This window comes from Nelumbo lutea, chromosome 6 (genome assembly GCF_056320005.1).
Source record: "Nelumbo lutea isolate HS-2025 chromosome 6, American lotus-T2T, whole genome shotgun sequence".
Lineage (NCBI taxonomy): Eukaryota > Viridiplantae > Streptophyta > Magnoliopsida > Proteales > Nelumbonaceae > Nelumbo > Nelumbo lutea.
In genome coordinates this window covers 3,650,500-3,772,543 of record NC_142689.1, presented here as the reverse complement: position 1 = coordinate 3,772,543, position 122,044 = coordinate 3,650,500, and the positions used below count along the sequence as shown (strand labels likewise).

Sequence of the window (122,044 nt, the reverse complement as noted above, 5' to 3'; positions counted from 1 at the left end):
GAGAGTTCAGAAAAACTGATGGTGGGTTTTGTACAATTTCCTAAAAAATAAAATTTAGTATCCATCTCCCACGTGGACGTGGCAAAGAAGACTTCCCCTGCTGTTTCTCTGTTTCTGTACGTTAACATGAATAAAATTTGGTTTCGTATTTAGGATTAGGGTTGCAACCCATCCCTTCCCTTAATTTTATACATACCGGATTTGGATTTTTGGTCCGCAGGTTGGACTAGGTTTAAAAGTTCAAGTTTTTTTATTTTTTGGGTTGGGCCCTTTGATAGCTCCAAAGCAGTCTAAAGTCACTCCACTTTTTGTACATACATATGTTTTTTTATAAATTATACACACACATATATATATATTTATATAAAATTTTAGGGAAATTTTCAGATTAGTACCATGTATTTTGGGTCTAATGCCACTTGGTCTCCAAATTTTAAAACAAGAAAATTTAGTATCCGAATTTTCAAAATGTGTCAATGTAGTACTTGCCATTAATCAGTCCATTAAACAGCCATTAACTGTCATTTGAAAAGACATAAATACACTTTGAGTGTCATCTAATTCTCTTTATCAACCATCCAAACATTGACAAAAATGAATAGTCTCAAATCCTTGCCTCTTCTCTTCAAGAAAGTTGGGGTCACTAGAATGCCCATTGAGACATAACCCCAATTTTCTTGAATAAAAGACGTAAGTATTTGAGACTGTTCATTTTTATTAACATGTGGATGGTTGATAAAGAAAATTAGATGACACTCAAAGGGCATTTGTGTCTTTTCAAATGTCACTTAACAACTGGTTAATAGATTGGTTAACGATGGATTGACACATTTTGAAAGTTCGGGTACTGAATTATCACGTTTTAAAGTTAGAGGACCAAAGTGACACTAAGCCCAAAGTACATGGTACTAATTGAGAATTTTCCCTAAATTTTAATGTGAACTAATTAATCAACCCAAGCCCACCCTAGGCCCGAGCCTAACTCAAATACATCAAATTTCAAATTGGCCTGGGCCTAGGTTGAACAATTCAAGCTTGAGCCTTAGGCATGAGTTGAACCTAAACCCATCTAATTTATACCCTTATTTTATTAGAGATGGTCAAAAGGAGTTTAAAGATATCAATCATCTTTTTGCAGTTCTACCCTAAATAAATAAAGTTTTCTTCATGTTTCCATTAACACCCTATACACATAAGCAGATGTAAAATGTGGTGTGTGGTCATATCAAATTAAATCACCTGAGTGTCAAGTGTATCCATATCAAACTAAATATCCAAATGTGGTGTGCCCAAATCATTTTTATATCGAGAGTCAAATTATTTTTGACATTTAGAAAGTCAAACAGAAATCATTAATTTTAACAATTACTATTTATTATCATACTTAATAATTATTCTAAGATAAAATTATCATATCATCTTGTAAACTAATCGTTCAATTTATTGGGCCATCCGTTCTATATACCTTATCAAACACCAAAATCCTTTTATATTAGAACTTTGATGCCTTTTATATTAGAATTTACACCAAGAGAGTACAGTAGAATGAGGGTAGGATTATAAATTTGAATTTGTTTTGCTAATTATGGTTAGTCAGCAAGATTGCTTGTGCTCTCTGATTATAACATTAGAGCATAGAATATTACTTTTCATTTCAATCTCAAGTAAGTTCTCACATTTTTTTACTTAACCTATGTTCAAGGTTCAAAATATAGATATGCCCGATATGTTTGTAGGGGCATATTGGACGAATCGATATTGTTTTTTTAACTTTTTTTTATTTTTTTTCTGAAACTGGTTTAGAGGGCCGGTTTAGGACTCCTCCACCCCGTGAACCGGTCAAACCCCCAATACACCCACTTAGGGGTGTATCGGAGGGGTCCCGAAATAATACATATCGGCCGATATGTGTTGATACTTTGAACATTGCCTATGTTTGTTAGAACTATTGCCATAATACGTAAAAACTTTGATAAGAAATTCCCAATAAAATAGTAAGTTGGGTAAAAGTTACTATTTTATTAGAAAACACAAATGCTAATAAAGATTCTCTTCAGTTTGTGAGCACCAAAGATTGTTACATATTAGTAAATTTCATTTCATGAGCATTGGAGACCACTATCATCATTGTAATAGTTGGAGTTTTTAGCATTTAGAAAAATGAAAAATAAGAAAAATAGAAAAAAATAACTATGCTTGGACAACCTAGGAGGGAGGGAGAGAGAGAGAGAGAGAGAATCTTATTTGTAGGGGTGTCAATGGTATTCAAAAATCCAATTTCAAATTCGGGATTCAATAGTCGAATCAATTTCAAATAATTTGAATATCTAATCAATCGAATTCAGATATGACGTAATTCAATTAGACAAATATCTGAATTTGACCTATTATTTAATTCTTATATATAATATATAAAATATTTAAATGTTAATTTATATATAATAATTAAATTATATAAATAATTATATATTTATGTATTTTATATAAATAAAATATTCATTTCATATCTTTATTAATTACCTAAAATAATTAATTGATTGAATTCAAATCAAATCGAATATCCAAATATTTAATCAAATTTGAATTCGAAGATTAATTTTCAATATCCGTCAGATATTGAATTGAATTTGGATATCCAATTTTCTAATCGGATTCAAATTCGGATATTGCCTTATTCGATTTGAATTCGATCCGTTTACACCCCTACTTATTTGTAAGATTAATCATGAATTTTATTAGAACTAATTAAAACCTAAGAGGGTTTTTATTTGAATAATGGATAGATTATATATATTAGAAACAACTAAGACCATAGAGGGTTTTTTTTTTATTTTGATCTCTTATACTTTTATGATTTAATTTAAAATTAACTAACCATGTGTGAAAAATGAGAATAGAGGAAGTTATATGTGAGCTTTTTGGTGAGAATACCCTTCACCTAACCTCTTTCCCCTTTTATTATATAATATATAGATGGCTAACGGAAATCCACCAGGTCATATAAACTTATTTATTAAGTGTTGAATTTAATAACATTTTGAATTTATGTGAAGAATAATTGATAGTTTATATATTTTTATATATTTTAATTAAACTATTAAAATGTCTATTGTTTATTCATGTTATTTTTCTTGTTTATTGCTTACATATAATAAAAAATAATAGGAAATTAAATGAGTTTTGGGCTGAAGTCGCTTATCCAACCCGCTCCACCCTCAAATGAAGGGAGGGTAGGGTTAATGAGGGTTTTGTATTTTCGTGTGTGGGGAGGGTCTGAATTTTGAAAATCTAACCCACTATGAGTTTTGGGGTGGGTACAAGTTAGAAAGTATAAGGAAGCAGTAGGGTCTAGAATTTACAAAAACCTCCCCAAACCTAAGGCCGTAAAGTGAGTGGTGCCGCCCACAAGCCGACCCAACATGATATGTGCTCTATCGGGTTTTGAGGTTGTAGGCCAACACAACACGATAGGATAAATAATTATATACATCAAAATTCTCTCTCTCTCTCTCTCTCTCTCTCTCTCTCTCTCTCTATCTCTCTATCTATCTATATATATATATATATATATATATATATATATATATATATATTCAATTTTACTATATTTTTTATTTTATATAAAAAATTGTATAAATCAAATTTTCATATATATACCCATGCCACGAGACGATGTGTTGGGGTTCCGAGTAGACCTATTCATGGGTTGAGTGGCCCGACGGGCCGGTCCGGCCCGGCCCGACCCCCGGACGGACTTGAACATGCTTATAGGCCTGCGGGCTTAAATTCGGGCCAAAAAGCCCAGCCCGCAATAAATTCGATCGGGCTCGGGTTTTGTCAAAATAGCCCTGCCCGAGCCCGACCCGGCCCGACCTAATATTAAACTTAAAATTAGTTATGTGATTATGTCCATTTGAATAATTTTTTTATTTAAGAATGTAAAATTGTGTTTTAAAATATAAAAGAAAGGGAAAAATACCATCTTGTAGGCCCATTGTTCATTTAAATAGAAAAAAAAAATACTATCTGAATTTTTAATTCTCATTTGAATTGGAAAATTTGTTTTTTTTTTTTTTCAATTAGGTCAGGCTTCGAGCTCGGGCTCGGGTTTCGGGCTTTTTACCAGGGTCGGGCTTGGGCACAAGTTATAGGCCCGTTGGTCAGGCCGGACTTGGGCTCGGGCCTAATATATTTTCATTAATGACAAATGAAAGCCCGGCCCAAACCCAGCCCGGCCCGGCCCGGCCCATGAAAAGGTCTAATTACGAGCCAGCTCGGCATGGCCCGCTACTGCGGGCGGCCATTACACCTCTACCCGAACCCGCCCCGTTGCCATCCCCTACTAAATGAGATTGATGGAGAGAGATCACCGTTAATATGTCATCTGGCTGATCTCATTCTCTCTTCCGCTGCTTCCAAAATCCCAAACGCAACACAACTGACAACACCCACCCATAGAGGGAGAGGGATGATGTATATATATTGCTTTCGCTACTCCAGAGCTTCTCTACAGCACAGTGGACCGATGTGGACAATCCAAAGTTCAAACCACCCATTTGAAGGAGACTTCCAGATTCTCTACGCGGACAATTCCATCTTGAGTCTTGACCCATACACCTTTTTCAGGTGTGAAAGCCTGCCTTAATCCGATTGTTTTTCAAACTTCTAAAGATATTGCTAATATATATAATCAAATAAAGACCGATCAAGCTGGTTCCAAGGCAGAATCTTGGAAGCTGGAAAGGGACCATGGTGAGGTTTACCACGTGGACTCTTTATCCTAACTGCATTAGATGCCACGTGTAATAAATAAATCCCCCACTCCTTGAACGATTAAGTCCACAAAAGTTAATTTTAAAATTTCAGGCATTGCAAAGCAAGTGTGAACGTTGAACGTTGAGCTAGTCATGTCTACACTCTTCTATTTTTGGCTTCAATGTCTAGTTGTCTACAGTCTGGTAGAGTAAAGATCAATTATTTACTCTTCAAACCCAAGTACCCTGCCATTGTTTGCAGCGACTAAGGATGTTGTAATCTATTTTTTGTCCCCCCTTATCACCATTACAGAAAGAAGGGTTCCTTTTAGAGAGAAAAGGTCAAGTCATGAAGTGTGAACAGATATCAGCGCAGTCATTTACCAGCTTTCTTTTGTTTACTTTATATGGTACCCGAATCCGAGGGTTTAGCCCCAAGTTTGCATAACACCACCATATATTTCCATAAATGATAACGAAGATATTCCACGGCTGTAATGCATGCCTCGTGGGTAGAGATGTAGAAACAGCTTGTGGGTAGCAGATCAAAAATACATCTTACAAGTTTCGAACTGCATAAATCTGTCATTTATTTCTTTATTCTTAGACTCCTGTCTGTTTGAGAATTGAGACTGAAACTGTTGTTTGTTTTTTCGGGGACAAAATTAATCCTAATTCTTGGTCTGAAATTGGTTAGTTTAGGTCATTCAGTTTCTTGATTTTAGCAGCAGCTAAGGATCCAAAATTTCTAAGCTGTTTCTGAATTTTGACGCTTGTTTTCAGTTGATGATACCCAAAATTTGTCTGCCTTTTTTCTGCTGCAGTCACGAGTCACGACAAATGGTTGTTCTTTTAATTGAAAATACTTTGAAAACTTCTATTGACGTTGCTTTGGATGGTCGGAGTTGTCAATGGGCGGGGACAAAATGTACCATTATACTACCTTGGCAAATTTTCCTCTCTCTCATCGGTCCACACACAACACATTGTTGGTCCTAGGTACCGCGTAAGCCGCCTTTTACACGAATCACGAGGGAGAAATGGACAGTTTGTAAAATTAAAAAACAAAATAATATCACCATTCAAGAGTCAATACTCACGTCACGAGCCACGACGAGGGGGTTCTTTCATCAAATATATAAAAATATTGAGGGCCTTTAAAAAATTACAAAATTGCTTTGAAAGTTCGAATATTTATTCTGGACTCTGGAGAAGCGGTGGAAAAGAGAGAAACGACACGTGTCCCAACATGGTCAAAAGGATGCCACATTGCAGATAAGAATCGTTGACCTGAAAGGTCTGGCATGAGATATATATAGATATCTTCCTCTTCCTTCGAAATTTGAACAGATGAGACACGTGCCATCCACAAAAATTTGTGAAGATAAATATTTCGAGTTTTGATTTCTGAATGACGTGTCCATCTTCGACCGGGTGTCTGGGTGCAAACAATAATGATTTATGTGGCTATTAATTTACGGCTGCCAACGTGTCAATTAAATCTGGGATGAGAGCCAGACAGATCTAGTCTCGAACTGATAAGTGATAAAGAAATAAAGAAAGCATACGATCCGACCCGAATCCATCCTATTGTTAATTGAGTTTATCGGATCTGAAACAATTAAATCCATTAATGAATCCAATTACAACTAACAGGCACCGCTAGCTCTATTGATGTATCCTATAAAATCAAGATTTCTAACATGGCAAGTTAATAAAAGACTATCAACATTATATAAGATCATCAAAGTATTTATTAGAAGATTTGATCTATTGCAAGTTGAAGGGATTAGAAGGTATAGCCGTATAGCGGTAAATGAAAAGGACGAAGTATTAACCATTAAGAAATAATTTATGCATCAATTATTAAATAATGGATATGGCATTTGTTTCAACGTAGAATGGCGATGGTCAACGTTTATCCGGTAAATGGTTGAATTTGGTTGAAGAGGAAATGAAGTGATTGGACTCAAAAGAGGCTATACTATGTATCCTTCAAAGAGGGATCAGGCTACCGTAGTTCTTCAATGATGGATCTTAGAATAACACTACAAATTCGGTGGAGAGAGAGAGATTCCGAAATCTTCTAGTGCCATGTCAACCAAGGTGGCCAACTATTAACCAATAGTTCGATGGTGATTGTGGTCGAGGCTATAAAGTTTAATCGGAGAAGGAATGAGGACTAAGGTTTTGGTTAGAAAAGACTCTCAATGAGGAACGGAAATAGGTGATGGGAAATTGGGAATAATGGGGTAATGAATTAATCATCCCTTCTCCATCCTAAGGACCACTATTAAGGGTTTATTTGTGCATTGACCAAGAATTCCAGAATATTTTAAGTCAGTTAACTCGCACAATCAGGTTGATTTATTAAGAACATGCATCAAATTTTATGGTGGTGACTAGTTATTAGTTCGTGGAGACAGTAATAGCCTCCGCGGGAAAGATATGATATTGGAAGAGTTTTGATCAATTAAAGCACCATGAATTTTGAAAAATAAGACCTGATTGGCTAATACATTTATGATTTCAATTGATTGATCAGACCTTTTTCAGTTATCATATCTTTTCCATATCATAGTCGAACCCCTCATTATCCTACCATGTGTCACATTTAGACCTGTTCATGGGCCGGGCCGGGCTTTTACTCCGTATTAACAGATTTTTGTAAGGCCCGAGTCCGAAATTTAGCCCTTACTATTACTATTACTACTGCTGAAGTGGCTGAATAGAGAGAGAGAGAGAAATTATAAAGAAAAGAATATATATGTATATATATTAAATTATAAATATTATATTATTTATATATTTTATATAATACATAAAATGCATATTATATATTTTATAAAATATATAATGCTAAATCGAACAGGGCACTTTTGACAAATCCCAAGCCCAGCCCGAAACACAGTCGGACTTACTATTTTAGGCCAGCGGGCCTAATTACATGACCAAGCCTGACCAGAATGCGGGTTGGATCGGGCCAGGTCGAGCCAACAGGCTACCCGGCCCATGAACATGTCTAGTCACATTCAGTGTGTGTATACATATGTATGCCTGTACGTCGTTTTTGTTGTTTGTGGGCCTTACCTTTTACACCACATTTCACCCATGGCTCTCTATGTTTGTGGGAATAGTCCATAATTCGCTAGTGCACCATAACTTATCCGCGATTGTTCTATACTACTAAAATTGTGATAGTGTGATATATAAGCTCATCCCCCATGGGATCAATTTAGTTTTGGTTCAAGATGAGTTAAACTAGGTTTGTGTTGAGGCGTATGTCTATGCTCTTATAACATTAAACAAAAAGGAATGGGGAAATAAGATTCATGTAGCTGATCCCATATTTGAATGATAATGATGATGATAATAGTGATATATGATCTTATTAGAGATAAAATCATAAGTAGGGATGACAATCTTGACCCCAACCCATTTGAACCACCCACCCATTCTAGTGATGGGTCAATATGGGCTGAATGACCCGTTGGAGTCGGGGGGAAGGGAGTTGGTTGGGTCAAGAGTTAATAGGCACTCGTCTCCGCTCAAGGACCACCGAACACCGAATGTAGAAGCGACGACGAAAATCATGGTTCTTTGCTCTAAAACTATGGTTCTGCATTCATTAAAAAATCGGTTCGCAATGTAGCCAAGATTTCCAAACGGATGTTATTTTTCTAAAAGAATTTTTCATTCTTCTATAATTTTTATATTTATTCTTGTACTTTTGTTATTTATTTGCATTTTCCTGCATTTATATAATTTATGGTGTTTTTTGTAGATTTTGTTTTATGCATTTTTTATTTTTTGTTATAATTTCCAGTGTTTTTTATAATCTATGTTTTTTTCAATTTCTATTTTCTACAATCTATATATTTTCTTGTAGTTTTTTTGTTATTTATTTGAAAATTCTGTGTTTTTCATAATTTATGTTGTTTTTCTACAAATTCTGTTCTCTGAAAATCAGTACACTTTTTGCAATTTTTATATTTAAATTTATTTTCTTTATTTGAATTGTATATTTTCATTTAATTTTTATTATTTTTATATTTTGCAATTTTTGATGTGTGTCATGAAATAAATAAATATATATATATATATATAATCATTTTTTGTGTGTTTATTGCATTTTTTGAATTTTTTGCAATTTTTCTATATTTAAAAAAATTGATGTTTTGCATGAAATATAATTTTTTACCATTTTTGTGTTTTTTGTGAATTTATTATTTTTTGAAAATTTTGAGTCTTTTATAAATCTATGTTCTTTTTTAATTAGAATAAAAAAAGAGTTTAATTGGAATTAGAGGGTCAAATGGGTGGGTTAGGGTGGGTCAAGGCTAGAGTGGGTTGTGACCCTCTTTAACCCACTAACGTGGGTGGCAAATGGGTTAGTGGGTCAATATGGGTGAGTTGGTACTCAACCCACACCCAACCCAACCCAATCCACCCATTTGCCACCCCTATTAATTCATAAGAAACATGTATAAGCATTTAAGTAATACCAAATGTACATGTGCTTTGAACATGAGAGTTGTAAATGATGTTGATAACAATAGTAGGAATAACATGTTTTCAAAATTTTCTACGTTTTATTATGTTTCTATATATGAAAGCAATTATTATTCATCACACTTGTTTTGTGTTTAATATGATGAAAATACAATAAATTATTTTAAGACTTTGATCGAACACAAAACATGAATGGTTGTCGGGTCATAGGTTAAACAATTTGACCGTTGGGTTAAATATCTTGACTGTGAGTCGTATAGAAAATATATGTAAACGATTTTGTGTATGGGTAGTGGTTAGATGGTTAAGAAGCTATTTTTTGTATAAATGACTAGAGTTCAAGTCTTGCAATTTTCATTTTATTTAGCTCTTGTTCATTTTTCGTTAAATGGGGGTGAATAAGTTGGTGAGTCCTATGGAAAAGGAAGAAACCCACATTTGTGTTTCGGTATTAGTGAGTCCTCTAAAAAAGAATGATTCCCACAACTCTGCTATTTGAATAAGTAGCTATCCCATTTGCGTGGAAAATTGCTAATGCAACAATACTTTTAGGGGCATTCTTTTTCTGGATTTTGAGAGGGGGGAAAGTTAGTCAATGGAATTTTGATTCCCATTGACCAAGAATTCTATGTTCTTTTTTCAGATTTATGTAGGGATGAGGGAAAGTTTATTTTCCCGGGTATCACTTACTTGGGTAAGTGATCTTAAATGGGTAAATAACTTTCCCACTTTGGGGGAAAGTTGTCAACACTTGAATGAGACAAAAATGCCCCTTGTAATAATAGATTTTTATGACTAAAAAGGTCATTGCCTTATTTACATGAGAAATAAAAGAACATGGATAAATGCTACCTAGGTAAGTCTTTCCTGGGTAAGTGCATTTACCCCGATAAATAACTTAATGAAAAGTGAACGGGCCTTGTGGGTAGCATAACTTTTGGGAAAAAAAAAACTAGTAAATTTACTTACCTAGGCAAGTGTTTTTCAAGAAAATTTGTCCGAGCAAGTGCATATATCCAAGTAAATGACTTACCATTTAACAAACAAGGCTTTAGAGTATACGTGTGTTTAATCAATATTTACATTGAAAGAGACAAATAATCATAAAAGGCATGTTAGTTAATGGTTAAAATCTAATAAATGTAAGAGGTCTTAAATTCAAGGGAGAATGACAGTTCAACCCAGGGTCAGAATTTCTATGCCCAAAGTATAGTTAGAGTAGGTGCCAACTCCGAATTGATGCCAATTCACGGGTGGGCATTGATGTATAGAGTGGGGGTTTTTGATATTTTACATGTTTATAGCTATGCAGTGGAATTCAGAAATCTGCATTGGGCCTGTCCATAGTTTTTCATAAATTCAAACCACTTTGAACAATTCACAACTGCATTAGCGACCTCGGCACCACCCTGGTAAACCGAACTGTGAACAGCTAGGTAGGACTTCGGGTCGGTGTAAAAGGCAACCTGCTTCCATTGAACTGCCCTGGCCCCTGGCAAGACATCAAGTCGACATGAGAGGTCCTGCTTCTATCGACCTTACCTAAGTTCAACTAGCGATCTACCGAGCAACCTCCTCCTTAAGTAGGTTATCATCTCCAACTTCCTCGGGATCACGATGCCACGTCGGAAGAGCCGATTATCACCCCCGCCCACTTTGGGCGCAACTGGATAAGCACTACCTGCTTACATGGAGTCCACCTCCAAGCGTGAAACCACCTCCGAACTAGACGAGTCAGAGATCCCGAACATGTTTCATGAGGCTCATGGCAGCCCGCCTATATAAGGCCTCACTTCTAACCTCAGAAGCTATATGCGATTTAGCTCTCAAGCACTCTAACTCTCTTGCATTCTTGCAATCACATCTCTAGTTTGCTAACTCAAGCATCGGAATAACCACCCTAAGTAAAGCAACCCGAACACTTTGATCTCTCTCTCTTGCAATTCGATCAAGCGATCTACTCAGCCCCACGTCCGATCTATCCGCCAACAAGGAGCATCACACCCTGCATCATCATATATAGATCCTAATGAGAAAAAACTTTATTGATGGGGAAAACCTTGAATATAGGATTTATTAAGAAATAACATATATTAATATCTCAAATATAAGACTTTAATGAGAAAAAAATTAAAAAGTAAAAATTAATAATTTAAATTATATTTTATACCCTCACAATTAGAGAAAAATCAAATTAGAAACTAGATTTTTTAATCAAGAAAAGTTTTATGTTTTTTTATCCATGAGATTATACAAGAGGAATAGTGGTCCTATTTTCCGTTACAAACCAAGTATAAATTTTAGGTATCTCTTTTAAGTTTTTTTTAAGGGCTACACAACGAGGTATCTCATCCCCCAACCTAAGTGCAGCGGGATTCCCAAGTCTCTGCTACTACCAGCCGAAGATTTACTAACCAACACGTTGGCTTGAATATAGAATTTATTAAGAAATAACATATATTAATATCTCAAATATAAGACTTTAATGAGAAAAAAATAAAAAGTAAAAAATAATAATTTAAATTATATTTTATACTCTCACAATTAGAGAAAAATCAAATTAGAAACTAGAATTTTTAATCAAGAAAAGTTTTATGTTTTTTTATCCATGAGATTATACAAGAGGAATAGTGGTCCTGTTTTCCGTTACAAACCAAGTATAAATTTTACGGTATCTTTTTTAAGCGCTACACAAGGAGGTATCTCATCCCCCAACCTAGGTGCAGCGGGATTCCCAAGTCTCTGCTACGACCAGCCGAAGATTTACCAACCAACACGTTGGCACCTTGCTCTCGGACTATCGGGTTATCGGTTAAATATGGATTTTTATTATATGTAAAGCCCATTCCGATCCAATAATACGTGCTCTCGGGCTATCGGGTTGATCCGAACGATTAACAAGACCTATGTGTCAGATCACGAGAGAGAGAGAGAGGGACATTTGACGAGATGAGATTCTACACCCGTACCTTCCTATCCAATCTCGTACACCTCATGTCACACGCGGTGGTTCCAAACGTCCAAATCAGCAGCAGCTTCAAAACGTTGAACTGTTTTCTTGATTTTTTATAAAAAAACGCTCTCTTTTTCGGCTTTTGGGCCGATATCAAGCGAGTTGGGGTATAAGCAACCGCGTATGTTTTGGCTTTCGTCATCCTGAGTCACCTTCGTCCCACCTACCAAAAGCCTTTCCTCCCCAGAAACATCTTCAACCGCGTTCACACCCCCACACGCTTCCTCCTTCCTCAAACCCCATCAACACACACACACCTATATATTAACCCCTTCACCATCTAGCGTTCACATTCACTGATTCACACAACTATAGTCATTCTCATTTCAGAATTTCCAAATTCCAGATTCAACTCTCTCTCTCTCTCTCTCTCTCTCTCTCTCTCTCTCTGCTCTTACCAGAAAATTTCTCACGGCCTCTGTCTTCCCCAGGTCTTCTACCCCCACAGCACTATATGAATGAAATGAAAGTAACTTCTTCTCTGCCCCTCCCAACCCAAGAAGACTACTCCTTTTTCTACAGCTTATTTCAGGACGCCCTCAGCGAAATGAATACCAACACCACCACCACCACCACCGGCAACAACAGCAGGAAAAGGAGAAGGGACAACACAAATGATGAAGCTGACGAGGGCGAAACAACAACAGGGAACAATAAGAACTTTAAGGAGATTCTAACTTCGTATCTTTTATTGGAAGAGCAAGAAAAATTGGACCAACAAGAGTCGGCCAGGGCTTATCAGCAAGAGAGACAGCTCCTCGAGTCCAATCACAAACAGAGGAGCCAAGCTATGCTCAATTATTATAACAATCTTCAGGATTATTATTCTGATTTAGAGGAATCGGATGAGCAGCTGCGCACCAAGAGGTCTCGTCTCTCGGCTTCTGCAGTTGCTACTGCTATCGCTTCTGTTGCGTCTGCTAAGGCCAATTCTGATGCCCCAATTCAATCTGGCGGTGCGGGCGCTACGGCTGGCCACCACCGCAGGCTATGGGTAAAGGACCGATCACGGGCTTGGTGGGATAGATGTAATCACCCTGATTTTCCTGAAGAAGAATTCCGTAAGGCATTTCGGATGGGACGCGCTACCTTCGACATGATATGCGAGGAGCTCAATTCGGTGGTTGCCAAAGAGGATACGATGCTTCGTGCTGCAATTCCTGTTCACCAACGAGTTGCTGTCTGTATCTGGAGATTGGCCACGGGTGAGCCCCTTCGCCTTGTGTCTAAGCGGTTTGGTTTGGGTATATCCACTTGCCATAAACTCGTTCTCGAGGTTTGTTCGGCCATAAAAACGGTTCTCATGCCCAAATTTCTCCAATGGCCTGACGAGGAAGCACTGAAGAATATCAAAGATGATTTCGAATCGGTGTCTGGAATACCCAATGTGGTTGGCTCCATGTACACCACCCATATCCCAATTATTGCTCCTAAGATCAGTGTGGCCGCTTATTTCAATAAACGGCATACAGAGCGTAACCAGAAGACTTCTTACTCGATTACAGTTCAGGGAGTTGTTGACCCAAAAGGAGTGTTTACAGATGTCTGCATTGGTTGGCCTGGTTCAATGCCCGATGACCAAGTTTTGGAGAAGTCTGCACTCTATCAGCGGGCTAATGCAGGATTTTTGAAGGGTGTCTGGATTGTGGGGAGCTCTGGATACCCTCTAATGGATTGGGTCTTGGTGCCTTATACCCATCAGCACCTTACTTGGACCCAGCATGCTTTCAACGAGAAAATTGGGGAGGTTCAGCGTGTTTCCAAGGAAGCATTCTCCAGATTGAAGGGGAGGTGGAGTTGCCTGCAGAAGCGGACAGAGGTGAAACTCCAAGACTTGCCGGTGGTTCTTGGGGCATGCTGTGTATTGCACAACATCTGTGAGATGAGGAATGAAGTAGTGGACCCTGAGCTGAAGTTTGAGCTTATTGATGATGAGATGGTCCCTGAGAGCAACCTCAGATCGGTGAGTTCAATGCAGGCTAGAGATAACATTGCTCACAATCTCCTACACCATGGCCTTGCAGGCACCGCATTTTTCCAGTAGTTATAGGGTTCCCCTATTTGTTTTATTTTGGTCCTTTGAGATTGCAATTCTTTTGACTACGGCTTCTTAGAGTCGTGTCTTTGAATAATACCATTGTAATCCATTACCAATTTGTCGAAGAGGCTCTGTAAAGAATTCATTTGCCCCTCCTACAAATAGATGAATGGCCCTTTAATTTGAAATTGTTTCCATCCTTGACAAACAAATAATGATATAATTTGGGTCATCAATTCAATTACCCATAAGAAGCCAATGAGATTGGTAATCTGATATTCTTTTCTATAGTGTGCCATTATTTTTCACATAGATCATTAATCTTCATTGCATGTTCTATTTTTTGGTAATGATTTAATGTTTGTTCATTGGTAACAGATGCTTACATAACAAAGTAATTGGCACTCTTAACTATTAAACATAACAGCAATTGATGCTTGATGCTCTAATAAATTGCTTTATATATGTATCGCTATTTGATTTCTTGATTGGTCCGTATGATGAGAACGCATCTAAGCTTATAGAGTTGAACACTTCTTGCATATCAGCTGATCTAATTCTCAGAAGCTTCTTCTCATCTTCTGTTGTCATGGACTAATGAGAACAAATATTTAAGATTGCAAATTATTCCAGGTTTAGTTTGTCTTGACTGAGTGCAATTCATAGGTCTTTTATATCCACAACATCCTGTTGCTTCAGTGGTTTCCAGCACTTTCTCTCTTGATGGCTGGTCATCAGTTCAAACCAGTAGGATGAGTAAACTACCCTAGTCTATGCAGTGAACCAAGTGAAGTTTCTCCATTTCTTGTTGTGTGATAAGTATTTGTTTAGCCAGTGTCCTTCTGTAACAAGAGAACTGCGTGAAATATGGGCCCAAACGGGTGTGCTTGACCTTGAAATCAAACATAGAATGTAGCCTGTGGGACTCAAAATGACATGCAAGGAGTCAGGTTGATGTGTTCACTTGTTTGGAGTGAACACATTGTGCTCTGTTTTGAATTTTTTTAATACTGATAACAGAGAGGAGCATGTGAAGCAGGAAGGTAGTCATTTGTGATACGCTTGTGCCCTATTTAGCATTTTTGTAAATTAAATTTGAGCAGTTTAAATAAAAGCTTACGATTATTTCTAGAAGAGGTGATCTATTACAAGTTGAAGTGACCAAAAGAGCTAGGAGCAGGCCAAAAAGGACATGGTTTGATGTAGTGAGAAATGATTTAAGGGCCCGAAATTTAACAGTGTATATGGTACTGAACAGGATTGGAATGGCAGAACAGGATTCATATAGCAGACCCCATATATATAGTTTGGACAAAGCTTAGATGATGATGATGATCACTGTTCTGATATTGCCAAATAATCATAATCATATGTTGATCCAGGTTGGGTTTAACTACTGCACCTGTAAAGGTGAAGTAATAGATCTGAATTTTATGCCTCCTTTAATGTGTCAACTGCCCTACAGTTGATAATAAGTAGCCTTTAGTTGATGTACCTCATAGAAAAGAAATAATGTCATGGAGGATCAATATCATTAAAGAGTATTTACTTGATGAATAAGTTAGTTAGGAAGTGGGATAATAATAACCATAGTAAATATCTCTACTTGAAATTTTTCTAAGGTGCATTGATCATGGGATTGGAAAATTACTAATGTGATTTTTCAAGGATATCAACTGTGCTGCTTTTTTTTTCAAGGATATCAACTGAGCCTAAAGGTAAATGATGTATTTGTATTGATAAAAGGGTGAAATTCCCGATAGATACAAAAGAAGCCCCTCTGAGAAAGAATAGGAAACTGATCGGTATGAACTATACAAGGCTTAGATAATCAGTATGAGCTATACAAAGCATATACAAGAAAGCTCTAAAAAAATGGGGTGGAAACCCAAACTAATTGCCTCCACCGTTCACAGACATGGGAGAAAGAAAGGCCTCGGAACTCCTTCATGATGGACAACCATTTGACCAGAAAATCCTTTCCACCTTAGAGGCACCATCTCTGAAAATCCGACTATTCCTCTCCCCTCACAGTGTCCAACAAATGACTAGCGGAGAGGCTAACCAAAGCATCCTTCCGCCCCTACTAAAATCATTATCAGGCCAAGTAGAGAACAAGGTGCAGATATCACTGGACCAAACAGCAAGAGAGAAGGGGAAAGACCGATTTCCACACAGCCTCAGCACAAACAACAACGATTAACCATGGTCAATCCTCTGGCCATCAGATTATCAATGGTTTGTGTTTTATTCAGAATAGCAGCCCATGCAAAGAAACACACCTTAGATGGGAGGACACCCGCCTCCCAAATCCACTTCCATGGCACTACGGGAACAAGTGAGAACGGTTTTACTGTTCAGGCCCCTTCGTTATGCTCTTGCCAGTTGCCACCACCTTCTGCCAATCCCACCCGGTTGGGAAGGACAGCTATAATTTGCTGAAACAGAGCTCAACTGCTCTAAGTTCCCAGTCCTTTTCATTTCTTCTGTGTCTTTGTGTCCAAACTAACTGACCTGTCTGACCTCCCAAAACCTCATAATAGCTCCGTACGGTAACATCTTTATCAGTCACTCACTGGCCAGCTCGATAAATGCCATAAATCTTTATAGAGTCGGATCCTTTCGCCGGTTACTAACTTTTAATGAACACCACTAAGAGAAAAGACACCAGATTTTTCACAATACCCTTCCAGCAACTTGTCCATAGGATTGTGAGATAGGGTTTGTGAATTGTGATCCAGCCCATCCTCCTCCCCGTGCTTTGGATTAGCTCCCTCTCCTCTCCGAGACGAACCGCCAGATCCACATACCACCTTTGGATTTCGGGATACAAGCTTCGTCCCAAGCTACTAGTGCATTATCTTTTCTTTTTCCTGTTTCTATTAGTTACTATCGTATATCTTGTAGGGAATATGTTGGTATTTGGATTCTAATTCAAGGAATTATAAAGAGAACAGAGGTGGATGGGGAGTTCTGTGTTAAATATTCTTCATTTGTTTGGTCTTCCAGACCAAAATATTCTTAGTTGATACCTTCTCAAGAGGTAGGTATGGGGGAGTGAAAGTGCAGAGTAATATTATTGAAACATTTTGGGGAGTTGGATTTTAGAGTGAAGAGCATGTGGTTAATGAGTAGGTGGTTCCAAACTTCTAATAAGTAATTTTGACAAAAGAAGCTATCCCAACTATATGGGGTCAGTTACATGACACAGTAAATTATCTCTACTTTATTATTCTGAACTATCTTATTTAGCATGAATATGTGAAGTCCAATGGCTCCGTGGTCTAGGGCCTGTGTCCACCACAGAGTGTTCGTCAATTGGGGATAACTGATCATGTGTATGATACTGATCATATAAGCTGCAGAGTGCAGCAGTTCACTAGACTCGTGTCAAGCGCTTTCCCATGAATTCCCCCATTTATTTTTCAGCTGAATGAGTTCTGTTTCTTTACTATCATTAGATTCGCTTCCAAATATTAATATATTATTATTCAACCAGTAATTTGATTCAATCCAGAGGTTTTGGATTGACACTTTCAGGAATTTTGTATTTGAATTCTAAGCATTCTCACTTTTTAAGATGAAAATGATTCAAAACAAGACAATGAAAAGAGCAGGGAAGTGCCATACCCTAGAAATCCCATATGAGAAGGCTAAGAATACAGAAGAGAACTAAATTCAAGGGATTTATCAATTTGCAAACAAAAAAAAAAAAAAAAACTAAAGTTTATCTGGTATAGCTGACATTGGCTATGAGTCTATGACGATCCGACTCTTGTCATTGTCGAGTATGGCACGTCACAGAAGTGGCCCATCATGTGTACATTTCTGGTAAATTAGTTATGTCACTTTTGTGTTGCAATAACACTCAGACAACAAGGGAATGTGCTGTTCAATCAAGTAGGTGGTGGTTAACAATTAATTGCCGGTATCTGTACCTATACCTAATTGAACTCTAAGGTTGTTCATCACAATTCTCTCTCTCTCTCTCTTATATATATATATATTTAGGGTGGTCCATCATTAGGAAACGGCTGAATTTAAGGATGATTAGGTTTTTGGCATGTGCGGCACTTATAAATTAAATCGCTTTATAAAAAGGTCATAGGAATAACACATTTCCTCAGAAAAAAAAAAACAAGAAATAACACATTTGACATAATTTTGTACCTTTCAACTGTTTAATTAATTAGGGAATTTGTTGGCAGTTGATGACCTCTACTCACAGTATCAAGATCGTTAATTTATCGTCTTCAGGTTGTTGGCGTTTGTAGAGGTGTAAATTGGACTGGATTTGGTCCAACCCGATCCAGTCTGAGTCCACTTACAAATGGAAAGGACCAAATCCAGTCCAAATCCAATCCATTCCATTAAAATGTAAATGGACTGGATTGGGATCAATCCAAACCGAATGAAATATCAAAAAATATATAAAAATTTATAAAAATATATTAAAATAAAGAAAATCTGAAAATTATAAAAATATACCCTTTTGGTATTGAAAAAGCACTTTTGTAGAAGTGCTTTTATAAAAATACTTCCATAGAAGTTCTTTTGTAAAAGTACTTTTGTAGAAGTGCATTTGCAAAAGTACTTTCGTAAGTACTTTTATAAAAGTGCATAAAAATGTTTTTATAAAGTACTTTTGTAGAAGTGCTTTTATAAAATTGCTTTTGTAAAAGCTCTTCCATAAAAGTACTTTCATAAAAGTACTTCCATAAAAGTGCTTTTATAAAAAGTACCTCTGTAAAAGTGCTTTTATAAAAAGTACCTCTATAAAAGTATTTTTATAAAAAGTACTTTTATAAAAGTGCTTTCGTAAAAGTACTTTTATAAAAGTGCTTTCGTAAAAGTACTTTTGTGAAAGTGTTTTCCTAAAAGTACTTTTCATAAAATTTCTTACTTTCATAAAAGTGATTTCATGCCGGCTTCGATTATAATCGGTTTCAAATTGGACAAGGGTTTGGCCTCATGATCAGGATTATTGGAAATTTGGTTTAGGTCCAATTCAGATCAATAAGAATATGGACCAATTTATTTTGGATTGACTCAATCCAATAATTATAAGGGACTATCCAAATTTGATTTGATAAGATTTGGATCAAATTGGATTCAATCCAAAACCAATCAATCAGTTGACACCTCTAGGTGTTTGATTCCAATGGCTATGTTTGGAAGTGTTTCGTTCCAAAGGGTGTCACATAAAGCCACGCCAGTGACCATACCATGCAATGTTTTGGTAAGGCTTTTAAAACCAAACCAAACATGGAACCGTTATGGGCTCCAGTTCCCAAGTCAAACGGTTTGGCCATTTGGTCCGAACCATTGTCTGGGCCGACGATTCGACCGCCCAGGTCAATGGTTCGCTGACCAATCAACAGTTTTTGGCCAAAAGACAGTTTTGGGGTGAAACAGAACTGGTTAGTGATCGGTTCCCAGTTTTTCCAGTTCGGTCTAGTTTTGATAGAGTGAAAAAAAAATGTAAAAGAAAAATTTTCCCAAAGTGGGCCATTTTTTGAGAATCATGCTATGCATTTTTTTTCTATTTTCTCAAAAAATAATTAACCAAACAATGTGTTTTTTAGGCCCCATCCCTTATTTATTTGGTTAATGGGAAAAATAGTTTCCATTGACCAATAATTCTATGTTCTTTTTACGAATTCATGCAAGACCCATGAAAAGTTATTTTCTCTTAATATCACTTATCACTTACTTGTATACATAATACCCCTTCTCCCAAGTGGTGAAGTGGATAAATAACTTTTTTCACCATGGTAGAAAATTGTCGATGAGGCAATATCGTCCTTTTTTAAGGATAAAATAGTTATTATCTCATTCACCTAAAAAAATACAAGTAAATACACTTACCCCGGGTATTCCAAGAAACATTTACCCAGATAAATGGTTAAAATAAAAATGAATGGAGCCTTAATATTATTGAGAACTAATGAATGACCCCGTACTAATTATGGGGAATAAGTAATGTTAAATTTACATTATGAAATCAATAATGTTAAATTATATTTATTAATATTTTTAATAATTATTAAATTTTCAAAAGATATCTTTTCAATAATTATTAGAATATGTATCATTTTCTTTTGTTATGATAAGTAGAGGGTTAATGATGATTAACTGAGATTAATAGAATGTAGACAGAAGTGGTTGTGGATAACCACTTTTGCATTTTCTGCATTTTTTTAGGAATGGATTAAAAATTGCGATAGTAGGTTGTGTGCTTTAACAGCAACTTCTCAGAAAATGTCAAGTGTCTAGCTTTCCAGAAAATTGAGAAGGTCGTGTGTCTGAATGGTGGGGAGTTGTAGCCTAATAGTGGGTTGTGGGTTGTGGGCTTTAGTAAGAATTTCTCAGAAATTGCCACGTGTCTACTTTTCTAAAAAATGAAAAAACCACTTGCCTTAAAAATTGTGGTAGTAGGTTGTGGGCTTTAACAACAACTTCTCAGAAAATGTCAAGTGTCTAGCTTTCAAGAAAAATGAGAAGGCCATGTGTCTGAATAGTGGAGAGTTGTAGCCTAATAGTGGGTTGTGGGTTGTGGGCTTTAACATCAACTTCTCAAAAAATGTCATGTGCTTAAATTAAAAAAAAAAAAAAAAACCATGAAACTGAATAATGAGGACGGTACTGAAAGCTATATATATTAGATATCCGATGTGCCTACGAAGTGGCACCGTTTTTGAGAATATCTGAAGAGTGAAATAAGTATTATGTTACGAAAGAAAATAAAGAAGCTTGTTGAAATAAGTCACTGCGGTTAAGGAAAACACCGAGCATGCAATAGATGCCAATAAGAATTGAAAATTTTTCCTACAAGGAAGATGAATTGAGGAAGCCCATGGAGCCTATATGTCACCAAAATCTTACACCCTGTAGAAGCATATTGCTTTTGCTTCTCTTTTACTGGCATGTGCAAGAAAACATACGCATCCTTGAAATGATCTCGAGCTGAAACTTTGGACCCAGAGAGATTAAGGCTGAGACTTGCTACATTGAAAAGTGAGGAGGAAGCAGACAGGCGTATCTTCGTTTGACTTTTGTTTTGTCATTTTACTGAAAAATAAACAAATGTACGTGACTATCCTCCATCTAGTATGTGAAAGAAACGGACTCCGCATGTACGGCCAAGGACAAAGGGACTCGTTCGCAAATGAAAGGAAATGCACAAAAAAACATATTTAGCACTTTAGCATCCATAAGGGAATCGGGAACGAGCAGAGAAGGTAGACCGTAGACTGCAAATTTGCAATTGGTGGTAATTTTGGTTGCTGTCCGAGCTATGTGGGTAGAAGGGCCAAGAGTTTATTACCCCAAAGTCAGCATTGCGTTTGAGTAGAGAGTAAAACCCCTTCAAACCAAAACCAAAACCAATAATTAAGGATCCCTTTGGTTCATAATTGAAATCGGAATCAGAATCGAAATCCACCATAATCAAAGGCAGAATGGTCCATTCCCATAAATCTATTTGGTTTAGACAGGAATGAGATGAGAATTAAAATCAACGGGAATGGGATTTCATTCCCAAGGGAGGGGCAGGGAATGGCCATTCCCTCAAATGGAGGAATGCCATTCCAGCAGGAATAGGAATGGGGTTCCGATTCCGCTCAATCAAACAATTGGGAATCAGAATAGCCCTTTCCAGACCCCTATTCCTGCAAACCAAACAGACCCTAAGCTTGGTTAAATTAACCAAAAGCCCAAAACAGAAAGGAAAAATGGCAGAAAACATGTATCGGGCAAGCTAACATATCTACTAACAGTTCAGTAACTCACACCAAAGAACCTCACCCTCCTTGGAAGGAAGTCCACCTTTGACCTTGAGTATAGCATATTGCTAGTTAACGGCAACAAGGCACTAAAGAACCCCTTTAAACGAGGAGCATTTTCATGTACCCATTAGTTTAGCATGTAAAATAAATGAATTTGTTCAGCAGGCAGTCACCAATATTCAATGCTACGACTACAGAGTGACAACTATGTTACACAATAGTCGTCATGGATTTTCTCCCGAAGGCCTCTTACATCGGTCAAATATCTACGTAAATACCCAAAGTATATCTCTCTAGAAATCATTGATTCTATATTCTCCGGTAGTCTTTCAAAGAGAGGAATATCCTTGGCCAAATCAAGCATTAAAGCTGAGCTTTCTGACTATTGATTACCGCGGAACTCCAAGTCGTCGATCTTCACGATCAGTCAGTGAACGGAAAGGAAATCGTGCAAACTGGATCCTCAAGTCAGGGGAATCTGGTTTCTTGTCATCAAACTTATAACCTGCGGGAGGTCCCAAATTTCAGTCCAAGTCAATGTTTGGGCACCAATAAAACCACACTAGATTAAGCACAATATAAATATGGAACTATTTTCATAAGAAATAAGCTAAAAGCTAGATCAGAGATTATTAAAAATGCTTGACAAACCTTGAAGAGCTTCAAGAGCAGTTAGAGCACATTTTGAATCATCAAACTCAACAAAGCACAAGACCATTGCCTTATCCCCACTCTGCAGTTTAAGAGATTCACAATGAACTGAATAAAGAAATAAAAGAGAGAGAGAGAGAGAGAGAGAGAAAGAGAGAGAGAGATGCAACAAAACAGCAAAAGAATTAATTCATATTAATAATGTTACATTTTGCAAATAAATACCAATTCAAGAATACAAGTTTTGAAGCCCTATCACTAAAGCCAGGTTTTCAAGAGAAATGGCAAAGTTATATATAATAAATATAAGTTATGCTAATAACAGAAACTTTGTTGCTTACACAATAAAAAACAGAAACTTTGTTGTAGAAAAATTGTTATATATATATATATAAGATCTCTTATAACTGCATTGAGCGAAATGGATGATCAACCCTAGTTAATGTTAACTGCAGAGTCCTGTAAAAATAACTGTCCTTAATTGTATCATTAATAAAAAAATTACCTAAATTCTAGCAGTTGTCTCTGTGAGAAAAGATTGTGCTTTGGTAATTTAAACTTTCATATTTGCAGGCCAAGCATTTGAACATATTTCTTATTGTCACAAGTCACAATAAAGATTTCAAACAACCTAGGTGGCACTCATGCCTACACATTCTGGCTTGCTGAGTCAAACACCAACGTATGTCAGGTTCTGATTTCTGTGTACAAATCCATGCAACACTGCTCTACAGTGAAAGGCAATCAGAAAACAACCCCCTGGCTCTACAGATAGCCACCATACAGAATAAAGCCACTCAAAGCTAGAAACAGATGTGTTTTGACCCCTTCAATCAGGTTAAAAAGTGACGAACCTCATCATCATCATTCATGCCTTATCCCAACTATATGGGATCGGCTACATGATTCCTGTTTTGCCAACCCATTCTATTTAAAGCCATATCCACTGTAAGTGACAAACCTAAGAAACCCAACATTTTCACCACTCATCCTACATCAGTCACCACCTCTCCAGGGGAAAAGATTACCCGAGTAGTGAAAGGCAATCAGAAAACAATTCCCCAGCTCTATAAGTAGCCACCATACAAAATAAAGCCCCTCATGGCTAGAAATAGATGTGTTTTGACCACTTCAATCAGGGAAGAAAGTGACAAACCTAAGAAACCCAATATTTTCACCACTCATCCTACATCAATCACCGACTCTTCAGGGGGAAAAGATTGCTCTTAAGTTTACACCAACTGCCCTGGCACTTTTGGCTTGTGGTATTTGCACAAGCCTATAAAACTCCTTTCCTATTTTTCTTTCAGAGATGATTTTCTTCAATTATCAAAGGGAAAAAAGAAAATATAAACCGCCTACTTTGCATAAGTTAGGATGTTGAAGAGACTTATTTGATACAGTGAAGGTTGACAAAAATTTTATGCACTTTCTTGATCATTAAACCCCACCATTCTCTCCAAAGCTGAAGACCTTTTTTTATAACAAGAGAAAAAAGGAAACTTTATGAAATAAAAAGGAACAATGACAAGCACTTCTCAGCTGAGAAGTGAGAACTAACTCAAACCAATCAAAACAAAGCAATTATACACATTTTCTTTTGATCAATAACCAACCATTTTCTTAATAAAATAAAGCAATTGCTTTTTTTGTGATAATAAGTATATACATCACAAAAGGTAATCAAATGACATCGTTACAATTATACCCCCCCCCCATCTCAAAAGATAATCAAATGTCTGACCCAAAAGAAGCCCTTGACATATCTTTAAATTCGACATGAACATATAACAGTCCATCTCCAATCTTCTAGTATCCTACTCTTATCCTCAAAGTTGAAGATTATGTATGTAGCCTCACAGTTGCTGAAAATCTCATACCATGTACAGATCTTGGCTTTCTAAATTGCAAGCTTTGTATTTTAGTTCTACAACTGCAATGAACCACAAAGAAACTTTTTATTCAATTTGACCGTGTCATAAATCTCCTCAAATAAAGAGACAAATAAGTAATATCACTATTCAAAATGATTTCTGGCTTTATTTCCAAATAACCCATCACTTTCGCATTCTTTTCTTTTACAATTTCTTCAATAATGAGTATTTCCTCATAATCGTCCTGCTAGAATATCGTGCAAAGACCAAGGTTCAAAGTATCGGAAACGCTATGCGTATTGGAAAGGCAAATTTAAGAAACGTATCAGGATATGCCTTGGATACACATGGATACGGACGAAAAATTAAGATACGCATGGAAACACATGGAAATGCTATGAATACTCTAATAAATCATAAATAAACATCAATATCACTAAATATAAGACGTAATTGAGCTATTTATGCATAAAAATAACACATTTTAGTGAGTTTTATGAAAAAACGTATTATAATCAATAAACGGGAAGTTGGGAATAGAAACATACTGTTAGCGTAGGGGTATTTCTGTCTTTATACCTTGATTGATGTTGCTGATCTGTAATCTTGTGTTGAAACATGTGCACTTAACTTAAGTAAGGCCACATAGGTCTTTTCAATTATGTTTTAATAATAATATAAATACTTACAGGCCAACTGGGAGAAGTCATGTTGACTCTTTCAGTTCGAACCAGAATTCTCTCTTCTCTCTTTCTCTCTTTCTCTCTTTCTCTATCACTCATTCTTCTTCTACATAATTGAACTCAGTCAGGCCGAACTCTAAGGTAGACCTGAATTCTAACATGGTATCAGAGCTAGGTTAAATCTGCCTAGATTTCTGCTTGCCTAGGGTTCATTCTCTGCGCACCCTATCTAGGGTTTTCCTCTTTTTTTCTGTGTTCGATTGGAGATAAGGGAAAGGGCTGAAAAGGAGTGATCGCCCTCTTCACTTGGGGGTCTCTATGCCTCCAATCAGGTCGTATGTGGTCGGTTGCTGTGATTTCTGAGATCGCCCTCTCCTAGTAGAGGAAGAATAGAGGGCCGAACTGTGTGTGGCTGTTGTGTGTGAAGCGGCTATTGTGTGTGGACTGCTCTCCTGCTCGCATGGGTGTTACTTCAGCGATAAGGTAAGAGATTTCAGTTCTTGATATCAGTTATGGATTAAATAAGAGGTGTGTTTCAGATCATTTGCTAGTGTTTCGACCAGTAAGTGCTAGGGTTTATGCTGGTTTCTTTGTGCATGTTGAAGGAAGAGATACGATCATATAGTGGTGAGATTTCAGGTAGTTGTGTGAGCAGGGTGTGTGGTGTAAAGAGTACACATTCCAGCAACAATTAGTGCTGCAATTAGTGTGACAGGTGTGACCTAGTGGTGTGTAGTGTGCAGATCTCAATGATAATAGAATTCAGCAAGTGTGCAGAATTGGTGATAACATAATGGGAGACAGTAATGATTATAAACCTAGTGTGATGGTGCCTACAACCTACCTGAATGTTCAGATGACCTTCATTAAGTTAAATGGAGAGAATTATGTGCCTTGGGCTAAATCCGTTGAAGTCTTTCTAAAGGCAAAGAAGAAGGTAAAACATATCAGAGAGGAGAAACCCTCCTCTGACTCTCATGAGTATGAAGATTGGGAGCAAGAGGACGCTCAGATCATCACATGGTTGTGGAACAGTATGAAACCCAGGATTAGTGTGAACTTCATGTTCCTTGATACTGCCAAAGACGTGTGGAACCATGCGAAAAAATTGTATTCGGGGCAGGACAATACAACCAGAGTTTATCAGCTTTATCAAGAGTACTTTAATCTGCAACAGGGCAATCATAGTCTTGAGAAGTACTATGCCAACATGAGGAACATACGTAATGAGTTGAATGTCTATCATCCTCTCACTTCTGATGTCAAGATTCATCAACAACAGAGAGAGCAGCTTGATGTGACTAGATTTTTTGTGGGACTAAAGTCTGAATATGAACCAGTATGGGCTCAAATATTAGGGGGATCAGCTCTTCTGTCCCTAGAAGAGGTATTTGCTCAACTTCGGAGGATTTCTATCGGATCTACTAAGAACTCTAATATCTCAGATAGATCTGCCTTTGTTGCATCGAGAGGCCGTGGTGGTAGAAGTGGAGCTCGGGGAGCTCAGTCTGGCCGTGGTGTTGGTAGTGGTTCTGCATATGGCCGAAGTGGCATTGGTGGGTCTACTTATAATCGTGGTGGTGGTCGTACTGGGAGCAGAGATTCAGGGAGAGCTCGTGGTAGAGGACGTAGCTCAAGCCCGAGGAAGTGCACTCATTGTGGTATGGATGGACATACCATCAACTATTGTTATGGTTTACATGGTCCTCCCTCAACCTGGGCCAATCATGCCGCGATCGGTGACTCGAGTTCCAGCTTTAAACAGGAGAATCATTCATCTGACCAGTTGCCTCCTACATCCACAGATAGTCCCATGAAGGAAATGGTGAGTGTTCCCCGTGATGAATATGAGAGGTTTATCCAATCACAGCAGAACACGGCGACTTTTGCTCACTCAGGTATGGCTTGTCTGGCATCTACACCCAATCCCTGGATCATTGACTCTAGAGCCTCCGATCACATGACTGGAACTCCAGGTGTGTTTTCCTCCTTATCTCATTGCTCAACATCACAATCTGTCACCCTTACTAATGGTTCCACATCCTCAATTTGTGGTGTTGGTAATGTTGACCTAGATCCTGTATCCCTCTCATCAGTTCTGTATGTTCCTAAATTGCCTTTTAACCTTATGTCTGTTAGTAAGCTGACCAAACCACTTAACTGCTCCATTACCTTTTATCCTTCTGTGTGTCTTTCAGGATCTCAAGACGAGGATGAAGATTGGTGGAGGGCATGAAGCAGGTGGACTGTATTATCTTGATGGTGGTGGTGGTAGAACTTCAACAGCTCTCCAGTCATCTCTTTCTCCTCTCCAGTGGCACTGCTGATTTGGTCATCCGTCGCTCAAAGTCTTGAAGTCCTTGGTTTCGTCCTTGAGCCAGCTTTCTGTTTTGGATTGTGAGTCGTGTCAGTTTGGGAAACACCATCGTGTTCCCTTTAGTTCTAGGGTTGATAACTGTGTGTCGAGTCCTTTTTCTTTAGTTCATTCAGATGTTTGGGGTCCTTATAAAGTAATGTCATATAATGGATACAGATATTTTGTCATTTTTGTGGATGATTTTTCAATGATGACGTGGCTCTATTTAATGAAAGAAAGAAGTGAATTGTTTACCATTTTCCAAAAATTTTATGCTGAAATTCGTAACCAATTTGGTACCCACATCAAAGTTTTTTCGTTCTGATAATGGCCGCGAATATTTATCCTCATCATTTCAGGAATACTTGAACCAACACGGCATTATACATCAAACCTCATGTACCTACACCCTACAACAAAACGGGGTGGTGAGAGAAAGAATCGCCATCTCCTTGAAACAGCAAGATCCCTAATGCATCACATGCATGTTCCCAAACCTTTTTGAAGTGATGCAATGCTTATCTCTTGTTTTCTGATTAATTGGATGCCCACGTTCATCCTTGATGGTCAGTCTCTGTTTCAGGTCTTGTTTCCCTCTTTGTCTCCATTCCCTCTTACGCCGAGAGTTTTTGGGTGTGTTTGTTTTGTCCATAATCTGGGTCATGGGAACGACAAGTTTGATGCCCGTTCTCTCAAGTACATCTTCCTTGGCTATTCTCGGACCCAGAAAGGGTATAGGTGTTACCATCCTGGTTCTCGACGATCCTTTGTGTGTGTTGATGTTAGTTTCTTTGAGTCGACTCCGTTCTTTTTGGGGTCTGGTGATGCTTCTTCCTCCTCATCACCTCCTCCCATTCCACTTCCCGTTGTCGATCCTCAGTTTGTTCCAGTTGTGACCAAATCCTTGCCTCCGGTGCCACCACCTGTTGAGCGCCCACCTATCCGTCATGTGTATACACATCGCCCACGTGCACCGGCTACTACTCCTCCGGCTACATCTCCGTCGACGGATTCGGCACCAGAACCCCACTTGGCATCTGAGATTGATCTACCCATTGCTTTGCGGAAAGGTAAACGTACTTGCACCCTTCATCCCATTTCTAATTATGTTTCTCTTACTCACCTTTCCGCTTCCCATCGCCAGTTTGTTACCTTGTTATCATCAGTTATTGTTCCTAAAGATGTCTAGGAAGCCCTTGCCTCTCCAGCCCTTCATCATAATCATACTTGGGACCTCGCTGCTCTTCCTCCTGGGAAGCAAGCTGTTGGTTGTAAGTGGGTTTATACGGTTAAGTATCTGCCTGATGGTAGTGTTGAATGCCTGAAAGCGCGATTAATTGCAAAAGGGTACTCCCAAACCTATGGCATTGACTACACAGAGACCTCACCGGTTGCTAAGATAGGGTCAGTTCGTGTTGTGATCTCTCTTGCAGCCATGTATGAGTGGCCACTATATCAGCTTGCTATCAAGAATGCCTTTTTGCATGGTGACTTACTCGAGGAGGTCTACATGGAGCAACCTCCAGGGTTTGTTGCTCAGGGGGAGGATGGTAAGGTGTGCAGACTAAGGGAGGCTATATATGGACTTAAACAGTCTCCTCGAGCATGGTTTGGTAGGTTCAGTGAGATGGTAATGAAGTTTGGCATGAAACAGTGCAAGGTTGACCATTTTGTATTTAGTCATGACTCTCCGGGAGGAAAAATACTATTGGTGGTGTATGTATATGATATTGTTATTATTGAGAATAAAAACATTGGTATTGATAGGCTGAAGACTTATCTGCAGGATCACTTTCAGACAAAGGATTTGGGTAAACTGAAATACTTATTGGGGATAGAGGTAGTGAGATCCAAGTATGGGATTAACCTGTGCCAGAGGAAGTATGTGTTTGATTTGCTGGAAGAAACAGGCTTGTTGGGTGCCAAACTAGCTGAAACACCCATGGACACAAATACCAAGCTAAGCAGTGATATGGGTGAAGTGTTTGAAGACCCTGGCAGATACCAACGACTTGTGGGCAAACTGAACTACCTAACCATTACCAGACCAGACATCTCATTTGCAGTTAATGTGGTAAGCCAGTTCATGCAAAACCTTTGACTCCTCATTGGAATGCGGTTCTGAGAATTGTGAAGTATCTGAAAGGGGCCCCGGGTCGCGGTCTGATATACAAGAGTGGGGGAAAAACTTGAAATAGAAGGGTATTCTGATGTTGATTGGGCCGGTTCTATGTCTGATAGGCGGTCTACTACATGTTATTGCACGTTTCTAGGAGGTAACCTGGTGACATGGAAAAGTAAGATGCAGACAGTTGTGGCAAGAAGCAGTGCAGAGGCAGAATATAGGGCTATGGCGCATACCGCTTGTGAATTAGTGTGGCTAAGGAACCTTCTACAGGAAGTAGGGTACAACATTAACACTCTAATGAAGCTCTATTGTGATAATCAGGTTGCAGTTCATATCTCCTCTAATCCAGTGTTTCATGAAAGAACCAAGCACATTGAGGTTAACTGTCACTTTGTGAGGGAGAAGGTGTTGAATGGAGTGTTAGCGTAGGGGTATTTCTGTCTTTATACCTTGATTGATGTTGTTGATTTGTAATGTTGTGTTGAAACATGTGCTCTTAACTTAAGTAAGGACACAGGTCTTTTCAGTTATGTTTTAATAATAATATAAATACTTACAGGCCGACTGGGAGAAGTCATGTTGACTCTTTCAGTTCGAACCAGAATTCTCTCTTCTCTCTTTCTCTCTTTCTCTCTTTCTCTATCACTCTTTCTTCTTCTACATAACTGAACTCAGTCAGGCCGAACTCTAAGGCAGACCTGAATTCTAACACATACTATCTAATTATGGACATACAAGTAATTATTTTGCATGTTTTATTCTAATTTTCTAAAAGCTAAATAATTATTTATTTTTATTCAAATAACTATTTTGCATGTTTTATTCTAACAATTAAATTAAAATTATGAAAAGTAAATATGTACCAAAAAATTGAATAGATTTATGGACATAATAGATGAAATAATTATTTTGCATATTTTATTCTAAAAATTAAAAAATAAATAAATATCAATGTTTTATAACACAGAGGCATTCCACTACCTAGAGGCGTGAAGCATAGTTCAGAATGCAAGAGGTGTAAGCTTCCTTAAGAGGAGGAAGGAGGAAGGAGGAAGGGGGGATTTCATTTTTTTTCTTTATCTTTAATAAAAAACTTTTATATTAAGAAAAATAAATATGCACAGTAGTTGTTATAAAAAAAAAGGTCTGGGGGAGGGGGCAAACCACTTTCTTTCCCCTTATCTTTTCTAACATTGGCTGAAAATGGTAAAAGAAATTTGAAAAAACATATTTAGTTTCATTCCTTTTTTCACAACCTTGAAAAACTTGTTGAATCTTGCAAATTTATGGATGTTTTGGCAAATTTTTACAAGATTTGAGTCTTTAAAAAGGTTAAAAAGCTTTTTAAAGGGTTTTGGAAAGAAAGAGGGCTTCTAAAATGGGTTTAGAAACCCTCTTTCGAAGGGAGTTTTATTTGCGTTTCCGCCATAGTAAATCGTATTGTATCAGCCGATACGCTACCGCACTAATACTCAACGATACGGGTACGATACGGGCACGATACGGCCTCGATATGACGAATAGATACGGCACATTCAATTTGGTACGATGTACCGTGCCGAAAACTTGCTGGAACAATATGAATCAGCCGATACATGACGAAATTTTGAACCTTGGCAAAGACTATACTAATTTTACTAGGCTCACATTTGCACCACTTCCCCTGTCCATCCATCACTTTCCCAAGATAATTTGACAAAGGTCCATAGAGTTGTAATGCATAAAACATCATCATGAAATTAAACACGTATAGTCCTGGGCTCTCTGTCAATAACTTGAAGTTCACCATTATTTTGACTAATCATCAAAAATATATTCTTTTCACTAGAAGACTATTGCTGAATGTTTGTCCCAGATACCCAGAGCCTTGAGAAAGGTGGACCGAGAATATAGACGCTTCTTTACTAAGGTTTCTTCCTCTAGATTTACTAGCTTCAGCTAAGAAGTTGACATGTTTTAATGCAATGTTTTAAAACGCAGAGGTGTGACGTGAGGCGTTCCACTACCTAGAGGCATGAGGCATAGTTCATAACGCAAGAGGCGTAAGCCTACTTAAGAGGAGGGGGGATAAGGAGGAAGGAGGGAGAAGGGGAAGGAGGACCTCATTTTTCCTTATTTTTAATAAAAATCTTTTATATTTGGAAGAATGAAGATGCATATCACTAGAAAAGGGGGGGGGCTCACTTGGAGTCCTATTCATCCCTTTAAAACACTGTAACCTCCCACGCCTTTAAAACTCTATTTTAATGAAGCCTTATTCATCCCTTGTTATAGCTAAACAATCAGCCAATGCATTACCCAACCTCCTCACCCATTGTATTCTCACATTCATATTCCTTTTAACCATTTGAATTTCTTGATTTTTTATTGGAAACGGTCATTTGAATTTCTTGATTTCATTTCTATATCACCACATTTCAGTCTTCGGATCTTTCATCCACCCTACTACTAATTTAGTATCACCTTCAATCATTTCCACATACATCTCACTTGCAATCTAGGCTCCTTGCAAAGCAGCAAGAATTTCAGCTCCAGCTGAACCCCCTGCCCACACTGATCCCAAAACAAAACACAAATTTGTTTCTCTCTTAGAACCCCTCCTACTCCAAATAGACTTGGGTTATCTTGGTGCTCCCATCAAAGTTCAGCTTCCAATATCCTTCAGGAGGAGGGATCCATACCAAGTCTTCCTTTGGCTTTGTAGAGTAGCTTCTTGTCACCACCAACCAATTCCTCCATATATTATTGAAGGAGAATTGGTGAAATATATCCCATGTTCTAATCCAATGTATTGCTCTAATCAACACAAAATCTTTGATCTTTTGATTGCTTCTCTCCTCTTGAAAAATTTTGGCACTGCTTTCTTCCCATAAAGTCCAAATCACAGCTGCCCAGATACATCTCCACATGATCCTACCTCTCTTTTTAGGCCAAGCAAAAGTGGATGAGTTGAAGAGCATACTAACCTTCATAGGCAGATCCCACTTGCATCCAAACAAAGAGAAACACCAATCCCAAATGTCCAAAAAAAGAGCAACAAATTAGTAAGTGGTAAAAGCTTTCACCATGAGATTTGCATAAAAAGCATCAATTCTCTTTCCATAAAACATCTCCCAACAAAAGGCACTTTTTTTTTTGAGGGGGGGGTTAGGCCTACTCCAAATCTCCTTTGAAGGAAAATCCTATGGATTGGGAGACTGACAAAGGGACTTAAAAAAGGAGTCACAAGAAAACAAACCTTTAGGATAGGGAGCCCAAACCTGTCTATCATGTTTATCAGATTCCAAGTAAACTGTATCGAGGAGATGCAACAAGCCTTCCATTTAACCTAGCTCTTCATCCCTTAACCCTCTACAAAACCCAAAGTTGTAGTTTTCAAGGTTAACACATAAGTCTACACCATCCTTCTAACACATTTTTCTTGATGCTTTATCAGTTTATAGTACCATAAAAGGTGAATCTTCAACCTAGTAGCTATGCAGAAAAGGCTCCTTCCTCTAGGTTTAGCGGCTTCGGGTAAGAAGCTAGTGGAGCTAACAAATAACTTCTACAATATGCTCCTGTCTTCCTTAGTTTCTCTTGATGCTTCTTGTTCAGTCATTATTTTGCAATAACATCCCATTGAGGTCTGAGGGAAGGTCTCTTGCTAATTGTAGCCATGAGAAATAAATATTATTCTACTGAATGGAGATGAAAACATTAATTGGGCTTTTAGCAGCTCCATTCACAGAGAAGACTCCTACCAAGGAAGGGTGAGAGATTTATTTCCAGTAACATTTCTGCTTTAGTAATTAAAAGGGGAATGACCAACACTATATGATTGCATAATAGGCTTAGGAGAGTTACATGGAGATGGTAAAACACACAACAAAAGGGGGAAAGATAAATGAACCCCCTACCCGTGGATAAATTCAACTGGTAATACATGGATGAAAGCATTAAGCATGATATGCAAAAAGTTGCAACAAACCAGATATTCTTCAGTATTCTTAAGAAAAATATGGTTGTTGACTTTCACATTAAGTCATAGATTCTCCACATAAAAGCAGATTTTGAAATTTTTAAGAAATAACAGCACAACCTTTATATAAAGTAGCCAAGAAATAACTTTGCAATGTTACATATGAAAGAAAATCCACTTGGTTCACTTGCAGTATAATATATTCTATATAATTGTGATATTTTCTTTATTGTTTCTACTTATACAATCTAGTGACAAAGATAACCATCAAGTTAAATCATTTGAAACACTTAGAATACTAGTAAAGTAGGACTATTCGGTCAAATGGCATTTGCTATCACTAAAAATAGCTGTCCAAAAAAGACTGCATATTAGGTCACCTGACTTCATGCTAAATCCATTTAGATAGCCACTCTTAACTAGTCAATTTGTAAACCAATATCTTAATTCAATAGTTTGGTGATAAACAAAGAACAGGGTCAATAGATATGAGAATTATTGTAGTTTTCTCTGTCCAGTATAACTGCTTGTTTGTTTTAGGAGATTTTCATGCATATATAGCAGAAGAACAATCGAAAAGCAAAAAAAAATACATATATAGAACAAGCTGGAAATTTAATAGCATAATCTATCCCTACATTACAAAACAATTGAGTCAGCAAGGAAGTTATGGGAGGAAAAAATGAGTCGGGTAGTCAATACCACTTAACAGTTTTGACAAGATAAAAATTCAATAAACAAGCAAATAAATAGACATACACGTCTTGGCTCCTTGTGAACAACTCTAATTTCCTTAAAGCCAATGAAAGGACGAAAAAGATCTTCAAACAGAAGGTCAAGGAGTAAAATGTAATGAACAAAGCAGAACAAGTAGAAAGCAACAAAAAATGACAAAATAGAAGCCATAAAACTAAAAAAAGAATGAATAGGATACGAGCTACTTCTCTTCTAGTACAATCATTTGGAAGTCCATCAACAAAGAGAATATTTGATTCCTCTCCTTGCAGACCCTCAGATTTTCTCAAAGAATTGGGCCTTTCATTAAGTATGTCAGGAATACCAGGACTGATGCCTAGTGCAATATCCCGTCTTTGGCTAATCAATGCTGGATCTTCTAGAGGTGGCACTATGCTTGCTCCAGTTGAAAGCCCACCAAATCCTGGTGTGACACGACTGTTGGTGCCAGTCAGATGATCTAAACCATAAGACCCGGGTCGTGGTAAGATCTGGCATTAGCAAAAGTATATGTTTCCCATTAAAAGTGTACCAAAAAAAACATTAAGAATAAAGACACAAAAAGTCACAGCAATGTGTAATTTTTACATCATTCTGCAGGTACTCTGATGACGATCCTCGAAAATCATTGGAGTTCCACAAGCGATGAGATGCCAACGAAGAGGTGTCAGAAGACAAGTACCCAGGAAAGCAGGCTCTTGGAACACCCTCTGTCACAAATGGATAACCAACAAGAGGAAGTAAGCCCTATCATTAACTGATATGCATTTAAAAGAAAAAAGGATAATTAAACAAGAAAAAAATCTTTAGTAACATGAATGAAATCGGAATCATGTCAAACAATGACCATTGTGAGAAATAGTTGAGGGCAAGAAAGATGTGATGCCAACATCTAGAAGTAAAAGTTTTATGGATAATCGAATAATCAAGGCCCATTTGTAGCCATTATTGCCGAACTGTCAACCAAAGCATACCCTCGCAGACAGTAAGTCTTTAAGTTAAACACATTCAAGATACAGGGAGGGTCTTTCTTTATTATGTATGGCCCATTACTCTCTAACCAGAAGCTTTGCTAGGTCATCTTTTCGTAGAAGATGATGACTACTGAGCTCAACCCTTCTAATATTAACAAAATGTCTTCATCACATACGCAAAAAAAAAGAGGTCAAATTGCCATTTATAGGGCCATGAGCAATTGAAAATCGAGAATTTACATTTTCACGTAAGTCATTAGTAGTTACCAATGATTGTGCAGAAATAGCCAATACACTGCCAATTGTAGGATAGTCTAATTAGATGGAAATATGTAGAATACCTCTTCCTTCTTGAGTTTCAGTTATTTATAAGGCCGTATTTGAGTGAGTGAACTTTCGCGATAGAAAAGAAAACTAAATATAAACTTCAAAAAACTGATTAAAAACAGCAACCAACTAGGAGAAAATTCAGTGCTTCTCAAATGATTGTGTATTCGGTTTAGATGTTGCATAGCTCTTCTGCTTGATTAAAACGTTGGCACCCTTATTGAACCCGACATGGAGTATGAATCAGGTCAAATAAATAAGTAGAACGCACAAAAATATTCAACAGTAAACATTTCGACTTACTGTGTCGCGATTTTAGAGTAATTATGTTTGAACGAAGATGAAAAAAAAAAAAGATACAATATAGAACATACACAGATGCTTAAAATAAAAACTGAGCTCTGAGGAGGAAAAAAAGGAAACCTCTATCTGCAGCAGAGCCATATCTCCAGTAAGGATCGCCCATGTTTATCCCTTTCTTCTCAATAATGATTCTACTCTGTTCCCTTTTTCTTCCTCCTTCGGCAAACTGGTAGTGGAGACTTGGGAATTTGTTTGGATCAAAACCCGCTGTCACTGGTTACGGGAAGCGAGATAGGATCTTCTGCCAACAAAACACGTTTCGACCCTTTACGAAGAAGATCTCACACCGCACATCTTATACATGGCGAGTCTCACTTAATCACTTTTATAGTGGGTCCCAATTTTATGATGAGATGTGCGGTGGTAGATATTGTTGGTAGACAGTGACGGGCCCTAGTTTAGCCCACGAAGAATTAAGGAAAAGAGAGTTCAGAGCATATCAACAAAAAACGTTCTAACACCCTAACAATACCATCTGGCACTGTACATTTCGTGCATAGCAAGGTGGACTTAAGTGAGATATGTGGTGTAATATCAAGTTGGTTGAGTGTTGGAACCGTTTGTTGGCAGGAGATCCTAGTTCAGAAAAAAGAAGGGGAAATTTACTACACGTACTCTTTGGAATAGTGGCAATTCCCCTAAACTACCTCCTAAATTTTTAGATTCTGAAAAGGACCCCCTCATTAGAATTCCGTCAGTCTGTGTAACTGTTTAAATTTTTACAAATCTCCAAATTACCCTTTTTTTAATATTTTTTGCATTTTTCAATTTCCATTTATTACTAGCGACTCAGTTGATATTAATTGCACATTGTATGAGCGTTGTTCATAACAAGACCCAACCTGGTCTAATTCAACCTAAGTCAACCGGTTTTTCTTCACCAATGGTCAGTTTCGGGTTGCAAAAAATGGTAAACCGATGGTTTAGTTTGGTTTCAGTTTTCACAACCAAAACCAAACTGAATAGAACTGAGTTATATAACTACTTATTACTTATTAGTTATTACTTAACTAATTTGTCTCTATCCTACTTACAACCTAACTTAATTTTTAGTGTTATCTTTAGGAATACCATTAATGGCAAGCATCGTAAGGCAAGGAATCCCTAGTCCTACTCCCTACACCTTTACTCCTTTAGAAATATTAACTTGATAGATTCTTGCATTTCTTTTGAAAGGTTTAAAGGAAATATCTCTACTTTCTATTGTCTTTTACACCAAATAGGCAATGACAAATAGGTGTCCTTTTTTTCTAAGCTTGAAAGTCTTCTTCCAATTTCTAAATTTCATTATTCTTTCTTTAACTTTCTTTGACTCTTCTTTTCTTTGTATTGGCATTGATTTGAACTTCAATTACCAATTTTCTCCATATTGGGTTTTTAAGGCCAAGAGATACTTTGAATATCACAAAACTGACCCAAATCGATCAGGTCGGTTTTACTTAGTATAGGGTCGGTTTTGTTTCATCTTTAAGCAACACAACCAAGTCGAATCGATTGGAAAAACACCAGTAAACCAACCCAACCCACCCATGGACAGCCCTACATTGTATTGTTGCAATTCCATATTGATATATATATATATATATATATATATATATATATATATATATATATATATTCCATTTTATGGAATGAGTATTTTGGTAAATTAACTTTTTACCATAACTTATTCAATGGAGAGAGGGTCTTTGTCGCAAATTAAAATTAAAGGGTTAATTGCTACTACTCCTAAATTATAATGTAGTAATCTACACTTTATCCAAAAAGAAAAAGTAAATTATGAAAACCTCCCTCATATTTTTTTAATAGTTTTATAAACCTTTTTTCTACTTTCTATAATTAATTTCAAGGAAAATTGCAGATTATTATCTTCTATTTTGGGCCTAGTCTCACTTTAGTCCCCAAACTTTAAAACATGTCAATCCAGTACCTAAACTTTCAAGACATGCCAACTTAGTACCTACCGTTAACCTGCTATTTAAGTAGCATGTGAAAAGACAAATGCTCTTCGGGTGTCATCTAATTTGGGTCACAAAGCACTATTTTAGTGATGGGTTTTCATATTAATATATTTGGTTAAGTACTCTACAACCGAATGCAGAATTCTTAATGAATTCTGCCCGTAGGCCACTAGTAGCCCCCCTATAAGGCACATCCTGCCCGTAAATTTGGCATCAATTCACGATCAGGATTCACCCCCCTATACGGTGGGGTTACAAAATTCTGACATGGACTGATCAGTCATTCTCCCCATTGTATTTGGTTATGGCTTTATGTATTGCTTAATGCAACTATAAGATACGAATCATAAGACTCCTACTCAGTGATGATCACTTATAACTTAGCCCAAACCCAGCTAGACTTACAAAATTTTCAGGCTCAAACAACTATTTTCTTATAGGCTAGGTTTAGCTTGGATCTAAACCAACCCCACACATAATGTGGATAGTAAAATTGTAAACAAATTGGATTCAAATCTGCATTCACATTTGATTATTATGTCACATTTTTTTTATCATATTTGGATTTAATCTGCAACAAATATTTTTAAATTATACACGTAAAATGACCATAAAATGAAAAACAAATATTTTTAAATTATACATGTAAAATGCAGCTTGTTGTGCTTGGGCAGTTCATAGCCTACTCTAATCAAAAGTTCAAAATATCGATACAGGCCAATATGCCAGTAGGGGTGTATCAGCCTATATCGAGGCTCGCTTTTCCATTTTTAAGGTTTTTTTTCCTATCTGGTTCATTCAAAGAAATCGGTTTAAGGCCCGCTTACCCCGTGAACATGGTCTGACCCAAAACATCCATTATAAGGGCGTATCAAAAAGCCCCCGATATGACACTATCGGCTGATACATATCAAAACTTTGGACATTGTTCCACTCCACAATTGATGCTCAACCTCATGTTCGGTATTTCATTGGAAATTATAAAAGTACATTGTTATGGTTTGATCCTTGGCACGACAAAGGTATTCTAGGCGAAATCCCTGAAGTCGCCTAGTGTGGAATCATTCATACCTCAAGGATGGCTACAGAAAGTTGTATGATCCAGGATCACAGATGAAGCCCAATTGAGTCTCGGTTTCCCTTGCTTAAATCCTTTTGGGTTGAACTCTTTCCATCTCAATTTTAAAAAACCAGGAGGACATAGTTGCTTGGCTGCCGACTCCTCATGACTCCTTCATGGTGAAGTCAACATGGAATTGCCTTAGGCAGCGACAACAACCATGACTCCTTCATTGCTTGGTTAGCTAACTGTTGGGTTCTGTCTACTGAGAATCAGTTGAGTTCCCATGGAGTACGTGTTTGTGATCTCTCTTGTGTTTTTTGTCATCAAGACCAAGAATCCCACGATCATTTGTTGGTTTGTGTCCTTTTTCTTGTAGCGTTTGGAGGATTATTCTCCATAGGTGTGGTCTTTCATGGCTGGAAGTTCTATCTTGTGATTTCTTTTGGCATATTGCGGTAATTCAGGCGTTAAGGCCACTTTTTTTATTATATTTCCTTTGTTCGTGTAGTTTTGAGTCTAAAATAGAGTGGCCTTTTTTTTTGTAAAATTTGTGTATGGGTTTAAATGAAATAGTTTTGGTCCCTTCAGTCTTTCGTTTGGGAGCTTGATCTCGCTCGATGTAATATCCTTTTCTCATATAAACAAATACAGTTTTCCTTCTAACAAATATAATACATGCATGCTTGAAAAATGACGTGTCAAAACAAATAGTATTCTTTTTTTTTTAAATAAATGGCCCCGTTTGGTATCATTCAACAGAATGTTTCTCGTGTTCCATACATTCATCCAAAAGAGAAATGCGTTTGGAAGACATTTAAGATGAGAAATGGTTTGTTCCAAGACGGAAATGCTATTTCCAAAATTCATTCTTAAGAAATAAAGATTTTGGAGGGTGTGTGGTTCCTTTTACGTTTATCCAGTAAACGTGCCACATAGGTGCCCCATCAACAAAAACCTCATTATGTGCATTCATACATATCTTTTCTGTGCGTCTCTCCTATTTCGGGAAACTCCCCCAACGGGTAGATATTTTATTGATACCTTTTCTGATGTGCTGCCTAATGGCACCTATGTGTCATAGACACTTTCATTAATTGCTTTTTTAAGTTTTACAGCCACACAAATACAAAACGTTTACTCCATAAACATAAACAAAACCAAAAATATGCTTTGTCATTTCTTAAAAACACAACTTTGAGAACACATGCTTCTCATAGCGTATTTCTAATTTACGAGCACCTGGGAAGAATATTCACGTGAGAGGAGGGGTAGTGTGATAATTTTAATAGAAAAGAAAAAGACATTGGAAAATCGGGCATCAAGAGAGTTCAAATTTGTGCCCCACTGCCTCGCACCCCAAAAATGCCTCACCCAATGGGATGGACGTTAATTCATTTCGTTAGCTCCCAAAAGACCCAAAAATCTCATTTCCGCTTCTCTCTCGACTCAGTTCTTTGTCATTTCATTTTAGTGAGAACCAAACTTGGACTCTACACTTGCTCTCCAGCATCGGACAACCAAACTTACACGCCACGTTTCACCTCTTACACACATTACCAGACTCACTCCCACCACACTTTAGGTGGCGTTTGATAACACTTTTCAGAGGTCTGGTGTCTAAAAAACTTACTTTTCAAACACCAGACTTGTTTGGTGTTACGTCTGAAAACCGATCTAAAATTTGTTTCCAAATATGAAATTTTAAGTTTGTAACATGGCACTCAACGCGCTTAAATGCATTTCAGACCCAACACAAGTTGAAAATGCCCTTTTAAAAAATTTGAAATGGCACGAATTACCTCTGTTTAACCCCAAAACCTAATTCAATTGCATTTTCTCTCTTGAACGAACGAGAAGGAAGATTGTCGCCTGCATCTGATTTCTCTCACAAACTTGCGCGTCTGAAGATTGCTCCAGATTTCATGGCCGCAAACCTTTGCATCAAACAAACTGCATCTGACATTGCTTCTTGTCGTATTCTTAAACTTTTTGGGGTAGCACTACATGACCTGTAAAGCAGTTTGGATGCAGTGGAGGAAAGGGGAAACGAACACTGTGAATCGAGAAATCAAGCTTGTCATAGAGCTTCCTCCCGATGCAAAAGGCTTGAACTTTGTTGGCTTCCGCGAGCGGTGAGTCCAGGGGCGCACCGCCGTGGTGACCCATAAGGGCTTCGCTTTGTTAATCAATCACAATCATCGTCCCAGGGGTGCTCCATCGAAACCACTAATGAGCATGGTCTATGCTTTCTGACGTTTGATGCATCAAAGATGTGGAAAGTTTCAGGCGAGGGCGAGACGACGAGTTAGGGAACGATATAATTTTCATAATAAATTATATTTTGAATTGAATAACTTATTTTAATCAATTATTTAAATGAGTTCATAATCCAAAATGTTTCATAATCAATTATGTGGAACCTTCGTTGCCCAATTTCCAAACAAAAAAAGTTTCATAATCCAAAATAGAGGATGAGTTTGACAAGTAGAGCTTGGATCGTAGCTGTGAGCATTGGAGCAATTGAGGTTTTGAAGGATCAGGGTTTTTGTAGATGGAACTACGCTCTTAGATGTCTGCATCACCACACCAAGAACAATATGGGATCATTCTCTCAGGCCAAGAAGATCTCTTCTTCCATGGCCTCGGTGAGTAAGTAGTTGATGACAAATTAGCAGAAGACGAAGCATTCTGAAGAATCCCTTAGAAAAGTCATGTATTTGAGTTGTTGGTGTCCCAATTGAACTCACGTTTATGTACATATTTCTTTGTAAACTAAACTAAACTCTATTGGAGAATACGTGTGTTACAATTTCCTTCATTTTTTATCTCCTCCCACGGTCCATTCACTTTTTAAGACATGGTTCCGCATTTGTGACCAGAATTTAAGTTTTTTTAATAAATTATATTTTGAATTGAATAATTTATTTTAATCGATTATTTGAATTGAATAAATTGTTTTTAGTTTTTATAAGTTTTTTGTATTAATTATAAATTATTTTAATTTTTATTATTGTTGATTAATTTAATATTTTTATTATATATTAGTTATGTATTTAGTATTTAATCATCTGTTATTATTATTATTTATTAATTAATTACTGATTTTATTAATTATTTTCATCTTTATTTGGTTTTAATTATTTTAATATTATGTATTAGTTATTAATTGTTAATCATTAATGATTGACATTATTAACTATTAATTAGTAATTATTAGTGTTATTTATTTAATATTTTTGTTAGTTTTTAATTGTTTTGTTTAATTTTAATTTTTTAATTATTAATTTCATTAATTTTTACTAATAATTTGTATCCTTATTAGTGTTAATTATTTCATTTTTTATTAGTTATTAATTTTTGTTTGTGTTTTTTATTAAGTATTAATATTTTTTTCCTTAAATATTAGTTATTTTTATTAATCATTAATTATTAGTTATTAATTTTATTAATTATTGAATTTTTATTTATTATTCATTAATTAAATATTATTTTGAATTTGATAAATTATTTTATATGAAATAGTACAAATTCAGCTCAAAATTATCAAATTGCCTTTTTATAGGGGTAAAATAGTAAAATCAAAGAATTTCAGATGTTAAAGGTTTGGTCAAATACAAACAAGCTTGAGCATGAGCCCCTAAAAAATATAAAAGCATCTATGCCTCTTTTCGCATTTTAGGCATTTTTAATATCTTTTTAACATTTTAGACTTTAGATTTCAAATTTATTAAATGCCACCTTAGTCATTGTTTTACAACGCAAAAACCTTGTGCATGCAACTTACCGTCTGCACAACTTAGAAACTTCATCAACCTCTTAGGAGCTCTTTCGGTGCTACTTTGATATAAACCCGTAATTTGTTTTCGAGTTTCTTTGAACCCATTTTGCACGTTTTTGCTGTGAGTTACTAGTTATCATTTTGTCATATTTTATCATTTTCTTCAATAAGTTTTTGTATTTGCTTTTATATAGATCTAAAAGAAACCTTTGTGGAAAATTGTTGTGATTTTATCATTCAAGGTACATCCTATATATACAGGTAGGAGATTCAGTTTAAGTAGGAATCAATTTTCCAAATACATCCAGGAATACTAATTACATGCATGCAAGAAGGTTCCCAACAAAGGTTGCATAGAGATTCGGTATGAAGGTTACGTGGAGATTTGGTTTCCCAATACTCCCCCTCAAATTGGTGCATGTAGATTCCGAATGCCCAATTTGCCAAGGAAATATGTGAATTTCTCTTTTCCTAGAGCCTTCATCAGAATATCAGCTAACTGCTCTGTGGTTTGAACATGGCAAGTAACAATGTTCCCACGTCGTAGCTCATCGCGAACAAAATGACAGTCGACCTCAATATGCTTTGCCCGCTCGTGGAATACTGGATTCAAGGCTATGTGCAAAACTGTCTGATTGTCACAATGCAATCGCGTAGGTTCATCATGCGCCACCCCAAAGGACAAAAGAAGTTTCTCCATCCACTTCAGCTCACAGCTTGTCGTAGCCATCGAACGATATTTGGCTTCGGCAGAGGAGCACGACACAATATGTGCAAAGCTGTCTGATTGTCACAATGCAATCGCGTAGGTTCATCATGCGCCACCCCAAAGGACAAAAGAAGTTTCTCCATCCACTTCAGCTCACAGCTTGTCGTAGCCATCAAACGATATTTGGCTTCGGCAGAGGAGCACGACACAATATGTTGTTTTTTCATTTTTCAAGAAACCAGTGACTGTCCCAGCATAACAGAATAGCCAGTCAACGGGCTGCTTGCCCAATCAGAATCACAATAGGCATATAGACACGGATCGCTATCAGAACGGAACAATAGACCTTGTCCTGGATATCCTTTCATATAATGCACCACACGTAGAGCTGCATCCCAATGTTTTTGTCGTGGACTTTGCATGAACTAAGATAGGATATGAACACAATAACACAACTCAGGTCGTGTAATGGTCAAGTAGATCAACCGTCCCACTAATCGTCAATACCGATTCGGATTTTCCATAAGAGCGCCCTTTGCCAACGCAAGACATGGATGTTGGTTTGGCTCCCAAGAGTCCACATTCTGAGATGATGTTTAGGGCATACTTCCGTTGTGACAAAAATATTCCCTTAGGGCCATGATCTACTTCAATCCCTAGGAAATATTTAAGCGGGGCCAAGTCTTTCATATGGAAGCATCGATGGAGATACTTTTTGAATTTTACAATAGCAGCAATGTCATTTCCCCCAATAATTAGGTCATCAACATATATCAGCACGTGCAGACAAACATCGTGTTTGCAATAGGTGAACAAAGAGTAGTCGGGATCTGATTGGACAAACCCAAACTGTATCAGTGTCATTGTTAACTTCGAGAACCAACATCTGGGAGCTCGACGCAGTCCATAGAGAGATTTCTTCAGTTTGCACACTTTTGTTCAATCCTTAGACGTAAATCCCAGCGGCAACTGCATGTATACTTATTCAAATCCCCATGTAAGAAAGCATTATGTACATCCATCTTATGCAACTCCCAGTTCCTAGTGGTTGCCACGGCTAAGAAAGTTCGGACTATCGTCAGTTTGGCCACAACAGCAAAAGTCTCATTGTAATCTAATTTTTCAACATGTCTATTCCCGATGATAACTAGGCGTGCCTTATACCATTCAATCGTCCCATCTGAATTATATTTGATCTTATAGACCTATTTACTCCCTATGGCCTTTTTCCCAGGAGGTAGAGATTCCAATGTCCATGTACCATTATCCTAAAGCCTGGATTTCCTTCCTCATAGCTTCTCTCCATTTCTCACTTTTTACTGCCTCAGAAAAACTAGTAGGCTCGGCTCCTGCAGCTAAGAAAGCTTGATGTCTAGTAGATAAATTAGTACATGTCACATAATTTGCTATGGGATAGGGATTTGTACCTGAGGACTTTGATTCAGAGTTGGCTTGAGTGTGAATGGGGTATTTCATACATCGAGCAGTGTAGGTTACATAGGGCTTTAACAAAATAGACGGTGTGCGATGTCAATGTCCCCTGCCAAGTTGCTCTTTTGGTGCTGTTTGCGGTGCTGGATCCACATTAATTATGTCCTCACCGCCATTAGCTTCTATTTCTTGCACGTCCCCTCTATTGCCTTGCTCCTCCTCTCTTCTATTATTATTTTGAAAGATCTCCCTATCATTTGCACATATATCCTCTTCGTCAATCCCCTTGTCTTTATTTCCTTTGTGGCTGTGAACAACATCATCATCAACTATAGCCGCAATTGCCGGGCTAGGGTTGTCTGCAAGAGGTACTTATAAATCATTGGCATATGGAAATACATTTTCATGGAAAACTACATCGTAGGAGATGAAATATTCACCGCTCTCAACATCATATACGCGCCAACCTTTCTTCCCGTAGGGATAGCCTACAAAAACACATTTCCTACTCCTCGCTCCAAACTTATCCTTATCTTGAGGGCTCCAACAAGCATAGCAGAGACAACCAAACAATACCTCATACAAAGTCTTCCTGTCAAGTACGGAAGAATGTGTCATATTTATCAAGTATTCGACGGTCAAGATACTCTCCCCAAAAACGAATAGGCAAACCTGCTTGAAACCTTAGTGCTCTCGTAACATTCAAAATATGCCTATGTTTTCTCTCCACTCGACCATTTTGTTTGGGCGTTCCAATACAGGAAGTTTGATGCAAAATGCCATGAGTCTCAAAGTATGACTTCAGGCTTTTAAGCTCTGTTCCATTATCACTTTGAACAGTTTTGACTTGCATGCCAAATTGGCGTTCTACAATGGCACAAAAATTCTCAACAATATGTGTTACTTCACTTTTTTCAAGTAACAGGTAAACCCACACAGCACGAGAATAATCATCAACAATTGTTAGAAAGTAAACGGCACCATAAGAAGCAGGTACTTTATAAGCACCCCCATGTATCACAATGAATTAGAGAAAAACAATCACCAGCTTAATGTTTACTTTCAGGAAAAACTTCCCTAGTTTGTTTTGCTCTGTAACAAACATCACATGGCTTATCACTTTCAGGTCTACTATTTGATTTATCTACCTTAGGAAGAGAATATAATATATGTTTAGACGGATGCCCTAATTTGCGATGCCACAACTCCCATTCACTCATTCCACTTGTTCTATTGGCTCGGACTGGTGCTGCTCCTCTAAACTGATAGACCCCATCACACTGCTCACCCACTCCAATCAGAGTCCTCGAGGTTTGGTCTTGTATCACGCACATCTTGTAAGTAAAGGTGACAATACAATTTATCTCTTGCAATAATTTAGCTACAGAATAAGGGTGCAGTTCATTCTTGGTACGAAAAGCACATGATGCAGATAAATATTTCCACCCAAATGCAAAGTCCCTTCCTTTACTGCGGCAGTTTGCTTCCCATTAGGAAGTTCCACCGGACACGGTGTAATATTCCGAACTTCAATCAATAAATCAATTTCTCCAGTCATATGGTACGACGCCCCGTAATCAATTATCCAATCAATAGAATTTTTCTTACCGGAAAGTTTTTCACTAGATTTATGTGAATTTAGAATGTTGAGAAGGGTTGTCCATTGATCTCCACTCAGCCCCAAAAACCCATTGTGGTCATGATCATTTGTGGTTCCAACTTTTTGTCCTCCAGTCTCACTTCCCGCTGCTTGGGAAGCGTTGGCTCTTGCCTTGTTTCCTCTTCCTCACCCGATGCCCGAACCACTTTGCCCGTGGCCTGCTCCTTTCCCGGTTGAGTGTGGTCTATCTCCCCACCATTCTGGATATCCGTTCATCTGGAAACAATCATTTGCCTCATGTCCGGATTTTCCACAGTGTGTACATCTCACGCTTTTATCTTTTGTACGTGCAGCAACTACTTTTGCACCAACATGTACCGCAAAACCCACAACATCACTTTGTTCTTCTTTGCTCTTGGCTATGCTTTGATGCCTTTCCTCTTGAATGACCATTACATAGACACGGTTCAAATTCAACAACGGCTCTATGCTCAAAATATTCGAACGCATGGTGCCATAAGTTGCGTCATCAAGGCCCATCAATAACTGGTGTACCCTCTCTTCTTCTCGCTTCTTTTCTAGTATGATAGCAATTTTGCAATTGCAACCGCTACAGCGACACACGGGTACTGGATCATATTCTGCCAGCTCGTCCCACATGACCTTCAACTTCCCGTAGTAAGCCATCACTGTCTGTCCTTGTTGTTTACAAGCAGCCAAATCAGCTTTCAATTGATGGACTCAAGGTCCATTCCCGATAGAAAATCTTTGTCGCAAATCCTCCCACAAGTCTTTTACACTCTCCGTATATGATATAGTAGTTCGCAAGGTTGGTTCGATTGTATTGAAAATCCATGCAACCAGCATTGAATTCACCATCCACCAATCTTCGATATCGATCGAATCATCTATCGATTTACCCAACGTTCCGTCAACGAACCCGAGATTTCTCTTCGCTCTGAGGGCGTTTCTCATGGATCTCGCCCATTCCTCATAGTTCTCTCCTTTTAACTAAACAGGTGAGAGAATCATTCCGGGGTTGTCAGACGAATGCAAGTAGTACGGCGAGGGAACAACCGTGTCTTTCCCTACGCTTTTTCTACTGTCTTCACCTCCACCTGACATGATGGAGAAACCGGCGAGATGCCTTCAGATTCGCTGGTACGCACTGTTGTGCACTGTTCCGACCATTCGGTAAAGAAGAGAGGACCGAAACTGTAGAAAAATCTCGTATCTTTCCTTAAATACGAATCAGGGTTTCAAATCGACCTTCGACCTCCGGGCCTTATTTCTTTATAGGCAGGCTTCTGCTATCTCTGTAGAGAACCCTGAGGGATCCGCGTCGATGCCTCCCCGTGCGGTGAAGAAGGGATCGGCCACGCCTCCCCATCAAAGAGAACCCCGAGGGCGACTAAAGCAACGCCGAAGCCCCAAACTCAAGCGGAAGTAACAGAGGAGACAATGAAGATCGATGAGGTTTCGGTTTCTGTAGCTGAAACTGAAGAGGTGAAGGTGGAGCCGGTAGTTGAAAAAAAAACCAGAGATGACCGAAGAAGAATGAAACCGAAGAGCTTCGCCGATCACAGCCTTGGGAGGCTTCTCAATCTCCGTCTCTCTGGAGTCTGGGACAGAAGAACAATGGAACTATTCCAACTGGTAACTGCTCAAACTGGAATTCTGAAGTCTGAATTCGCAGTGAGGGATGAGGACGACGAAGAGTCTTCTTCTTCTTTCTGTTTTCGATGGAGGTGACGAGTCTGGATTCTGGTTTCTGGGAGCGCCGTAGTGACGACTGCAGAAGACGAAGTGTCGAACTAGAGATTGGAGTGCAAAGTCTGTATTCTGCCGGTGCCGAGCTGCGTCGCAACCACCATTGATTTCCAGGTCTTAGAACATAGACCTCTTGCTCCTGTTTCTCGCTCTGATACCATGAAAGAAACCTTTGTGGAAACTGTCGTGATTTTATCATTCAAGGTACATCCGATATATACAGGTAGAAGATTCAGTTTTAGTAGGAATCGATTTTCCAAATACATCCAGAAATACTAATTACATGCATGCAAGAAGGTTCCCAATGAAGGTTGCGTAGAGATTCAGTATGAAGGTTACGTGGAGATTTGGTTTACCAATAAGATCTATCGTGGGTTTTACAGTCCCGGGCGTTCTGCATTGAACTTCAAATAGGTTCCTATTTGATCTCCTTTCAAGCATCTTTCCTTCTATTATTTTCTTTTTTTTTCTGTTGTATAGTTTTCATACATATTTCTCGCTGCCGTGGTTCTCTCATTTCTTTCCTCAAAACCCTGTAAAGTGGTTTGATTGTTTTTCTGTAATGTTTTCTCCGATTGTTTCCCTCTTTGAATTTGGAAGATGGTTATTCATGGAGTCTTTTATCATGGTTTTAGTAAAATAACTCTCCATCCAATTACTTAAGGGCTCATCCTCTTTTGCGTTTTCGTTTGGTAGTATACTAATATTATATTTCACATATTTTGTTCACAGTTTTCTAAACATGATGCTTTAAATTCTATAAATGGAATGTCAAAGAGATTTCTGCAAGGTGGATGGAAACATGAATTCATGAATGGAGCTATCAATTTCTTCATGAAATTGTTGTTTAACACGATGAACGGAGAATTGATCCATAATAGTATTTTGAAGTTTAACATCTATCTTTAACCACTCGGACCAGGAAGGTTGGAGAAAATACAAAAAAAAGAAAAAAAATAAATATAGTACATAGAGGTATTGCAAGACGGTATGGTCGTCGGAATCGATTGTCTGGTGGCCGATAGGCTGCGTGGAGTCCAAATTTGTTTCTAAACTACTAGGACAATACGAAAGAGAGAGACGCCGGATTTCTTGCCCAGCTTGAATGGAGGAGGTGCAGGAATCAGGTGACATAGCGCAGCTCGAGAATCTTACAGAATATGAGCGGGAATAGAGATAAATTTTCATTTTGGGTGAATTGGGGCCGTTAGCTCCGCACGCACTGAGAAAGGAATGCATGTGAGAGAACACTTGGCTGGCTTTAATTGTGTGGAGCGTTTTTGGGGCGCGAGGTGTGGGGCGCAGATTTGAATTCATGAAAAAAAGACTTGATCTCTTCTCCTTCCATTCAACGGTTTTGACTGTTTTTATTATTTTTATTATTTTAAATTTTTGTCATAATGGGCCAACCATTTGGTTTGAACGGTTAGACCGTTCAACTTGGAAACCAGACCCCTTATCGGTTCATTCTTCAGGTCAGTTTTAAAAACCTTCGGTTTAAGTATGATTGCTAATAAACAAAGTTCATTAATACCAAACTTGCTTGTTCTTGTTCCATACAACATAAATTCAGCCAAAGCTCTGAAAGAGTGTTTCTCAGGCCATCTGTTCTAGCCATATATCTAGAGGTGTAAAACAGGTCGTATTGGCCATGCTTCCCTCCCTTAAGATATTTTGGGGGCTCGGCCCAGCATGGCACATGACTGAGTCTACAAGGGCCTATGCTAGGTTGGTCCATGAGCCAAGCCTTGGGCCAGGCCGAGTCATGGATCGGGCTAAAGTTATTTATTTAAAAAATTGAAAATAAAACTTAAATTTTCAAGTATACAATTGCTTATATATACAATAGTTAAATAAAAATGAAAAAAATGTTTATTTTATTAATATATTATACATTAAATTATTATATAATTATAATTTATGTAATATATTGTATATATAAATATATAAAATATATATGTAGATCATGCTAGGCCGTACCACAGGCAACATGTCATGACAATGTGGGTTGTGCCAACCTGGCCCACTGACCTGAAATCCAAAAACCAGCATGGCCCATTGGCCCACACAAATCATGTCGAGCCATAGTATGGCCAATGGACCATCAGGCTGGGCCGACTCAAAATCGTGCCAGTGGGAGATGTTTATGTGTCTATTTGGAATTGTTGCTATTGCTCCAGAAAACAACACCACATCAGCACTATGTAGGAAAAAACGATGCTCTAAGAAATAACCTTCTGTTTGAAATTGTTTTTCCATAAAAAACGGTACTTCAAGCCATGCATTGAAAATCGGGATAGCATGGCTTGGAGCAACATCAAATTTGACATTTCCTAAAGTTGCAGCTCATTGCTGCCAACAGGGCAGTGATGTAACAATGGATAATAAGTAAAATTGTAAAAAACATTTTCTAGAGGATTAATATCAAACATAAAAAGATGTTGTTGCTCTTAAAAACATCCTACCTAACAGCAACGATTCCAAGCCAAACATAAGAAAATGGGGTTGTAATTGCAGCATAGATGCCAAACGGTGGGATGGAGCTTGGTCGGTGTAAGGAGCATATCGCAATTCCCAACTAGGTTGTAATACCAAAACAGAGTTAAACACATCAGTCTGAAAAGGTACGGAATACTGACATGTTTGTATTCGATTGGCATGTCTACCTGGTTCCATGTATGTTGGTTTTCGGAGTCATCATACGAAAGTAGGATTTTTTATTATTAGAAGGTTTTTTTTTAGCCATCCCTTTCCCTTAACCCCCAACCTCTGCTGGTAGCGGGATTTTAGAAGAATGTATTATTACTTATCTATATTATCTATAAAAAGCGAATTCCCTTTTTTTTTTCGGAATTTTCACCAATATTTTTCTACCTCTCTTATCTAAGCATATAGTGGGTACAAAGAGGGTATATATGTCATTTACTCTCATTTCAGAAACTACCTACATATAACCATTCAAAAACTGCTCATTTATAATTGTTTAGAAATTGGCACATGCAAATATACATCCATGTTTACTAGTTTATTTAAAGCATTAGAAAGTATAAAATATATTTTTTGATTGGATCTTGTGGGTGCCTCACAATGACGTCATAGGCATGTTCCATCGTGTATTAAGAATATCTCTGGTACTTATACATTATTATTCACGGAATAAGTAATCAATACATGATGGGATGTGCATGTAAGGTAGGGGTGAGCAAAAAAACCCAAAAAATTGAATTGACCAAAACCAAACCGAAAAATCGGTTAGATAAACCGGTCGGTTTGATGTTTTCAAAAAACTAAAAGTTTCGATTAACCATTTAAAAAATTTGGCGGTTAATTGAACCGACCGATATATTTTTTTTACATAATATTATATATATTAATATTACATTTTATTTTTTTAATCAAATAAAAATGTTCGACAATTTGAGAGTTTTCAGATTGCTGAATTGAGAGATGAGACAGGTTCACCAATCTGACATCCGTTGGCTGCCAGTTTGAGTCGTTTGACAGGCTGACACCCACTGGTTGTTGCGCATGCCTTTCATTTTCTTCCCCTCTTTATCGAACTCTCACTCTCTCATACTCCCTCTCTCTCTCTCTCCCTCTCACTTTCTCTCTCTCGGCTCTCGGACTCTCTCTGGTTTTGGCTTTTGGCGCTCCGTCCTCCGACCAATTCATCGACGACCTTCGACATCGGTGATCTATGACACTAGAGGCTTGGCCTGCGGGTCAGAGGCTAATGCAATTTGGCTCTCGGACTCTCTCTGGTTATTTTTTCTTTTTAATTTTAAGGGCATAAAAAACCGAAAAACTGGACCGCGGTTAACTGGAAGTTTAGTTGAATGTAAAAACCAAACCTATTAGTTCGGTTTATAAAATTACCACATGGTTCGGTTAACCGAATCATGAGCACCCTTAATGTAAGGTTGGTGTGAGGAGCATACCTCAATTCTTTTTTTTTTTTTTTCTGATAAGAGAAATTATAAGATATTAAATATAATAAAATGAAGGATAAAATACAAAAATCTCCCTTGATGTTTTTGACAATCATAAAGACCTCCTCTATAGTTTTAGTTTAACAAATACCTCCCCTGAACTTTTGAGAAACTCAACAAAAACCTCCCTTTCATCACTGTTCGAGATGGAAAATATTAGATTGATGCATCAGTTTTTTTCCAAATATCCATTCTACCCTTTTATAAATTATTTTATATACAAAATTACTAAAATAATCCCATTTTAACTCAACAAAAAACATATTTTAGTAATTTTGTATGTAAAATTAATGAAATGATCGTTAAAAAATGTTTTTGTTGAGTTAAAATCGGGTTATTTCAACAATTTTATATATAAAATAAATTATAAAAGGGTAGAATGGGTATTTTAAAAGAATGGTGCATCAATCTAACGTTTTTCGTTTGGGACGGAAGATATGTTTTTGTTGAATTTCTAAAAAGTTCAGGGGAGGTATTTGTTAAAATGAAACTATAGAGATGTCATTTACGATTGTCAAAAATTTCAGCGGAAGTTTTTGTATTTTACCCTAAAATGAATAACCAGAGCAAAATAAAAACTAGAGTTTATGTTGGTTTCCAGCTAGATTTATAACTTGAGTTCAGGTAAATGCCCCTTGTTAACGGTTATTCTTCTATTTCTACAATAAAAAAGTATTTAGATATTAATTATACTTGGAAATTGTCGTGTACAGATCTCATACAGATACATCCCCGTAAACTTCTCCCTCGCACGCCATGAACTCAGATCAAATCACAATTTGAACCGTTCGATTTATACAAAGACGACCTCACATCTTTTTCCTGTCATGGAAATGATTACAAAGTCGCAGATGAATCCATTTGATTCCAGGCTATGGCCCAGGGCTTATCATGATTACTGACCATTAGATGAGAATATTACGAGAAGTGTACATCATTATCATTTGATGATAAATAGATCATCAAAAAGGAAGACTATGTAGTGTACGGTTCAGATGATAAAGGAAAAAACCCAATCCATACAGATATCCCGTGTTTATGAGAGCCACAGGGGAGCAGACAAGAGGACCCACCAGATGGTGTATGTGCATGCTTGCATGGAGAGAGAGAGAGAGAGGATCAGTGAATGAGAATAGACTTGAAATAATTGGGGTTTTATTTTTAGAGTGGTGGAGGAAGAGGGGTTCTGAAATTCCACTCATTTCCTCTTGGTTATGATCTGGTGGCGTTTGGTCGTAGCAATAAAAAATAGTGCGAGGCAGACTGTACAGTCTGGTATTGAAGGGCTAAGAAGATAGTCTCTAGAGAGGGAAAGCTACAGAGAGATGGAGGATCGCAACGAGAACGGTGAAACCAATGAGGAGTCGTTAGGTTCGAGTCTGACCATGGAGAAGGTTGCTGCGGCCAAGAAGTTCATCGAGAACCACTATAGGGCGCAGATGAAGAACATCCAAGAGCGAAAGGAGAGGTAATCTCAAAACAAAGACTACAGATCCATTATGCTTATCTCTATCAGTGGTTTTCCTTTTTCAAGATCTCACTTTGGATCTCGAATCTGTTGGTAATTTGAATCGAGCTGGATTCCTCATAGATGATCCCATATTTTTACTTTTTAATGGGTTGATTTGATACCTTATTTTGCTTTTGTTGGCAACTCGCATTTAATTGCATGCATTTGATTGAATCGCGCATGAAACCGGGGAGATGCACAAGCTAGACCCGGTAATTGAACCGGATTAGTTTGTTATATGCGGTAGCTACTAGGTGTTTTATTTATTTATTTATTATGACTATGTGCAGGGTGGAGAGGTGGATATTGCATATTGCTTAGTATGGCGGGTTTTCTGTGTTTTCGAAGTAGCTTACTTTTCTTGCTAGCTTTTAATTTCTCTATGTAAATTGAATGGTCTACTCGTTGGAAGACTCTAATAAGGAACGATAATGAAGCTGGTTCTGCTTGAATTGTTCTCAATTATATGGTCCTTTTACATACTTAAATTTTGGGGAGATGAGAAGGTTTTAGTATGTATTATGGTCGCCATTGAAATTGAAGTAATTGTTTGAAAGGTAAGGTATGCAAGTGTTTATTATTTGAAAAAAGAATATGCACCAAAGAACAGAAGTAGACTATTATCCCATGTACAAGTGTAACTTGTCATCCTATGTGCAGCATTTACAATGAATCCCCTTGATAGATGACATTCTCCTAATGACTTCAAAGTGGGATAAGGATGGTTTATTAATCTCAGCTAGTATTAAAAACCATAAATATATTATAGATTCTATATTGCCAATGAGAGACAACACTTTACATCACTTCCTTAAAGTAACTCAGTTGTTTCTCTCCTTCTATATGCTCCAACAAGCAGAAAAGGGCAGTAAGTTCTCTTGAATGTTTTCCTGCTTGCTGAACCTCCAAGTAACCATGCCTAAATTAAGCAAGCAAATCCAGAGAAAGAATCCATTATCTTTCGAGCAATTTAATGAGATTGCAGTGCAACAATAAATGAGATACCTATTATATTGGAAAACTGCTAAGGGAACATTCATTTGTTAAGTCTTGACCCCGCAAGATGAGATGGTCAATTATAAATTTGTTGAGGTATCTGGTAAGCTGTCCACACGAAAAAACAGACCTTGGTATGGGATATGAAGGAATCAAGTCCAATGCCACAAGGAGGATAAAAAAAGCATTTTTTTTAGCAAAAATACTGGGTCAAGGTTTGCATATATTATGAACAGTTACCCAAAATAAAACGTACTCTGATCCGACCACTGAGCACAAAATTATGTCCTCCAGAATTGTGACATGGTGATGGGTTGAATGGTTCAACCGGCTGCACCAACAATGGATTGAAAACACTGATTTGTACAGAAGGATCCAAGCACCACCCAAAATCAGTTATCCCTCTATCCCCCATGTGTATCCTTTATTACATTGAAATCCATTGGTTACCCTAGTACATATTAGTTACGTTTACCCCTTATTTAGCTAATGCATTGGCCATTATAATTGCCTACATAGAATCCACAGAATCTGAATTCTCATCTCCCTTACCAGCTTCCAGATGTCCCTTAATTAAATTATTCTACTTCGACAAACCTGGATTACTGTTTGTTAACCACCCAATTTTTTGATAATTGAAAATTTAATACATTACTTGAAGAAAGATCTGTTACAAATAAGCCCAGAGAGAGGGTCGAGGTGCAGCCTCACTCTTTAAGCACAAATCAGGACTACATGAGATACAAGTTACCACTAGGAGAGAGATTATACACAATCATAAAGCTGCTCAGAACAGAGAAACCCTATTAACCCCTAGTTTTGCAAGAGAATCAGCCATCTCATTAGATGATCTTCTTACCCATTGGATCCTCACTATCATATTCCTTGTTACCCAAGCTACCTTCTTAAGAAGATCTCTTAAACCCCAGACAGTCGAATCTGGATCCAGCAACCATCCCACAACAACCCGGGAATCGCCTTCAATTATCAGCCTTTCAATACCAAGTTGGCTGGCTAGCTGAATCCCCTGTACAGCAGCTAATATCTCTGCTCTGTTAGAATCTCCTAAGTCAACTGGACCTGAATATACTGCTAAGGTATTGCTTTCCTTGTCTCTCAAGATTCCTCCTATACCAGAGGGCCCAGGGTTACCTTGGATGCTTCCGTCAAAGTTTAGTTTAACAAACCCTTCAGGAGGAGGGACCCAAACTGCAAGAAACCTCTGTTTTGGAGATGAAGTGCTAGCCACTGTTGACCAGTTATTTTTTTTTTATCAATAACTGGAATTCATTAGATTAAAAGAATTTAGTTACAACGCTCCAAAGAGAGATAAACAGGCCGCCATAGACCAGTTCCTCCAGAAGTCATCAAAGGAGAAAGACTGGGATAAAGAAGTTTTTCTTAACCAGTGTATTGCCCTTAAGAAAATGCAATCCTTCAACTCAGAAAGGCTTCTCTCGTTATTGTGGAAGATTCTAGTATTCCTTTCCTCCCAAATAGTCCAAATGTTAGAGAAATTAAGTGATCTATCCAGCCTTAGACTAAAAAAGTAGAGCCAGCATCGTTGCTTTTAGAGTCTCACTTTGACCAATTGGTCCAGAATATAATGCCATGAGCAACCCATGAGCATCCCTTATAACTTTGCAAATAGTCGCTCTTCTTGAATTTCCTATGCTGCTACCGTCAAAATTCAATTTGAGTTGGTTTTGTATAGTTGGCTGCCATACATGGACTATGTCTGTTCTTGCTGATGTTGAGTTAGCTGTATGATACCATCCCCTCACAATGTCTTACAATACAAACAGAGCAAAGAGTGGTAAAATTTTAACCCATTGAGCCACTTATATCACGACGTTTTCCACTAGTCTTCTTCGATTGAGACTTCTTGCGAAAAACTTGTGCATTTCTTTCATCCCCCAAAAGGGGCAGCCCAGTGCACAAGGCTCCCGCCAATGCAAGGCTTGGGGAGGGATAGATCTACGCAACCTGACCCCTGCACACACAAAGAGGCTATTTCCAAGATTTGAACCTTGGTCACCCAGGTCGCAATGGCACAACCCAACTGTTGTGCCAAGGCCCACCCTCACCATAAAAAATTTCCTCTCCTTTTTCGAGGGTAAAAGCAAAGAACTATCAATCTCCCTACAACGTCTAGAGGGAGCAACCTACAAGGCTACAACTGAATAGAGGGAACAGAAGATTAGCAAGTGCAAAGTAGTTTCCCCATTTGCTATGCACAAAAGGCACATATGAGGGGAAGGCACCGACTTAACCTTTTTTGTAGCATTTCCAAGATGCTGATCTTTTGATGATTCATTTCCTAGTGAAAAGCCGTAAATTTTGGTGGATTTGGTCCTTTAGAGATAACACTAGCAGGAAAAAGAGAGGAAGATCTCTAGAGAATGTCAAAGAAAGAAGTAGCAGAGAAAATAACACTGGAATTAGGTGGCACACTCTTTGGTTAGGAATAGAAAAATTGAAGGAAACACTCTTCAATGATTGAATTAGGTCCAACGCAAATGGAACTTCATACTTCCTTAGTCCCCTTGAGCCCAAATCTTGGGACGACCCAGAAGGTAACACCATGGCACACTAAGAGGCTTTTGGTTATTAGCAGTGGAACAGATAGGAGGATATTTGTCTAAAGAAGCTTCCTCTATTCAAAGATCCTCCAAAAATTTTACTTCCTTTCTAGAAAAAGCATAAACTCTTCCATAAGGGAGAAAAAACGATAATAAAGAGGATATAGATTTCCAAGGGGCCTCAAGAGTGGCCTATTGGGGGGGGGGGCTCAAGAGTGGTCCTAGAAGCAAGATCAACATCCCAACCATTGTCAAAAGTCCATGATTTCTCTTAATCACCACATACCACAATTTATCAGTATCCAAAGGAAATTGCCATAACCACTTACTTGATAAGTAGTTTTTAAGGGTCAATTTCCCTAATCCCAATCCCCTTCTTTACACTTAATGTTCCCCAACCTAGGCTCCCATAAAAAGTTCCTCATAATGTTCTCCAACCTCTTTGCAATCTTGCCTGGAATCCTAAACATTGATAGGAAGCACACAGGGATGTTTGCTTAGGTGGATTTTATTAAAGTTATCCCCCAAAGGATATATAATTCCTTTTCCAAGTGGCTGGTTTCTTAGTGAGCATATCCAGTATGGAGTTCAAAAAGGCGTTTGACCTCATTTTACAACCCAAAGGAAGTCCTAGATAGTTTAAAGGCCAATTTGAGCTAGAGCATCTTAAGATGATAGCGTAGGTGTTCGCTCCCATCCAAGTTTATCCCTACCAAACAGCTCTTCTCAAGGTTTACTCTCACCTTCAAAATGATTTCAATGCAAAGGCCTTCTTTGTGTGGGTCCAAAAAGGATGCAAGGATGGGCAACCAATCTTAAGGCTGTAGTCGGATCAGACCCAATAAAATCCAAATCTGATCTGATTATTGAAAACCTGTATTTTTTTTATTTTTTATTTTTTGCTTCAATTGAAAACCTCAGATTTGAAAACCTGTATTCGAATCCGATCCGATTTGAAGACCTCAGATTTGAATTCAAATTTGGATTTAATTTGACTTGATTTAATATTTTAAAATACAAAAAATTAAAAAGTTAATTACTTTTCAACTTTATATAATAAATCAATGTAAATATACATACTAAATTTATTATATATAAATTCATATATAATATAATATATAAAAATATATTTTTATAATTTAAAATATGATTATATAAAATTTATATATTAAAATCAATAAATATTATAATATAATCAGACTCGGATTTTGACCGGATCGGGTGGAGTCAAATTCGAATATGATTTGATTATTAATCGGATGTAGATTGCAAAATCCAAATCTGATTCGATTACATAATCACATCACATGGATCCGAGATAATCAGATCAAATGTTGGATCGGGTTGCAGATTTTTGGGTATCATTGACAGGCCTAGTCAGTCTTGTGGGGAATCGGTTGGTTTGGGAGGGGAAACTTAGGTAATTTAATGGAAATCATTATCATCAAATTAACACTAGGACTTTTCCTTGTTCATGCATCACTTACATTTATTGGATCACCATTTTCCATTTGACATGAAAATGTCCTCAAAGCAAGTAACAAGAAGTTGTAGGTTCTTCATTGCTTGTGGTTTGGTATCCTCATGAGCCACAAAATAATAATTGTATCTTTCACAAATTGTATATGAGAAATCACCATCCCTTCTCTTCCCACACTAAGATCTCTAATAGTGCTGCGTTGATCTACCCTGGATATCATGGAGCTTAGGATATTTACCACTAGAGTAAACAAGAAGGGATAAAGGGGATCTCCTTTCCTATGACCTCTTTTTATTGGGAAAAAGTCCTTTGCCACACCATTCACAATGATTTAGAAATGACTAGTAGAGAGACATCTTTTTATCCACTTCCTCTATTGACTCCCAAACCCACAATTTTCCATGACTGGATCCAAGAAAGAACAATCCACCAAGTCATAGCGCTTTTCCAAATCTAGCTTGTAACAACCCTTTCCACATCCTCTTCATTGTGTTGGAGGCATTTATTTACAATGATATTTGATTAGCTATTTGTTTCCCTTGGGCAAATGCACCTTGATTTTGGGAGATTAAGGATGGCAATACTCTCTTGATCCTAAGGATGATGTAGAATGCGGGAAGGGGTCTAACGCTGAGAATCTGGAGAAAGAGGTAAGTACCCTTATTGCTGTTAGGCCTTTGGTTGAGAAGACGCCAAAACGGTGGGGAAGAATCTTTTGGTAGAATACCATAGTTGTCGGAATAATGAAGCGGGGGCTTGAAGAAGGAAGAGGAAGGCTATGGAAGAGGAGGGAAGGGATTATTAGTTTTGGAGGTGAGATATGGGGTGTATTGATTCATAAGTAATGAAGATTATTTATTGGAATGTGAGGGGCTTAGGGAGTGGAAAAAATAGGAGAATTATCAGAAATGTTTTAAGAAAAGAGAAACTGGGGATGTTGTAATGTTGCATTAAAAAGCACTCTTAGAGTTGGATAGAAGGTGAATAAGGAGTTTTTGGAGCAATAGAGGGTTGAGCTGGTCATATGCCTCTTCTAGTCTTCTTGGGGTGCTTTTGGTGGTATCCTTACAATTCGGAATAATGAGGAGGTGGATTTTTTGGAAGAAGTGATTGTGAATTTTTTAGTGTCAATAAAGGCAAAAAAGTGAGTGGAGGTAGAGTGAGTTTTAACAAATGCGTATGACCCTAACTCACAGAGAAATGGACCTTCTCTGGGAGGACCTTGGTGTCTGGGTGGAGACTTTAATGTCATTAGATTCACAAGTGAAACAAATAACACAAACCAGATTATAACCACGGGTATGGTAAAATTTAATTCCTTTGTGGAAGCCTTAGAGCTAAAAGAACCCCCCCCCCCAAGCTTCCTTTACATGGTCCAACCTTTAGGAAAATCTAGTATGTTCCAAATTGGATAGATTCCTTTTTTCCTTTGATTGTGAAGAGTTGTGGGAAAACCTAGCCCTAAGAGCACACTCCCTAGGGTAACCTATGACCATTGTCCTCTATATTTAGATAACCTTCTTGGGGGCTCCACACCTTTTAGATTTGAAAACATGTGGCTAGAAGTTCCGATGTTTATAGAAAAAATGAAAGAGTGGTGGGTGGAAGGTGGAATCAATGTAGATAATAAAGGGGTAAGATTCACTAAAGAATTGAATAGATTAAAAAGAAGAATCAAGGAATGGAATAAAGACGAATTTGGGAGAATCAAAGAAATAAAAGAGAGAATTGCTAAAAGGATTGAGGAATTAGACCAAAAGGAGGCCCGAAGAGAATGTAATGTGGAGGAAAGATCATAGACATGGAATCTAAACGTGGAATTAGAGGAAATCTCTTAGAGGCAAAAATCAAGATGTGAGTGGTTACTGGAGGGAGATGGCAACACAAATTTATTTCAGTCAGTGGCAAATGGGGGATAAAGAAAAAACATGATCTCTAGTATTGAAATTGAAGGTCAAGTGATAACTTCAAAGGAGGAGATTGTCAATGCCTTTGTGGATCATTTTAAATCAATCTTTTCCTCCTTAGGGGAAAGGGGTTAGGAAGTGAGGGAATTGGATTGGACCAGGGTTTCAAAAACTCAAGCAGCCCTCTTAGAAAGGAGCTTTAGTAAGGATGAGGTTCAAGATGTAGTGTTCTCAATGGAAAGATCTAAAGCTCCAAGACCTGACGGTTTCTCACTTGCTTTCTATCAGAACTGCTAGGAAATCATAAAAGATGATTTGATGGATGTGTTTGTTGAATTTTATCAAAAAGGGGAAATTTCACTTGTAGCCAGTGCTACCTTCCTAGACCTAGTGCCTAAGAAAGAGGCCAAAACTCTAAAGGACTTTAGGCCTATAAGCCTAGTGGGTAGCCTTTACAAAATCATTACTAAAGTTATGGTAAGGAGATTTAAGACTATTTTGGCTTTGGTAATTTCCCAAAATCAAGGATCCTTTGTAGAAGGGAGACAAATAATTGACCAAATTCTTGTGGCAAATGAGTGTGTGGTAGAAAAGAAAACGTAGGGAGGGATAGGACCAGTTTGCAAGTTGGATCTGGAAAAGGCCTATGATATGGTGGATTGGTCTTTCCTCTTGTGTTTGTTGGAAAAAATCGGTCTTGGTGAGAAATGGAGAAAGTGGATCAAGGGCTGTATTAGCTTGGCACATTTCTCGGTATTTATTAATGGAGTGGGTAGGGACTTTTTCCCGTCTAAGAGAGGATTAAGGCAAGGAGACCCCATTTCCCCCTTTTCGTTCACCATTGTTGCTGAGGTTTTGAGTAGGTTAATCATTAAAGATGATCCTGAAAACCAATTTAGATGTTGGAGGATTGGTAGAAATGAGGTGGTGGTGACTCACTTGTAGTTTGCGGATGACATAATCATCTTTTGTGAGGACTGTACTGAGGTCAGCCCAAGGAACTTAAAAGTTAAAAGCTTTGGTTGATTGTTTCCAAAGAATCTCTAAGTTAAAAGTGAACTGGGGTAAGAGTTGCGTGGCTGGAATTGACATGAGAGATGAAAACATCCATTTGCTGGTAGGTCTACTAGGTTGTGAGGTGAAAAATTGGCCTCTAGAGTATCTCGGTTTGCCTTTAGGAGGAAACCTGGGAGCAGGTAGCTTCTGGAAACCAATAGTAGAAAGATTTGCTAAAAAGTTAGCTTTGTGGAAGAAGGGAGAATTACCCTGATCAAGTCTACCCTAGCCAACTTGCCCACTTACTTCTTGTCCACCATTAGAATCCCGATAAAAATAGCAAGACAATAGAAAAATTAATGAGGGATTTCTTGTTGGAGCCAAGAGATGAAAAGAAAGATCATTTGGTTAAATGGGAATAGGTGTGTAAATCTAGGGAACAAGGAGGGCTAGGCATTGGGAACTTGGTCAAAAGAAACACAACTCTTTTAGGAAAGTGGCTTTGGAGATTTCCTTTAGAAGGAGATAAACTGAGGCATAGGATCATTGGAAGCATTCATGGTGTGGCAAACAATGGCTGGGATGCAAAACTAGCGCTTCATGCAACTTCCAGTTCCCTGTGAAAAGCAATCTCTGAGGTATTACCAACTTTTCTTAATTTTGTCCATTTTGATGTGGAATGTGGGGACCATTGGAAACATTTTGATGGAGATTTCCTTTAGAAGGAGATAAACTATGGCACAAGGTCATTGGAAGCATTCATGGTGTGGCAAACAAGGGCTGGGATGCAACACTAGCGCTTCATGCAACTTCCAGTTCCTCGTGAAAAGCAATCTCTGAGGTATTACCAACTTTTTTAAATTGTATCCATTTTGATGTGGGTAGTGGGGACCATGTCTTATTTTGGGAAGATCTCTAGCTAGGGGAATTACCCCTTAATTTGTAATTCCTTGGACTCTACTCTTTGCCAAATCTTAAGGATATGAATCTGTTTCTAGATTCGGGGTGCCCTTAGACTTTGGTTTAAATGGGGACTTTGGTTTTAGAAGGGGCTTTAGAGATAATGAGTGTGATTCACTTATCCTTTTACTTCCAAGTTTCGAAAGTCTTTCCGGATTAGAACTCTCTGGATGGTAGGGTTTGGTTTCCTTCCCTTGATGGCTTGTTCTCTTATGCATCCTTGTTTAGCCTTCTTATTCACATCAGATTCTTTGGGGGTAAACTTCCCAGTGAGAGAAATTTGGTGCAAACCAATCCCTCCCAAAGTACAAACTCTTTGCTGGGAAGTGTTTCTTGGAGAAATTAACACCTGTGATGTACTACAGAAAAGAAGGCCAAATAAATGCCTCTCTCCTCATGTATGTATCATTCGTAAGGCTTGTGGTGAGACCCCTCCTCATTTATTAATCTCCTGCTCCTTTGTGTCTTGCATTTGGACTACTTTTGTTCTCTCTTTGGTTGCAGATAGTCTCCCCAACAGGATGTGGTTAGTTTGTTGAACCCCAGCTTCTTGAGGCAACAGAAAAAAAGGGGAAGATGCAGTAAGGGCAGCTTTGGTGTGGACTATCTGGGAAGAAAGGAATCAAAGGATATTCAATGAAAAGATAAGGTCCAAGGAGGAAGTGATTGAAACTATAAAAGTCAGGTCAGCACATTGTGTAAAAACTTTGGAACTTTTTAGAGACATTTCTATAAATGACATAATAAGGAATTGGACTGAAGTGGTACAAACAGAGACGCGCAAAGAAGTAGTCAGAATGGTTTGGAAACCACCAGCGATACATAAGCTGAAGTTCAAATTTGATGGCAGCTCTTTTGGCAATCCAGGGAGGGCAGGCATAGGAGTTTTTAGAAACTATCAAGCAGTAGTAGTGGCTTTGTTCTCAGGACCAATAGGCTTCGGAGATTCTGTTCAGGATGAAATTATGGCTCTTTTGCAAGGCTTGAAACTAGCTGTACAACTTGGAATTAGAGAGCTGGAAGTTAAAGGAGACTCACTTTTGGTCATTTTTTGGGCAAAGAAAAGCTACTCAATACCCTGGAAGTACAGACTTACTTTCAGGGAAATTGATTGTCATGCTAGAAAGGTTAAATGCACATTTTTGCTGGGTAAAGAGGTCAGCAAATGGATTGGCAGATGTTCTAGCTAAACAGGGGGGCTGATAGACCAACATTATTTTGGGCACAGTTGTAATTGCTGTAGTAAAAAGGCAATGGGATTTCTTGCTTCTTTGTATCTTGGGCTGCTTAGTAGCTAAAACACCTGTAATCCTGTTTCAGTTTAAAAAATGAATTTCACTTGCTGATAAAAATAAAAAACGGAAAAGGAAAAGGAGGTGACAATGGGTACTTTGGTTGAACAGGGGGGGAGAGGTTGCAATGAAAGGGGGAGAAGGGGAACAAGGGGTTTCGGAAGGTGTGCGTAAATGGAATTTAGTACTTTAGTTGAGAAGGAGGTGACAATGGGTAAATTTTTGGGTTTGTTTTTTTGGAGAGGGGAAGATTTTGCAAGAAGGGCTTTTGAACAGTTCGGAAAAGCCAGGAGGGAAGAGAAGAACAAGAGATAGGAAAATCTTTCAAAGAACATAGTTGGGATGAAGAAGGGGGAGAGGAGGAGGTGCTGGGAGAAGATATGTAATAGTTTGAATTTGACTTAGGTCAGGGGTAAGGTAGGGGGTTAAGAATAAGGATAGTGAGTTGGTGTGTTAGAGGTCTGAAGAAAAACAAGGGGAGATTAGTGTTCAAGGGCTTATTCAGGCGTTACAGACCAGGCAGTTCTTTTACAGGAAACAAAAGGGGGTGGGGGCAGTGGGGAGTGGTTGGAAACTTGGAATTGGTTTCCAAGGGTCTTTGAGAGGGTGTTGTCCAAAATTCGAGATGCTGGTGGCTTTAGTTGGGCTTTATGTTTCAGATTGAGCTCTGGTGCTCCCTGAGTTTGAACAAATTAGCAGATCAGATAAGGGGGAGTTTTTTTTGGGATGTGCTTGAATTTCAGATTTGTAATGCTCATTCCTGCTTTTGTTGGTCTCTAGTTGCTTTGTATTGTGGGGTTCCATGCCATCTTGTCACCCTACTTTGTAACCTTTTTTCTTTTTAATTGTTTTTATTTTTTTTGATGAGTAAAAGATCATTAAGATTTCATTGAAATCAATAAGGATAGGCACTGTTACAAGCATCCCAAAGGGAGGTGTGAGGTGCAGCCTCACTATTAAATCTAAAACAGCACAGTAATTACAATTGCGCCCAATACAACTGATCCCTAATTATTCCTTGCTTAGCTAATGAATCAGCCTTTAAACACCAAATCTGCCGTGTTAACCACTGGAACTTCTTCATTTCATCTCTATAACACCAATTCACTGAGTCCGGATCTTTTAGCCAGCCTACCACTACCTTGGGGTCCCCTTCAATCACCAGGTTCTCCAAGTTCATCTCTTTTGCAGTCTGAACACTTTGTAAAACTGCAAACAGTTCAGCCTTTAAAGAGTCTCCTTCCCCACCGGTCCTAAATAAAGTGCTATTATGATCCCTTATTTCTTATGACTCCTCCAATTCCCGAAGGATCTGAGTTGCCTTGACTGCTCCCATAAAGTTTAATAATTTTTTTTATTACTCTTCAAAAAATCCTAAGTGATAGTACCCTAGCAATTGTTTTATACAGGCTTACCACTAGGCTTATAGGTCTACAATCTTTAGGATGAAAAGCTTCTGACCTTTTTTTATCCTAAGTGATGCACTTCAGATGTCTAATAATGTTCAGCAGTTCCCATCAGTCAAATTTTGTTTTTTATGCCTTTTGTTTCTTTACCTTATTCGACATGTATCTTTGTACCAAATTATTTATAGAAGTTTTGTTTCTTCTTTTATATTTTATATTTATTTTTTACTTGATTCTTATTTTATACATTGATACATTTTTTCTTGTTTTGCTTAGCTTTCAATTAGTAGAATGCACAGGTACTGATTGGATTTGTGAGTTCTCTTGGCATTATCCTTGACACAATTTGGTTGTATTTCAGGCGGTGGGTGTTAGAAAGGAAATTAGCTTCTTCAGATGTCCCTCAAGAGGAACAAATTAATCTGATCAAGGATTTGGAACGGAAAGAGACAGAGTTTATACGACTTAAGAGGCACAAGATTTGCGTTGACGACTTTGAACTTCTAACCATTATTGGAAGAGGAGCTTTTGGAGAGGTTAGTTCATTGGAGTCAAGCATGGCTTGATTTAAATTTAAGCCACTTAGCTGTTGCATCTTTGGTTGCTGGGAATTTTTTGTTTAAAATATTAATAAAGGGTTTTGAGAACTTGAAAGGTAATGCCTAGTTGCTAATGTCTTTTTTGTGTAGAATCCCATCTTCAGCACTCTATTCACTTACTGACAACCGACAACTGAAGCTTATCTATCAAAGAAATAAAGGAAGAACAAAATAATGAAACTTGTTTTGTTCTTGAACAATAATGGGAACTTGAAAGGTAATACCTAGCTTAGTTGCTAATGTCTTTCTGTGTAGAATCCCATCTTTAGTACTTTTAAGTTTCTTACTGACAGCCAACAACTGAAGCTTATCTACCAAAGAAATAAAACAAGAACGAAATAAAGAAACTTGTTTTGCTTTTGAACAAAAAAGGAAACTTCTATCCATCAACCTGATATTTCATATTTCAATAGAGTTTGGTGTTTTTACTGCTTCTGCCTGCTATATAAATCTTTTAACCTTCTTTTTTCTACTTGGTTTGAATCCTGAAACAGGATCCTTCAGTTAACCATCTGAACCTGGGGTCCTGTATTGACTCTCTCTTGGAATATGTCATATCTGAGGGAACTTGATCTGGGAGTTGTGTCTCAAAGCTGGCAGCTCCACAACCTGGAAAATTTGAAGCTAAATGAAAAGCTTTAGACTTATGTCTATTTTACTCCTATAATGTCTGATATCTCAAGCACATTTCTGTGGTCTTGATTCTTCCCAGAAGTTCATTTCACTCATATGCTATGGGTGGTCAGCCAAAGTTTCTTTTGACAAGGGACCAATGTTGGAAATATTAGCCTCAAATTGTAGCATTATGCTGGAAATTTGAAGCCTTTTTTTGTTGCAATGCATTAGCACTGCATAGTTTCTGTTTTTAGTCCTTGTTTTTTTTTTGGGGAAATATTTTTACGTTTGCATGTGCTTTTAAGTGTGGATATGGGCCATCAAGGTCCTTCAATTTCTTGTCTTCAACCACTCACTATGCATTCATACGAGTATGATTAGTGATTGAGAAGTTGTAACTCAAGAAACATGGCACTTGGCAGTACTGGCATACCTTGAGAGAAATCAAGCATGTTGCAAGGGAAAGGATTATTCTCATTTGAATGGGTACCTAGATCAGCAAATCGTATAGCTGATGAACTTGCAAAACAAGGGGCAAACAGGGAGTAAATGTAATTTTTTTTGAAAAGTAAAATAAACCTTCCATTAAAAGCAGGGAGTAAATGTATTGAGGGATCACAAATGTTAGATATATGCAAAAGGTATTAATAGAAATAGAGGGAGGGCGGATGAACATGGGTCTTAATGATGAAGCAGTTACATGTACATAAGCATTGTAAATATTACATTCTCACCATTAATAAAGAAAAGTTACCAATAAAAAAAAAGATGCACTGGAATTCATTAAAGGAAATGAAACGAACATGAATGCTACTCCTTTTCTTTTGCATCCTGATATTTTAGTAAAAATTTCTCATTACCTATACAAAACCGGATATGTAGTCTTATGGTCATGCACACGGTTCAAAATCTTGATGGCTCAGTTTGGGAAGGGTACAAATACAAATATGTACAGTGCAAAGTCTTGTATTTGCACTGTACATATTTGTATTCGTGCTGTTCCCAAACTGAGCTGATATTATTGGTGTGTATCACCTTACATGTATCAGATTTTGGACTTGGTGCCATGAAATCTCATGCACTCTTGAGGTGTATTCCATGGTATCATATGATATCACAGTGTTGTCTGATAAAAGTTGATATTTTGATAATTATTGATAATGATGACATATAATGCAACATTGAACATGCACAAACACAATAAAAAGAACTAAACATGCATAATTGTCTGTCCTTTGTCATTGTTGTCACTGTCAGCTTGGTCCACCACCTCCATCACTTCCTCATCCTCTTTTTCAATTAGGCCCTAATAAAACGCCCCTTGACTATCAAAGGGTCCCTCAAAATATTAGAGCTTTCTCTTCACAAATGATTCTCAAGATGGTCAACACTAGTGATATGCACCAATGGGGATTGAAGGGTTGGTTCTTTCCCACATGTGTGCCATTTGTAAGAAGAGCAATGAGTTGTTAAGCCACCTTTTCATTTCTTCTCCATCTTCAAAATGAGTCTCCTAAAGATATTTTTACACTCTGGCCAGTTCTCAATGGAGATTGGAAAGCAAAGGTCCTATATAGCTGTGTTCCTTTTGCAGTGTGCTGAGAGGTGTGGAAGGAAAGGAATAGAAGAATCTTTGAAGAAAAATTGAAACACAAGGAGAAACTCTGTGTCGTTATTGTATCAAAGCTTTTAGATTGGATTTTAGTTCTTCCAGAATATTTTTTTTTGGGGGGGGGGTCAAAAGAGAAGAAATTGGGTCTACTTTAGAGTTTGAATAGGCTGAAGCATGTACTTGTGATTTTTTTTTTTTTTAATTTTTGTTCTCTTGTTGTAATGGGCGATGCCTATCACTCAGCCCTTTGTAAGGGAAACATGAAAATTTCCAGTACAAAAAATTGAATCAAATTTGGTCATAAATTTTACTTTTTTAAATTTTTTTTGGTAATATGAGTAGCCAATTGGATATCCACAAGAGAAGAATTTAGAGGGGTTCCTATTGTTTTCATTATTAGGGGATGGCATGGCATGAGGTGGCATCTTTTTCTTGGCTGAGAAAACGAATTCGAAGGCATTGGATCTCCCACTTCAAAATCCTGTAATACTCAACATGAATAAATGCACTCCAGGATGGGTTAGCTAAGCAAGGAGTTGAGAGGGAGTCAATGTTTTGGGCACAAGTGTAATTTTTTCCTCTTTGTTCTTGGGAGTTTAAGCTCCAGTTGGAAGATAAGAAAGTTTATCTTCCTCAATGTAATTACTTTTGTGAAAGTAATGAAATTCTGTTATTGATCAAAATAAATAAATAAATAAATGCACTCTAGGAATCCCAGGGCTATCAGATTGAGATGCCTTTTGTATCATGTAGAGAGATGATTGTAGCATACTTCTGGTCCCATCACAGAACCAAGTGCACTAAGAGCTAAGGTTTTATCCTTGTTACAAGTATTTGCCTACTCCCTTAACTTAGAAAGATTAGAGACTGAAGGAGACTGATCAGTTGAAACAGAATGGTTGAGACTATTGTTTGGTGGCCCTTGGGCTCTACGAAACCAAGGGAGGAAAGATCATTGCCTTTCTGAATGATGCTTTTTAGTAAGAATCAGAATTTTATTAAATTTGCATAGAAAGAATGATATACAGACAACAATGTTACGCCAGTAATCAGCTAGCGTTCTCTGGCAGATGGTCTAGCTAGGAGCAGGGTTGACAGAGAATCCTTGTATTGGGGGATGGACTTGGCAGGGTAGTCATTATGCCATTTGATTTCCCTGTTTAGGATTTCAGGGCTATTTGTACTTTTGCTTTGTTTTCTTTATCTTATTTCTGTTCTGGATCTTCTTCTAAACATTCGATAGGAAGTTCTCTTTTTCTGCATTGCTGATAAAAAAATGGTTCTCTTTTTATGTCTGAGGTTCTTTTATTAATAAAGTGCCTTGGTTAACCAATTTGTTGGTAGATGGATTAGCATGAAGAAGGAAGGGTGCAAATCTGTACCAGGAAGCTTTAAGCTTGGAATAGTTGTACTTTTTCCTGCTTCTGTTCTGTTTTTCCTTGTGGGTGATTAGTAAATGTCTTGTGTCTTCCTTCACCCCCTTTGAGTAGAATTCAGGGGGGATGTTCTTTGTATTTATTTTAGTTCATTGCAGAAATAAAGGCTTGTTGATTATACTAACGATAAAAATAAATTCTTTGATTGCAATGTCTTGGGTGTGGTATTTGGCACCTTATCTACTGTTTGCCACCCACATAACTTGATACGTGTCCCATGTTTCAAGCATCAGAGAGAACTCACATGGGATCTATCTAGTTGGTAATCTGAACCCCCCCTCTCAAAAAAAAAAAAAAGGCACTGAAGAGTGGGTAGAGAGAGTGTGTTAATCACCCACTTACCCTTTTACAGTTTGCTGATCATACTATCTTGTTCTGTGAAGGGGAGATAGGAGGTGGACACAGAATTTGAAACTGGTGGTTCAATTATTTGAGAGATTTGTCAAACTTAAAGGTGAATCTTGATAAAAGTTGCATTGCAGAGATCAACGTGTATAAGAGGGAGATATCTGATATTGCTGAAATCTTAAGTTGTGGGGTGGCTCAATGGCCTTGGATTTATTTGGGGCTTCTTTTGGGTGATAATCCAAGATGTGCTAATTTCTGGAACCCAGTATTAGGTCTACTTTGGCTAATTTGCTTGTATACTACCTATCAGTTTTTAAACTTCTAGGTGTGAGTGGAAAATTGGAAAAACTAATGAGGGACTTTTTGTGGGAGCCTGGTGAGGAGAAGAAGTGGTTATGGAGACTGCCAGCTAAAAAGGACAAATTGTGGGCAAAGGTGATTATTAGCATTCATGGGTTTGCAGCTAATGGATGGGATGCTGGATTGTGGAACAAGGCAACAAGAGCTTCACCATGGAAATCAATCTATGATATTCTTCCAGTTTTGCTTCCTTTTGTCAAATACAACTTATGCTCAGGTAATCTTGTCAAAATTTGGGAACATGTGTGGTTGGGTGACCTCCTGTTGAAAGAACAATTTCCCTCCCTTTTTAGACTTTCTATTTTTAAGGATGAGCCCGTGTCTACCTTTTTGTTACCTTCTAGCTCAATTTCAGTCTTTCAACCTGGGGTTTAGGAGTCCCAGGAAGGCTGAATTTAGTGTTTCAGTTTTACTTCACTATTTGGATGGTGTATTCTTGAACCCTTTAGAGTCGGATTGTAGGATTTGGTGTATTGATTCTTCTGGTTCCTTTTCTTGTGCTTCCTTCTTTTTGGCTTTGACCCAACCTTCTAATAATTCAGTTGTGGCCTTTCCGGTGAAGGAGGTCTAGAACAAGCCTATTCCTCCTAGGGTAAGTGGTTTCTGTTGGGAAGTTTTCTTGGGTAGAATTAATACTTGTGATCTTCTTCACAGGAAGAGATAAAATTGGTGCCTCTCCCCAAAGTGGTGCATTCTTTGCAAGGCTAATGGTGAGACTCGCCACCACTTATTAATTTTCTGCCCTTTTGCTCTTTATATTTAAGAATGTGTTTTTTTTTGGGTGCAGGTGGAACCCCCCCCGGAAAATGTTCAAGGCTTGTTTGCTTCTTCCTTTGTTAACTGGAGAAAGAGGAAGGAGAGAGAGAACCCTTTGGAGGTGTACTAGAGCGGCAATATGCTGGACAATATAGGAAGATAGGAATCAATTTTTTTTTTTTGCCCTTTACTCGGGACCAATAGGCGTGGGAGACTCCTTGGGGGCAGAAATCCTGGCTATGATGGAAGGGATCCAAAAAGCCAAGGAGCTGAATATAAGAAAGTTGATCATTGAACGGGGATTCAAAGCTGGCTGCAGAAAGATGAGACTGGCTAGTGGAAATTTATTAATGAGAGGAAGTTTAAGTTTTTTACTCAGGACATAGAGATCAAGTTACAGTAGGTTAAAAGGAATGCAAATGCCTTCGCCGATGTTTTGGCAAAGCAAGGGGTGGGAAGGGATCAACTCTTCTGGGCTGTTCTGTAATTGCTATACCTTTTTGTCATCTTGGAGAGAGTTAAGAGAGTTTATCTCTCTCTCCAGGATGTTCTCTTGTATCTTCTTCATTAATTAATGAAATTTCTGGTTATTGATAAAAACAAGATTACTGCCATTGGATTTTGTGCATTTAATTGCATGATGAATTTTTTTTTTCTTCAATTCAGAATAAGCTTAAGGATACTCTTTTTATTGCCTGACCAGTCTGACAAGTTGGCGCAGAAGGACAAACTTAAAGGAAAATTTCCCAGGAGATAGCAAAACAACTAATAGATCTCTCTATTTCCCTCTCAATGGGGTCGTAACTGCATTTTCTTTTGTTCTCTATTCAACTTCTCTTGGTCTTGTTATTCTATTCAGTTGGCTCTTCAATCCTGGCTTTCCTTCTCTCTGCAAATGAAGGGTGCTTTTATCTGGTCTATGATTCCATATGCAATCTGTTTGGAGCATTTAGAAGGAGGGGTGCTGTTTAAGGAAAAGAGAAATCTTTGCCTCATGGAGTCATTCGATGCCTGGATAAAGGAGGAGGGATGTGTCAGGTTGGCAGCTGGCATTAAAACTTCTGCCAAACTGTTTTGGTCATGGAGCAGAGTGTTGGGCAGTCAAGAAACAACTTTTCCAAACAATAAATGTGGCAGAAATGCATATGCTGAGAATGAGATAGATGAGTGAAAAAACTAGAAATGATAGAGTCAGAAATGAAGTCATTCAAAGAAACCTTGGAGTAGCACCAATAGGTGATAAAATGAGAGAAAGTAAACTAAGATGGTCTGGTCACATGCAGTTTCATCATGAATCGATGCTTAGTGCATCAAGAGTTCAGTTCCTTTAGAAGAAAAGATTTTATTTTTAGGCTATATATCACATTGGATGTAAAGGTGGTGTACTCTAAGTGTGCATTTTGTTTGATGTTACCTTTTCTACATCCTTGTGCTTATATCAAATAATACTTTTTGTAGAAGTTAATATAGTTAATAATAACCTGACGGTGCTGATTTTTGGTACTTTTGGGACTTGAGGACTCAGTCAATGCTGGTCATGATTGTTGGCGAAACAAGATTTGCGTAGCTGACACCATATAATTGGGATAAGGCATGGATGATGATGATACCTTCAGCCTAAGCATCCTCCTTTTTTTCTGAGTCAGGATTAGCATTAGATCGATCCCACTTAAGAAGTTCCATATGATTAGATTAATTTAACCTTATGTTTTTCAGAGGTTGCTGAATAAATAAATTGCATAAATCCGAAAGGAAGTTCCACTCTATCTTAATATTTGCATTTTAATTAAATGCAATATGGGTTTTACTATAGGCAAGTCTTTTTTCTTACGTTTTATACCATATCCTTGGTTACCTAGACCATAATATCAGTGTTCTCTATGAATATGTGATATTATTTTTGTATTTATAGGCATATGTATGCGTGTTTTTACCAAAAAAGGCATACCTATGTGTTTCAGTGCGTCTCCTCAATACAATTCTTAAGTCTTAACATTGACTCAATGAAACTCTCTTGGTACCAAGATTTTGAACCTTGGTCTTGCATGATATTCAAATTTCAGTGCAAGTAACTTCCATTCTTAAAATGTGAAATACTTCCAATAGAGGTATGTTGCATCAGAGGATTGTGTATAGAGTTAATAATATCATGCTCTTTTCACTACAAGCCTAAAGTACACATCATGGCCTTTTTTTAATGTGTCCTGCTGTTTTGATTTTCTCCTGCAATGACAATTGTTTGTTTTTTATATGTGATGCATAATTATTGTCTCTAAATGATAGTGTTTTTGTTTTTGTTTTTTTTTTAATCTTGCTCCTTCTTGTGCTTTAGAATTTTTGCAATCTATTGTTAAATTGGAACTGGCTGCTTATGGTCTTATTATACTGCAGGTTAGACTATGTCGGGAGAAATCCTCTGGCAATATTTATGCTATGAAAAAATTGAAGAAATCAGAAATGCTTAGTAGGGGCCAGGTGAGATGAGATTCGTGTCAGCGTTTGTATCTCTGTTCTCCTTCACTTTATTCCTTGAAATGAAGGTTATATCTCTTGTACTGATTGCCAAAAAAGAGAAAAAAAGCTTACCAGTTAAAAAAACAAGAGAGAGAAATGAAGAAACTAACTTTGTCTTCATTCCTTTTTCCCCCTTTTTAATTTGTAATTTATGGCAAAGGTCCTTTCAAAAAGATTAAAGAAGACCTTTCATCGCGTGGTTGAATCTACTCAAATGGCTTTTGTTGATGGTTGACTGGAGATATTGGATGGGTTGCTTGTGGATAGTTAGTGTATTTTGGTCATTTTACATGTTGTCTGTTGGGTTTGGCCTAGTGGTTTGATTTGTCTGGTCATAGTTAGTTTGTGTTTAAAATTTCAGTAATTGTTTAATTAATTGGGGTTATTGAGTTTTCTTATGATAGTCGCAATTCTGTAATTTCTGCTTTTCCTAATTTTAGTAGGACTGGCCACCCTTGTATTGTTTATATGCGTGTTTCATGGTCTCATAAACGTGGGAGAAATAGGACCTTAAATCAATGGTAGGGATTTTAATGTGATTTTCGAGTGAATTGAATAATCCTCATCAACAGATTTTAACTAGAATGAGAAAGTTTAACAATTTCATAGAAACATGTGAGTTAAAGGAGATTCCCCTTTTACAAGTTCGATTCGCTTGGTCTAACTTTCAAGCAAACCCCCTTTAGTCAAAACTGAAGAGGTTCCTATTTAATCTATAGTGGAAGGAACATTGGGAAGGTTTGGTTTGTAGAGCTCTACCTAGAGTGGCCTTTGACCATTATCCTATTAGATTAGGGCCTAAAGGGCTTTTAGGTGGTCCTACCCCTTTTAGGTTTGAAAAGGGGTTGACTCGGCTGGAATTTGCACATAAGCTGAAGGAGTGGTGGAGGGAAGATTTAAGAGGAATCACTTGGAAAGTTGTGAGATTTCACAAAAAAATTGCAAAGATTGAAAGCTATGGTTAAGGATTAGAACAAGGACCATTTTGGGAAGATTTTGCAACTAATTACCAGTTTCTCCATATGTCTTCAAAGGAGAAGAGTGAAAATAGATCCAAAGCCTTAGCCCAGTTAATAGCCCTTATCAGCAGACAGTCCCAAATAGTAGCCTCATCCCTTTCTTTATCATTGAAAGCCCTGCTATTTCTTTCCTCCCAAACCATCCATACTAAACAGCCCTAACACAGCTTAGGCCACCTGAATCCATCCCCCCCCCCCCCCCCAATTGCAAACGCATCCTCCACCTGTATCCAGAAATACCAAATTTCATGGTAACGGCTTTCTCCATTTTATATAACCATTTTCTAATAAAATTGAAGTTACTTATAAAAAAAAATGCAAGCACATGTGTGAAAAGAGTTAAAAAAAATGGGCATATAGGTATTGGAATGAATTTTAGAGCTTATTTTCTGCTTGTGTGACTTTTGGTGAATGATTTCCAAGGACCTAGAGAGATTATAGGACCCATTTGAGTGATTACATGTTTTTTCTTTCTTCTTTCACTCTTAAACCATTATACCATTATAGTTATCAGCAACTTTCAAATTCGTCAGAAAAAGGAGTGCTTGTCAAAGTTTACATCAAAATCCATTTTTTTCTTGTTTTGGCAGTTTTTCCCTTGTGCCAAACCATTTCTGATTACTTCATACTTGGTTGGCCCCATATACCTTTATAACCTTTTATCATACCAAATATCATCCCAAAATTCCATTTGGAACCCTAGTTTTCATGAATTTTTAGTCTTCTCCACATTATAGAATTTTTGTCCTTTTGTGCAAGATGTACTCCAAACCATAGCAAACTTGGTTTCCCCTTATCTACCCAGGACCATGGTTTAAAGCATCAATACGCCCGATATGCACAAACAGGCGTATCGGGTGTTTCAATACTTTATAACTTTTTTTTTTGTTTTTTTAAAATGTTTAAGGGAGTCGGTTTTAGATTTGCCTACCCCCTGAAAAGGCCCAAATTCCAAAACACCCCTTATTTGGGGTTTCGGAAAGCCACCAATACAAAACAGTACAGCCTTTTTGGACCTTGCCCAGGACAAATCTACATCAAAATTTTGTTGAAAAAAATCCAACCATAGACCTATTATCCCTAATTTGATACTTTCCACAATTCTGGGGTTTAGACCATGCGATCCTTCTTCAATTTGTATCGTAGTAGGAGCTCCTACATCATTTTGGTATTGGTGCACGTTGTCGTACTTCAGTTTGCATCAAAACAGATGGTCCTACTTTTATTGGTATTAGGGGAGGCAGTCCTACATCATGGGTACCTACGACCTTCCTGCCTTTCCTGGGTAGACGTCATGTAAACTGTATGGAATGTTGATGGGTTAACCAGAGCAAGTTGGAACCATTAACTATTGACTGTGAATTCATAAACAATTCTTGGATTTGGATCTAAAATTGTATTTCCTTAATGACATAAGAAAATTCAATTGATACACAAGTAATCAGTATCGATTTTGAATTCTTTTCTTTTCAATTTCAATTATAACAACATATAGGTCTATATGTAAACCCCAGAATAGAAATTGGTATGGTATTATTACACAGATATATATGATGTCTATAGGGAATTCTCGTGCTTCAATTTTTTTCATTGAATATAAATAAAATAGAAATTATGATATAGCACGACCTCCGTTGTCCCGAATAAAACTGCGATAAAAGAAGAGATATGCGGATAGCTAGATAGCTATATCCGCGCATGTGCTTAAAAATACAACCTCTCTTATACACTTTAATTGTATTCCACAAATTCTACTAACAAGTGGGGAAAAATATCTCTCTTAGCTACGAATCTTTTGTGAACAATGGAATCCGCGAAAAGTGAAGTTCTAAAAAAAGGTCAATTCTATACTTCCTGATTATTCTGTCTTTATTTCATTCATAGTTTCATTCATAGAGAACAGATCAAATCCTGTCTTTATTTCATTCATAGTTTCATTCATAGAGAACAGATCAAATCTCTGCCACTTGGTTTGTTTTGGTTATTATGTTTTTAAATTTCTCTTTTTATGTTGCCTATACAAATTTTGTTTTAGTCTGTCCATTTGGTGATTGAAGCAATGCCATAGGATGTCATTAGGGTAAAACTATTCAGACAATATTTGGTTTGAAGCCTGCAATTTTTATGTTCTCTATTATTTGTTCTGGTCCTTAAGGTTACTTATTTGTTGCTAAGTCCTTCCTTGCACAGAACTTGGTTAACGTGCTTTCCCATTATAGGTGGAACATGTTAGAGCTGAAAGGAACTTGCTTGCAGAAGTTGCCAGCCACTGCATTGTGAAGCTCTACTATTCATTTCAAGATGCTGATTACCTGTATCTAATAATGGAATATCTGCCTGGTGGTGACATGATGACTCTGCTGATGAGAGAAGACACTTTAACTGAAAGTGTGGCTAGATTTTACATTGCCCAAAGTGTCCTGGCTATAGAGTCCATTCATAAACATAACTATATTCATAGGTTTGGATTTATCTATTGTTGACACTTTCAATAAATTGTTAGAGGCAGGGTTCTTCTTAAAATGGGGTTTGTGAATTGTTTATTGGATGCATCTGTATTATCCACATTCATGAGTTCAACCATTTTTTTTTCAGAGATATCAAACCTGACAACCTTCTACTGGACAAAAATGGTCACATGAAGCTCTCTGATTTTGGTCTTTGCAAGCCTCTTGACTGCAGAGCACTGTCTACTCTAGATGAAAATGAACCTATGGCTGATGAGAATATGAGAGAATCGATGGAGATAGATGGATGCTTCCCAGATGCAGTTAATGGCAGCAAATGGAAAAGCCCCCGCGAGCAACTACAGCATTGGCAGATGAACAGGCGGAAACTGGTACTCAAGTGATTTGCTTTTCTTCTTTTGTTTTTTTCCTGCAAAAGAAGTTATAAAAATATCATTTCAGTTTATGCTCTTCCAATATCATATTTTTGCTAGTCTTAACAGTGATGATACACAATATATAAAATTTTGGTGTTGTTTTGATTGGTAATACCCAAAAATTTTGTTAAAACAAGTATTATTTATTTATTGAAGGAAAATAACTTAGTTAACTAAAACAGAATATGCTAGGAGAAGGGTCCTCTCTCAGACTGGTCTAGGCCACTAAGTAAATCCTCTGGTCCTTAGACAAATGGTAACATTATTGTCAAACTTGCACATCTGAAGAGTAGTTCAATCTTCCTCCTGGATGTCCACATACTAATTAATAATGGTGAGGAACATTAAGAGAAAACAGTATGATGTATACATGTTTTTTTTCCTTCTTATTTTTAATGGATTCTAGACTCTCCTCATGACTTATATTTAACTTGAACTCCAAGTTTCATTTAAACTAGAAGTACAACCATTTACATGACATGAAAATTAAACTTATATAAAAAGAAAAAGAAAAATGAAAACAAACTTGTCTGAAATAGTTTACACATTGATCTGTGTTCTGGATGCTATGCTTTTGTAATTTAGAATGAACTATCAAGTATCGGTCATTATCTAATCCCTATTTGCCAAAACATAAGATGATCCTGTCTACTTATTTTAATTGGATAAAGACTTTCTATTTAAGGAGATACATGCCCTAATACAAGGGCTGAAGCACACAAGAAACACTTGGGGCCTAAAACAATGTTGGTGGTGCTAACTTACTATATAATAATATGTAATTCCCTATTGAAACATTTTTGCTAGGAATAACCTATTGCTAACATCTTTGTTGGCAAGAGTTGGTTTCATGCTGGAGAAAGTGGAGAAGGTAGTGCTGGAGAACAGACTACTTTTTGACTTCTTTCCATGGGAGGCTTCGTGGAGAAAGTGGAGGGAGGTTTCGTGGAGAAAGTAAAATGTCAGCTCTGAGGATAGAGGCCAAAGAGTTTCTCTTTGAAGAGATACGGATCAAAGGAAGAATGGGTTTGAAAGTAAGAGAACGGAAGAGAGCCACGATCCTTGTGGAAGGCTCAGAAATGACTGAGTGGGTGAAAGAGTTTGTCTCTGATGCAGTTGCTAAAGGGAAGCAGAAATATCGGAAAGAAAATTTCTCAGGATCGGGTAGGAGGTATGTGCTGGAGAACAAGAAGAGTGCAAAAGGTGCATTTATTTCTTTAACTGAATATTTCTCTAAAGGAAGGAAACAAATGATTTGTCTTCCTCAAGGGAAGAATGATCAAGGGTGGAGAAGGATTGCTGGGACACTAACAAATTTTCTAAATAGAAGGAGAATGGAGAATAAAGAGAATATGAAAGTTGATGAAATGGGACAACGACCAGAAACCAGAAGCCAGTTTTTGTGTAAAAAGGAGGATACAAACAAAAAGTTTGTTGCCATGGCAAATAGTAGGAGGGACCCTTCATTGGTAGCAGAGGGGATAAAAGGAAAATGGGATAGAATGCTAGTGGTTGAAGCTGGAGGGGTGGTGACAGACTTGTGGAAAGTTGCAGAAATGTTGAAGAGCAAGATGGAGCTAAGAAGCACCTTTATTGTGACCCTGTTCTATCCTGCTAAGGCAGTATTGGACTCTCTTGAAAACCAGGTAAATGTTAGAGCCCTAAGTATCCAAGATGATCTGGGAACCTTCTCGGTTTTTAAATTGTCGTTTTCATCAAATTCAAAAGTGTTCTCAGTGGAAGATAATGTAATTGTTCGAGTGCTTGGATTGCCATTCCATCTCCGGAATCAAAAAACATCAAACTCAATTGCTTTGTTGTGTGGAGCTCGTCTTGATGGTGTTTTTTGTGGAGACCTGTGAAGTGCAGCCATTCTACTAGGTGGTGTAAAACCAGAAGATATACCGAGGAAGGTGAATGTAGCTGTGGAGGGTTTGTTCTTCCCAGTGTGGTTACTATCCTCCATTGAAGCTACCCCTGCAAGGCAGGAGGAAGACGAAGTGGTGGAGGAGCTGCAGTTGCGTGGTAGTCTGAAAGTGGCTGTAAAAAAGAAACAAGGAGTTTTCACAAGAATGGAAGCACAGCCTTTAGGCAGGCCAAAAGACTCGGATCAGGAAACCATTAGAAGTGTTAGACGTGTTACACAAGGCATTGGTGGGAAAACCAAAGTTTCTTTTGCTCAGGCAGTTGCTTGTGGACCTAAGCAATTTACTCCAGCGGAGAGAAATGGTCCGAGTGCAATACGGGAGGAGGGAGGTGATTCATCGGGTCGAGTAGAGGTATTGGTAGCCTCAGGAATATGCACGGGGGTCCAACCAGCAGGCCCATCTCTAAATTGTAATTCTGGGCCCAGTAGGCCTGAAAAGTTAAGTGGGCTATGCTTAAAAGACCCAAGAGTGAGGGGGGTGCGTGACAACTTAAAGGAGCACGTGACAAGGTTGTCTCCTCAGGTAGTCAGTAAAATCCGTATACCATTGTCTTCCGCAAGCCCTTTCTCTCATTCGAACAGTTCAGCGAAGGTCTCCAACTCGTTATAGTGGAGACCCTCGAAGAAGATGCCGCATAAGGAACAGGAACGCCATAACTAGACCTGTTCATGGGCCGGGCCGGGCTGGGCTTGGGCCAGGATTTTAGTGTTCATTCACAGAAAAATAATAGGCCCGAGCCCGAGCCCGACCCGACCAACGGACCTAGAACTTGGGCCCGACCCCGGCCCTGATAAAAAGCCCGAAGCCCAAGCCCGACCTAATAAAAGAAAATAAAAAATTTCCCTATTCAAATAGACATTATTTATTTTAATTCAGGTGTTTTTCCCCTATTTAAATGAACAATGGGCCTACAAGTGAATCAACAACCTTCTCAAATCAAAAAATTTATTCAAATGGATATCACATAGGGTTTTTACTTAGGTTTAACTATAGGTTGGGCTGGGCTATTTTGGCAAAGCCTGAGCCCGACTCGAATTTTATGCGGGCCGGGCTTTTTGGCCCGAGGTTAAGCCCACGGGCCAAAAAGCCTGTTCAAGCCTGTCCGGGAGTTGGGTCGGGCCGGGCCGGGCTGGCTCGTCGGGCCACCCGGCCCATAAACAGGTCTAGCCGTAACCCCAGGAGTGTGAAGAGCAGTGAGGTTTTCAACTTTGATTCAGAAAGATTAACAAACAATGAAGAACTTTATGATTCCGATTCAGATTTGGGAGAAGCCATTGGCTTGGGAAGTATCAACCTCCAAAAACCAAGAGATATACTGGAAGAGGGTAGCCTAAACACTAAATTGTTATTCCTAGAGGAGGAGACAGATTCACAAGATTCTGGTATATCAAAACGCAAAGAAGAGTGAGCCTTAGTAGCGGAGAACAAATCTTTCCCAAACTGGGTATGCTATACAAAAGACAGGTGGAGTTGGGAACACTTAAAGAGATAAGGTAGAGTGCATCCCGCCAATAAATGTGTCCATTCCATATGTGCAGCTTAGTCAGGACATCAGACTAGAGAGACAGGAATCCAACTTGGAGCCTTACCTAAGGATTCACGCAGAGGGAAAGAGAAGTGAAGTTTCTATGACTGTAGAGGGTGAGGAAGTATTGGTTGTACCTAGTCTGCTTCCACGGTTGAGTCCAAAAAAGGGGAAGGGCCTAGTCCTGACTCCAAGAATTGATACCCAACAGCCAGTCCACATGCAACCATCTATGCTAATTCCAGGTAAACTTGTCCATTTGGTTTTAGATACTAACTTGGGTTCTCTGCCTGTAACAAATGTCCTGGAATCCCAACCAGACCAACCAACTGGTAGCAGGGAAGTGGCGATTGATAATGATGGAGTCCGATTAGAGAAGGGAGTTGGGTTGTTAGAAAGGAAACAAGAGGAGTTAGAATGGATTTGGGAGCAGATTTGTGCCCTGCTGGAGGAATATAAACAGAAGGAGAAAATGATAGAGGTGGCTCCAAAAAACCCTGAATCAGAGGCAAGAACCAATAGATTGGGGCGGGAGTTAGGAAATAAAGGGCAGAATAGGAAGTCAGTGGGAAATAAGGGTAGGAAAAAGAAGAAAAGGTCTGAAGTAGAGAGACTAATAATGGACATTGAAGGGGATATCGAATTCAGTGGCACAGGGGAAAGAAAGAAGGGTTCTAAATGAAGGAACACTATATTGGAGGGCTAAATTCTTGAAAGGGAATGAAGATAATAAGCTGGAATGTAAGGGGTTTGGGTAGTGCCAGAAAAAGGAGATTGATTAAGGAGCTACTTAGGAGAGAAAGACCTGATGTTGTGATGTTGCAGGAGACAAAATTAGTTGAACTGGATAGAAGGTGGGTCTGGGAGATCTGGAAATTAAGAGGGGTAAGATGGTGCTCAGCTCCGTCATGGGGAGCCTTGGGGGGGAATAGTAACTTTGTGGAGGGAGGACTTCGTAGAACCAGTAGAAGAGCTAATAGGAAACTTCACTGTATCCCTAAAATTCAGAATGGTGGAAGATGGGTTTATTTGGGTGCTAACAAATGTGTATGGTCCAAATAATCACAGAGAGAGGAATGAGTTATGGTAGGAGCTTCATGGAATTCAAGGTTTGTGGGAAGGTCCTTGGTGTTTGGGGGGGTGATTTTAATGCAATAAGATTCACAAATGAGTCAAATAATCCTAGGCAAGCCATTACAACTAGTATGAGGAAGTTCAATCACTTTATAATTCCAAGGAAACCTAACCTGCTCAAAGCTTGATAGATTCCTATTTAATGAGGGTTGGGAGAGCCATTGGAGAGGTTTGGTGGCTAAGGCCCTACCTAGGATAACCTCTGATCACTACCCTATAGAAGTAGGACGAGAACCTCTTGGTAATGGACCTAAACCATTCAGGTTTGAAAATATGTGGTTGACACACCTGGATTTCTTGCCTAAGGTTAAGGAATGGTGGAGTGAAGAGATGAGAGAAGTGAAATGGGATGGGGTTAGATTTCACAAAAAATTAAAAAGGTTGAGAGGCAAAATAAAAGAATGGAATGAGGATCAATTTGGAAGAGTGGAGTTAGATGCAAGAAATCCAGGGATGATGCAAAAGAATCCCAAGGGATGATGGATGACCAAGACAGAGGAATGAGGAGGAAACTGAAAAAGGAGTTAGAGGAGACTTTGAGGGAGGAGATCTCTTGGAGACAAAAATCCATACATAAGTGGATCAAGGAAGGGGATGGGAATACCAAATTCTTTCATGCTTTGGATAATGGGAGAAGGAGGAAAAAATTGATACTAAAGCTTGAGGTTGATGGTGTGGAGATAACCTCTCAAGAGGAGATTGCTAGTAGGATTGTGGATCACTTCAAATCCATCTTTCAAAGACCCTTAGAGAATTGGTTAATAGTAGGGGAGGAGAATTGGCCAACTTTGAACCAAACAAATAAGGGATGGCTGGAAAGAATGATTCAGGACTGTTGGGACACATAGTCAAAGAAGACTTAATTGGAGTATTTAGAGAATTTGAGGATAAACATTTTGTGTGTCCTGGAATCAATGCCACCTTTATAGCCTTAATTCTCAAAAAGAATGATGCCAGACACCCCAAAGATTTTCGGCTAGTTAGCCTGGTGACAAGCATCTATAAGATTCTGGCAAAAGTGCTCTCTAGGAGGATCAAAGCAGTTCTCCCCTCTCTCATTAGCCAAGCAGATGGAGCATTTATACAGGATAGACAAATTACAGATCAGATCCTTATTGCAAACAAGAGTGTGGAAGAGATAAGGAAATTGGGCAGGAAAGGATTTGTTTGCAAACTGGACTTGGAGAAAGCCTATGACTTAGTGGATTGGAGTTTCCTACTGGAGATGTCAAGAAGACGTGGATTTGGGGATAAATGGTGTAATTGGATTAGAGGATGCTAAAACTCGTCGTTATTCAGTGTTGGTGAATGGGGTGGTTAAGGACTTTTTTCCAGCCAATAGAGGCTTAAGACAAGGGGATCCGCTCTCCCCTTTCCTCTTTACACTTGTTGTTGATGTCTTTAGTAGGATGATCTCCAAAGCAGATGAGGAGGGCCAAATAAAGGGATGGAGAATAGGGAGCAGAGGCATTCTAGTAACTCACCTTCAGTTTGCTGATGATATTGTTATTTTTTTTGAAGGGAATGAGTTGAGCAAAGTGGAGAACCTTAAGATTTTAATAAGTACTTTTGAGAGGGTCTCCAACTTGAAGGTAAATTTTGATAAAAGTTGTGTGGCTGGAGTAAACTTGTTGAATAGGGAGATTGAATCCATTGCAGAATGCTTAGGTTGCAATATTTCTTCTTGGCCTTTGACATACTTAGGGCTACCCTTAGGAGCCAACCCTAAAGAAAGTAGTTTTTGGGCCCCTATTGTGGAGAAATTTGATAAGTGCTTGGCGGTTTGGAAAAAGAATTACATTTCAATAGGGGGTAGGCTGACTTTAATTAAGGCTACACTTGCCAACCTTCCAACCTACTTCCTTTCAGTGTGTAGGGTTCCTCCAAGGGAGGCTAAGAAACTGGAGAAGAGAATGAGGGACTTTCTATGGGAATCAAGAGAGGTGAAAAAGGATCACTTGATCAAATGGGAGGTAGTTAACAAACCAAAGGAAGAAGGGGGTTTAGGGATAGGGAACTTAGTGCTGAAGAATGTAGCCCTTCTAGGGAAGTGGCTATGGAGATGGCCCCGAGAGAGAGAGAGAGATTATGGCATGAGGTGGTGGCAAGCATTCATGATTGTGTAGGAAATGGTTGGGATTCCGGGATATCTCACCGAGCTACCCTTACTACACCTTGGAAGGCTATACATGGTATTCTCCCTCGCTTCCTTAGATTCATCAGGTATGATGCTTGTTCTGGTAAAGCTATTATGTTCTGGGAGGATATTTGGGTGGGTACTCAACCCCTCAAAGATTGTTTCCCCTCGCTCTATTCCCTTTCTCTTCACAAACATGAGCCAATTGCAACTTTTCTCCCGAGCCCGTTAAACCCCTTATCTTTAAACTAGGACTTTGGGTTTCATAGAGGATTAAGGGATGGTGAGTCGAGTTGTGTTATTGAGCTAATTCATTTACTAGAATCTGTTTGCTTGGACCCCACTTATTTTGACCAAAGGGTTTGGACTCCTCTTCCAAAAGGTACTTTTAGTTTCTCTTCTTTTCTAAAATCCGTTAGTTCTAACCTCATTTCCCAAGGATTCCCTGTCAAAGAAGTCTGGGCGCGACCTATTCCCCCAAAAATTGCTGTATTCTGCTGGGAAGTCTTCTATGGGAAAATCAATACTTTGGAAAACTTACAGAAAAAGAGACCCTCGCTTTGTCTTTCCCCAAATTGGTGTTCCTTGCGTAAGGCCGAGAATGAGGATTGTTTCCATTTGCTGATCTCATGTTTCTTTGCTACAGCTATATAGAGGTGGAGCCTTTGTTTATTTGGAGGTAGGTGGACTATGCCTTCTGATTTAAGCTTGTTATTCAACCCATCTGTCTTTGTTTGGCACACTAGAAGAGGTAAGGTCATGTGGAAATGTGTCAGGGCAGCCACTCTATGTACTCTTTGGGAGGAAAGGAATGCAAGAATTTTCTTAGAGAAGGAAAGAGGGTTAGATGAAATGAAGGATTGTATCCTAACAAGAGCAATCCATGGCTGAAAACTGTGGATATCATTGATGATTTGTGGAGGAATTGGCTAGTAATAGCTAACACTTCAACAAAGAAGGATAGAATTCTGTCAGAATGGGTTCCGCCTTTGGAAGGTGTCATCAAGCTGAACTTTGATGGAAGCAGCCAAGGCAACCCCCAGCCTTCAGGTATAGGGGGTAACCTGAGAAATAAGGACAGCAATATAATTTTCCTATTCTCAGGACCGGTGGGAGTGGGGGATTCCACAAGGGCAGAAATCCTTGCTGCAGTACAAGGAAATCAGATCTCCAACCAGCTTGGGGTGGAGCATCTCCTAGTTGAAGGGGACTCTTAGGTGGTAACAAGGTGGCTCCTAAACTTGGATACCACCATTTGGGGCTACAAAGATCTCCTAAAAAAAGTAAAGTGGTTAACCAGCAATATGAGAGTTGAGGTAAAATGGGTTAGTAGGTCTGCTAATTCTTTGGCTGATGCTTTAGCCAAACAGGGGGTTTCTAGGGAAGATCTTTTTTGTGCTTCTTTGTAAGTTGTTATTAATTTGGAAATCTGTACTTAACTAGCCCGGAGAAGTTGCAACTCGTGCCTTTCCTTGGGGACTTTGTACTATTGTCTATTGCTGATTAATAAAATTATTTCAGTTATCAAAAAAAAAAAAAATCTTTGTTGGCAAGCTTATCTTAGCTACAAGCCTAAAATCAGATTTGAACATGTTGTTTCTTGTTTGCCCGGAAGTCTGTCCCATATCTCAATGTTCTTCTTATAGCTGTCTCGTAAAAATTTCCTATACCAGTCAAACAACACACCAGATTCACTTTACTCCAACCATCTTGCTCTAATTCTATGGGCAATCTTCTATTTCTTTCCCATCATTGATGATTGGTCAAAGATAAAGTGGTTAGTTTTGGGGTATATCTTGATCATCAATCTTATACTTCTTAGTTGCAAATTGATTATCAGGATTCAGTAGATGCACCTGATCATTCGTACTAATTAAGAGTTTGTTGATCTTTTTCCTAACACAAATGGAGATTTTTACTTCTTTGCTCCCCTGGATTGTGATATCATCAAAGGACCATTGTGACTTGAGAAAGAACAAGCATTTGTTATGGTATAACTCCAAATATACCAGTTCAACTCCGACAATATCTCCTTGCTTCTTTGTACAATAAATATAATACATGCATATCCATCTATCTATCTATCAACTTATTTTCAGTATTATGCAGCAGTTACTGAGCATCCTTTTACTTGATGATAGAGGAGTTATTAAGCTTTCAAATGCACTTTTTATAATACTAAGAGGCTTTTGCTTTTGTATTTTCAGGCATTTTCAACAGTTGGCACACCAGACTATATTGCTCCCGAAGTACTGTTGAAGAAAGGCTATGGAATGGAGTGTGATTGGTTCGTTTATTGAAAATACCAGTGTTGGTTCAAGTTATTATTATTATCTTCAGTATCTATCACTTTTTTATGAGTAACTGTAAAAAGTTGTGATTTGAACAAAAGAACATTATATATACAATGTATCATGCCTCCCAAATATAGGCTAGTGATTACTACCCATCCTTCCCCAAAAAATTTTGTATTACAGTGCAGCCCAGAATAACTACTTTATGTTTACCCTTTGTTTGGCAAGTCCATTGGCCAAACCATTTTCTAATCTCCTTACCCAAAAGAAGTTTGACACTATTTCCTTGCTAAATGTCTGGTTTCCTTCATTATGAAACTATATCTCCACAAGCCTTGACTATTGCCAGCCATTCTACCACCACTTTAGAACCTCCCTCTATCACCACACCTCTTAGGTTTAATTCTCTAGCCTCCAATGCTTGCAATACTGCCAACATTTCTGCCCTTATTGAGCTCCTACAACCAGCTGGACCTGAGAACATCACTATATGACAGTATGACACCATGTGCATTTCTTAATCCCCCTACGCTTGATGTAGCAAAAAAACAAAATCCCCTACGCTTGAAGCATCTGGGTTACCAATACAGCACCCGTCAAAGTTAAGCTTTATGATCTAAGAGGAATCCACTGCATTTGTCTCGAACTTTGTACATACAAAATCCCAGGCACATCGTGTCATCCTCTACATATATCATCCATGAGGAAGTGGCAACCAATTTCATGGTTTTAACCCAATATATCACTTTGACCATAATGCTCTCTATGATGTTTTCTTTACTTCTATCTTTCCCTCCAAAACTTTTTGATGATTTTTTTAAAGAATCTTTCCCTTTAAAAGATCATTGCATTTCTTTCCTCCAAGGAGGGTATAAATAGAAATCAATTATTTTGGGAGTAGGAATGGCAACGGGGCGGGGCACCCCCTCCCCGTCCCCGCCCTGAAGTCACAACACCTTGTCTCGCACCCGCCTCGTCCCCGGTGGCGGGGCGGGGCATCCATTCCCCATTGGGGACGGGGAATCCCCGAATTTTCCCCGCTCCAAGGCAGTTACTTAAAAATTATCTATTTTATGGACAATTTATACATAGGATATAGGAATTTGGGGGTATTTTAGAATTGAGTTATAATACTTTAGGTGTAATCAAAAATAAAATTATGAGATCCTAGGATTTTAAAAAATTTAGAGAAAACTTAGAGATATTTTAAATATCAATATTAAACCTAGAGATATTTTACTAATTTACCTTTGGGTTCGGGGCGAGTTCGGGGAATTATATACAAAACTTGTCCCTGCTCCATACCTGGTTCGGGGAAAAATTATTTTCCCTGTCCCCGCCCCGTCTTTGTTTAGGGTCGGGGAAAACCCACCCCATTCAGGGTGGGGCGGGGCCCCGGTTTTACGGGGGAAATTGCCATCCCTATTTGGGAGTAATGATATGGAATGTATAAACTGGGGTAATGTTTACCACAAAGCTCCTGTGTATGTAAAGCAAAGTAGCAATTCTATTAGCTTTGGGCTGAATGGCAGCTGTATATATTTACACTTTATTTTAATTACTAAAATTTAAAGTAACCAATTAAAAAAATGCTACCCTTGTGTACCACCACATTATTTTCCCTCTTATTCTAGGCAACTGAAGAAAGCTGAACTGAATAAACTTACTACATCCTTTAGAGAGATCCATCTGCACCCAAAAAGAGAAGAGAACCATTGCCAAATACAAATACCAAAAGGGCAGGAAATTGATGAATGCATATTTAGATTAGGAAAGCTTGGTTTTTGGGGTCTACTCTGTGCATCTCATTTAAATGGGCCCAAAGATGAGTACTCAGAAGGTGTATAATGCATTTTCCAGGGGATGGGACAAACAGGGATAATTTGTATTGATAAGCTACAATTGAAAGATACCCTGTGTATAGTTTATCTGCTTTCCGAGGTGTAGTAACTGGGGCTAATTTAAGGTCAGCTGAGGCTTATTTCTTAGCATTGTCTATGTTGTTTTTCTGCGTACTGTCTTATGATTCAAAAACTCTATTTGATGTCTTACTGATCAAAACAATAAATAAACCTCTTTTTGATCTTGTTTCAGCCCCAAAAAATCAGTAGTCGGTGATCACTTGTTAGATATCTGTAGGTGGATTTTTATCCAAGGACTAGGATACAGATCCCTAGTCTCTTTGGATGTTGTGTTATCATTCTTCTGTACAAGCTAAAAATTTAGTCAGCTAGTATTTAATTTCCAAAAATAAAGGAATTGGCTAGTACTTTAGGTATAAATAACTGGACCTATGATTTGTTTTTGTTTTAATTTGGTTGCCTGATCATGTAGTTTCTGCGGTATCTATGTAGAAATAACTTGTTCTTGAAAAACATGGGAAAGTTTACAGCAATTTCCATTTTTATGTACTCTTATGCAGTGGACTGACTGCAGGTGGTCACTAGGTGCAATAATGTATGAGATGCTTGTTGGTTATCCTCCATTTTATGCTGATGACCCAATAACCACTTGCAGGAAGGTAAAAACATGGAACGGATTCTTTTGATATTGTATTTAACCATTGTATTTTGAAGATGATCTATGCATGTTTTTAAAAGGCTTACAGGTTTTGCCTCAAGGTTTAAACCTCATAACTTTGGTTCGAGGCTTAAGTCTTTGTCAGAAAGAAGCATAAGCCTCAAAAACCTGTTACAATTGAGTTATTTGATTTGATACCGAAAAAAAAAAGATTGTTTTATGTTTTTTTCAAAGTTTAAAACATATGGGAAGGGCACTTAGGTAATTGTGGGGCAAAAAAAAAGATTAGAAAGAAAAACCAATGGAACAAACAGATTTCCTAGTTTCTCTTCGGGTTTTAGAAGAGTTCAGTGCAACAAGGGCCAAAAAAGAACCTTCATCAAATCAAGTGGACTTTTTTTCTAATTATTCTACACTTTCTGGTGACTAGAAATTTAGCATCCTAATTTTGTTTGTTTTGTTTATTTTTTCTGTTTCCTCCACAAGAAAATACTATCTACCCAATTTTTACCTCTCAATTCTCTTCCTGATGGATTTCTTTTTTCTATTGTTTTTTTTTTTTTGCATAGGTTAAACCAACTAAATTGCTCCCTTTCTTTCTAAAAATGCAAGCAAGATTCTCCTTTGACTACTGTGTGTGTAATGGAAAATTTACAATACAAATTCAGCAGCTTAATTTGGACAAGCAAGAGCATTAGCAGATGTGTTGTTAGATTTTCCTCCCTCTAGTTATCTTTTTTCTTATTGTTATGATCTTAGACATTGTTAGAATTAGTCATAAGGTCATTTAATGGAAAACGTTGTTATCTTTTATTGTTGTTGTTCTATCATCATCATCTTAGACATAGGTCATCATAGAATCTTCGGTGGAGAAACAACAATCTTTAGACCCCAAAGCAACTTTACTGGTCTACAGACAATTAGTGAAAAAAAAAATGGCCATGAGAGTTGATTGCTTTAACATGATGGAAGTAGCCATATGACTGTTTCCCCAACTCTTTGTTTTTCTTCTCTTGTAATGGTTTATTGGACCTTGGTCCTTGTAGCATATGAATAAATATGTCAATTTCTGGCCGTGTTTTATCTGAAGGAATTCTACATAAATTGGGCACGGAGACAAAGAAGATAATAACAATAAGATTTTGAGTCTAACAAGCATGAGAATACGATTTTGAGTCTGATGGCAACTACTTTGTGCGATAACATCAAGGGTTAGATCCGTATCTAGTCCAACCTTTCAAGACCCTGGATAGGTGGGGTTAAGTTTGCCTAATGGGAATCTGAAATTTCAAATGTGCATAGTCTCCTTCACATTCTTTATGGGGTGTTTCTGAATCCCTCTCAACTCTGACTCTAGTTTTTGGACTCCCTTCTCTTCTGGCCTCTTCTCTTGTGCCTCTTTCTTTGAGGTCCTATTGCATCTGTCTGTGTCTATGCATCTATTCCCTGTGAAAGAGATTTGGTGTAGACTAATTTTCTCCTAGAGTTGGTGCTTTCTTCTGGGATGTCTTCTATTGGAAGGTTAACATTTCTGACCTACTACAGAAAAAGAGACCTAAGTGTTGCCCTTCTTACTTGTAGTGTATACTTTGCAAAGCTAATGGTGGGACATGCTATCACTTGCTAATCTCCTGTCCTTTTGTTTCTTATATTTGGGATTGGTTTCTTTCCCTATTTGGTTGTGGGTGGATGACTCCTTCTAACATGTTAGATCTTTTTGCACCCTTAGTTTTCAGTCGGCCAAAGAAGTGGGCAAGGATCATGTGCAAATGTACTAAAGCTGCAATAATGTGGATAGTATGGGAGGAAAGAAATTCTCAAATTTTCAAAGAGAAACAAAGAACTCTAGAAGCAATAGTAGAATGCATCACTATTAGAGTGGCCCATTGGGCGCCCTTGGAGAGTTTGTCAAGTATTTTAATATAGTGCATCATGAGGAAGTGGAGAGAGGTGGCTGGAACTTCTACAAAAAAAAAAAAAAGGGAAAGAAAAGAAAAAAGACTGGCATATTTAGGGATGTGAAAGGGCTTATAACCTTATAGTGGCATTATTTTCAGCACCTATTGGAGTGAGTGATTCTTTAAGGGTGGAGGTCATGGTTGTTATGGAAGGGGTCCCCAAAGGGAAAGAATGACTAATTGTGGAGGGAAATTCAAAGTTGGTGATGGAGTAGGAGGCAGCATTTTGGCAGTATAGAAACAAGCTAAAAAAGCTCTTATGGCTGACTAGAGAAATGAAAGTGAGATTCCAATGCGTTAAAAGGACAGCTAACAGTATGGTTTAGCCAAGAAAGGGCTGGGAGGGAGCATATTTTGTGGGCACAATTGTAAAATAAAGTTCGATTAAGGTGATAAAAGCTTTTTTATCTTTCCTATGGATGTATGTAATTTGTACACTTTGGTTCGCTCTAATAAAATGTTTAATTATTGATAAAAAAGGTCTCGTGAGCCTCTTTTATTCTTGGAAAAGGTGAGCTCTGAGCATCCAATTATCACAATGTCACACCCTTTTTGTTGATGAATTTGAGATGGCAAGAACACACCTAGGGATTTCTACCAGGGCCTGTATCTAAATTCTAAAGACAGACAATTCTGGTTAGAATATTAAGGGCTGGACGGTGGGCTCTTTGAGCCACTTTTTCCTTTTACCATGCCTTTGTTGTTACACATCAGCACTTCTGTGTGAAGATATGAGCTTATCATTTGCTAATCTCCTGATCCTTTTTTTTTTTGTTGGATTTTGGGAGCACATCTCTTCTCCCTTCTCCAAAGAGAATGGGAAAGTTCATGTAAAATGTGTGGGAAGGCATTTATGGTTGGTGTTGGAAGAGCAGAATGCAAGAATTTTTTTTTTAGAAAAGGTAAAGTACGATTGTATTAATAATAGGTCCTGTGTACATTGAATAGCTGTACAAAAGAAGGCCATCCTCAAAAAAGTATGATCAGAAATACTATCTTTAAAAGCAGTATGTATAGACATCTAACTTTTCAAAACCTCTTTTGCCAAGTTAATGACCTTCGCTTCAGTAGAAGATTTTTTTTTTCAAAAATCCTATTGTTCCTTTCTGACCACACAGCCCACAGAACTGCCAAAGGGATGGAATTCCAGCATAATTTTCCTTTTTAAGACATTCCCTGAATATGCCATTCCTCAGACAGAGCTCTAACTGAGGCTGGCATAAACCAACTTAGATTCAGAGATTTGAAGAAGTGAGACCAAACTGCAGAACAAAACTTGCAGTGGAGGAAGAGGTGCTCGGATGATTCTACTTGCTCATTGCAAAACAGCACCTCCAATCTGGCAAAAAGAAACCTTTTTTCAGCAGCATTTCTTTGGACAAACACTTGTCCAGAACTGTCACCCATACAAAAAACTTGACTTTTAGAGAAGCCAAACTTTCCCAAATTTCATGACTAGGGAAAGGGGCTTCAGATCTCCCCACTACAAAATTGTAGAAAGATTTGGCTGAGTATTCTCCTGATTTTGACCATTTCCAAACTCGAGTCTTGCATCTGGACATTTAGTTGTTGGTCTTGTAACAGATTAAGAAACTCTGCCACCTGTTGGATTTCCCAGTCATTAAAACTTCTCCTAAAGGGAGGAACCCAAACTAGTCTGCCTTTCTGAAACAAGAAAGAATCAGCCACTAAAGCCTCCTTATCTACAGCAACATTATGCAAGGCCAGGAACAACTCTTTTGGAGTGCAGTCACCAGCCCACTGGTCTGACCAGAACCTGGTTTTTCTTCCATTTCCCACTTTAAATTTGGTGCACCTACTGAACTGCCTATAAGCTTTACAAATTACTTTCCACACCCCACAACTCTAAGTACTGAGGGGAATAACAGCATCCCACCCATTGTTCCTTGAGCCATATTTCTCCTCAATCACCTTCCTCCACAGTTTGTTTGGTTCAGTTGAGAACCTCCACAACCAGCTTCCCAATAGGAAAGGTTGAAAAGCTTTAGGTTTCTTATTCCCAACCCCCACCCCCCATTTCCTTTGCTAACTCTGAAGGAATGGGAAAGAGGCTCATAAAGTAAGTTGGGAGACTAGCTAGCACACTTTTGATGAGTGTAATCTTGCGTTCCATGAAGCCAATTTACCCACTTTGCATCCCAATAGATTAGCCAAAATATGAATGTTAGGCACTTCTCCCACCGCTAATAGTTCACTTTTTGCTAAATTCACCTTCAGTCCTGAGATTATCTTGAACCAAAATAGTAAACACTAAACACTTCAGATTAAGAATTTGGTCTTCTGAAGCACTACAGAAAAGGAGTGTGTCTTCTGCATATTGTAGGATGGAGATTTTTGTACCGTTAGGACTTACTTCAAAACCCTCTAAGAGATTCAGATCTGAGGCCCTGTCCACCATCTTGCTGAGACCTTCCATCACCAATAGGAAGAGCAACAGTGATAGAGGATTGCCTTGTCTCAACCCTCTTGAGCTGTTGAAATTTCCTTTTGATGTCCCATTTAGCAAGACTGAGAACCTTGGAGTGGAAATGCAGACTTTTATCCAGTTTCTCCATTTTGAACCAAAATGCATTCTTTCTAACATACATTAGTCTAAAAAAGCCCAATTTACATGATCATAGGCTTTTTCTAAGTCTAATTTGCACACCAGTCCTGAATTTCCGCTTCTTTTCCTAGAGTCAACTCATTGGCTATAAGAATTCCGCCATGAATTTGCTTGTTATAGACAAAAGCCCCTTGGTAGATAGAAATCAAAGAGCCCATTACTCCTCTTAGCCTAGTTGCTAGGATTTTGGCTAAGATTTTATACACTAATATTCAAACTTATTGGCCTGAAATCTTTCAACTCTTTAGCTCCAGATTTCTTGGGTATTAGAGACAAGAACGTCACATTTAGACTTCTCTCTAGAGCAGACTCATGAAACTCTTCTAGCATCTTCAGCAGATATGGTTTAATTAGCTCCCAGAACCTCTTAAAGAAAAGGATAGAAAACCCATCTGGCCTGGGGGCCTTTTCCCCTTCCAAGCTGCCAATGGCCTCCTTAACCTTCTCTTCAGAGAAGGGTTTTTCTAACTCCAAGGCCTTCTGATCTGAGAGTGAATCAAACTGTAGACCATTCAGCTTTGGTCACTTCCTACACAGGTCACTGAAGAGATTTTTAAAGTAACTTTGGCTTCTGCAAATCCTGCATTGATATCTATTCATGTAGTTCAATAGTTAGAAATGATGGATGAATTCAATGGGTTTAGCATGAATAATATATTAAGGAGATGGGTGGTTTAGGAGGATGAATTACTGAATAGTATGGAGGCAGAACAGGCAAAAGGAGATTGCAGTAAGTTAGGGTAAGGATTGATTACCAAAAAAAGTTAAGGAGTAAGAGGGAGGGGAGACAGAGAGTGAACCAGTTAAAAACTAACTTGTGGGTTAGGCTGGGGCTTTCTTTGGTTGGGGACACCGTTTCTGGGTTTGTGGTTTTCGGTGTTGTTTTTTTGATCAGTAACAACTTAACTCTCCCAAGTGAGAGTACAGAATGTGATTCAGTGTTGATAGGTACTGATATTGGGAACTTGGGATTTATTTCATTGGTTGAATAGTCTTTTTGAGGCTATGGTGTTTCTTTAGGCTCAATTTTTTTATCTTTCCATTGGGCTACACATATTAAGAGCATCTTTGGAGGTTTTGTTTTGGCTGTGCCCCACTTTTGTGTCATTTGCCCCCCGCCCACCCCACCCAATTTTCATCTTTTTCCCTTCTCTATTATGAATCATTTGCCTCTCTTTTCGATAATTGATTGAACTCATTAAACATTGTTTATTCTGATTATACCAAATTGTAAAATTTATTGATTTTGTACACAAATATGCTCTCTTTTTATTGCATTTTCTACCTCTGTTACAATTTTAATAGTATGTCTGTTCATTGTGTGGTTATAGGCTATCATAGCCTATCTTTGTTTTAAGTTGATGAAGAACAATGCTTGCTTGACATAGCGTTGATTGATGATTGCCAGATTGTGCACTGGAGAAATCACTTAAAATTTCCAGATGAGGCAAGGTTGTCACCAGAGGCAAAGGATCTTATTTGTAGGTTACTATGTGATGTTGAACATAGGCTAGGTACAGGAGGGCCTGACCAGATAAAAGTATGGTGTTCAATATATTGTGTTTATTTATTGCTTTTGGTTATTTGCTGGATCATATATTTAACTATTTATTGCATTCTGTGTACTTCAGGCTCATCATTGGTTCAAAGATGTCGTATGGGACAAACTCTATGAAATGGATGCAGCATTTAAACCAGAGATCAATGGGGAACTTGACACACAAAATTTCATGAAGTTTGATGAAGTACGATGCAACAAAATTCCTCAGTTACCCTTTGTTTATGTTGGGTTTTGTAATTTTCCATTTAAACACAGTTACATTACCACATGCTTTCATTATTCTTGTACTATATTTGGATTATGCTAATCTTTTCCTTCATTCTCTTTCATTTTGTGATCTATAAGATGCTTCTCTCACGTTCAATGTGATGTCCATGTAAATTTCTTTACTAATGAGAGAGCTAATGTGGATGTTATTATAGGTGGATCCTCCACCACCGGCAAGAACTAGTTCTGGACCCTCTCGTAAGGTATGTAACCACTAACCAGTATAAAAAGGATCGTTCTTTTCTTATCCATGTTTCTACATTTGGGGTACTGCCATTTTGATTTTGATCATACATTTTTTTCTGATATTTATAATATCAACCTTCTGATGAATCTATCCATTCTAATCATTAAACCTTAAATGAAGAAAAAAGGGTTGTCAATCAGCTTAAGGAGTTTCAACAGTGTTTTAGTGGAACATTACTAATATGCAAGTATACTGGGCAGATCATAACAAACTGAAAAATATCATGATATTGATGCAACTTAAATGATATTTTGCTATCATTTTTTGCTTGAATGGCACATATATGCATACCCATTCTTCTGGACATGATTGGAATGAATTAATACTAGAATAAAAATGATATTAACAAGTCTGGCAGGGAAAATGCCCATAGATGTTGATAAAATTTGTGCCATGATTTACTAAATCTTGATTTTAGTAGTGTCAACCCTTTCTGCTCATCATTTGGCATTGACTATGAATTGGGTTGAAGAAAAGGGTGGAATTCCTTACTCTTCTTGTGGTCTTTAGGCTATTAAAGGAGAGAAAGAGAAGTTTTTTTTAAGAATAAATTGAGAGTGCTCCAAAGAATTTGTAGGATATTTGATCTCTTATCTTAGACTGGATATTGGTCCTAAAACAGCAAGGACATGGGCCAAATTAATGTCAATTAACCTGTGGGATGAGATTATGGGATAGTAATTATTTATGCTTTGCTTTCTTTTTTGGGGAGAGATGGGGCTCAGTTTGTTGATATGTACTTGGTGTATGCCATATTTTAGTTTCAGATGCTATTATAGTAAGTTGATCCTTCTTTTTGCAATGTTTATGTAATTCCTTACATTATATGTAAATGAAAATATTTTTTACGTATAAAAAGCTACAGTAAAAATTATAGGCATATAACTTGGATGCTTAACTCCCATTGGATTAAATTGTAATCATCCTCAAATAAGGGAGCATTCACAAGCATATATATTGAAATTGACTGAAAAAAAGTATTAATCATAGATAGCTTGCTCAATTGTACTCTTGGGATGTTTTTTTCTTGGCACCATAGTGGGGTTAGCAGGCTTCAAACCTTTTTTGATAAGTAAAGAAGAAGTTTTGTTAAAGCATATCAAAAACAAGTGATACAATCAGCTTCCCACATAGAGGCGTGAGGTGCAACCTCAAAATACCCAAAAAGTTGCAGATTAGCCCAGAAAAGGTTATCCCTATGCACCCCTTGCTTAATTGACGGTCAGCTAGCCCATTTTCCGTTCTCCTTTCCCATTGAATTTTTAGTGTCATGTTAGCAGGCTTCAAAACCTGAAAGCTTTGCTTCCTTTCCAATATATATTACTCTAAAAATATGTACATTTTCTCATTTAGGTATGTATTTATTGATTATAAATCTTCTTGTGGTCTTGACTAGAAGTTCTACTTATCATGTCTTATGCATGTTTTATCTAGAAAATTTGGTGGTTGTTGATTGTGAATGGTGATTTAGGTAACCAGTCAGTTTGTGGCAAACACAGCATTGTATATCATTATATCTAGAGACAGATTTTCTCTGTCAAGTGTTATTTAGGTGATTTTGGTTGTAGAACATGGCGTGCATTCTAAGGCCATGTTTGGGAGTGTTTAAGTTAAAAATAAGTGCTTACTGAATAAGTACTTAAAAACAAATGCTTATTCGAATAAGCACTTATTTGCATTTGGCACCCAACATTTTCAAAATAAGCACTTATTTTATATTGGGTGTTGGGTAGTCTTTTTCTCTAATAAGCACTTAAATAAGCATTTTTTATTTTTGCCCTTCATTTTCTTTCAAATTTTCAAAATATACCCTTTGAAAGCACTTTTAATAAATTTTTTTTTATAAAAACACTTTTTATGAAAGTACTTTTATGAAAGCACTTTTACGTAAAAGTATTTTTATAGAAGTGCTTTTGTAAAAATGCTTTCATAAAAGTACTTTTTTAAAAGTGCTTTCATACAAGTACTTTGATAAAAAGTACTTTTATAAAAGTGCTTTCATAAAAGTACCTTTATAAAATTCAACTAGGGATAATTTTGGAAGAAAAAAATGATCATGTTCTTATTATATAAGCACTTAAAAAAAAGCTGGAGATTAGGGGTTAAAAAATAAGCTCTTATTTTAAAATAAGCACTTATTTTGGACTTATTTCCCAAATACCAATAAGTGCTTAATGGCCCAAATAAGCACTTATTTTTAAGCACTACCAAACATGGCCTAACTAGAACAGATATAACAACCCGTATAGAGTTGTCACCATTCTTTTTTGCAAAAAATTGATTAATATTATTGTGTAAAGTTATGCCATTTGGTTCTTATGTATTCACCGAATTATACTTGTTTTTAATCTTATTTTTCTTGGAATACTGTTACTCTTTTTATGAGTAAAGAAACTTTACTGAGGTAAAATGTACAGATAAAAAGGAGAATGTCCAAGTGTATTTCCCTGTGCTCCAAACATTCTTGCATTCTCAAACTTCTCCCTTCGTTATTGTAGGTTGTCTAATGTGTATTCTGTAATTTTATCAACAGATGCTATTAACTCCTAAAGATTTGAGTTTTGTTGGCTATACATACAAGAACTTCGACGCTCTCAAAGGCCTACATCAATCTCTAGGTATGCAAATTTAATTCCAGCTTCAAGTTATATATGTAATTATGTACATTAGGGGTGCAACTTGGGCGGGCCCAACCCGAGCCCGAACCAGCCCAGCATGAAATTTTACACTGGCTGGGCTTGGATGTTTGGTCCACGGGCCCAAGAAATTGGGCTTTTCTATTTTTCGGGCCGGGCCTGGGCCTAGCTCATAGGTAGCCCAAACCCAACCTGAGCCTGGCCCAACTATACACACACACACACACACACACACACACACATATATATATATACATACATATGTTGCATACATATATACATAAATTTATGTATAATTTTAGAGTTGGTTCATTGACCAACCCAAGCCCATCCCGGACCCGAGCCCAACCCAAGTTCATCAAATTACAGTGCAGGCTGGGCTCGGATTGGGAAAATCAGGCTTGACCTTGGGCTTGGTCTGGCCTCGGGCCTTAAGCCCAAATTTTAGGGCCAGGCCCGGGTTGACCATAAACCCAGTCCAACCCGCTTGACTTGCACCCATAATGTACATATAATGTGTACAGCTTGTGATGCTTATTTGCTAAAATGTATGCTATATTGTGAAGTCTACCATCATCATCATCATTACCTACTTTAGTCCACTAAAATGATATCATTAGCATATTCTGGCTATAATCACATGTCACCACTGAGGATATGTTGATTGGTATTTCTAACTCTGGATTCAACCCAGCTAACACCTAGTACTCTGTGCAAGATTCTTGTACTGCTAATGGTATATTCCCAAAATGCATGCAGAAGAAAAATATTGCGAGATTGATTTCTCTACATGTAGATTGTTGGTGTCCTTCTGAAGTAGAAAATCCTAGCAGCGTTTTGGACCTGGAATAAGGGTGCAACTTGGTTGGGCCTAACCTGACCCAGCCCTACCTAACTAGAGTTTTTTGCATGTGTTGGGCCTGAATTTTTGGGCTACGGGCTGGGCCTGGCCTAAACTTGGGTTAGGCTTGGGTAGCCCATGCCTGACCCAACCCAAGTTGGGGCCTGTGTGAAATTCTGATATAATTTGATCTTTTGCTTATCTTAGCCATTGATTGTGTGGGATTGGGGTTGAGTGAGTGTGGACATTTTGTTGTGAGTCTATAAGAGAGGTCAGTCTTGTATCTCTTATTCCCATAGTGGAATGTTTTCCCTCTCTTCCCATGGGTGTAGGCTATGAAGGTAAATCATGTTAAATCTTGGTGCTTTCTCTCTCTCTTCTCTCTATTTTCTTAGTTTACTGTTCTCTTTCCTGCTGGTTGACATATACAGTATTCAGTAGGAGGGCTTCAGTGGTGTTGATCTTTAGGTATACGACTCTTACCTCTTTTCAAAGAAAAATCTTTAGGTATATGACTTTGCAACAGAAGGCACTAATTTCTGGAAGAATTGGACAATGCTAAATTGATTTTAAAGGAATACATTATAGAGGGATAAAAGCCCAATAATGAAGTCCTGAAGAAAGAAGCACAAGAGGAAACTCCACTTGGAACAACCGACTAAATCCTACAACCATACCTAGTCAGGTCAAGAAAAAAACATCATACTAGTTGTTTATAGAAGCCAAAATCTCATCAAACTCGTGGTCCCCCATTCCTCTTCTCAGACCTTAGTCCCAAGACAACCCAAGCAAAGAAGCAGAAACACTATCAGACACAGAATAGTTGTTAATGGAAGACAATCAGTTATTTAGAACCCCTCTTTGCTAGACTTAATTGTCTTTATACTTCTTTTGAGCTTTGAATTTGTCACACAGATCAAAAGGGACATAATTAAGAATCAAAGAAAGAATACAACAGAATCAATCAAGAATAAAAACAAGAAGAAAAAAAAAAAAAAACCAGTCTACACAATAGCCTCCTCCCCTTTCTAACACCAACCACCACCTAAAGACGGTAATGCAGAACAGCCATTCTACAAAAGTCTTTTTTTTGTTCAGCAACACAGAAATGATTTCATTAATAATAGAAAGCAAAACTACAACAAGAGGTTGTGGAAAAAAGAAAAATACAGCTTCAGAAAAGCTGACCCAACCAGGAATTACAATTGAGCCCAATACAAACAAGTTCTTTGCACCCATTGCTTGGCTAAACCATCTGCCAGAATGTTGGCAGTTCTCCTAACCCATTTAACTATGATTGTCATGTCTTTTGATAACCATTTAAATCGCCTGAAATCATTCCTTAGATACCATGTCACCCCCTCCCCCTTCTTCAGCTAGTTCACAACAGTTTTTGAATCACCCTCAATGATCAGTCTATCAATATCCAAATCTTTAGCCTTTTCAACCCCATATACTGCAGCCAGTAGCTCTGGTCAAACGACATTACCTTGTTCAGCAGGTCCCAAGTACAAGGCTGTGATATTTCCTTCCTCATCCCTAATGAGAACCCCCCCCCCCCCCACCCCCCACCCCCCATGCTTGAGCCTGAGGGGCCCAGATTGCCCACACAACTCCCATCAAAATTCACTTCCAACCTCAGATTCGGGTATCCACTCAACAGTTTTTTGTCTTCTGGATGTTGATGCAGCAATTACATTTCAGGCCCTGAAAAAATCCTCAACCTCAAAGTCTGAAAAAAGTTTGACTTTTTGCCCAATGTGCCACTCTTAGCGTTATGACTTTTACCAAGGCTTCCTTCTTTCTTTTTCTTCAAAGATTCTTGAGTTGTTTTCCTCTCAAACTGTCCAAAGCACCACTGCTCTAGTACATCTCCCCAAATTCCTGCCCCTCCTTTTGGTATAGCTAAAAATAGTAGGGCTAAACAATCCTTCCAAACTATCAGGAGAAGATCATCTGCAACTAAAGAGAGAAGAAAACCAATTCAAATAAAGCTGACAAAAGGACAACTGGACAAGAGATTAAGAGATGAAAGACGGTCTCACCATTTAACTTACAAAGGAAGCACCAGCTGGGGGACAAACACCAGTTTGGTCTTTTTCTTTGAAGCAAATCAAAGGTATTAATACAGCCATGAAACAAGTCCCAACAGAAAGCACTAATTTTTGGGGGGATGGAAAACCACCAAACTCCAAACTTCCTTGACTGGGAAAGGAGAAGGGGAGGTAGAGGTGGCCACTAAGGAATTAAAGAAAGACTTACCTGAGAACAAACCATCAGGATTAAGGCCCCAAACCCTAGAATTTAAACCACCTTCTCTAGGACCATTGAATTCAACAAACCTAACAACTTAGACACTCTAGGAATTCCAGATTTTCTAAGGTTCCCATTGAAGCCTAAATTCCAATTCAGCCTTGAAGGATGGGGATGCTAGCCAAAGAAAACAGATACAGGTCTACTCTTAAGGCTAGAAAGAGCGAAACGTGAAGGAGAGCTCTCACCTAGAGGGATATCCCCAATCCACACGTCCTCCCGAAACCTAATTTTCTGACCCGAAGCCAAGTCATACCTAGGAATGGCAACAAGGCGGGATCATATTCCCCGTCCCCGACCTCGATTTTGGAATAAAAGCCTCGGCTCCGATTCCTGTTGAGGATAAAAATTGTCCTCCATCCCCGATGGGGACAAATTCTTGCAAGGACCCAAATTTGTGAAATTGTGAAATTTTTTAGTTAATAGTGTTTTTGAAAATAAATTTACTTAAAAGAAATAAAAATTTTAAAATATAAATAATATTTTTAATATATTTTGATATATATTTAATATGAATAATTTTTAATATATATAGTCGGGGATGGGGCGGTATGGGGACCTAATTCCCCATCCCCGACCCCAACCCCAACCCCGGTTGGGGATCCCTATTAATCCTTGTTCCCTCCCTGCCAAAACAATCCCCATGGGATCAGGGAAATCGAGTACTTGACATGATTAGGAAAGTAGGAAGAATCTCGTGGATGGCCTTCCAAGTAGCGGCTAGAGTAGCTCTACGAAGACAACCAACATCCCATCCATTGCTTGACATTCCATGAATACTTGCAACAGCTTTGTGACATAACCTTTCATTCTCTTTGGGGAACCTCCAAATCCATTCAAACTTGGCATTACCATTCCCAAACCCCCTTTTTCCTTTAATTTCACCACCTTCCCCCATCTTACCAGATGATCTTTCTTCCCCTTGGGCATCCTAAACACTGACTGGAAAGTTGACAAGGGTGGACTTGATAAGAGTTGATATCCCCCTTCCCCAGCAAAATATAGTTCCTTTTCCACTTAGCTAATCTCTTAACTAAGGTCTCAAAAATTCTTTCTTTTTGTGCCTTTCTTGACAAATGTTAAGGTACCTTCACTAAAATCCATGTACCCTTTAGAAAGACTAGAATACTCTTCATTTTAGATCAAGTTAAGGATTCATCTTAGTGATTTAGCAGCGTGATGCCTAAAGGCTACATCTTAGTGAATGGGATAGTGGTCAATTTCTTCCCAGCCATTAGGGGTATAAGATAGGGAGACCCCTTACCTCCTTTTTGTTTTTACTGGTTACTAATGTTTTGGGGAAGCTAATCCACAAGGCAGACTCTAGGGGTCTCATTAGAGGTTGGAGGGTTGGAAGGGAGGACATCCCACTTACTCACTTATAGTTTGTCGATGATATGATCCTGTTTTGTGAAAGAGGTAATGTGAGCTTCATCAAGAACCTGAAACTGGTGATTCATCTATTTGAGCAAATGTCAAATTTGAAGGTGAACTTTGGGAAGAGTTGTGTAGTGGGGGTGAATCTAGAGGAGAGAGAGATAAGGGAGAGTGCAGAAGTACTGGGGTGTGAAGTATCAAGGTGGCCTTTGAACTATCTAGGGTTGCCCCTAGGTGATAATCCTAAGAGAGAGAGCTTTTGGAACCCGGTGGTGGAAAGATTTGAAAAAAGGCTTCTCTTGGAAAAAGAATTATCTCTCTCTGGGTGGTTGGATTACACTGATCAAGGCCACGTTAGCAAACTTACCCATTTATTTTCTTTCAGTGTTTAAGATTCCAGGGAAGGTTTGTAGAAGGTTGGAGAGGTTGATGAGAGATTTCCTTTGGAAATCGGGAGAGGAGTAGAGGGACCATAGGGTTAGCTGGAAGGTGGTGACCAGAAGTAAAAATTATGGGGGTTTGGGGCTTGGGAACATTGGGATGAGGAATTTGGCCCTTCTGGGGAAATGGTTGTGGAAGTTCCCTCTGGAGCAGGAGAAGCTATGGGCTAGAATAGTGGCAAGCATACATGGGCTGGAGCAAAATGGATGGGATGCTGGAATCAAAGCTAGGACCACAAGCACTTCACCTTGGAAATCCATTCATGATTTGCTTCCAGTCTTCTACCCTCATGTTAGGTATGATTTGAATTTAGGTAATTCCATAAAATTCTGGGAACAAATTTGGGTGGGGAATGTTCCTCTTAAGGAACAATTTCCTTCTTTGTATGCCCTTTCTGAATTTAAAAATGAGATAGTTTCTCCTTTTGTCACCCCTTCCTCTTCCAATTCGGGGTTTGGGTGGAACCTAGGTCTGAGGAGGGCTGTGAGGGACTCAGACCTTGATAGTATTTCGAGCCTCTTTGAACTTCTTGATAATGTTTTCTTGGACCCTTCTAAGATGGACTCTAGAATTTGGACCCCTACCCCCATGGGCTCTTTTTCTTGTGCTTCCTTCTTCAAAGTCCTTTGTCAGTCCACCAGTCTTGCAACCTCCCCTTTCCCGGTTAGTGAGGTTTGTATGGACTGTTTCCTCCTAGGGTTGGTAGTTTTTGTTGGGAAGCCTATTTGGAAGGATTCAACACTGGGGATTTGCTCCAAAAGAAGAGACCCAATACTTGTTTGTCACCTCATTGATGTGTTATTTGCAAAGCGGATGGGGAGACTGGTTTTCACTTACCGGTGTCTTGCCAATTTGCAAAGTCAATTTGGGAGTGGGCTTTTTCTCTCTGAGTGTAAGTGGAACCCTCCATCAGACTTGAAGAGCCTATTTTCTCCTTCCTTTTTCAGGTGGCACATGAAAAGGGGAATGACTATGTGGAGAGGTCTGAGGGCTGCATTATGCTGGACATTATGGGAAGAAAGAAATACTGGGATCTTCTCTGAAAATGAGAGAGGGATGGAAGAATTGAGGGCTGTGATCCACATAAGTGCAGTACAGTGGCTGAAATCACTAGAGCTATTTACAGGCTACACGGTGGAAGACATGTTGAGATTTGAGAAAGTGGGGTGAAATTGCAAACTGCACTCGTATCAAACCAATAATAAGGATGTCTTGGACTCCCCCACCTCCTGGCTTCTTAAAGTTAAATTTTGATGGGAGTCGTAGGGGGAATCCGGGACAATCAGGGATTGGAGGTATTTTTAGGGATGAGAGCGGGGTCATTTCTGCCCTATTCTCAGGCCCAATTGGTGTGGGGGATTCCCTTAGAGCTGAGATCTTGGCAGTTATGGAAGGAGTTCAGAAAGCCAAGGAGATGAATGTCAGGAAACTCATAATTGAAGTAGGACTCGGAGGTGGTGATAGGGTGGCTGATTAAAGACAACTGTGGTTTATGGAACTACAGAAATGAGAAGAGGAAATTCAGGTGGCTGGTGCGGGAGATGGAAATCAGGATGAGTTGGGTTAAGAGATCAGCTAATTCTTTAGCTGATGGATTAGCTAAACAAGGGATAGAAAGGGAAGCAATGTTTTGGGCTAAGCTGTAACTTAATTGTTTCTTTTGTTTCTTTTTCTCTTTTTCTTTCTTTGGAGGGTTTAAGTTGTAGCCGGAAGATAAAGAGTTTTTGTCTTCCTTGCTGTAAATAGTTTGATATTTCAATGAATTTAATGAATCTGTTATTGATCAAAAAAAAAAATACTTGGTCAGTTACTTGCCATACAGAAGTTTTAAGACCTTCTGTCTGGAACCTTGTTCTGTTATCCATGGATTTCATGACTTAAACATGGAGGCACATAAAGTACATTGAGATAAATTGGAAGGTTTGGATACACAATTTTGTCTATGTCCAATAGATACATATGCTTGTTAACCAATATAAATAAATAAGTATACCAAAATATGTACCTGATATCAAAGATAGGGTAGGACAAAAACTATTGAAACATATGAATTTTCTGCAGATGATAAGAAACACTATTTGTCTGAGTATTTAAACAAACCTTAAGTTTTCTAAATTGGTATAGCACAGTCTTGGTTTAATTGTATTCATGATTTTTTGTATTCAAGTATGGTCTTCTCTGATAATTTTGTTTTAACTCTTGCAGATATGAGGAGATTTAGACCACCAAAACCGGGATCTAATGATTCTAGCATCAGTAATGAACAAACTTAATATAAATGCTCAACAATGCTTCCTTTGAATCATATTTTTCTCGATTTGAAATTTTGATAGTTGATATTAAAATCTTTCAGGTGATTCCGTAGTTGACTACTCTTCAAAGCTGACATCAGACGAAACAGAAAAAGAGATGCTTACTCCATCAAGTGATGCCATGTCACCATAAAGCAGTACTGAGAATTTACCTTGTAAAGTTTTTGTTGTAACAGATGAAGCCCGCTCGATGGATGGATGGTGGTGATGCCTGCTTATTTCAGTCAGGTTTTGCCTAAATGTGCGCACACACCGACTACCACTCATTTTGCAGAACTGCCATCCAAGTGTACAGTAGTATTTAAGGAACCTTATTAAAATCTGTGGATTGGTTGAGTAATTATGGTAGTCTCAGCAGTAATGGTGGTTACATAACAAATGATTTTGCATTTGAATGGCGAGATGTGATATTTATCTCCTGGCTGCCCAGGTTGGCAGACAAAAACATGCCTTCTCTTGTGGCAGTTTCTGGTTTGTATTTTGTTTTTTCCTTTAAACTTATCTGACAGCTTAGGAAGTTGAAGCAATAGATTGGTGTTTAATGATACAAATAATTGATACTTACTGTGTGTTAATTAAAAGCCAGAGCTTGGGTGGGAAAGTGTTATTTCTCAAAATCGAGACGATCTATAGTTCGTCTTTTCACCTTTTTGTGATATTTAGCCGTTTTCAGGATTGTAATTGACTGCAACGTTGGCTCTTCGCTTTTGTTTTTTTTTTTTTTTTTTTCCTATTTTCATTATACATTTTTTGTTAGTTTTACACATTCACCTTTGATAGATAGTCGATGAAAATTTTTTATAGCGTCCCAAATAATGTCAAACGCCTTTTGTATTCTGTTCTGTGACAGTTAAAAGTGAACAGATACCTTTCTTAAGATGTATCATGTACATCTAATATGGTTGAACCTCGGTTCGCACTACACAAGTTTTATTTCTCTCCCTACTTTTTGTAGCTGATGCATATGCTACGCAGTACGCACTATGTACATTCAATTTAAAGCTTATCTGTCTAGTATTTGAACTTCAACTCCTAAAGTTGTGTATAAAAATTATCTCGACTTCTGAAAGGGCTCATCGGCCACTTGTATGTAGGTAAAGGCCCTTCCCACTAGGCCACATTACAGTAGTACACATTAAGAACTTAAGGTGTATAGATGTAAGATTGTAAATGTCAACTTTCAAATTGTGACGTCTTAAGCCACCTTTTATGAATTCTCTCATTACTCATTAGTATCATATTGACCAGAACATTCAATAGAAAATAATTAATCAATCATTAAAATTGGCATTTTAAAATGTCATATTTACCCTTGACCAACTTCATAGTTGTACACTTGTACATATACGAAAGATACCCTGAATTTCTCTATTACCAACTTTGGGTGAGCAACATGAATTATGGGTTTATACAAATATGTAAGAGAGGACAAAGTGATCCCACAAATTAAAATGGTAATTTGAGGAATAACATATGGGCAAAGTGTTGGAATCTAAAAGTTTTTGGGGATCCAAATGTCACTAACCCCCAAACTCCCAAAGTACAAGGTGGTAATCTCCATTTTATAGTTCTTTTTTTCTTCTACCACTGTTCCATCCAGGCTATACAAAATATGCTCTTGAACCCAGGTTGATAGCTAGTGTGACTGAGCCCAGGTTGCCCACATTCAAAATATGGTCTTGAACTACTAGACTAACCTACCATGACATACTAATAATTGAAGTAAAATAACTTTTACTTAATTGTCTCCACAATCCAAATAAATAATAATTTTTAATTATGATAAACTAAAAATTAAAAAGAAATCTTCAAAATAATACTTTAAAAACATTAATGAAATGAATAATCTATTAGATCCACATTTATATCAAAAATAATTTTTAATCTAAATAAATTATAGAAATTAAAATGCTAATAAGAATAATAATTATTTTAGTAATTAAAACTTATAGTTTTAATCAAGGTTCAAAGCAATGTTCAAACTATCGATACGCCCGATACATTGATAGGGGCGTATCGGGCGAATTGATACACTTTGGAGATGGTTTTTTTTTTTATTTTTTTTGGAACCGGTTCAAGGGGGCTGGTTTAGGTCTTCTCTACCCCTGAACCGATCAGACCTCTGATACGCCCATCCCATAATGATAAGTATCGGTCAATACGTGTCGATACTTTGAACCTACCCTTCTTTTTTAAGTTCTTTTTTTTTTTTTTGTTCAACGGAGCCGGTTTAAGTCCCTGCTACCCCTAGCTCTACCCCTACGTTAGCGTCCATTAATATTCTGTCAAAATTCGTACGCATATGACATCACGTGACGTTTAAAGTTTATTTAAACCCAATATTACCTTCATCCCCTTCCTCTCAATGCACCATGAGGGAGGTCTATAGATGATGTTGACATTACGGCACAATTCCGCAGCTCCGGGTTTTTTTTTCTTCTCTCAATGCACCATATCTCTCTCTCTCTCTTGTCTCTCTCTCAGAAGATCTCTGTTCCTGCTTACAAGAGAGAAAATGAGGGAGGTCTATGGATGATGTTGACATTACGGCACAATTAGGAAAGGCTTCTGCAGCTCCGGGTTCAACGGAGTATTTAACCCACCAGAGTCAACCGAATCCGGTTCACAAACAAAGGCAAGCATGACCATTACAACCGTCAACCACGAACTCAGAGTTGTGGAGCATTGAGAAAATGAGAAAGTCTAAATGTCTAATAAGTCTTATTGAGCTTGGCATCAACGGAAATAGCCTTTAAACAAGGAATTCTCCTCAGTTCCAAAAAGTTGATTTTTGGAACTTTCATGTTTGTTGCAGAATTGAAGAATGTAAAAATGTGCCAGAGAAGGAGATAAGGTTTACTGCAGAACATGATAAATATCAATTTCAGCAACTATTCCACATGGCACAATCAAATGGGTTCCAGTTCCAGGAGATGACGCCATAGTGATACGGTTTTAAAAAAGAAAGGTTGAGACATGGCGCCGAGGAGTAACTGGTTTTCTTCCTCCATCTCTCCGTTGCGGGCAAAAATAAAAACGTTAAGGCTGCGTTAGGATAGATCTGCCGGTGGAGACATGGAGCTCAAAGAGGATTGCCAGTGATGCTACAACCGCAACAGTAATTGGATTGAAGGAGATTCAAAAGACAATTTAAGGGCAAAAGGAACATTTCGTCCATTCTATAATGATTTAATGGTGATGGCAGTTGTTTAAGACAATTAAACAATAAAAGTACAATTTGTCTTTTAATTAAACAGTAGGGATAGTTTAAAAATTGCCCTTTCTTATATACGAATTAATATTTTTCAAACCGTATACATAACTGAGATGCAATCATGCAACACCCAATGCCAATACTTCGCTCCATGTCAAAAATACAGAGAAACTTTATTCATCTCAATTGACTTGCTTCATCTCTCACTCTGAAAGGCAAGAGTGGTCATTCTAGATTCATCTACCACATTCCCTTGTGAACATCCAGGTCATCTATTAACAAAGCGCCCTTTTAACCCTCACCCGGTCACCCCCACATGACACCGCACACACAAAACACGCACAAGAAGCACGAATAAATGAGGAAGAACCGAAGAAAATGAGCATAAATCAGAATAATTATGACAAATAAATAACAATCAAGAAGGATACCTCATTAAAAAAAGAAAAGGCTCCCAAAAGACCCTTCAACAAAGCTAAACCAACAAATATCCAAAACCCTGATATTACAAATGGAGACTCAGAAATCAAACACCCTTGTCACCTGCAAACCAAATATATAAAAAAAAAAAATGAATGGACCGTATGAGCAAATATCATGGACCACCCATTAATTTAAAGTCTGATCTCACCACCTTGACAACACATCCAAGATCCAACCACAGAGCCCTTATATCATAAAATTCAACGATATATAATATTTGCATGACTCTGTGCAACACTTGACAACAACCATCTCTATAGGAACACACCCATAAGAAAAGAAAGACGCTTTTTTCTCTATTTATCAGCATCTGGTTTTTCCGCCTCTTTTTTCTCTTCTTTTTCCTCCGACTTCTTTGCATCCCTTTCTTCCTCTGCTGAAATGGGCACCTCTTGCTGGGTTTTCTCCTCATCTTTGCTTTCCTCTACACTCAACCTCTCTAGAAGATTTGCAGTAGAAGTGGCCTCTTGGCTTTCCCCAGCAGTGTTCCGTTGAGATTCAGCGACCTCTTCAACCATTTCCTTGAATTTTTTGCAGTCTGAAAAAAATGTAGAGAAATAACCAAACATAATGACAATTACACAAACACATATAAAATTCATGTAATTTATCTTTTCCTTTGTGTGAGGACTGAAGAATATTCATGGTGACCACTAACTGCACTGACCATTGTTGCTTTAATAACCTAAATGAATCGAAGTTGGTGTTAAACCAAACAAGAAATAGCTCATACTAACTGAACAATTACCTCTGACGAGCTTTATGAAATAACCACGCCCTAAAATTGTTTTAATAGATGTTATATATCAAACCAGCATGGTATGAGCAGGTTATTGGTTTGAGGATCCCCCCCCCCGGAATAGGATGATGTTCTGAACATCACAAGCATAAAATAAATCATAGAGAAAGTTGAATGGAACTGAATTGTAAATGCTAAAAAATTCGTAATATCATTCTTGTTTTTTAGAAATTTATCAAACCTAGAAATATATAGTAAAAGCTAAAATATAGCAAAATGTCTTGCCATATTTTCAATCCATCCCCATAAAAGTGATATGAAGTTTTATCACTTGGGTTACAAGTTCAAGAGCTAAAATATATAATAAAAGCTAAAATATAGCAAAATGTCTTGCCATATTTTCAATCCGTCCCCATAAAAGTGATATGAAGTTTTATCACTTAGGTTACAAGTTCAAGAGGACAATCAACTTTATCTTCAAAGTTGATCAACATGCAAATAATGGCTCCTTAACATACAAAATACATAGTTACATGCAATGGAAAGCAAATTGAAAAAGGTCTTTAAATAACCCAAAGAAGTCTTCTTCTGTATGGACTTTGAAAGAAAATACCCTTTAAAAATTAAAATAGAAAAAAAAAAAGATGAAGTAAATACCCAAGTTGGTCAAAATAATTTTGGATCACATGAATCAGATAAAAGACCAACTGAAAACCAAACCAACTTAAAGACAAAGTGTATTATCAAAGCGTTTGGAGGAAAACAATGATATCAAATCTACTAAAATTCTCCTGGTTCTTTTTTATGTGATCATATTCATGTATACACCTTCTTTACATGAAATTATATTTTTCTTTGTTCATAGTTTATAAAGATAACTCATGAGACCCGTACCCCATGCATCGAAAGGTCCTCTCTCCTTGTCTCATACCTCCAAATTTGTCATTATTTTGTCTTGTCGGGCGAGGTGTAAAGAGCCCCTAAAAACACATCTCACAAAAAGGGGGGACATTACCCAATAATGATCCTGACTATCTGCAGTCCTGGGAGGGTTATATTGGATACAGACCAAAATCTTTGTTTCTTTCTTTCATAAAATGGAATGGCGCCCTAGATTGCTGGGGTCCTGATCCTGCATTTTTTTACTATAAGTCTTGCCATTAACTCCTTTGTATCCTCTACAACTCCTTGGACAGTTGGATATAAGAAAGCACAACCGATGCATATGCTACAACAATTCACGGTAGAAGTGTGTCAAGTTTGACGACTGCTGACTGTTTCTAAGAACATAGAGCATCATTAGCCTTAAATGGTAACACTTTCCTATCAAAGGATGTATCTTGTTTATGGATAAAGAAAAAAATGTATTATTGTAGAGATATCAAACAGACTTGTTGACACATCTTATCATAACTAGCGGATATAAAATCTACAAAAGAGAGGTAATATTTACATTGCAATCTTACCAGCTATACTTTCTTTTATTTTTTATATTTTATAATTTATATGCTTGACTGAGGTGGAGGACCATATAGATAACTAAGATAAACTATGACAATGCATTATATGAATCTTTATTTGCAATGATCTGATCTGTGCATCAGAAAAAGGCATGCAACTGCATTGCATGTTTCTGATGCTTAGGCATATACATACAAAAATGTGCCTATGTATAATAACCATAAAAGAATCTATGCCCAAGCAACTAGAATCCAATAAAACATCAACAATTTCATCGACAGATGACCAAGAAATAATGATAGCAACATGTCAAGAAAAAAAAAGGGAAATGGAGCAAAACGGGTAGCAGCAAGACAATAATTGACATCAATCTCCGATACTCACTCTCTATCGATGCAAACCGAATGCAAAAGAGTTCATCCTTCACCTCCCCTTCAGAGAAATCTTTTGCATGCCAGAGGCAAGATTTATCATTCCCCGCGTGTTCCTGAATTGATATGGAAGGAAGGACTGCATAACACCAAGCAGTAAAAAACAATTAGGAACCAGTAGAGACCTCTCCCTGATGCAAAATTAATATGATCAATTAAAGATGAGTATTTAAAAACATACAAGAGCATGAACAAACCTAAATGGTTGGCGCAGATCTTAAGCGTCTTGCTCTGACGCATAACTAATCTAACCTTCCCGGTCCCCCGGTGGTTGAGAAGTTTCACAGTCCCAGTACCTCTCTCCTTCCACTGGTTTCCTTCTTTGTCATATCGATACAGCTTCGATTTTCTATTCTCGATCAAAGAAAAAATCCGATCAGTTCAAAGCCGAAATTAGAAGTTCGCAGCAGAAAAAAAAAAAATTGAAAATATCGCAGAATTATAAATAGTTGATAATTTGAACAAGAAGCCCTAAGAAAGAAATACTAAAGATGCGGGTAATCAAGTAGATACAGATCGAGAAGAACATCTTCTTCTTCCTCTCCACTAGTAACGGCAACCTCCTCGAGCTTGACTATAGGGGCGACCTGGGCTCCGGTGTCTTCTTCCTCGCCCGCCGCCGTTTCTGTGGCTTCTTCCTCCTCCTCCCTGCGCTCCGGATCAGTACTCGCCATTACGATAACAACAATCACTCGCAACTCAGAGAGATCACAACAAAGCTCAAGCTTTAGCTTCCGGCGTGCAAGGAAACGCAGAGAAACGTATCTCCAGACTTCCAGTGAAAATGGGAAGAGATCATATAAAGTTTCTTGTTAGTAGGGTTTTTTATTAGTTAAATGCTTTCGTGAGGTCACTCCCACATGAGGGGACCTTCTTTAACGTCGGATTAGAATCTACATGATATACCAATCCGCATATTAAAAATTCCCTTTTGCGATCGTTAACAATACTTGGGCTTACTGCGGTCGTTTGTCAATAATAGGTAGGGTTGGATTCGAGCCGAGTAGTATAAAGGCTCGATCTGGGTTCGAGACTATATAAGGTTAAAGTTCGGTTCGAGTCAGAATCTTGAGTTCGGGTTTAATTTAAAAAAAAAATAATTTATGATATTTAAAAAATTAAGAATTATAATATTTTTATTATATATATATATTCGAATCAGCTCGTGAGCGAAGTTTTATTAGGCTTGAGCTCAGCTCGTTTCTTAATTCGAGTTCGGCTCGAAGCTCGGTTGAAACTAAGTCGAGCTCGAATAACTTATGAAGAGCTTGGCTCGTTGCCACCCCTAATAATATGAAATCATTGTGCTTATGTATTGTTTCTAGTGCAAAAATTTATTATTTCCACAGGGTAGAAATGCATCATGAACCACATATCTAGAAAAATATAATTATATTTTTTATGAAAAAAATTGGGTTATAACACAAAAACTTTATAGGAGGTCACCCATATGCTTAAGCATACTTAACTTTAAAATTCTGATGAAATCCAATACATTAGTGCTAGTATGATCACACCGCTGCAAAGTATCACTCCCTAGAGTTGAATAATAAACGGGTATACTTCGAGAGTGAGCATAATTTTTATTTGCAAGCTGTACTATGGGGATATACGCATAGGGGTAGTCCATCCTCAATTCAATAAACCTCCCAAACCCTGGTGTAAGTTAGATGGATTCAAGGGCTATCGCCCCATCACGAAACCGTTAGAAAAAAGAACAGCCAAGCAATAGAACATCAAAGAACGGGACAACAATAAGGAAAAAAGAAGCCTATAGAACAAACACTAAACGAATAACAATAAAACTAGTGAAAAAAAATAGATTGAAAAACAGATTTAGCCATTCAAAACTATTGAAGAAAACCAAGTTCTAGCCAATAGGTCGAAGAAAAGTCAAACTTGGCCATATTGTGCGCCGCCACATTAAATTCATAAGGGATCCAACAAAGACAAGCTAAGATTTTGAAATATCATCTCTAACTAAAAGTACATCTTGATAAGAGAATCTACCTAACCTAGTTATGAGGTTTTACCAATTGCAAACTATCAAGATCCACATCAAGGTTTGACATACCTTTTTTTTTTTAAATCAAATATTCAATTTCATAGCTTTCAAAAGAGCAACAGCTTCAACCAATAGGGAATGAGGTAGACACAAAAGAACTGTAACCACCGCACCAATGGATGGTGGCTCAGTTGGTGGGGTCTCTTGCTGGTCATAACAGAGATTCAAGATTAAATGTTGTTGTCACAAGAGCTTGGGGGTTTATGGGGATGTGGTATCCTAGGTTATGTAGTCCCATGAGGCCGCTAGGCCATTGAAAAATATAAAAAACGTCAATAATGGATTGTAGTCTCTTTGGATATATAGTACATAGAAATGTCAAAATAAATATGGTTAAAAATAAATGTTAGAAATTAGATTTAATGGCACAGTCTTTTGCAGCCTTGCATTGGGAATATCTTCCCAAGAAAAAAAAGCATACAAGTATGGAAATATTCCCAATGCACGATTATAAAAGGCTATAAAAACAAAATGGACACGGTCTTGTGAGCACTGAATCTGATCTCTAAATGTTATGGTTGAAATTGAAATTATGAATATTAATAAGGAATATTAATGAAAACCCTTGTTATTAGTCAAATAAGTTTTTTTCCCTATGGATTTCATCTTGTTCCACTGCAAAAGAAAATTAAAAATTGCATGAACACATTAATGTATATAGTTTGCATAATAAAAAAACAGCAATTTAGGGTGCATCCGTCAACACATATAACATTTTATTATATAAGAATGACTGATGATGACAACAACGACAATGTAGATTCTTGCCTTGGCTTACATTGAGATTAATATGAAAAAAAAATAGTACATTTATTCCCCTCTCCCTGTTATGTTTATATTATATATTTATCTTTATCCACTTGAGCCTTGACCATGTGCATGAGTGCACCACTCAACCAACTAAAAATTGGAATACAAGTTTATACCATGGCCTCTGAACATCACAAACTATATAAGACTTACATATGGCATCATTATATAATAAGAACAACGACGATGATGATGATGATATAGATTATTGCTTGGCTTATATCCATTATGAAAAAAATTACATTATTTTCATATTTCGTTGCTCTGTCAAGGTAAGTGTAATAGGTATAAGGTATCTGATTTTAAGATTTTCTCACTACATTGTCATTGAGTTCATCCCAGTCCTAATAAGCATTCATCTCAATCACTTCCAAATTGCACCCTATTATTATATTATTTAGGTTCCATTATTTGTTTGTAATGGAATTTCATTTGTACTAGCAAGGAAGAATGTGAGTTAAAATGAGAATTTTGCAAAATTTATTTCTTTTTGTTTATGGTTTATCCATGCCTCACCTTATGCACTGCAAACAAACTAAATAAAGTATAACTTACAATAAAGCCAAGCCTAAATTAAAGTACATCTCATTTGCACTTTCATAAGATTTAAAATACAAATGTTATTGTTTTCATGAAATCACATTTGTATTTATACCCTTCCAAAATGGAGACAAAACAAATGAAATTACACTGACACGTGGGTTTGAGTTTGAAAAGAACTAGTTTGTGTCAATGTTTTCAAATCATGGCAAAATCGATTAGTTAAACAAGTCAATCAATTACTTGGCCATGTTTTTTCAGTTCATTTTCACCTGCTAAACCATTCATTTACAAGAAAGAAATGTTGACTTCATCCTTTATGTCAACGTGTTCAAATCATGGCCAATTTTATCAGTTTAACCAGTCAAATCATCACTTAGCTATGTTTAATGTTTTTGAGTCCATTTTCACCAGAAAACCATTAATTTACAAAAAGGGAAAATTCCTGGTAACTTGTACTTTGGCTCGAGTGCCCAACAAGATAATGAGTAAGTGATGTTCAAGAGGTGGATTTCGCAGGAGATGAAGAGAGAAAATGCTTGATGATGTCAGTGTCAATCCCGTTTAAGCAGTAAAGAAAAGCATGATAGGGGAGGTCTATGAATGTTGGGGAATCAAAATGTTGGATGAAGTAGATGGGGATAAGGGGGGGGGGGGTGGTTCTAAAAAGAGCAAATAGCTCCATTTTTTGGACTTTTCATATACATTTTTACCCCTTATAGGCATAAAAAGGGTATATATGTTATTTACTGTCACTAAAAAAACTGCTCACTTATAACAGTTAAAAAACTGTCCAATTATAACTATTCAAATACTGTCCATTTATAACAGTTAAGAAACTACCCACCTATAACTGTTAAAAAACTATCCATGAATTGTGAATAGTTTTGTATTGGAGATACTGTCATGTGCAAATGCACGTACATGTTTACTAATGTTAATGAGTGTTTCAATTTCTTCTATGATTGGACTTTTGATTTTTCTTCACACATCTAACAATCTCCTCCATGTAAAAATAAAGGAAAAGGGTAAAATGGTATGGATTTTATCATAAAGGCTATTTTGGCATTATGAAATTATTTAAATTGCACATGATCTCATGTGGTGGCCCTAATTGGTGGTGAGTTAATGCTAGGTACTAGATTGTCACAAATTGAAAGTTCGGGTACTAGATTGTTGCATTTTAAAGTTTGGGGACCAAATTGTCACCTCGGTCAAAGTACTGAATACTAGTAAGGAATTTAATGCTTTTTTTTTTGCTTGGTAACATTAGAGGTGTAAATTGGGCCATGCCACCCACCGCCTGGCATGGCCCATATATATATTTATATATATATATATATTGATAAAATAAACAATTGTCTTCAATTTTATTATACTAATTTATTTAATTATTGCATATATAAGCAATTGTATACATCAAAATCCATATAAAATTAAAATTTTAAGTTTATTTTTTCAAATTTTTTAAGTAAATAGCTTTGACCCGGTCCATGGCTCGGCCTGGCCCGAGGCTTGGCCCACGAACTAGCTCAGCCTGCGGCACGACACAGGCCCGCAAGGCTAGCCATGAATTGTGTCGGACCAACCGCCCAAGTTATCAAAGAGAAGGGCGGCACGACACACAGGCCAGCACGACAAGGCCCATTTTACACCTCTAGGTAACATTGGGCTCAATTTAGAAGGAGTGCAAATATAAATATATTTGTATTTGCTCTATATATGCTTGTGTTTGTACTATCCCCAATCTGACCCTTACTCAATAATGGACGAACTAGTTAGTTAAATCGCTGGGGGGCTGCTAGTAGACTATGGGAGGATGTAACTCATAATTCTGAAGTGAGAAGCAAGTACTTTTCCCAAAGATTTGACCTGTAGTGGGTCATAAATCTTTTTTTTTTCGTATTTTTAATCATTATCCGTACTTGATAACAAACAGATATGTATCTCCTTTTGTTTACAATAAACTTATTTATATTTATACTTACGAAATGATGGGATAACTCAAGTTGACCCAAACAATAAACACTTGACCCATCACCTATAAAAGAAGTGCTTAAATTTCAGGTCATTTTTTAAATGGATAATGATGGTTCAGCCCATGGTCATAATTTATAGGCACAAAGTATAATTGGGGTAGGTGCCAACTCAGAATTGATATCAATTCACGATGATGCATAAGGTGGGGGTAATTGACCTTTTAAAAGTTGTAGATCTGTAGTAGAAATCAGAATTCTACAACGTCTGTCCATACTTCTTTATTTTTCAAATAATATTTTTGTGCAAAAAACAAGTAAGAAACAAATATAACCAAAGTCTAGGTCTCTATCCAGTCCACCCCTCGTCCAACCCTATATAAACAGGACCAGTATCTAGGTCCGCAAAGGGTATTTGATTGTCTGAAATTGAATTCAATTCTATTAAGGGTGATCCACTTTTGTTCCATTTATAATTAAATTGAATGTGAATCCACCCCTATCTATTTCAATTTGATTTAAACATATACTAGCGGAGTAACCCATGTTGAGCACAGGAGAGTGATACTGGACAGGGCATTGAGTCAACACAACAATCAACGTTAACTCTGGTGACATATTTACCACATAATCTCGTTGATGAAGGGACAAAAGTCTGCATTTGGATGGTTGCGATCGACCAATATCTAGACTAACCTGAGTTGTGGGCCTCTTACTTTGTTTGGCATTTACTCGTATGATACTACTACCTACTCTAGAGCTCGATATCAAAGATTAGGTTTTAGGTGCCTAAGCGAGCTAGGATTAGATCATAATTGAGACAAAATTTGGCAGCTTGCTAATGGCATTCTTTTGAAAGACGTTATTAGGCCTCTAATGGCGTGCTCGGTGACCCTTGAAAGAAACTGCTATTGAATGGGTTGGTCATCGTCCCTGCCAACACCGTCGCCAGGTTAATAATCTTCACTTGCTTTCCTCCTTCGTAAATCCCTCCACCACCACCTTGAGGATGTTGGCTCTTGTTCAACAGTAGCCGCTAGTTCTCAAGTATCACAATGGTGTTATTCTGAAAGGCAATTTCACGATTAACATTAGCTGGTACAACAAGTTCTCCCCGGTCCAGCGCTCCATACTTGTCGACTTTCTTCAATCCCTAAACGCCCCTTAACTTCGTGTTGCTTCCTCCGTCTCGTCGTGGTGGGAATCTACTGACAAGTACAAAGTGGGTTCTAGCAAACTCATCTTAGGGAGGCAAATCCTAGACGAGGAATGCTCTCTCGGGAAGCCTCTCAAGACCTCTCACATGTGCTTTGGCTGCCAAAGGAGACCACAAGAATGCGATCAACGTGGTCTTCACGACCAAAAATGTTGTTGTAGATGGGTTTTATATGAGCCGTTGCGGCACCCACGGTTTTGCTTGGGGGACTGCAGGAACAAAGAATAGTAAGTCCAAAGTTCGTTTGCATGAAATTCGTCTACATGTAGATCGGTAACTTAGAGACTCAATGCCCACCAACCGATTTACGATCCATAGACACTGCCGTTGGTGCCTCCAAACGATGATGTCGGGGTTGACGACATGATTATTAGCCTAGCGACAATGCTAGCAAGGACGGTGACCAACCCATTCAACAATGGTTTCTTTTAGGGGCCACTGAGCGTGCCATTAGAGGTCGTGCGCCAATGTCCTGTCTAAGCCCGTCGTTGGTCACCATTTCTTCGATGGTGATGGCACAGTTCACGCTGTAAGCATCCACGACAGCTCGACTGCCTTGAATGAAATTGGGGAAGATGACAAGTACCTTGTTATAGAAGAGAAGAAGCCGAGCAATTCCAGAGTGGTCGTGAAGCTCACCAATGGCCTTTGAAAAGACAGGGCGGCCAAGTGCCCATTCCTAAATGAAATGCTGTGTCTTAGTGAAGCGGAAAGCATAGCTAGTCGAGCCGTCGTGGATGCTAATAGCATGGACCATACCGTCACCATCGAAGAAGTGGTGACTAGCGACGGGCTTGAACAAGGGATTGGCACCACTACGAATGTAGACACCTTGAATGCAATCGGGGAATAGGATAAATGGACCACGACTCCTTTTGAATAGAGGTTTCGGTTTCGTCATAGGGAACGCTATTTTGGCAAGGAAAAAAATGATTTCAGCAGATACCTTTTCCTGTAGGAAGAAAAGGCCATGTTGCTCAAAACGAAGGTCTATCCCGCCCTTGTATATATGATAGATGCTTAGAGATACTTAAATTTATTTTTCATAGGTTCAAGTTTTATGTAAGTAACTTGCAGGGACCCGTGCAATGTATGAGATTTGTTAAGCCAAAGATAAACAATAGAAACATATAAGATTATACAATTGTCTTATATCTTTATCTTTTTAAATAATTAATAATTATTTATATTTTGGGTTCGACTATGATATGGGAAAGATATGGTATCTAAATTTTTTTGACCAATCAATTGGTATCATAAAGCATGGTAGCCAATCAGATGTTATTTATGAAAATTTAAGGGTGAATTTTGATTGGTCAAAACTCTTCCGATACCATATCTTTCCTGTATTATAGATTTTCTCTTATATTTTATATACTACTTTTAATAATTTTTTCACAATACAAAATAACAATAATCAATTTCATCTATGGTTGTTCATCAAACTAATGAAACCAACCAAATCAACTCGAGTTGGTTTAACAATTTCCAAACCCGACCATATTAGATCAGTTTCACTTTGGCCATTTGTAAATTGACCAAAATCAAATGACACAACCATATATATATTATTTTTAAAATAATTTTTTTATTATGGGAAAGTGGAAAAGTTCCCATATATACACATATATTTATATATGTATATGTATACATACCTCTATATGTTAATATTTTAAAAAATATGGTTGAATATGTTTGAATCTTTTCTGATAGGATTGTAAATTTTAATTACTATTTTTTTGTTAAATAAAATAAAAAAACAGAAACATAATGATTGACGTTATAAAGAATCACGGGGAGTTAGGATCCTCGTGGAGATGGGGATAGGGAGAGGCTCCTCGTCCCACCACGCCTCGTTCCCATTCCCAATCAAACTAATGAAACTGGCCGACCCAATTTCTAGTATTTCCAGTCGGCTTTGGTTCAACAATTTCCTAACCCGAATGGTTGGATTAGTTTTGCTTTGGTCAATCGAATAACCTGACCATAAATATTTATTAATATTTTATAATTTAAATATGTTTTTAATACAAGAAAGTGGGAAAATTCCAATATTTCTTAGGCTAAAATATTTTTAATAATGCTATTGTAATTTTTTTAAAAAAATCTAAACTTAATTTTTAAGTTTAAATCTTTTGAACCGATCAACCAAACCGAAAATTGACCCAAACCGATAACCTGAGTGACCAACTCCCCAACCTGATCAGGTCGGTTTGGTTGGCCAAACAACTTACAACTAAACCGAACCAATCTGTGAACAATAGTTTAATCTCCAATAATTATTAAAAAATTATAGCAAAAATACATAATGAATTAAATTTGAAAAGATAAGTAAAAATAATTTAAATTCCAATAACTATTAAAACTTTAATATTAAATAACAAAACAAAAAATATATTTATACATAATTAACGAAAACATATGTATCACAGAAAACAATAAATAATTACTAAAATATAATAAATATTAATTTTAGTATATATAAATATATAATAAATATGGATTAGGTTTTAAAATTATTATTAATAAACATTTTTTTAAAGTTATTTTATTATAATTATTAATTGGTATAAATGAAAATAGTTATTTGCAATATTATTTATTTATTGAAATAATATCATTAGTTAAATTTTAAAATATTAATTACTTATTGAATTTAATAATCCATAATTATAGTACTATTAATACATAATTTTGTTATTTTAACTATTTAAAATATAGTTATGTTAAAAATTTAGTTATTTAGCTAAATGTTTAAAATCATAACCCATTTATTATAATTGAAAGTTATTAATTAACTATTTAAAACGTATTATTAATTGATTTAATAATTATTGAAAATTTTCTATTAAATAACAAAACAAAAATAGATTTATACATAATTATTGAAAATATATTTATCACAAAAAATAATAAATAATTACTGAAATACAATAAATATAATTTTAGTATATACAAATATAGATTAAGTTTTTAAATTTATTGTTATAAACATTTTTTTTTAATTTATTTTCTATAATTATTAATTGCTATAAATGAAATTAGTTATTTGCAATATTTTTTATTTATTGAAATACTATCATTATTTAAATTTTAAAATATTAATTACTTGTTGAATTTTATAATCCATAAAATTATATTACTATTAATACATAATTTTGTTATTTTAACTATTTAAAATCTAGTTACGTTAAATATTTAATTATTTAAAATAATTATTTGTTTAACTAAATATTTAAAATCTTTATCTATTATTATAATTG

General features: G+C 37.6%; 5 protein-coding genes and 1 pseudogene across 6 annotated transcripts; 3 read left to right on the top strand and 3 right to left on the bottom strand.

Moving 5' to 3' along the window:
* Positions 1–22,191: 22,191 nt before the first annotated feature.
* Positions 22,192–36,457, bottom strand: LOC148846891 (RNA-binding protein 1-like). 2 transcript variants are annotated; one of them, XM_088950184.1, is made up of 6 exons: positions 36,217–36,457; positions 35,081–35,202; positions 34,692–34,983; positions 34,517–34,578; positions 22,756–22,837; positions 22,192–22,609 (listed from the first exon to the last, which is right to left on the bottom strand). In XM_088950184.1, the coding sequence occupies exons 1-6, from the start codon at positions 36,257–36,259 to the stop codon at positions 22,494–22,496; spliced, it is 717 nt and encodes a 238-aa protein (XP_088806310.1). In that variant the 5' UTR covers positions 36,260–36,457; the 3' UTR covers positions 22,192–22,493. The 2 variants fall into 2 exon arrangements, with proteins under 2 accessions (XP_088806310.1, XP_088806311.1); XM_088950185.1 differs by having other exon boundaries at positions 22,756–22,863; positions 36,217–36,446.
* A 5,194-nt stretch (positions 36,458–41,651) lies between these two features.
* On the top strand, positions 41,652–41,921 carry LOC148846890 (uncharacterized). The gene is given in 1 exon segment (XM_088948856.1): positions 41,652–41,921. A coding segment is annotated over 1 exon segment (270 nt).
* A 3,276-nt stretch (positions 41,922–45,197) lies between these two features.
* Positions 45,198–47,385, bottom strand: LOC148846889 (uncharacterized). The gene is made up of 4 exons (XM_088949454.1): positions 46,905–47,385; positions 45,782–46,094; positions 45,539–45,690; positions 45,198–45,457 (listed from the first exon to the last, which is right to left on the bottom strand). Exons 1-4 carry the CDS (start codon positions 47,383–47,385, stop codon positions 45,198–45,200), a joined length of 1,206 nt encoding a protein of 401 aa, XP_088805580.1.
* Positions 47,386–53,563: 6,178 nt separating this feature from the next.
* LOC148846888 (AGC (cAMP-dependent, cGMP-dependent and protein kinase C) kinase family protein) lies at positions 53,564–106,463 on the top strand. The gene is made up of 13 exons (XM_088952201.1): positions 53,564–53,925; positions 65,948–66,122; positions 73,704–73,787; positions 77,065–77,306; positions 77,441–77,684; positions 86,661–86,740; positions 89,184–89,268; positions 95,260–95,391; positions 95,483–95,596; positions 95,835–95,882; positions 98,460–98,544; positions 105,740–105,790; positions 105,888–106,463. Exons 1-13 carry the CDS (start codon positions 53,783–53,785, stop codon positions 105,977–105,979), a joined length of 1,575 nt encoding a protein of 524 aa, XP_088808327.1. The 5' UTR covers positions 53,564–53,782; the 3' UTR covers positions 105,980–106,463.
* A 2,976-nt stretch (positions 106,464–109,439) lies between these two features.
* On the bottom strand, positions 109,440–113,040 carry LOC148846887 (ran-binding protein 1 homolog c-like). Its single transcript, XM_088952199.1, has 4 exons — positions 112,688–113,040; positions 112,372–112,523; positions 112,128–112,253; positions 109,440–110,081 (listed from the first exon to the last, which is right to left on the bottom strand). The coding sequence occupies exons 1-4, from the start codon at positions 112,846–112,848 to the stop codon at positions 109,840–109,842; spliced, it is 681 nt and encodes a 226-aa protein (XP_088808325.1). The 5' UTR covers positions 112,849–113,040; the 3' UTR covers positions 109,440–109,839.
* A 5,534-nt stretch (positions 113,041–118,574) lies between these two features.
* LOC148846886 (protein EXORDIUM-like 2 pseudogene) lies at positions 118,575–119,261 on the top strand (annotated as a pseudogene).
* Positions 119,262–122,044: the final 2,783 nt, after the last annotated feature.

Coding starts and splice junctions, on each gene's coding strand:
- LOC148846889 (XM_088949454.1), bottom strand. CDS start 47,385: ATGGCTTACTACGGGAAGTTGAAGGTCATGTGGGACGAGCTGGCAGAA. Junction 46,095..46,904: donor AGGAGCAGGCCACGGGCAAA/GTGGTTCGGGCA, acceptor GTGCTTATAAAG/TACCTGCTTCTTATGGTGCC. Junction 45,458..45,538: donor CGTATATGATGTTGAGAGCG/GTGAATATTTCA, acceptor TACCTCTTGCAG/ACAACCCTAGCCCGGCAATT.
- LOC148846891 (XM_088950184.1), bottom strand. CDS start 36,259: ATGGGCGATCCTTACTGGAGATATGGCTCTGCTGCAGATAGAG. Junction 34,984..35,080: donor CAGAGTACCTGCAGAATGAT/GTAAAAATTACA, acceptor TGCTAATGCCAG/ATCTTACCACGACCCGGGTC. Junction 22,838..34,516: donor TTCACAAGGAGCCAAGACGT/GTATGTCTATTT, acceptor CTTAAACTGCAG/AGTGGGGATAAGGCAATGGT.
- LOC148846887 (XM_088952199.1), bottom strand. CDS start 112,848: ATGGCGAGTACTGATCCGGAGCGCAGGGAGGAGGAGGAAGAAGCCACA. Junction 112,524..112,687: donor GAAGATGTTCTTCTCGATCT/GTATCTACTTGA, acceptor GATCGAGAATAG/AAAATCGAAGCTGTATCGAT. Junction 110,082..112,127: donor TCGGTTTGCATCGATAGAGA/GTGAGTATCGGA, acceptor CATTTTTTTCAG/ACTGCAAAAAATTCAAGGAA.
- LOC148846888 (XM_088952201.1), top strand. CDS start 53,783: ATGGAGGATCGCAACGAGAACGGTGAAACCAATGAGGAGTCGTTAGGT. Junction 77,685..86,660: donor AGATGAACAGGCGGAAACTG/GTACTCAAGTGA, acceptor TTGTATTTTCAG/GCATTTTCAACAGTTGGCAC. Junction 95,597..95,834: donor ATTTCATGAAGTTTGATGAA/GTACGATGCAAC, acceptor ATGTTATTATAG/GTGGATCCTCCACCACCGGC.